Genomic DNA, 144,179 nt, shown 5'->3' with positions numbered 1-144,179 from the left:
ATGAGCACTCCATTAACCCCAGACATGCCAGTAAGATCACTACAGAAATGGCCAATGAGCACTCCATTAACCCCAGATGTGCCAAATAAGATCACTGCAGAAATGGAGAATGAGCACTCCATTAACCCCAGATGTGCCGGTAAGATCACTGCAGAAATGGCCAATCAGCACTCCATTAACCCCAGATGTGCCAGTAAGATGACTGCAGAAATGGCCAATCAGCACTTCATTAACCCCAGATGTCCCAATAAGATCACTACAGAAATGCCCAATGAGCACTCCATTAACCCCAGACATGCCAGTAAGATCACTGCAGAAATGGCCAATGAGCACTCCATTAACCCCAGAAGTCCCAATAAGATCACTGCAGAAATGGCCAATGAGTACTCCATTAACCCCAGAAGTCCCAATAAGATCACTGAAGAAATGGCCAATGAGCACTCCATTAACCCCAGATGTGCCAATAAGATCACTACAGAAATGGCCAATGAGCACTCCATTAACCCCAGACATGCCAGTAAGATCACTGCAGAAATAGCCAATGAGCACTCCATTAACCCCAGATGTGCCAATAAGATCACTGCAGAAATGGAGAATGAGCACTCCATTAACCCCAGACATGACAGTAAGATTACTGCAGAAATGGCCAATGAGCACTCCATTAACCCCAGAAGTCCCAATAAGATCACTGCAGAAATTGAGTATGAGCACTCCATTAACCCCAGACATGATAGTAAGATCACTACAGAAATGGCCAATGAGCACTCCATTAACCCCAGACATGCCAGTAAGATCACTGCAGAAATAGCCAATGAGAACTCCATTAAGACCCAATATGCCAGTAAGATAACTACAGAAATGGCCAATGAGCACTCCATTAACCCCAGACATGCCAGTAAGATCACTACAGAAATGGCAAATGAGCACTCCATTAACCCCAGATGTGCCAAACAAGATCACTGCAGAAATGGAGAATGAGCACTCCATTAACCCCAGACATGCCAGTAAGATCACTGCAGAAATGGCCAATGAGCACTCCATTAACCCCAGATGTGCCAAATAAGATCACTGCAGAAATGGAGAATGAGCACTCCATTAACCCCAGACATGCCAGTAAGATCACTGCAGAAATGGCCAATGACCACTCCATTAACCCCAGAAGTCCCAATAAGATCACTGCAGAAATGGAGAATGAGAACTCCATTAACCCCAGACATGCCAGTAAGATCACTGCAGAAATGGCCACTGAGCACTCCATTAACCCCAGACATGCCAGTAAGATCACTACAAAAATGGCCAATGAGCACTCCATTAACACCAGATATGCCAATAAGATCACTGAAGAAATGGAGAATGAGCACTCCATTAACCCAAGACATGCCAGTAAGATCACTGCAGAAATGGCCAATGAGCACTCCATTAACCCCAGATGTGCCAATAAGATCACTGCAGAAATGAACAATGAGCACTCCATTAACCCCAGACATGCCAGTAAGATCACTGCAGAAATGGTCAATGAGAACTCCATTAAAACCCAATATGCCACTAAGATCACTACAGAAATGGCCAATGAGCACTCCATTAACCCCAGACATGCCAGTAAGATCACTACAGAAATGGCCAATGAGCACTCCATTAACCCCAGATGTGCCAAATAAGATCACTGCAGAAATGGAGAATGAGCACTCCATTAACCCCAGACATGCCAGTAAGATCACTGCAGAAATGGCCAATGAGCACTCCATTAACCCCAGATGTGCCAATAAGATCACTGCAGAAATGGCCAATGAGGACTCCATTAACCCCAGACATGCCAGTAAGATCACTGCAGAAATGGCCAATGAGCACTCCATTAACCCCAGAAGTCCCAATAAGATCACTGCAGGAATGGACAATGAGCACTCCATTAACCCCAGACATGCCAGTAAGATCACTACAGAAATGGCCAATGAGCACTCCATTAACCCCAGATGTGCCAATACGATCACTGCAGAAATGGCCAATGAGCACTCCATTAACCCCAGACATGCCAGTAAGATTACTGCAGAAATGGCCAATGAGCACTCCATTAACCCCAGACATGCCAGTAAGATCACTGCAGAAATGGAGAATGAGCACTCCATTAACCCCAGACATGCCAGTAAGATCACTGCAGAAATGGCCAATGAGCACTCCATTAACCCCAGACATACCAGTAAGATCACTGCAGAAATGGCCAATGAGAACTCCATTAAGACCCAATATGCCAGTAAGATCACTACAGAAATGGCCAATGAGCACTCCATTAACCCCAGACATGCCAGTAAGATCACTGCAGAAATGGCCAATGAGAACTCCATTAACCCCAGATGTACCAATAAGATCACTGCAGAAATGGAGAATGAGCACTCCATTAACCCCAGGCATGCCAGTAAGATCACTACAGAAATGGCCAATGAGCACTCCATTAACCCCAGACATGCCAGTACGATCACTACAGAAATGGCCAATGAGCACTCCATTAACCCCAGACATGCCATTAAGATCACTGCAGAAATGGCCAATGAGAACTCCATTAAAACCCAATATGCCAGTAAGATCACTACAGAAATGGCGAATGAGCACTCCATTAACCCCAGACATGCCAGTAAGATCACTGCAGAAATGGAGAATGAGCACTCCATTAACCCCAGATGTGCCAGTAAGATCACTGCAGAAATGGCCAATGAGCACTCCATTAACCCCAGATGTGCCAAATAAGATCACTGCAGAAATGGAGAATGAGCACTCCATTAACCCCAGACATGCCAGTAAGATCACTGCAGAAATGGCCAATGAGCACTCCATTAACCCCAGATGTGCCAATAAGATCACTGCAGAAATGGCCAATGAGGACTCCATTAACCCCAGACATGCCAGTAAGATCACTGCAGAAATGGCCAATGAGCACTCCATTAACCCCAGAAGTCCCAATAAGATCACTGCAGGAATGGACAATGAGCACTCCATTAACCCCAGACATGCCAGTAAGATCACTACAGAAATGGCCAATGAGCACTCCATTAACCCCAGATGTGCCAATACGATCACTGCAGAAATGGCCAATGAGCACTCCATTAACCCCAGACATGCCAGTAAGATTACTGCAGAAATGGCCAATGAGCACTCCATTAACCCCAGAAGTCCCAATAAGATCACTGCAGAAATGGAGAATGAGCACTCCATTAACCCCAGACATGCCAGTAAGATCACTGCAGAAATGGCCAATGAGCACTCCATTAACCCCAGACATACCAGTAAGATCACTGCAGAAATGGCCAATGAGAACTCCATTAAGACCCAATATGCCAGTAAGATCACTACAGAAATGGCCAATGAGCACTCCATTAACCCCAGACATGCCAGTAAGATCACTGCAGAAATGGCCAATGAGAACTCCATTAACCCCAGATGTACCAATAAGATCACTGCAGAAATGGAGAATGAGCACTCCATTAACCCCAGGCATGCCAGTAAGATCACTACAGAAATGGCCAATGAGCACTCCATTAACCCCAGACATGCCAGTACGATCACTACAGAAATGGCCAATGAGCACTCCATTAACCCCAGACATGCCATTAAGATCACTACAGAAATGGCCAATGAGCACTCCATTAACCCCAGACATGCCAGTAAGATCACTACAGAAATGGCCAATGAGCACTCCATTAACCCCAGACATGCCAGTAAGATCACTACAGAAATGGCGAATGAGCACTCCATTAACCCCAGACATGCCAGTAAGATCACTGCAGAAATGGAGAATGAGCACTCCATTAACCCCAGATGTGCCAGTAAGATCACTGCAGAAATGGAGAATGAGCACTCCATTAACCCCAGATGTGCCAATAAAATCACTGCAGTAATGGAGAATGAGCACTCCATTAACACCAGAAGTCCCAATAAGATCACTGCAGAAATTAACAATGAGCACTCCATTAAGACCCAATATGCCAGTAAGGTCACTACAGAAATGGCCAATGAGCACTCCATTAACCCCAGACATGCCAGTAAGATCACTGCAGAAATGGCCAATAAGCACTCCATTAACCCCAGAAGTCCCAATAAGATCACTGCAGTAATGGAGAATGAGCACTCCATTAACCCCAGACATGCCTGTAAGATCACTGCAGAAATGGCCAATGAGCACTCCATTAAGACCCAATATGCCAGTAAAATCACTACAGAAATGGCCAATGAGCACTCCATTAACCCCAGACATGCCAGTAAGATCACTACAGAAATGGCCAATGAGCACACCATTAACCCCAGACATGCCAGTAAGATCACTGCAGAAATGGCCAATGAGAACTCCATTGAGACCCAATATGCCAGTAAGATCACTACAGAAATGGCCAATGAGCACTCCATTAACCCCAGACATGCCAGTAAGATCACTACAGAAATGGCCAATGAGCACTCCATTAACCCCAGATGTGCCAAATAAGATCACTGCAGAAATGGAGAATGAGCACTCCATTAACCCCAGATGTGCCGGTAAGATCACTGCAGAAATGGCCAATCAGCACTCCATTAACCCCAGATGTGCCAGTAAGATGACTGCAGAAATGGCCAATCAGCACTCCATTAACCCCAGATGTCCCAATAAGATCACTACAGAAATGCCCAATGAGCACTCCATTAACCCCAGACATGCCAGTAAGATCACTGCAGAAATGGCCAATGAGCACTCCATTAACCCCAGAAGTCCCAATAAGATCACTGCAGAAATGGCCAATGAGTACTCCATTAACCCCAGAAGTCCCAATAAGATCACTGAAGAAATGGCCAATGAGCACTCCATTAACCCCAGATGTGCCAATAAGATCACTACAGAAATGGCCAATGAGCACTCCATTAACCCCAGACATGCCAGTAAGATCACTGCAGAAATGGCCAATGAGCACTCCATTAACCCCAGAAGTCCCAATAAGATCACTGCAGGAATGGACAATGAGCACTCCATTAACCCCAGACATGCCAGTAAGATCACTACAGAAATGGCCAATGAGCACTCCATTAACCCCAGATGTGCCAATACGATCACTGCAGAAATGGCCAATGAGCACTCCATTAACCCCAGACATGCCAGTAAGATTACTGCAGAAATGGCCAATGAGCACTCCATTAACCCCAGAAGTCCCAATAAGATCACTGCAGAAATGGAGAATGAGCACTCCATTAACCCCAGACATGCCAGTAAGATCACTGCAGAAATGGCCAATGAGCACTCCATTAACCCCAGACATACCAGTAAGATCACTGCAGAAATGGCCAATGAGAACTCCATTAAGACCCAATATGCCAGTAAGATCACTACAGAAATGGCCAATGGCACTCCATTAACCCCAGATGTGCCAAATAAGATCACTGCAGAAATGGAGAATGAGCACTCCATTAACCCCAGACATGCCAGTAAGATCACTGCAGAAATGGCCAATGAGCACTCCATTAACCCCAGATGTGCCAATAAGATCACTGCAGAATGGCAATGAGCACTCCATTAACCCCAGATGTGCCAATAAGATCACTGCAGAAATGGCCAATGAGGACTCCATTACCCCAGACATGCCAGTAAGATTACTGCAGAAATGGCCAATGAGCACTCCATTAACCCCAGAAGTCCCAATAAGATAACTGCAGAAATGGAGAATGAGCACTCCATTAACCCCAGACATGCCAGTAAGATCACTGCAGAAATGGCCAATGAGCACTCCATTAACCCCAGACATACCAGTAAGATCACTGCAGAAATGGCCAATGAGAACTCCATTAAGACCCAATATGCCAGTAAGATCACTACAGAAATGGCCAATGAGCACTCCATTAACCCCAGACATGCCAGTAAGATCACTGCAGAAATGGCCAATGAGCACTCCATTAACCCCAGAAGTCCCAATAAGATCACTGCAGAAATGGCCAATGAGTACTCCATTAACCCCAGAAGTCCCAATAAGATCACTGAAGAAATGGCCAATGAGCACTCCATTAACCCCAGACATGCCAGTAAGATCACTACAGAAATGGCCAATGAGCACACCATTAACCCCAGACATGCCAGTAAGATCACTGCAGAAATGGCCAATGAGAACTCCATTGAGACCCAATATGCCAGTAAGATCACTACAGAAATGGCCAATGAGCACTCCATTAACCCCAGACATGCCAGTAAGATCACTACAGAAATGGCCAATGAGCACTCCATTAACCCCAGATGTGCCAAATAAGATCACTGCAGAAATGGAGAATGAGCACTCCATTAACCCCAGATGTGCCGGTAAGATCACTGCAGAAATGGCCAATCAGCACTCCATTAACCCCAGATGTGCCAGTAAGATGACTGCAGAAATGGCCAATCAGCACTCCATTAACCCCAGATGTCCCAATAAGATCACTACAGAAATGCCCAATGAGCACTCCATTAACCCCAGACATGCCAGTAAGATCACTGCAGAAATGGCCAATGAGCACTCCATTAACCCCAGAAGTCCCAATAAGATCACTGCAGAAATGGCCAATGAGTACTCCATTAACCCCAGAAGTCCCAATAAGATCACTGAAGAAATGGCCAATGAGCACTCCATTAACCCAGATGTGCCAATAAGATCACTACAGAAATGGCCAATGAGCACTCCATTAACCCAGACATGCCAGTAAGATCACTGCAGAATGGCCAATGAGCACTCCATTAACCCCAGAAGTCCCAATAAGATCACTGCAGGAATGGACAATGAGCACTCCATTAACCCCAGACATGCCAGTAGATCACTACAGAAATGGCCAATGAGCACTCCATTAACCCCAGATGTGCCAATACGATCACTGCAGAAATGGCCAATGAGCACTCCATTAACCCCAGACATGCCAGTAAGATTACTGCAGAAATGGCCAATGAGCACTCCATTAACCCCAGAAGTCCCAATAAGATCACTGCAGAAATGGAGAATGAGCACTCCATTAACCCAGACATGCCAGTAAGATCACTGCAGAAATGGCCAATGAGCACTCCATTAACCCAGACATACCAGTAAGATCACTGCAGAAATGGCCAATGAGAACTCCATTAAGACCCAATATGCAGTAAGATCACTACAGAAATGGCCAATGAGCACTCCATTAACCCCAGATGTGCCAATAAGATCACTGCAGAAATGGAGAATGAGCACTCCATTAACCCCAGACATGCCAGTAAGATCACTGCAGAAATGGCCAATGAGCACTCCATTAACCCCAGATGTGCCAATAAGATCACTGCAGAAATGGCCAATGAGCACTCCATTAACCCCAGATGTGCCAATAAGATCACTGCAGAAATGGCCAATGAGGACTCCATTAACCCCAGACATGCCAGTAAGATTACTGCAGAAATGGCCAATGAGCACTCCATTAACCCCAGAAGTCCCAATAAGATAACTGCAGAAATGGAGAATGAGCACTCCATTAACCCCAGACATGCCAGTAAGATCACTGCAGAAATGGCCAATGAGCACTCCATTAACCCCAGACATACCAGTAAGATCACTGCAGAAATGGCCAATGAGAACTCCATTAAGACCCAATATGCCAGTAAGATCACTACAGAAATGGCCAATGAGCACTCCATTAACCCCAGACATGCCAGTAAGATCACTGCAGAAATGGCCAATGAGAACTCCATTAAGACCCAATATGCCAGTAAGATCACTACAGAAATGGCCAATGAGCACTCCATTAACCCCAGACATGCCAGTAAGATTACTGCAGAAATGGCCAATGAGAACTCCATTAACCCCAGATGTACCAATAAGATCACTGCAGAATGGAGAATGAGCACTCCATTAACCCCAGGCATGCCAGTAAGATCACTACAGAAATGGCCAATGAGCACTCCATTAACCCCAGACATGCCAGTACGATCACTACAGAAATGGCCAATGAGCACTCCATTAACCCCAGACATGCCATTAAGATCACTGCAGAAATGGCCAATGAGAACTCCATTAAAACCCAATATGCCAGTAAGATCACTACAGAAATGGCGAATGAGCACTCCATTAACCCCAGACATGCCAGTAAGATCACTGCAGAAATGGAGAATGAGCACTCCATTAACCCCAGATGTGCCAGTAAGATCACTGCAGAAATGGAGAATGAGCACTCCATTAACCCCAGATGTGCCAATAAAATCACTGCAGTAATGGAGAATGAGCACTCCATTAACACCAGAAGTCCCAATAAGATCACTGCAGAAATTAACAATGAGCACTCCATTAAGACCCAATATGCCAGTAAGGTCACTACAGAAATGGCCAATGAGCACTCCATTAACCCCAGACATGCCAGTAAGATCACTGCAGAAATGGCCAATAAGCACTCCATTAACCCCAGAAGTCCCAATAAGATCACTGCAGTAATGGAGAATGAGCACTCCATTAACCCCAGACATGCCTGTAAGATCACTGCAGAAATGGCCAATGAGCACTCCATTAAGACCCAATATGCCAGTAAAATCACTACAGAAATGGCCAATGAGCACTCCATTAACCCCAGACATGCCAGTAAGATCACTACAGAAATGGCCAATGAGCACACCATTAACCCCAGACATGCCAGTAAGATCACTGCAGAAATGGCCAATGAGAACTCCATTGAGACCCAATATGCCAGTAAGATCACTACAGAAATGGCCAATGAGCACTCCATTAACCCCAGACATGCCAGTAAGATCACTACAGAAATGGCCAATGAGCACTCCATTAACCCCAGATGTGCCAAATAAGATCACTGCAGAAATGGAGAATGAGCACTCCATTAACCCCAGATGTGCCGGTAAGATGACTGCAGAAATGGCCAATCAGCACTCCATTAACCCCAGATGTGCCAGTAAGATGACTGCAGAAATGGCCAATCAGCACTTCCATTAACCCCAGATGTCCCAATAAGATCACTACAGAAATGCCCAATGAGCACTCCATTAACCCCAGACATGCCAGTAAGATCACTGCAGAAATGGCCAATGAGCACTCCATTAACCCCAGAAGTCCCAATAAGATCACTGCAGAAATGGCAATGAGTACTCCATTAACCCCAGAAGTCCCAATAAGATCACTGAAGAAATGGCCAATGAGCACTCCATTAACCCCAGATGTGCCAATAAGATCACTACAGAAATGGCCAATGAGCACTCCATTAACCCCAGACATGCCAGTAAGATCACTGCAGAAATGGCCAATGAGCACTCCATTAACCCCAGAAGTCCCAATAAGATCACTGCAGGAATGGACAATGAGCACTCCATTAACCCCAGACATGCCAGTAAGATCAGTACAGAAATGGCCAATGAGCACTCCATTAACCCCAGAAGTCCCAATAAGATCACTGCAGAAATGGCCAATGAGCACTCCATTAACCCCAGAAGTCCCAATAAGATCACTGCAGAAATGGCCAATGAGCACTCCATTAACCCCAGATGTGCAATAAGATCACTACAGAAATGGCCAATGAGCACTCTATTAACCCCATTCATGCCAGTAAGATCACTGCAGAAATGGAGAATGAGCACTCCATTAACCCCATTCATGCCAGTAAGATCACTGCAGAAATGGAGAATGAGCACTCCATTAACCCCAGACATGCCAGAAAGATCACTGCAGAAATGGCCAATGAGAACTCCATTAAGACCCAATATGCCAGTAAGATCACTACAGAAATGGCCAATGAGCACTCCATTAACTCCAGACATGCCAGTAAGATCACTGCAGAAATGGCCAATGAGCACTCCATTAACCCCAGATGTGCCAATAAGATCACTGCAGAAATGGCCAATGAGCACTCCATTAACCCCAGACATGCCAGTAAGATCACTGCAGAAATGGCCAATGAGCACTCCATTAACCGAAGAAGTCCCAATAAGATCACTGCAGAAATGGACAAAGAGCACTCCATTAACCCCAGACATGCCAGTAAGATCACAGCAGAAATGGCCAATGAGCACTCCATTAACCCCAGATGTGCCAATAAGATCACTGCAGAAATGAACAATGAGCACTCCATTAACCCCAGACATGCCAGTAAGATCACTGCAGAAATGGCCAATGAGCACTCCATTAACCCAAGAAGTCCCAATAAGATCACTGCAGAAATGGAGAATGAGCACTCCATTAACCCCCGACATGTCAGTAAGTTCACTGCAGAAATGGCCAATGAGCACTCCATTAACCCCAGACATGCCAGTAAGATCACTGCAGAAATGGCCAATGAGCACTTCATTAAGACCCAATATGCCAGTAAGATCACTGTAGAAATGGCCAATGAGCACGCCATTAACCCCAGAAGTCCCAATAAGATTACTGCAGAAATGGAGAATGAGCACTCCATTAACCCCAGACATGACAGTAAGATTACTACAGAAATGGCCAATGAGCACTCCATTAACCCCAGATGTGCCAATAGGATCACTGCAGAAATGGAGAATGAGCACTCCATTAACCCCAGAAATGGCAGTAAGATCACTGCAGAAATGCCCAATGAGCACTCCATTAACCCCAGACATGCCAGTAAGGTCACTGCAGAAATGGCAAATGAGCACTCCATTCACCCCAGATGTGCCAATAAGATCACTGCAGAAATGGAGAATGAGCACTCCATTAACCCCAGACATGCCAGTAAGATCACTGCAGAAATGGACAATGAGCACTCCATTAACCCCAGACATGCCAGTAAGATCACTGCAGAAATGGCCAATCAGCACTCAATTAACCCCAGACATGCCAGTAAGATCACTGCAGAAATGGCCAATCAGCACTCCATTAACCCCAGATGTCCCAATAAGATCACTACAGAAATGCCCAATGAGCACTCCATTAACCCCAGACATGCCAGTAAGATCACTGCAAAAATGGCCAATGAGCACTCCATGAACCCCAGATGTGCCAATACGATCACTGCAGAAATGGCCAATCAGCACTCCATTAACCCCAGACATGCCAGTAAGATCACTGCAAAAATGGCCAATCAGCACTTCATTAACCCCAGATGTCCCAATAAGATCACTGCAGAAATGCCCAATGAGCACTCCATTAACCCGAGACATGCCAGTAAAATCACTGCAAAAATGGCCAATGAGCACTCCATTAACCCGAGACATGCCAGTAAGATCACTACAGAAATGGCCAATGAGCACTCCATTAACCCGAGACATGCCAGTAAAATCACTGCAAAAATGGCCAATGAGCACTCCATTAACCCCAGACATGCCAGTAAGATCACTACAGAAATGGCCAATGAGCACTCCATTAACCCCAGATGTGCCAAATAAGATCACTGCAGAAATGGAGAATGAGCACTCCATTAACCCCAGATGTGCCGGTAAGATCACTGCAGAAATGGCCAATCAGCACTCCATTAACCCCAGATGTGCCAGTAAGATGACTGCAGAAATGGCCAATCAGCACTCCATTAACCCCAGATGTCCCAATAAGATCACTACAGAAATGCCCAATGAGCACTCCATTAACCCCAGACATGCCAGTAAGATCACTGCAGAAATGGCCAATGAGCACTCCATTAACCCCAGAAGTCCCAATAAGATCACTGCAGAAATGGCCAATGAGTACTCCATTAACCCCAGAAGTCCCAATAAGATCACTGAAGAAATGGCCAATGAGCACTCCATTAACCCCAGATGTGCCAATAAGATCACTACAGAAATGGCCAATGAGCACTCCATTAACCCCAGACATGCCAGTAAGATCACTGCAGAAATGGCCAATGAGCACTCCATTAACCCCAGAAGTCCCAATAAGATCACTGCAGGAATGGACAATGAGCACTCCATTAACCCCAGACATGCCAGTAAGATCACTACAGAAATGGCCAATGAGCACTCCATTAACCCCAGATGTGCCAATACGATCACTGCAGAAATGGCCAATGAGCACTCCATTAACCCCAGACATGCCAGTAAGATTACTGCAGAAATGGCCAATGAGCACTCCATTAACCCCAGAAGTCCCAATAAGATCACTGCAGAAATGGAGAATGAGCACTCCATTAACCCCAGACATGCCAGTAAGATCACTGCAGAAATGGCCAATGAGCACTCCATTAACCCCAGACATACCAGTAAGATCACTGCAGAAATGGCCAATGAGAACTCCATTAAGACCCAATATGCCAGTAAGATCACTACAGAAATGGCCAATGAGCACTCCATTAACCCCAGATGTGCCAAATAAGATCACTGCAGAAATGGAGAATGAGCACTCCATTAACCCCAGACATGCCAGTAAGATCACTGCAGAAATGGCCAATGAGCACTCCATTAACCCCAGATGTGCCAATAAGATCACTGCAGAAATGGCCAATGAGCACTCCATTAACCCCAGATGTGCCAATAAGATCACTGCAGAAATGGCCAATGAGGACTCCATTAACCCCAGACATGCCAGTAAGATTACTGCAGAAATGGCCAATGAGCACTCCATTAACCCCAGAAGTCCCAATAAGATAACTGCAGAAATGGAGAATGAGCACTCCATTAACCCCAGACATGCCAGTAAGATCACTGCAGAAATGGCCAATGAGCACTCCATTAACCCCAGACATACCAGTAAGATCACTGCAGAAATGGCCAATGAGAACTCCATTAAGACCCAATATGCCAGTAAGATCACTACAGAAATGGCCAATGAGCACTCCATTAACCCCAGACATGCCAGTAAGATCACTGCAGAAATGGCCAATGAGAACTCCATTAAGACCCAATATGCCAGTAAGATCACTACAGAAATGGCCAATGAGCACTCCATTAACCCCAGACATGCCAGTAAGATTACTGCAGAAATGGCCAATGAGAACTCCATTAACCCCAGATGTACCAATAAGATCACTGCAGAAATGGAGAATGAGCACTCCATTAACCCCAGGCATGCCAGTAAGATCACTACAGAAATGGCCAATGAGCACTCCATTAACCCCAGACATGCCAGTACGATCACTACAGAAATGGCCAATGAGCACTCCATTAACCCCAGACATGCCATTAAGATCACTGCAGAAATGGCCAATGAGAACTCCATTAAAACCCAATATGCCAGTAAGATCACTACAGAAATGGCGAATGAGCACTCCATTAACCCCAGACATGCCAGTAAGATCACTGCAGAAATGGAGAATGAGCACTCCATTAACCCCAGATGTGCCAGTAAGATCACTGCAGAAATGGAGAATGAGCACTCCATTAACCCCAGATGTGCCAATAAAATCACTGCAGTAATGGAGAATGAGCACTCCATTAACACCAGAAGTCCCAATAAGATCACTGCAGAAATTAACAATGAGCACTCCATTAAGACCCAATATGCCAGTAAGGTCACTACAGAAATGGCCAATGAGCACTCCATTAACCCCAGACATGCCAGTAAGATCACTGCAGAAATGGCCAATAAGCACTCCATTAACCCCAGAAGTCCCAATAAGATCACTGCAGTAATGGAGAATGAGCACTCCATTAACCCCAGACATGCCTGTAAGATCACTGCAGAAATGGCCAATGAGCATTCCATTAAGACCCAATATGCCAGTAAAATCACTACAGAAATGGCCAATGAGCACTCCATTAACCCCAGACATGCCAGTAAGATCACTACAGAAATGGCCAATGAGCACACCATTAACCCCAGACATGCCAGTAAGATCACTGCAGAAATGGCCAATGAGAACTCCATTGAGACCCAATATGCCAGTAAGATCACTACAGAAATGGCCAATGAGCACTCCATTAACCCCAGACATGCCAGTAAGATCACTACAGAAATGGCCAATGAGCACTCCATTAACCCCAGATGTGCCAAATAAGATCACTGCAGAAATGGAGAATGAGCACTCCATTAACCCCAGATGTGCCGGTAAGATCACTGCAGAAATGGCCAATCAGCACTCCATTAACCCCAGATGTGCCAGTAAGATGACTGCAGAAATGGCCAATCAGCACTTCATTAACCCCAGATGTCCCAATAAGATCACTACAGAAATGCCCAATGAGCACTCCATTAACCCCAGACATGCCAGTAAGATCACTGCAGAAATGGCCAATGAGCACTCCATTAACCCCAGAAGTCCCAATAAGATCACTGCAGAAATGGCCAATGAGTACTCCATTAACCCCAGAAGTCCCAATAAGATCACTGAAGAAATGGCCAATGAGCACTCCATTAACCCCAGATGTGCCAATAAGATCACTACAGAAATGGCCAATGAGCACTCCATTAACCCCAGACATGCCAGTAAGATCACTGCAGAAATAGCCAATGAGCACTCCATTAACCCCAGATGTGCCAATAAGATCACTGCAGAAATGGAGAATGAGCACTCCATTAACCCCAGACATGACAGTAAGATTACTGCAGAAATGGCCAATGAGCACTCCATTAACCCCAGAAGTCCCAATAAGATCACTGCAGAAATTGAGTATGAGCACTCCATTAACCCCAGACATGATAGTAAGATCACTACAGAAATGGCCAATGAGCACTCCATTAAGACCCAATATGCCAGTAAGATAACTACAGAAATGGCCAATGAGCACTCCATTAACCCCAGACATGCCAGTAAGATCACTACAGAAATGGCAAATGAGCACTCCATTAACCCCAGATGTGCCAAACAAGATCACTGCAGAAATGGAGAATGAGCACTCCATTAACCCCAGACATGCCAGTAAGATCACTGCAGAAATGGCCAATGAGCACTCCATTAACCCCAGATGTGCGAAATAAGATCACTGCAGAAATGGAGAATGAGCACTCCATTAACCCCAGACATGCCAGTAAGATCACTGCAGAAATGGCCAATGAGCACTCCATTAACCCCAGAAGTCCCAATAAGATCACTGCAGAAATGGAGAATGAGAACTCCATTAACCCCAGACATGCCAGTAAGATCACTACAAAAATGGCCAATGAGCACTCCATTAACACCAGATATGCCAATAAGATCACTGAAGAAATGGAGAATGAGCACTCCATTAACCCAAGACATGCCAGTAAGATCACTGCAGAAATGGCCAATGAGCACTCCATTAACCCCAGATGTGCCAATAAGATCACTGCAGTAATGAACAATGAGCACTCCATTAACCCCAGACATGCCAGTAAGATCACTGCAGAAATGGTCAATGAGAACTCCATTAAAACCCAATATGCCACTAAGATCACTACAGAAATGGCCAATGAGCACTCCATTAACCCCAGACATGCCAGTAAGATCACTACAGAAATGGCCAATGAGCACTCCATTAACCCCAGATGTGCCAAATAAGATCACTGCAGAAATGGAGAATGAGCACTCCATTAACCCCAGACATGCCAGTAAGATCACTGCAGAAATGGCCAATGAGCACTCCATTAACCCCAGATGTGCCAATAAGATCACTGCAGAAATGGCCAATGAGGACTCCATTAACCCCAGACATGCCAGTAAGATCACTGCAGAAATGGCCAATGAGCACTCCATTAACCCCAGAAGTCCCAATAAGATCACTGCAGGAATGGACAATGAGCACTCCATTAACCCCAGACATGCCAGTAAGATCACTACAGAAATGGCCAATGAGCACTCCATTAACCCCAGATGTGCCAATACGATCACTGCAGAAATGGCCAATGAGCACTCCATTAACCCCAGACATGCCAGTAAGATTACTGCAGAAATGGCCAATGAGCACTCCATTAACCCCAGAAGTCCCAATAAGATCACTGCAGAAATGGAGAATGAGCACTCCATTAACCCCAGACATGCCAGTAAGATCACTGCAGAAATGGCCAATGAGCACTCCATTAACCCCAGACATACCAGTAAGATCACTGCAGAAATGGCCAATGAGAACTCCATTAAGACCCAATATGCCAGTAAGATCACTACAGAAATGGCCAATGAGCACTCCATTAACCCCAGACATGCCAGTAAGATCACTGCAGAAATGGCCAATGAGAACTCCATTAACCCCAGATGTACCAATAAGATCACTGCAGAAATGGAGAATGAGCACTCCATTAACCCCAGGCATGCCAGTAAGATCACTACAGAAATGGCCAATGAGCACTCCATTAACCCCAGACATGCCAGTACGATCACTACAGAAATGGCCAATGAGCACTCCATTAACCCCAGACATGCCATTAAGATCACTGCAGAAATGGCCAATGAGAACTCCATTAAAACCCAATATGCCAGTAAGATCACTACAGAAATGGCGAATGAGCACTCCATTAACCCCAGACATGCCAGTAAGATCACTGCAGAAATGGAGAATGAGCACTCCATTAACCCCAGATGTGCCAGTAAGATCACTGCAGAAATGGAGAATGAGCACTCCATTAACCCCAGATGTGCCAATAAAATCACTGCAGTAATGGAGAATGAGCACTCCATTAACACCAGAAGTCCCAATAAGATCACTGCAGAAATTAACAATGAGCACTCCATTAAGACCCAATATGCCAGTAAGGTCACTACAGAAATGGCCAATGAGCACTCCATTAACCCCAGACATGCCAGTAAGATCACTGCAGAAATGGCCAATAAGCACTCCATTAACCCCAGAAGTCCCAATAAGATCACTGCAGTAATGGAGAATGAGCACTCCATTAACCCCAGACATGCCTGTAAGATCACTGCAGAAATGGCCAATGAGCACTCCATTAAGACCCAATATGCCAGTAAAATCACTACAGAAATGGCCAATGAGCACTCCATTAACCCCAGACATGCCAGTAAGATCACTACAGAAATGGCCAATGAGCACACCATTAACCCCAGACATGCCAGTAAGATCACTGCAGAAATGGCCAATGAGAACTCCATTGAGACCCAATATGCCAGTAAGATCACTACAGAAATGGCCAATGAGCACTCCATTAACCCCAGACATGCCAGTAAGATCACTACAGAAATGGCCAATGAGCACTCCATTAACCCCAGATGTGCCAAATAAGATCACTGCAGAAATGGAGAATGAGCACTCCATTAACCCCAGATGTGCCGGTAAGATGACTGCAGAAATGGCCAATCAGCACTCCATTAACCCCAGATGTGCCAGTAAGATGACTGCAGAAATGGCCAATCAGCACTCCATTAACCCCAGATGTCCCAATAAGATCACTACAGAAATGCCCAATGAGCACTCCATTAACCCCAGACATGCCAGTAAGATCACTGCAGAAATGGCCAATGAGCACTCCATTAACCCCAGAAGTCCCAATAAGATCACTGCAGAAATGGCCAATGAGTACTCCATTAACCCCAGAAGTCCCAATAAGATCACTGAAGAAATGGCCAATGAGCACTCCATTAACCCCAGATGTGCCAATAAGATCACTACAGAAATGGCCAATGAGCACTCCATTAACCCCAGACATGCCAGTAAGATCACTGCAGAAATGGCCAATGAGCACTCCATTAACCCCAGAAGTCCCAATAAGATCACTGCAGGAATGGACAATGAGCACTCCATTAACCCCAGACATGCCAGTAAGATCAGTGCAGAAATGGCCAATGAGCACTCCATTAACCCCAGAAGTCCCAATAAGATCACTGCAGAAATGGCCAATGAGCACTCCATTAACCCCAGAAGTCCCAATAAGATCACTGCAGAAATGGCCAATGAGCACTCCATTAACCCCAGATGTGCCAATAAGATCACTACAGAAATGGCCAATGAGCACTCTATTAACCCCATTCATGCCAGTAAGATCACTGCAGAAATGGAGAATGAGCACTCCATTAACCCCATTCATGCCAGTAAGATCACTGCAGAAATGGAGAATGAGCACTCCATTAACCCCAGACATGCCAGAAAGATCACTGCAGAAATGGCCAATGAGAACTCCATTAAGACCCAATATGCCAGTAAGATCACTACAGAAATGGCCAATGAGCACTCCATTAACTCCAGACATGCCAGTAAGATCACTGCAGAAATGGCCAATGAGCACTCCATTAACCCCAGATGTGCCAATAAGATCACTGCAGAAATGGCCAATGAGCACTCCATTAACCCCAGACATGCCAGTAAGATCACTGCAGAAATGGCCAATGAGCACTCCATTAACCGAAGAAGTCCCAATAAGATCACTGCAGAAATGGACAAAGAGCACTCCATTAACCCCAGACATGCCAGTAAGATCACAGCAGAAATGGCCAATGAGCACTCCATTAACCCCAGATGTGCCAATAAGATCACTGCAGAAATGAACAATGAGCACTCCATTAACCCCAGACATGCCAGTAAGATCACTGCAGAAATGGCCAATGAGCACTCCATTAACCCAAGAAGTCCCAATAAGATCACTGCAGAAATGGAGAATGAGCACTCCATTAACCCCCGACATGTCAGTAAGATCACTGCAGAAATGGCCAATGAGCACTCCATTAACCCCAGACATGCCAGTAAGATCACTGCAGAAATGGCCAATGAGCACTTCATTAAGACCCAATATGCCAGTAAGATCACTGTAGAAATGGCCCAATGAGCACTCCATTAACCCCAGAAGTCCCAATAAGATTACTGCAGAAATGGAGAATGAGCACTCCATTAACCCCAGACATGACAGTAAGATTACTACAGAAATGGCCAATGAGCACTCCATTAACCCCAGATGTGCCAATAGGATCACTGCAGAAATGGAGAATGAGCACTCCATTAACCCCAGAAATGGCAGTAAGATCACTGCAGAAATGCCCAATGAGCACTCCATTAACCCCAGACATGCCAGTAAGGTCACTGCAGAAATGGCAAATGAGCACTCCATTCACCCCAGATGTGCCAATAAGATCACTGCAGAAATGGAGAATGAGCACTCCATTAACCCCAGACATGCCAGTAAGATCACTGCAGAAATGGACAATGAGCACTCCATTAACCCCAGACATGCCAGTAAGATCACTGCAGAAATGGCCAATCAGCACTCAATTAACCCCAGACATGCCAGTAAGATCACTGCAGAAATGGCCAATCAGCACTCCATTAACCCCAGATGTCCCAATAAGATCACTACAGAAATGCCCAATGAGCACTCCATTAACCCCAGACATGCCAGTAAGATCACTGCAAAAATGGCCAATGAGCACTCCATGAACCCCAGATGTGCCAATACGATCACTGCAGAAATGGCCAATCAGCACTCCATTAACCCCAGACATGCCAGTAAGATCACTGCAAAAATGGCCAATCAGCACTTCATTAACCCCAGATGTCCCAATAAGATCACTGCAGAAATGCCCAATGAGCACTCCATTAACCCGAGACATGCCAGTAAAATCACTGCAAAAATGGCCAATGAGCACTCCATTAACCCGAGACATACCAGTAAAATCACTGCAAAAATGGCCAATGAGCACTCCATTAACCCCAGATGTGCCAGTAAGATCACTGCAGAAATGGCCAATGAGCACTCCATTAACCCCAGATGTGCCAGTAAGATCACTGCAGAAATGGCCAATGAGCACTCCATTAACCCCAGATATGTCAGTAAGATCACTGCAGAAATGGCCAATGAGCACTCCATTAAGACCCAATATGCCAGTAAGAACACTGCAGAAATGGCCAATGAGCACTCCATTAACCCCAGACATGCCAGTAAGATCACTGCAGAAATGGCCAATGAGAACTCAATTAAGACCCAATATGCCAGTAAGATCACTACAGAAATGGCCAATGAGAACTCCATTAACCCCAGATGTGCCAATAGGATCACTGCAGAAATGGCCAATGAGCACTCCATTAACCCCAGACATGCCAGTAAGATCACTGCAGAAATGGCCAATGAGCACTCCATTAACCCCAGAAATCCCAATAAGATCACTGCAGAAATGGAGAATGAGCACTCCATTGACCCCAGACATGCCAGTAAGATTACCGCAGAAATGGCCAATGAGCACTCCATTAACCCCAGAAGTCCCAATAAGATCACTGCAGAAATGGAGAATGAGCACTCCAGTAACCCAAGACATGCCAGTAAGATCACTGCAGAAATGGCCAAGGAGCACTCCATTAACCCCAGATGTGCCAATAAGATCACTGCAGAAATGGCCAATGAGCACTCCATTAACCCCAGACATGCCAGTAAGATCACTGCAGAAATGGCCAATGAGTACTCCATTAACCCGAGAAGTCCCAATAAGATCACTGCAGAAATGGAGAATGAGCACTCCATTAACCCCAGACATGACAGTAAGATCACTGCAGAAATGGCCAATGAGCACTCCATTAACCCCATACATGCCAGTAAGATCACTGTAGAAGTGGCTAATGAGCACTCCATTAACCCCAAACATGCCAGTAAGATCACTGCAGAAATGGCCAGTGAGCACTCCATTAACCCCAGAAGTCGCAATAAGATCACTGCAGAAATGGAGAATGAGCACTCCATTAACCCCAGACATGCCACTAAGATCACTACAGAAATGGCCAATGAGCACTCCATTAACCCCAGATGTGCCAATAGGATCACTGCAGAAATGGAGAATGAGCACTCCATTAACCCCAGAAATGGCAGTAAGATCACTGCAGAAATGCCCAATGAGCACTCCAATAACCCCAGACATGCCAATAAGGTCACTGCAGAAATGGCCAATGAGCACTCCATTAACCCCATTTATGCCAGTAAGATCACTGCAGAAATGGAGAATGAGCACTCCATTAACCCCAGACATACCAGAAAGATCACTGCAGAAATGGCCAATGAGAACTCCATTGAGACCCAATATGCCAGTAAGATCACTACAGAAATGGCCAATGAGCACTCCATTAACCCCAGACATGTCAGTAAGATCACTAAAGAAATGGCAAATGAGCACTCCATTAACCTCAGATGTGCCAAACAAGATCACTGCAGAAATGGAGAATGAGCACTCCATTAACCCCAGACATGCCAGTAAGATCACTGCAGAAATGGCCAATGAGCACTCCATTAACCCCAGACATGCCAGTAAGATCACTGCAGAAATGGCCAATCAGCACTCCATTAACCCCAGAAGTCCCAATAAGATCACTGCAGAAATGGAGAATGAGCACTCCATTAACCCCAGACATGCCAGTAAAGATCACTGCAGAAATGGCCAATGAGCACTCCATTAACCCCAGATTTGCCAATAAGATCATTGCAGAAATGAACAATGAGCACTCCATTAACCCCAGACATGCGAGTAAGATCACTGTAGAAGTGGCTAATGAGCACTCCATTAACACCAAACATGCCAGTAAGATCACTGCAGAAATGGCCAATGAGCACTCCATTAACCCAAGAAGTCCCAATAAGATCACTGCAGAAATGGAGAATGAGCACTCCATTAACCCCAGACATGCCACTAAGATCACTACAGAAATGGCCAATGAGCACTCCATTGACCCCAGATGTGCCAATAGGATCACTGCAGAAATGGAGAATGAGCACTCCATTAACCACAGAAATGGCAGTAAGATCACTGCAGAAATGCCCAATGAGCACTCCAATAACCCCAGACATGCCAATAAGGTCACTGCAGAAATGGCCAATGAGCGCTCCATTAACCACAGATGTGCCAATAAGATCACTGCAGAAATGGAGAATGAGCACTCCATTAACCCCAGACATGCCAGTAAGATCACTGCAGAAATGGACAATGAGCACTCCATTAACCCCAGACATGCCAGTAAGATAACTGCAGAAATGGCCAATCAGCACTCCATTAACCCCAGAAATGCCAGTAAGATCACTGCAGAAATGGCCAATCAGCACTCCATTAACCCCAGATGTCCCAATAAGATCACTACAGAAATGCCCAATGAGCACTCCATTAACCCCAGACATGCCAGTAAGATCACTGCAAAAATGGCCAATGAGCACTCCATTAACCCCAGATGTGCCAATAAGATCACTGCAAAAATGGCCAATCAGCACTCCATTAACCCCAGATGTCCCAATAAGATCACTACAGAAATGCCCAATGAGCACTCCATTAACCCCAGACATGCCAGTAAGATCACTGCAAAAATGGCCAATGAGCACTCCATTAACCCCAGATGTGCCAGTAAGATCACTGCAGAAATGGCCAATGAGCACTCCATTGACCCCAGACATGCCAGTAAGATCACTGCAGAAATGGACAATGAGCACTCCATTAACCCCAGACATGCCAGTAAGATCACTGCAGAAATGCCCAATGAGCACTCCAATAACCCCAGACATGCCAGTAAGGTCACTGCAGAAATGCCCAATGAGCACTCCAATAACCCCAGACATGCCAGTAAGGTCACTGCAGAAATGGCCAATGAGCACTCCAATAACCCCAGACATGCCAGTAAGATCACTGCAGAAATGGCCAATCAGCACTCCATTAATCCCAGATGTCTCAATAAGATCACTGCAGAAATGGCCAATCAGCACTCCATTAATCCCAGATGTCCCAATAAGATCACTGCAGAAATGTAGAATGAGCACTCCATTAACCCCAGACATGCCAGTAAGATCACTGCAGAAATGGACAATGAGCACTCCATTAACCCCAGACATGCCAGTAAGATGACTACAGAAATGGCCAATCAGCACTCCATTAACCCCAGATGTCCCAATAAGATCACTACAGAAATGCCCAATGAGCACTCCATTAACCCCAGACATGCCAGTAAGATCACTGCAGAAATGGCCAATGAGCACTCCATTAACCCCAGGCATGCCAGTAAGATCACTACAGAAATGGCCAATGAGCACTCCATTAACCCCAGATGTGCCAGTAAGATCACTGCAGAAATGGCCAATCAGCACTCCATTAACCCCAGATGTCCCAATAAGATCACTACAGAAATGCCCAATGAGCACTCCATTAACCTCAGACATGCCAGTAAGATCACTGCAAAAATGGCCAATGAGCACTCCATTAACCCCAGATGTGCCAATAGGATCACTGCAGAAATGGCCAATCAGCACTCCATTAACCCCAGATGTCCCAATAAGATCACTACAGAAATGCCCAATGAGCACTCCATTAACCCCAGACATGCCAGTAATATCACTGCAAAAATGGCCAATCAGCACTCCATTAACCTCAGATGTCCCAATAAGATCACTACAGAAATGCCCAATGAGCACTCCATTAACCCCAGACATGCCAGTAATATCACTGCAAAAATGGCCAATGAGCACTCCATTAACCCCAGATGTCCCAGTAAGATCACTGCAGAAATGGCCAATGAGCACTCCATTAACCCCAGATGTGCCAGTAAGATCACTGCAGAAATGGCCAATGACCACTCCATTAACCCCAGATGTGCCAGTAAGATCACTGCAGAAATGGAGAATGAGCACTCCATTAACCCCAGACATGCCAGTAAGATCACTGCAGAAATGGCCAACGAGCACTCCATTAAGACCCAATATGCCAGTAAGATCACTGCAGAAATGGAGAATGAGCACTCCATTAACCCCAGAAGTCCCAATAAGATCACTGCAGAAATGGAGAATGAGCACTCCATTAACCCCAGACATACCAGTAAGATCACTACAGAAATGGCCAATGAGCACTCCATTAACCCCAGACATGCCAGTAAGATCACTGCAGAAATGCCCAATGAGCACTCCATTAACCCCAGATATGCCAATAAGATCACTGCAGAAATGGAGAATGAGCACTCCATTAACCCCAGACATGCCAGTAAGATCACTGCAGAAATGGCCAATGAGCACTCCATTAACCCCAGACATGCCAGTAAGGTCACTGCAGAAATGGCCAATGAGCACTCCATTAACCCCAGACATGCTAGTAAGATCACTGCAGAAATGGCCAATCAGCACTCCATTAACCCCAGATGTGCCAGTAAGATCACTGCAGAAATGGCCAATCAGCACTCCATTAACCCCAGATGTCCCAATAAGATCACTACAGAAATGGCCAATGAGCACTACATTAACCCCAGACATGCCAGTAAGATCACTGCAAAAATGGCCAATGAGCACTCCATTAACCCCAGATATGCCAATAGGATCACTGCAGAAATGGCCAATGAGCACTACATTAACCCCAGACATGCCAGTAAGATCACTGCAGAAATGGACAATGAGCACTCCATTAACCCCAGATGTCCCAATAAGATCACTACAGAAATGCCCAATGAGCACTCCATTAACCCCAGACATGCCAGTAAGATCACTGCAGAAATGGCCAATGAGCACTCCATTAACCCCAGACATGCCAGTAAGATTACTGCAGAAATGGCCAATGAGCACTCCATTAACCCCAGACATGCCAGTAAGATTACTGCAGAAATGGCCAATGAGCACTCCATTAACCCCAGACATGCCAGTAAGATTACTGCAGAAATGGCCAATGAACAGACTCTTTTTAACTGAAAGTTTTGTAAAAGACAAAAAATTGACCCCTGTCCCAACATCCATCCAAGTGCAAACAGTTCCTCAGGTACTTCCTATGGGACTTGCCAGTCTGAAGGTGCGCCCAGTTATCCTTCCTGACTCCATACAGTTACCCTGTGCCCACTGTATGTTCCAGTACAGCCAGGGGGAACCCCTTTCTGTCTCTGCTTCCTTTGCACGGGGGAGTGTATTTCCCGGTACCCGTGTGACTGTCTCTGCTTCCTTTGCACGGGGGAGTGTATTTCCCGGTACCCGTGTGACTGTCTCTGCTTCCTTTGCACGGGGGAGTGTATTTCCCGGTACCCATGTGACTGTCTCTGCTTCCTTTGCACGGGGGAGTGTATTTCCCGGTACCCATCTGACTGTCTCTGCTTCCTTTGCACGGGGGAGTGTATTTACCGGTACCCGTGTGACTGTCTCTGCTTCCTTTGCACGGGGGGAGTGTATTTCCCGGTACCCGTGTGACTGTCTCTGCTTCCTTTGCACGGGGGAGTGTATTTCCCGGTACCCGTGTGACTGTCTCTGCTTCCTTTGCACGGGGGAGTGTATTTCCCGGTACCCGTGTGACTGTCTCTGCTTCCTTTGCACGGGGGAGTGTATTTCCCGGTACCCGTGTGACTGTCTCTGCTTCCTTTGCACGGGGGAGTGTATTTCCCGGTACCCGTGTGACTGTCTCTGCTTCCTTTGCACGGGGGAGTGTATTTCCCGGTACCCGTGTGACTGTCTCTGCTTCCTTTGCACGGGGGAGTGTATTTCCCGGTACCCATGTGACTGTCTCTGCTTCCTTTGCACGGGGGAGTGTATTTCCCGGTACCCATGTGACTGTCTCTGCTTCCTTTGCACGGGGGAGTGTATTTCCCGGTACCCGTGTGACTGTCTCTGCTTCCTTTGCACGGGGGAGTGTATTTCCCGGTACCCATGTGACTGTCTCTGCTTCCTTTGCACGGGGGAGTGTATTTCCTGGTACCCATGTGACTGTCTCTGCTTCCTTTGCACGGGGGAGTGTATTTCCCGGTACCCATGTGACTGTCTCTGCTTCCTTTGCACGGGGGAGTGTATTTCCCGGTACCCATGTGACTGTCTCTGCTTCCTTTGCACGGGGGAGTGTATTTCCCGGTACCCATGTGACTGTCTCCCCAGCACCCAACATAATGGATCAACACATCTCCATGGGGTTCTGCTGGGAATTGCTGATAGTTGTAGGTTTATCTACCAGAGGGAGGTCCAGAAGTTCCACTTTTTTGGTCCTGTTCTCTCTCCAATCCTGTTCCTGCCTCTATGTCTACTCCGCCCCCTCCTGCCTCTCCCTGATGTTAAGCCCCCGTTAGTCGTTGCTCATAGAGACTCACTGCCCCTCATCAGTGGGAACATCCCCCCAATCCCTTACCCAGAGGGCAGGGCCAGGAGTCCGTAGGGCCCTCTGGACAAAAAAATCAGTTTTAATAGAAGAGGTTAAAGCTCTCCCCCAGGCCAAGTTCCACCCGTAGAGACCAAGTCTGCGGTGTTCCTGGCCAAACAACCGGATCTACAGCTTCTCACCCTTGGGATCTTCTCCTGCTCTGTTCAGGTTGGCATAATCTGTGCTGGCTACCCAACGGCCTGCCCAGTCCAGTACCAACTCCCCAGAAGCAGCCACTGCCCTATCCTGTGCCAGCTTCCCTTCAGCTCCAGCACCCCCAGGAGATGGGCCTCAGCCTTGTCCAACGCCCCCATGAGATGGGCCTCAGCCTTGTCCAACGCCCCCATGAGATGGGCCTCAGCCTTGTCCAACGCCCCCATGAGATGAGCCTCAGCCTTGTCCAACGCCCCCATGAGATGAGCCTCAGCCTTGTCCAACGCCCCCATGAGATGGGCCTCAGCCTTGTCCAACGCCCCCATGAGATGGGCCTCAGCCTTGTCCAACGCCCCCATGAGATGAGCCTCAGCCTTGTCCAACGCCCCCATGAGATGGGCCTCAGCCTTGTCCAACGCCCCCATGAGATGGGCCTCAGCCTTGTCCAACGCCCCCATGAGATGGGCCTCAGCCTTGTCCAATGCCCCCATGAGATGGGCCTCAGCCTTGTCCAACGCCCCCATGAGATGGGCCTCAGCCTTGTCCAATGCCCCCATGATATGGGCCTCAGCCTTGTCCAATGCCCCCATTAGATGGACCTCAGCCTTGTCCAATGCCCCCATGAGATGGACCTCAGCCTTGTCAAACGCCCCCATGAGATGGGCCTCAGCCTTGTCCAACGCCCCCATGAGATGGGCCTCAGCCTTGTCCAATGCCCCCATCAGATGGACCTCAGCCTTGTCCAATGCCCCCATTAGATGGACCTCAGCCTTGTCCAATGCCCCCATGAGATGGACCTCAGCCTTGTCAAACGCCCCCATGAGATGGGCCTCAGCCTTGTCCAAGGCCCCCATGAGATGGGCCTCAGCCTTGTCCAATGCCCCCATGAGATGGGCCTCACCCTTGTCCAACGCCCCCATGAGATGGGCCTTGTCCAACACCCCCATGAGATGAGCCTCAGCCTTGTCCAACGCCCCCATAAGATCAGCCTCAGCCTTGTCCAACGCCCCCATGAGATGGGCCTCAGCCTTGTCCAACGCCCCCATGAGATGGGCCTCAGCCTTGTCCAATGCCCCCATGAGATGGGCCTCAGCCTTGTCCAATGCCCCCATGAGATGGGCCTCAGCCTTGTCCAATGCCCCCATTAGATGGACCTCAGCCTTGTCCAATGCCCCCATGAGATGGACCTCAGCCTTGTCAAACGCCCCCATGAGATGGGTCTCAGCCTTGTCCAATGCCCCCATGACATGGGCCTCAGCCTTGTCCAACGCCCCCATGAGATGGGCCTCAGCCTTGTCCAATGCCCCCATCAGATGGACCTCAGCCTTGTCCAACGCCCCCATGAGATGGGCCTCAGCCTTGTCCGACGCCGCCATCAGATGGGCCTCAGCCTTGTCCAACGCCCCCATGAGATGGGCCTCAGCCTTGTCCGACGCCCCCATCAGATGGGCCTCAGCCTTGTCCAATGCCCCCATCAGATGGGCCTCAGCCTTGTCCAATGCCCCCATCAGATGGGCCTCAGCCTTGTCCAATGCCCCCATGAGATGGACCTCAGCCTTGTCAAACGCCCCCATGAGATGGGCCTCAGCCTTGTCCAACGCCCCCATGAGATGAGTCACCCTTGTCCAACGCCCCCATGAGATGGGCCTTGTCCAACACCCCCATGAGATGAGCCTCAGCCTTGTCCAACGCCCCCATAAGATCAGCCTCAGCCTTGTCCAACGCCCCCATGAGATGGGCCTCAGCCTTGTCCAACGCCCCCATGAGATGGGCCTCAGCCTTGTCCAATGCCCCCATGAGATGGGCCTCAGCCTTGTCCAATGCCCCCATGAGATGGGCCTCAGCCTTGTCCAATGCCCCCATTAGATGGACCTCAGCCTTGTCCAATGCCCCCATGAGATGGACCTCAGCCTTGTCAAACGCCCCCATGAGATGGGCCTCAGCCTTGTCAAACGCCCCCATGAGATGAGTCACCCTTGTCCAACGCCCCCATGAGATGGGCCTTGTCCAACACCCCCATGAGATGAGCCTCAGCCTTGTCCAACGCCCCCATGAGATGAGCCTCAGCCTTGTCCAACGCCCCCATGAGATGAGTCACCCTTGTCCAACGCCCCCATGAGATGGGCCTTGTCCAACGCCCCCATAAGATCAGCCTCAGCCTTGTCCAATGCCCCCATGAGATGGGCCTCAGCCTTGTCCAACGCCCCCATGAGATGGGCCTCAGCCTTGTCCAATGCCCCCATGAGATGGGCCTCAGCCTTGTCCAATGCCCCCATGAGATGGGCCTCAGCCTTGTCCAATGCCCCCATGAGATGGACCTCAGCCTTGTCCAATGCCCCCATGAGATGGACCTCAGCCTTGTCAAACGCCCCCATGAGATGGGCCTCAGCCTTGTCCAACGCCCCCATGAGATGAGTCACCCTTGTCCAACGCCCCCATGAGATGGGCTTTGTCCAACACCCCCATGAGATGAGCCTCAGCCTTGTCCAACGCCCCCATGAGATCAGCCTCAGCCTTGTCCAACGCCCCCATGAGATGGGCCTCAGCCTTGTCCAATGCCCCCATGAGATGGGCCTCAGCCTTGTCCAATGCCCCCATGAGATGGGCCTCAGCCTTGTCCAATGCCCCCATGACATGGGCCTCAGCCTTGTCAAACGCCCCCATGAGATGGGCCTCAGCCTTGTCCAATGCCCCCATCAGATGGACCTCAGCCTTGTCCAACGCCCCCATGAGATGGGCCTCAGCCTTGTCCGACGCCCCCATCAGATGGGCCTCAGCCTTGTCCAACGCCCCCATGAGATGGGCCTCAGCCTTGTCCGACGCCCCCATCAGATGGGCCTCAGCCTTGTCCAATGCCCCCATCAGATGGGCCTCAGCCTTGTCCAATGCCCCCATCAGATGGACCTCAGCCTTGTCCAATGCCCCCATGAGATGGGCCTCAGCCTTGTCCAATGCCCCCATGAGATGGGTCTCAGCCTTGTCCAATGCCCCCATCAGATGGACCTCAGCCTTGTCCAATGGCCACATGAGATGGGCCTCAGCCTTGTCCAATGCCCCCATCAGATGGACCTCAGCCTTTTCCAACGCCCTCATGAGATGGGCCTCAGCCTTGTCCAATGCCCCCATCAGATGGACCTCAGCCTTGTCCAACGCCCCCATCAGATTCGCCTCAGCCTTTGTCCAACGCCCCCATCAGATGGGCCTCAGCCTTGTTCAATGCCCCCACGAGATGGGCCTCAGCCTTGTCCAACGCCCCCATCAGATGGACCTCAGCCTTGTCCAATGCCCCCATGAGATGGGCCTCAGCCTTGTCCAACGCCCCCATCAGATGGACCTCAGCCTTGTCCAATGCCCCCATCAGATGGACCTCAGCCTTGTCCAACGCCCCCATGAGATGGGCCTCAGCCTTGTCCAATACCCCCATCAGATGGGCTTCAGCCTTGTCCAACGCCCCCCATGAGATGGGCCTCAGCCTTGTCCAACGTCTCCATGAGATGGGCCTCAGCCTTGTCCAACACCCCCATGAGATGGGCCTCAGCCTTGTCCGACGCCCCCATGAGATGGGCCTCAGCCTTGTCCAGTGTCTCCATGAGATGAGCCTCAGCCTTGTCCAACACCCCCATGAGATGGGTCTCAGCCTTGTCCAATGCCCCTATGAGATGGGCCTCAGCCTTGTCCAACACCCCTATGAGATGAGCCTCAGCTTTGTCCAACGTCTCTATGAGATGGGCCTCAGCCTTGTCCAACACCCCCATGAGATGGGCCTCAGCCTTGTCCAATGCCCCATGAGATGGGCCTCAGCCTTGTCCAACGTCTCCATGAGATGGAACTCAGCCTTGTCCAACGCCCCCATGAGATGGGCCTCAGCCTTGTCCAGTGTCTCCATGAGATGAGCCTCAGCCTTGTCCAACGCCCCCATGAGATGGGCCTCAGCCTTATCCAATGCCCCCATCAGATGGGCCTCAGCCTTGTCCAACGCCCCCATGAGATGGGCCTTAGCCTTGTCCAATGCCCCCATCAGATGGACCTCAGCCTTGTCCAATGCCCCCCATGAGATGGACCTCAGCCTTGTCCAACGCCCCCATCAGATGGGCCTCAGCCTTGTCCAACGCCCCCATGAGATGGGCCTCAGCCTTGTCCAATGCCCCTATGAGATGGACCTCAGCCTTGTCCAACGCCGCCATGAGATGGGCCTCAGCCTTGTCCAAGGCCCCCATGACATGGGCCTCAGCCTTGTCCAAGGCCCCCATGATATGGGCCTCAGCCTTGTCCAACGCCCCCATGACATGGGCCTCAGCCTTGTCCAACGCCCCTATGAGATGAGCCTCAGCTTTGTCCAACGCCCCCATGAGATGGGCTTCAGCCTTGTCCAACGTCTCCATGAGATAGGCCTCAGCCTTGTCCAGTGTCTCCATGAGATGAGCCTCAGCCTTGTCCAACGCCCCCATGAGATGGGCCTCAGCCTTATCCAATGCCCCCATCAGATGGGCCTCAGCCTTGTCCAACGCCCCCATGAGATGGGCCTCAGCCTTGTCCAATGCCCCCATCAGATGGACCTCAGCCTTGTCCAATGCCCCCATGAGATGGACCTCAGCCTTGTCCAACGCCCCCATCAGATGGGCCTCAGCTTTGTCCAACGCCCCCATGAGATGGGCCTCAGCCTTGTCCAATGCCCCTATGAGATGGACCTCAGCCTTGTGCAACGCCGCCATGAGATGGGCCTCAGCCTTGTCCAAGGCCCCCATGACATGGGCCTCAGCCTTGTCCAAGGCCCCCATGACATGGGCCTCAGCCTTGTCCAAGGCCCCCATGACATGGGCCTCAGCCTTGTCCAACGCCCCCATGACATGGGCCTCAGCCTTGTCCAACGCCCCTATGAGATGAGCCTCAGCTTTGTCCAACGCCCCCATGAGATGGGCTTCAGCCTTGTCCAACGTCTCTATGAGATAGGCCTCAGCCTTGTCCAACGTCTCCATGAGATAGGCCTCAGCCTTGTCCAACACCCCCATGAGATGGGCCTCAGCCTTGTCCAACGTCTCCATGAGATGGACCTCAGCCTTGTCCAACACCCCCATGAGATGGGCCTCAGCCTTGTCCAACACCCCCATGAGATGGACCTCAGCCTTGTCCAACGCCCCCATGAGATGGGCCTCAGCCTTGTCCAACGCCCCCATGAGATGGGCCTCAGCCTTGTCCAACGCCCCCATGAGATGGGCCTCAGCCTTGTCCAACGCCCCCATGAGATGGGCCTCAGCCTTGTCCAACGCCCCCATGAGATGGGCCTCAGCCTTGTCCAACGCCCCCATGAGATGGGCCTCAGCCTTGTCCAAGGCCCCCATGACATGGGCCTCAGCCTTGTCCAAGGCCCCCATGACATGGGCCTCAGCCTTGTCCAACGCCCCCATGAGATGGGCTTCAGCCTTGTCCAACGTCTCTATGAGATAGGCCTCAGCCTTGTCCAACGTCTCCATGAGATAGGCCTCAGCCTTGTCCAACACCCCCATGAGATGGGCCTCAGCCTTGTCCAACGTCTCCATGAGATGGACCTCAGCCTTGTCCAACACCCCCATGAGATGGGCCTCAGCCTTGTCCAACACCCCCATGAGATGGACCTCAGCCTTGTCCAACGCCCCCATGAGATGGGCCTCAGCCTTGTCCAACGCCCCCATGAGATGGGCCTCAGCCTTGTCCAACGCCCCCATGAGATGGGCCTCAGCCTTGTCCAACGCCCCCATGAGATGGGCCTCAGCCTTGTCCAACGCCCCCATGAGATGGGCCTCAGCCTTGTCCAATGCCCCCATGATATGGGCCTCAGCCTTGTCCAAGGCCCCCATGAGATGGGCCTCAGCCTTGTCCAATGCCCCCATGAGATGGGCCTCAGCCTTGTCCAATGCCCCCATTAGATGGACCTCAGCCTTGTCCAATGCCCCCATGAGATGGACCTCAGCCTTGTCAAACGCCCCCATGAGATGGGCCTCAGCCTTGTCCAACGCCCCCATGAGATGAGTCACCCTTGTCCAACGCCCCCATGAGATGGGCCTTGTCCAACACCCCCATGAGATGAGCCTCAGCCTTGTCCAACATCTCTATGAGATGAGTAAGCCTTGTCCAATGCCCCCATCAGATGGGCCTCAGCCTAGTCCAACGCCCCCATGAGATGGGCCTCCGCCTTGTCCAGCACCCCCATGAGATGGGCCTCAGCCTTGTCCAATGCCCCCATGAGATGGGCTCAGCCTTGTCCAACATCTCCATTAGATGAGTCAGCCTTGTCCAATGCCTCCATGAGATGGGCCTCAGCCTAGTCCAATGCCCCCATGAGATGGGCCTCAGCCTTGTCCAATATCTCCATGAGATGGGCCTCAGCCTTGTCCAACTCCCCCATGAGATGGGCCTCAGTTTTGTCCAACGTCTCTATGAGATGAGCCTCAGCCTTGTCCAACACCCCCATGAGATGGGTCTCAGCCTTGTCCAATGCCCCTATGAGATGACCTTCAGCCTTGTCCAACGCCCCCATGAGATGGGTCTCAGCCTTGTTCAATGCCCCCATGAGATGGGTCTCAGCCTTGTCCAATGCCCCTATGAGATGACCTACAGCCTTGTCCAACGCCCCCATGAGATGGGTCTCAGCCTTGTCCAATGCCCCTATGAGATGACCTACAGCCTTGTCCAACGCCCCCATGAGATGGGTCTCAGCCTTGTCCAATGCCCCTATGAGATGGCCTCAGCCTTGTCCAACGCCCCCATGACATGGGCCTCAGCCTTGTTCCGCACCCACAGGAGATAGGCCTTGGCCAACGCACTCAGGAGAGGGGCCTGAGCCTGTGGTGGGGGGACAAGGAAACAGCCATGGGGAGGGCAGAAACAAGAGCACCGCCAACACTATTGCACCCTAGGCACGTGCCCTCTTTGGCCTCCCCCTAGTTCCAGCCATGGGTGCACCCTGTAATGGTCACTCTGGATCAACACCGGTTCTGCCTCCTCTGTAATGGGTTTCTGCTGCCTAAACCCACCCCCCTGGGCAAAACAAATGTGTAGAACAGCTTGGTACCGACATGGAAAACCTACCCCCCGGCCCGCTTGTGTATAAATCCCCACAGAGTTACTGGGCAGCACCAGTACTCGTTCCAGTACCCAAAGTAAAGGACAGTACAACTGGTAGTATTACCCATAAGTACCAGTACTCGGAGCGCTGCCGTACATCACTCCTGGCAGTAACTGCCCAAATCCGGTATTAGCTGGACAGCACTTATGGTACCTCTGACCCAGATTATAGCCCTTACTATAGTACCAGAACCTGAGTAGTAAGACCCAGCAGAACTTACAAAAATACCAGAATATTACCCAGCAGAACTTAAAAGCAGTAACAGTACTCAGAGTATTATCTGCCAGCACCATAGAACAGAACCAGTACCCCAATGTATTAGCCTGCAGAACCTAAAGCAATGCCAATGCCTGCAGTGTTACCGGACAGTACCAATGCCAGCAGCAGTACTCACAGTATTACTGGGCAGAACTTACAGTACCTGTAGCATCCCCAGACAGTACTCATGGGGAAAGTACCAGTACCCAAGCTAAAACCAGACAGCAGAACCAGTATCGAAAAAGCCGACAGTATCAGCAGTGCCCAGAGCAGTACCAGGCAAGGCTTACAGCAGTACCGGTACCGGCAGAACCAGCAGTCAGTACACAGGGCAATACCGGCGGTACCGGGCAGTACAGTACCAGTACCGGCAGGATCAGCAGTCAGTACACAGGGCAATACGGGCGGTACCGGGCAGTACAGTACCAGTACCGGCAGGATCAGCAGTCAGTACACAGGGCAATACCGGCGGTTCCGGGCAGTACAGTACCAGTACCGGCAGGATCAGCAGTCAGTACACAGGGCAATACGGGCGGTACCGGGCAGTACAGTACCAGTACCGGCAGGATCAGCAGTCAGTACACAGGGCAATACGGGCGGTACCGGGCAGTACAGTACCAGTACCGGCAGGATCAGCAGTCAGTACACAGGGCAATACCGGCGGTTCCGGGCAGTACAGTACCAGTACCGGCAGGATCAGCAGTCAGTACACAGGGCAATACGGGCGGTACCGGGCAGTACAGTACCAGTACCGGCAGGATCAGCAGTCAGTACACAGGGCAATACGGGCGGTACCGGGCAGTACAGTACCAGTACCGGCAGGATCAGCAGTCAGTACACAGGGCAATACGGGCGGTACCGGGCAGTACAGTACCAGTACCGGCAGTACTTCCGAACAGCACTTACGACCGTACCCAGAGCGTTCCCGGCGGTACCAGTACCGGGGCAGTACCGGGCGGTTCCGGGAGGGCAGAGTAGCGGGCTGAGCCGCCCGGTTCGGCCGATGGTGTCTCCCCAGTGTGTCAGGCCTGGCTCCCCCTCCCAGTCCCTCCCTCTCTCCCTCCCTGCGTTGCTGCTGTCGCTGCTGCTGCTGTCGCTGCTGCTGTTGTGAGCGGGGATCGAACATGGCGACCGTGCCCGTCTACTGCGTCTGCCGCCTGCCCTACGATGTGACCCGATTCATGATCGAGTGCGACGCCTGCAAGGACTGGTTCCACGGCAGGTAGGGAGCCTTCCCCGGGGCTGGGAGCCGACACTGCCCGGGCTACTGGGGCACCACAGCTTCCCTGCTCTCCCCCCGACAGTACTGCCTGCAACCGGGGGTTCATTCTCCTCTGCTTCTCCCTCCGGGGGCACCGGGGCCGCCTCTGTCCCCTTCCTGCACCCCGGGGTAGGGGAGGCCTGTACAGCCCCAGCCATTTGCCCCCCTCTGTGCAACCCCTGCCCACCGAGGCCTGCAACTGCCCCTCTAAGTTCTTTAGCCCCCCCCTGTGGGACCCCCCATCTCCGGGAGGCCTCTAATAACCATAGTAACGGGGGCACCTGTCTCCCCGGGGGTCCGCTCTTACCCCTCTACCCACCTGGGGGGGCCCTTGGCATGGCTACAGCCCAATGGTAACTGCCCCCCTAGTGGGTACCCAAGCCCTAAGGGCAGCTGAGAGAACTGCCCCCCTAGTGGGTACCCAAGCCCTAAGGGCAGCTGAGAGAACTGCCCCCCTAGTGGGTACCCAAGCCGGGTAACATGTCCAGCCTTGGCATCTAACTCTTAGCCCAGAATGCCAGGGGACCCCTTGCTCTGTAAGGAGCCCAGTGTGGGCAGCTGCCCCCCAGAGTCACCCCTGTTCCTGGCACACACTGCACCTGCTGCCCATCTGCCCCTGGGGGTTGGAAGGAGCTGGGGGGCCGAGGCCTTTATGTTGTTATTCTGTGTTGTTTGTGGCAAACCGGCTGCCCCCTGCCTGCTGGGCACTGCCCCCTGTGTGCTGCTCTGGCACCGTATCCTTACTCTCTGTGCAGCCTGAGTACTGCCTGGGTACTGCCTGGGTACCGCCTGGGTATTGCCTGGGTACCGCCTGGGTACCGCCTGGGTATTGCCTAGGTACCGCCTGGGTATTGCCTGGGTACCGCCTGGGTATTGCCTGGGTATTGCCTGGGTACTGCCTGGGTATTGCCTGGGTACTGCCTGGGTACCGCCTGGGTATTGCCTGGGTACTGCCTGGGTATTGCCTGGGTACAGCCTGGGTATTGCCTGGGTACTGCCTGGGTACAGCCTGGGTATTGCCTGGGTACAGCCTGGGTACAGCCTGGGTATTGCCTGGGTACAGCCTGGGTACTGGGCACAGGCTCTTACCCCTTGTGGGATTCCCAGAGGGACTGGGAATTTACTTCTATGTATCGGGCACTGTCTCTTTAACCGATCTGTGCTGTGTGGTAGGGGGCACTGTGTGTGTTATACAGGGTAGGGGGCACTGTGTGTGTTATACAGGGTAGGGGGCACTGTGTGTGTTATACAGGGTAGGGGGCACTGTGTGTTATACAGGGTAGGGGGCACTGTGTGTGTTATACAGGGTAGGGGGCACTGTGTGTGTTATACAGGGTAGGGGGCACTGTGTGTGTTATACAGGGTAGGGGGCACTGTGTGTGTTATACAGGGTAGGGGGCACTGTGTGTGTTATACAGGGTAGGGGGCACTGTGTGTGTTATACAGGGTAGGGGGCACTGTGTGTTATACAGGGTAGGGGGCACTGTGTGTGTTATACAGGGTAGGGGGCACTGTGTGTGTTATACAGGGTAGGGGGCACTGTGTGTGTTATACAGGGTAGGGGGCACTGTGTGTTATACAGGGTAGGGGGCACTGTGTGTTATACAGGGTAGGGGGCACTGTGTGTGTTATACAGGGTAGGGGGCACTGTGTGTGTTATACAGGGTAGGGGGCACTGTGTGTGTTATACAGGGTAGGGGGCACTGTGTGTGTTATACAGGGTAGGGGGCACTGTGTGTTATACAGGGTAGGGGGCACTGTGTGTGTTATACAGGGTAGGGGGCACTGTGTGTTATACAGGGTAGGGGGCACTGTGTGTGTTATACAGGGTAGGGGGCACTGTGTGTGTTATACAGGGTAGGGGGCACTGTGTGTGTATACAGGGTAGGGGGCACTGTGTGTGTTATACAGGGTAGGGGGCACTGTGTGTGTTATACAGGGTAGGGGGCACTGTGTGTGTTATACAGGGTAGGGGGCAGTGTGTGTTTATACAGGGTAGGGGGCACTGTGTGTTATACAGGGTAGGGGGCACTGTGTGTGTTATACAGGGTAGGGGGCACTGTGTGTTATACAGGGTAGGGGGCACTGTGTGTTATACAGGGTAGGGGGGCACTGTGTGTGTTATACAGGGTAGGGGGCACTGTGTGTTATACAGGGTAGGGGGCACTGTGTGTTATACAGGGTAGGGGGCACTGTGTGGTTATACAGGGTAGGGGGCACTGTGTGTGTTATACAGGGTAGGGGGCAACTGTGTGTTATACAGGGTAGGGGGCACTGTGGTGTTATACAGGGTAGGGGGCACTGTGTGTGTTATACAGGGTAGGGGGCACTGTGTGTGTTATACAGGGTAGGGGGCACTGTGTGTGTTATACAGGGTAGGGGGCACTGGTGTGTGTACGGGTAGGGGGCACTGTGTGTGTTATACAGGGTAGGGGGCACTGTGGTGTTATACAGGGTAGGGGGCACTGTGTGTGTTATACAGGGTAGGGGGCACTGTGTGTTTATACAGGGTAGGGGGCACTGTGTGTTATACAGGGTAGGGGGCACTGTGTGTTATACAGGGTAGGGGGCACTGTGTGTTATACAGGGTAGGGGGCACTGTGTGTTATACAGGGTAGGGGGCACTGTGTGTGTTATACAGGGTAGGGGGCACTGTGTGTTATACAGGGTAGGGGGCACTGTGTGTGTTATACAGGGTAGGGGGCACTGTGTGTGTTATACAGGGTAGGGGGCACTGTGTGTGTTATACAGGGTAGGGGGCACTGTGTGTGTTATACAGGGTAGGGGGCACTGTGTGTGTTATACAGGGTAGGGGGCACTGTGTGTTATACAGGGTAGGGGGGCACTGTGTGTTATACAGGGTAGGGGGCACTGTGTGTGTTATACAGGGTAGGGGGCACTGTGTGTGTTATACAGGGTAGGGGGCACTGTGTGTGTTATACAGGGTAGGGGGCACTGTGTGTGTTATACAGGGTAGGGGGCACTGTGTGTTTATACAGGGTAGGGGGCACTGTGGTGTTATACAGGGTAGGGGGCACTGTGTGTGTTATACAGGGTAGGGGGCACTGTGTGTGTTATACAGGGTAGGGGGCACTGTGTGTGTTATACAGGGTAGGGGGCACTGTGTGTGTTATACAGGGTAGGGGGCACTGTGTGTGTTATACAGGGTAGGGGGCACTGTGTGTTATACAGGGTAGGGGGCACTGTGTGTTATACAGGGTAGGGGCACTGTGTGTGTTATACAGGGTAGGGGGCACTGTGTGTTATACAGGGTAGGGGGCACTGGTGTGTGTTATACAGGGTAGGGGGCACTGTGTGTGTTATACAGGGTAGGGGGCACTGTGTGTGTTATACAGGGTAGGGGGCACTGTGTGTGTTATACAGGGTAGGGGGCACTGTGTGTGTTATACAGGGTAGGGGGCACTGTGTGTTATACAGGGTAGGGGGCACTGTGTGTTATACAGGGGTAGGGGGCACTGTGTGTGTTATACAGGGTAGGGGGCACTGTGTGTTTTATACAGGGTAGGGGGCACTGTGTGTTATACAGGGTAGGGGGCACTGTGTGTTATACAGGGTAGGGGGCACTGTGTGTTATACAGGGTAGGGGGCACTGTGTGTTATACAGGGTAGGGGGCACTGTGTGTGTTATACAGGGTAGGGGGCACTGTGTGTGTTATACAGGGTAGGGGGCACTGTGTGTGTTATACAGGGTAGGGGCACTGTGTGTGTTATACAGGGTAGGGGCACTGTGTGTTATACAGGGTAGGGGCACTGTGTGTGTTATACAGGGTAGGGGGCACTGTGTGTGTTATACAGGGTAGGGGGCACTGTGTGTGTTATACAGGGTAGGGGGCACTGTGTGTGTTATCAGGGTAGGGGGCACTGTGTGTGTTATACAGGGTAGGGGGCACTGTGTGTGTTATACAGTAGGGGCATGTGTGTTATACAGGGTAGGGGGCACTGTGTGTGTTATACAGGGTAGGGGGCACTGTGTGTTTATACAGGGTAGGGGGCACTGTGTGTTATACAGGGTAGGGGGCACTGTGTGTTATACAGGGTAGGGGCACTGTGTGTGTTATACAGGGTAGGGGCACTGTGTGTGTTATACAGGGTAGGGGGCACTGTGTGTTTATACAGGGTAGGGGCACTGTGTGTTATACAGGGTAGGGGGGCACTGTGTGTGTTATACAGGGTAGGGGGCACTGTGGTGTTATACAGGGTAGGGGGGCACTGTTGTGTTATACAGGGGTAGGGGGCACTGTGTGTGTTATACAGGGTAGGGGGCACTGTGTGTGTTATACAGGGTAGGGGGCACTGTGTGTGTTTACAGGTAGGGGGCACTGTGTGTGTTATACAGGGTAGGGGGCACTGTGTGTGTTGATTACAGGGTAGGGGCACTGTGTGTGTTATACAGGGTAGGGGGCACTGTGTGTGTTATACAGGGTAGGGGCACTGTGTGTTATACAGGGTAGGGGGCACTGTGTGTGTTATACAGGTAGGGGGCACTGTGTGTGTTATACAGGGTAGGGGGCACTGTGTGTGTTATACAGGGTAGGGGGCACTGTGTGTGTTATACAGGGTAGGGGCACTGTGTGTGTTATACAGGGTAGGGGGCACTGTGTGTTTTATACAGGGTAGGGGGCACTGCTTGTGTGTTATACAGGGTAGGGGGCACTGTGTGTTATACAGGGTAGGGGGCACTGTGTGGTTATACAGGGTAGGGGGCACTGTGGTGTTATACAGGGTAGGGGGCACTGTGTGTTATACAGGGTAGGGGGCACTGTGTGTGTTATACAGGGTAGGGGCACTGTGTGTGTTATACAGGGTAGGGGGCACTGTGTGTGTTATACAGGGTAGGGGGCACTGTGTGTGTTATACAGGGTAGGGGGCACTGTGTGTGTTATACAGGGTAGGGGGCACTGTGTGTGTTATACAGGGTAGGGGGCACTGTGTGTGTTATACAGGGTAGGGGGCACTGTGTGTGTTATACAGGGTAGGGGGCAGTGTGTGTTATACAGGGTAGGGGGCACTGTGTGTTATACAGGGTAGGGGGCACTGTGTGTTATACAGGGTAGGGGGCACTGTGTGTTATAACAAGGTAGGGGGCACTGTGTGTTTATACAGGGTTAGGGGGCACTGTTGGGTGTGTTATACAGGGTAGGGGGCAGTGTGTGTTATACAGGGTAGGGGGCAGTGTGTGTTATACAGGGTAGGGGGCACTGTGTGTTATACAGGGTAGGGGGCACTGTGTGTGTTATACAGGGTAGGGGGCACTGTGTGTTATACAGGGTAGGGGCACTGTGTGTGTTATACAGGGCAGGGGGCACTGTGTGTTATACAGGGTAGGGGGCACTGTGTGTTATACAGGGTAGGGGGCAGTGTGTGTTATACAGGGTAGGTGGCAGTGTGTGTTATACAGGGTAGGGGGCAGTGTGTGTTATACAGGGTAGGGGGCAGTGTGTGTTATACAGGGTAGGGGGCACTGTGTGTTATACAGGGTAGGGGGCACTGTGTGTTATACAGGGTAGGGGGCACTGTGTGTGTTATACAGGGTAGGGGGCACTGTGTGTGTTATACAGGGTAGGGGCCAGTGTGTGTTATACAGGGTAGGGGGCAGTGTGTGTTATACAGGGTAGGGGGCACTGTGTGTGTTATACAGGGTAGGGGGCACTGTGTGTTTTATACAGGGTAGGGGGCACTGTGTGTTATACAGGGTAGGGGGCACTGTGTGTGTTATACAGGGTAGGGGGCACTGTGTGTTTTATACAGGGTAGGGGGCACTGTGTGTGTTATACAGGGTAGGGGGCACTGTGTGTGTTATACAGGGTAGGGGGCACTGTGTGTTATACAGGGTAGGGGGCACTGTGTGTGTTATACAGGGTAGGGGGCACTGTGTGTGTTATACAGGGTAGGGGGCACTGTGTGTGTTATACAGGGTAGGGGCACTGTGTGTGTTATACAGGGTAGGGGGCAGTGTGTGTTATACAGGGTAGGGGGCAGTGTGTGTTATACAGGGTAGGGGGCACTGTGTGTTATACAGGGTAGGGGGCACTGTGTGTTATATAGGGTAGGGGGCACTGTGTGTGTTATACAGGGTAGGGGGCAGTGTGTGTTATACAGGGTAGGTGGCAGTGTGTGTTATACAGGGTAGGGGGCAGTGTGTGTTATACAGGGTAGGGGGCAGTGTGTGTTATACAGGGTAGGGGGCACTGTGTGTTATACAGGGTAGGGGGCACTGTGTGTTATACAGGGTAGGGGGCACTGTGTGTGTTATACAGGGTAGGGGGCACTGTGTGTGTTATACAGGGTAGGGGGCAGTGTGTGTTATACAGGGTAGGGGGCAGTGTGTGTTATACAGGGTAGGGGGCACTGTGTGTGTTATACAGGGTAGGGGGCACTGTGTGTTTTATACAGGGTAGGGGGCACTGTGTGTGTTATACAGGGTAGGGGGCACTGTGTGTGTTATACAGGGTAGGGGGCACTGTGTGTTTATACAGGGTAGGGGGCACTGTGTGTGTTATACAGGGTAGGGGGGCACTGTGTGTGTTATACAGGGTAGGGGGCACTGTGTGTTATACAGGGTAGGGGGCACTGTGTGTGTTATACAGGGTAGGGGGCACTGTGTGTGTTATACAGGGTAGGGGGCACTGTGTGTGTTATACAGGGTAGGGGGCACTGTGTGTGTTATACAGGGTAGGGGGCAGTGTGTGTTATACAGGGTAGGGGGCAGTGTGTGTTATACAGGGTAGGGGGCAGGGTAGGGGCCTGTGTTATACAGGGTAGGGGGCACTGTGTGTTATACAGGGTAGGGGGCACTGTGTGTTATACAGGGTAGGGGGCACTGTGTGTTATACAGGGTAGGGGACTGTGTGTTACAGGGTAGGGGCACTGTGTGTGTTATACAGGGTAGGGGGCACTGTGTGTGTTATACAGGGTAGGGGGCAGTGTGTGTTATACAGGGTAGGTGGCAGTGTGTGTTATACAGGGTAGGGGGCACTGTGTGTGTTATACAGGGTAGGGGGCACTGTGTGTGTTATACAGGGTAGGGGGCACTGTGTGTGTTATACAGGGTAGGGGGCACTGTGTGTTATACAGGGTAGGGGGCACTGTGTGTTATACAGGGTAGGGGGCACTGTGTGTGTTATACAGGGTAGGGGGCACTGTGTGTTATACAGGGTAGGGGGCACTGTGTGTTATACAGGGTAGGGGGCACTGTGTGTGTTATACAGGGTAGGGGCACTGTGTGTGTTATACAGGGCAGGGGGCACTGTGTGTGTTATACAGGGTAGGGGGCACTGTGTGTGTTATACAGGGTAGGGGGCACTGTGTGTGTTATACAGGGTAGGGGGCAGTGTGTGTTATACAGGGTAGGGGGCACTGTGTGTGTTATACAGGGTAGGGGGCACTGTGTGTTATACAGGGTAGGGGGCACTGTGTGTTATACAGGGTAGGGGGCAGTGTGTGTTATAGCAGGGTAGGGGGCAGTGTGTGTTATACAGGGTAGGGGGCAGTGTGTGTTATACAGGGTAGGGGGCACTGTGTGTGTTATACAGGGTAGGGGGCCACTGTGTGTGTTATACAGGGTAGGGGGCACTGTGTGTGTTATACAGGGTAGGGGGCACTGTGTGTTATACAGGGCAGGGGGCACTGTGTGTGTTATACAGGGTAGGGGGCACTGTGTGTTATACAGGGCAGGGGGCACTGTGTGTGTTATACAGGGTAGGGGGCACTGTGTGTGTTATACAGGGTAGGGGGCACTGTGTGTGTTATACAGGGTAGGGGGCACTGTGTGTGTTATACAGGGTAGGGGGCACTGTGTGTTATACAGGGTAGGGGGCACTGTGTGTGTTATACAGGGTAGGGGGCACTGTGTGTTATACAGGGTAGGGGGCACTGTGTGTTATACAGGGTAGGGGGCACTGTGTGTTATACAGGGTAGGGGGCACTGTCTGTTATACAGGGTAGGGGGCACTGTGTGTGTTATACAGGGTAGGGGGCACTGTGTGTGTTATACAGGGTAGGGGGCACTGTGTGTGTTATACAGGGTAGGGGGCACTGTGTGTGTTATACAGGGTAGGGGGCACTGTGTGTGTTATACAGGGTAGGGGCACTGTGTGTTATACAGGGTAGGGGCACTGTGTGTGTTATACAGGGTAGGGGGCACTGTGTGTTATACAGGGTAGGGGGCAGTGTGTGTTATACAGGGTAGGGGGCACTGTGTGTGTTATACAGGGTAGGGGGCAGTGTGTGTTATACAGGGTAGGGGGCACTGTGTGTGTTATACAGGGTAGGGGGCACTGTGTGTTATACAGGGTAGGGGGCACTGTGTGTGTTATACAGGGTAGGGGGCACTGTGTGTTATACAGGGTAGGGGGCACTGTGTGTGTTATACAGGGTAGGGGGCACTGTGTGTGTTATACAGGGGAGGGGGCACTGTGTGTTATACAGGGTAGGGGCACTGTGTGTGTTATACAGGGTAGGGGGCACTGTGTGTTATACAGGGTAGGGGGGCACTGTGTGTTATACAGGGTAGGGGGCACTGTCTGTTATACAGGGTAGGGGGCAACTGTGTGTGTTATACAGGGTAGGGGCACTGTGTGTTATACAGGGTAGGGGCACTGTGTGTTATACAGGGTAGGGGGCACTGTGTGTTATACAGGGTAGGGGGCACTGTGTGTTATACAGGGTAGGGGGCACTGTCTGTTATACAGGGTAGGGGGCACTGTGTGTGTTATACAGGGTAGGGGCACTGTGTGTTATACAGGGTAGGGGCACTGTCTGTTATACAGGGTAGGGGGCACTGTGTGTGTTATACAGGGTAGGGGGCACTGTGTGTGTTATACAGGGTAGGGGGCACTGTGTGTGTTATACAGGGTAGGGGGCACTGTGTGTGTTATACAGGGTAGGGGGCACTGTGTGTTATACAGGGTAGGGGGCACTGTGTGTTATACAGGGTAGGGGGCACTGTGTGTTATACAGGGTAGGGGGCACTGTGTGTTATACAGGGTAGGGGGCACTGTGTGTTATACAGGGTAGGGGGCACTGTGTGTTATACAGGGTAGGGGGCACTGTGTGTTATACAGGGTAGGGGGCACTGTGTGTTATACAGGGTAGGGGGCACTGTGTGTTATACAGGGTAGGGGGCACTGTTGTGTTATACAGGTAGGGGGCACTGTGGTGTTATACAGGGTAGGGGGCACTGTGTGTTATACAGGGTAGGGGGCACTGTCTGTTATACAGGGTAGGGGGGCACTGTGTGTGTTATACAGGGTAGGGGGCACTGTGTGTGTTATACAGGGTAGGGGGCACTGTGTGTGTTATACAGGGTAGGGGGCACTGTGTGTGTTATACAGGGTAGGGGGCACTGTGTGTGTTATACAGGGTAGGGGGCACTGTGTGTGTTATACAGGGTAGGGGGCACTGTGTGTGTTATACAGGGTAGGGGGCACTGTGTGTTATACAGGGTAGGGGGCAGTGTGTGTTATATAGGGTAGGGGGCACTGTGTGTGTTATACAGGGTAGGGGGCACTGTGTGTGTTATACAGGGTAGGGGGCACTGTGTGTTATACAGGGTAGGGGCAGTGTGTGTTATACAGGGTAGGGGGCACTGTGTGTTATACAGGGTAGGGGGCAGTGTGTGTTATACAGGGTAGGGGGCAGTGTGTGTTATACAGGGTAGGGGGGCACTGTGTGTTATACAGGGTAGGGGGCAGTGTGTGTTATACAGGGTAGGGGGCACTGTGTGTTATACAGGGTAGGGGGCACTGTGTGTTATACAGGGTAGGGGGCACTGTGTGTTATACAGGGTAGGGGGCCTGTGTGTTATACAGGGTAGGGGGCACTGTGTGTGTTATACAGGGTAGGGGGCACTGTGTGTTATACAGGGTAGGGGGCACTGTGTGTTTATACAGGGTAGGGGGCACTGTGTGTGTTATACAGGGTAGGGGGCACTGTGTGTGTTATACAGGGGTAGGGGGCACTGTGTGTGTTATACAGGGTAGGGGGCACTGTGTGTGTTATACAGGGTAGGGGGCACTGTGTGTGTTATACAGGGTAGGGGGCAGTGTGTGTTATACAGGGTAGGGGGCACTGTGTGTGTTATACAGGGTAGGGGGCACTGTGTGTTATACAGGGTAGGGGGCACTGTGTGTTATACAGGGTAGGGGCACTGTGTGTTATACAGGGTAGGGGGCAGTGTGTGTTATACAGGGTAGGGGGCAGTGTGTGTTATACAGGGTAGGGGGCACTGTGTGTGTTATACAGGGTAGGGGGCACTGTGTGTGTTATACAGGGTAGGGGGCACTGTGTGTGTTATACAGGGTAGGGGGCACTGTGTGTTATACAGGGTAGGGGGCAGTGTTGTGTTATACAGGGGAGGGGGCACTGTGTGTTATACAGGGTAGGGGGCACTGTGTGTGTTATACAGGGTAGGGGGCACTGTGTGTTATACAGGGTAGGGGGCACTGTGTGTTATACAGGGTAGGGGGCACTGTGTGTTATACAGGGTAGGGGGCACTGTGTGTGTTATACAGGGTAGGGGGCACTGTGTGTGTTATACAGGGTAGGGGGCACTGTGTGTGTTATACAGGGTAGGGGGCACTGTGTGTTATACAGGGTAGGGGGCAGTGTGTGTTATACAGGGTAGGGGGCACTGTGTGTGTTATACAGGGTAGGGGGCACTGTGTGTGTTATACAGGGTAGGGGGCACTGTGTGTGTTATACAGGGTAGGGGGCACTGTGTGTTATACAGGGTAGGGGGCAGTGTGTGTTATACAGGGTAGGGGGCACTGTGTGTTATACAGGGTAGGGGGCAGTGTGTGTTATACAGGGTAGGGGGCAGTGTGTGTTATACAGGGTAGGGGGCAGTGTGTGTTATACAGGGTAGGGGGCCTGTGTGTGTTATACAGGGTAGGGGGCACTGTGTGTTATACAGGGTAGGGGGCACTGTGTGTTATACAGGGTAGGGGCACTGTGTGTTATACTTGGTAGGGGGCACTGTGTGTGTTATACAGGGTAGGGGGCACTGTGTGTTATACAGGGTAGGGGGCACTGTGTGTTATACAGGGTAGGGGGCACTGTGTGTTATACAGGGTAGGGGGCACTGTGTGTTATACAGGGTAGGGGGCACTGTGTGTTATACAGGGTAGGGGCACTGTGTGTTATACAGGGTAGGGGGCAATGTGTGTTATACAGGGTAGGGGGCAATGTGTGTTATACAGGGTAGGGGGCACTGTGTGTTATACAGGGTAGGGGGCAGTGTGTGTTATACAGGGTAGGGGGCACTGTGTGTGTTATACAGGGTAGGGGGCACTGTGTGTGTTATACAGGGTAGGGGGCACTGTGTGTTATACAGGGTAGGGGGCATTGTGTGTTATACAGGGTAGGGGGCACAGGATATTATACTTGGGGGCACAGGATATTATACAGGGTAGGGGGCACAGGATATTATACAGGGTAGGGGGCACAGGATATTATACAGGGTAGGGGGCACTGTGTGTGTTATACAGGGTAGGGGGCACAGGATATTATACAGGGTAGGGGGCACTGTGTGTGTTATACAGGGTAGGGGGCACAGGATATTATACAGGGTAGGGGGCACTGTGTGTGTTATACAGGGTAGGGGGCACAGGATATTATACAGGGTAGGGGGCACTGTGTGTGTTATACAGGGTAGGGGGCACAGGATATTATACAGGGTAGGGGGCACAGGATATTATACAGGGTAGGGGGCACAGGATATTATACTTGGGGGCACAGGATATTATACAGGGTAGGGGGCACAGGATATTATACAGAGTAGGGGGCACAGGATATTATACAGGGTAGGGGGCACAGGATATTATACAGGGTAGGGGGCACTGTGTGTGTTATACAGGGTAGGGGGCACAGGATATTATACAGGGTAGGGGGCACTGTGTGTGTTATACAGGGTAGGGGGCACAGGATATTATACAGGGTAGGGGGCACTGTGTGTGTTATACAGGGTAGGGGGCACAGGATATTATACAGGGTAGGGGGCACAGGATATTATACTTGGGGGCACAGGATATTATACAGGGTAGGGGGCACAGGATATTATACAGAGTAGGGGGCACAGGATATTATACAGGGTAGGGGGCACAGGATATTATACAGGGTAGGGGGCACAGGATATTATATAGGGTAGGGGGCACAGGATATTATATAGGGTAGGGGGCACAGGATATTATATAGGGTAGGGGGCACAGGATATTATACAGGGTAGGGGGCACAGGATATTATACAGGGTAGGGGGCACAGGATATTATACAGGGTAGGGGGCACAGGATATTATACTGTGGGTAGGGGGCGCCACTGTTTAGGGGAGGGAGGGCAGTTTGTACCCGGAATGGCCGGGGGGCTGCAGCGCTGAATGTTGCTGGGAGGCTGCGGAGCGGGGAGAGGGCCCAGTAGGGGCTGGGGGGGGGAGAGAATAAGAAGCAGCTGTGCCCCCGGCCCCATTATCTCCCCCCCCCCCCCCCCCGCTGCACATCCTGTTTCCCTTCCCGACCGGGGGAGTTTCAGTCGCTGCTAACGGTGCGGCGGTCGCTTTGTCCGACCCTCCCGGGGCAGATCCGGCGGGGAACGGGTTACAGGCCTGGGGGGCGGTTTCCCCCCTCCCTGCAGCAACGGGAATCTGCCCTCTTATTGCCCCTACCGCTGCCCCCCTGCCCCGGGGCACATAACCCGCTGCCCCGGGGCACATAACCCGCTCCCCCCTGCCCCGGGGCACATAACCCGCTGCCCCCCTGCCCCGGGGCACATAACCCGCTGCCCCCGGGCACATAACCCGCTGCCCCCCTGCCCCGGGGCACATAACCCGCTGCCCCCCTGCCCCTGGGCACATAACCCGCTGCCCCCGGGCACATAACCCGCTGCCCCCCTGCCCTGGGGCACATAACCCGCTGCCCCCCTGCCCCGGGGCACATAACCCGCTGCCCCCCTGCCCCGGGGCACATAACCCGCTGCCCCCGGGCACATAACCCGCTGCCCCCCTGCCCCGGGGCACATAACCCGCTGCCCCCCTGCCCCTGGGCACATAACCCGCTGCCCCCTGCCCCGGGGCACATAACCCGCTGCCCCCCTGCCCCGGGGCACATAACCCGCTGCCCCCGGGCACATAACCCGCTGCCCCCCTGCCCCGGGGCACATAACCCGCTGCCCCCCTGCCCCGGGGCACATAACCCGCTGCCCCCTGCCCCGGGGCACATAACCCGCTGCCCCCCTGCCCCGGGGCACATAACCCGTTCCCCCCTGCCCCGGGGCACATAACCCGCTGCCCCCCTGCCCCGGGGCACATAACCCGCTGCCCCCCTGCCCCGGGGCACATAACCCGCTGCCCCCCTGCCCCGGGGCACATAACCCGCTGCCCCCCTGCCCCGGGGCACATAACCCGCTGCCACTCGGGGGAAGGAGCTTCTTGGCTCGGCGGCATCGGGGCCACTCCAGCCGCTGTGTCCGACAGTCTGGGAGAAATCGTGCGTCTGTATGAGCGTCTTTCAATGGGATTTAGTGGCAGCGACTGGGGATCAGCTGCTCCCGGTCTGATTCATTGACAGCGAAACAATGAGCCCCTTGTGCCACTTTAACCTCTTCCCTGATCGGCTCTGCCCGGTCTGTAGCCTGGCACCCCCTCTGCCAGCCGGCCCTCTGCCCCTGCCCCTCTGCCAGCCGGCCCTCTGCCCCTGCCCCTCTGCCAGCCGGCCCTCTGCCCCTACTCCTGCCCCTCTGCCAGCCGGCCCTCTGCCCCTGCCCCTCTGCCAGCCGGCCCTCTGCCCCTGCCCCTCTGCCAGCCGGCCCTCTGCCCCTGCCCCTCTGCCAGCCGGCCCTCTGCCCCTTCCCCTCTGCCCCTACTCCTGCCCCTCTGCCAGCCGGCCCTCTGCCAGCCGGCCCTCTGCCCCTACTCCTGCCTCTGCCCCTCTGCCAGCCGGCCCTCTGCCCCTACTCCTGCCTCTGCCCCTTTGCCAGCCGGCCCTCTGCCCCTACTCCTGCCCCTCTGCCAGCCGGCCCTCTGCCCCTACTCCTGCCTCTGCCAGCCGGCCCTCTGCCCCTACTCCTGCCCCTCTGCCAGCCGGCCCTCTGCCCCTACTCCTGCCCCTCTGCCAGCCGGCCCTCTGCCCCTACTCCTGCCCCTCTGCCAGCCGGCCCTCTGCCCCTACTCCTGCCCCTCTGCCAGCCGGCCCTCTGCCCCTGTGCCCCTTCCCCTCTGCCCCTACTCCTGCCTCTGCCCCTCTGCCAGCCGGCCCTCTGCCCCTACTCCTGCCCCTCTGCCAGCCGGCCCTCTGCCCCTACTCCTGCCCCTCTGCCAGCCGGCCCTCTGCCCCTGTGCCCCTTCCCCTCTGCCCCTACTCCTGCCTCTGCCCCTCTGCCAGCCGGCCCTCTGCCCCTACTCCTGCCCCTCTGCCAGCCGGCCCTCTGCCCCTACTCCTGCCCCTCTGCCAGCCGGCCCTCTGCCCCTACTCCTGCCCCTCTGCCAGCCGGCCCTCTGCCCCTGTGCCCCTTCCCCTCTGCCCCTACTCCTGCCCCTGTGCCCCTTCCCCTGTGCCCCTACTCCTGCCTCTGCCCCTCTGCCAGCCAGCCCTCTGCCCCTACTCCTGCCCCTCTGCCAGCCGGCCCTCTGCCCCTGTGACCCTTCCCCTCTGCCCCTACTCCTGCCTCTGCCAGCCAGCCCTCTGCCCCTGTGCCCCTTCCCCTCTGCCCCTACTCCTTCCTCTGCCCCTCTACCAGCCGGCCCTCTGCCCCTACTCCTGCCTCTGCCCCTCTACCAGCTGGCCCTTTGCCCCTACTCCTGCCTCTGCCCCTCTGCCAGCCGGCCCTCTGCCCCTGCCCCTCTGCCAGCCAGCCTGGGGCCTCTGCCCCTGCCCATCTGCCTCCGGGAAGGGACTGTGGGATAGCAGGTATAGTAGGGAGAGATGGTGCCTATAGTAGCAGTGGGGGGATAATAGCCTCTGGGAAGGGACTGGGGCTGTGGGATAGCAGGTATAGTAGGGAGAGATGGTGCCTATAGTAGCAGTGGGGGGATAATAGCCTCTGGGAAGGGACTGGGGCTGTGGGATAGCAGGTATAGTAGGGAGAGATGGTGCCTATAGTAGCAGTGGGGGGATAATAGCCTCTGGGAAGGGACTGGGGCTGTGGGATAGCAGGTATAGTAGGGAGAGATGGTGCCTATAGTAGCAGTGGGGGGGATAATAGCCTCTGGGAAGGGACTGGGGCTGTGGGATAGCAGGTATAGTAGGGAGAGATGGTGCCTATAGTAGCAGTGGGATAATAGCCTCTGGGAAGGGACTGGGGCTGTGGGATAGCAGGTATAGTAGGGAGAGATGGTGCCTATAGTAGCAGTGGGGGGATAATAGCCTCTGGGAAGGGACTGGGGCTGTGGGATAGCAGGTATAGTAGGGAGAGATGGTGCCTATAGTAGCAGTGGGGGGATAATAGCCTCTGGGAAGGGACTGGGGCTGTGGGATAGCAGGTATAGTAGGGAGAGATGGTGCCTATAGTAGCAGTGGGGGGATAATAGCCTCTGGGAAGGGACTGGGGCTGTGGGATAGCAGGTATAGTAGGGAGAGATGGTGCCTATAGTAGCAGTGGGGGGATAATAGCCTCTGGGAAGGGACTGGGGCTGTGGGATAGCAGGTATAGTAGGGAGAGATGGTGCCTATAGTAGCAGTGGGATAATAGCCTCTGGGAAGGGACTGGGGCTGTGGGATAGCAGGTATAGTAGGGAGAGATGGTGCCTATAGTAGCAGTGGGGGATAATAGCCTCTGGGAAGGGACTGGGGCTGTGGGATAGCAGGTATAGTAGGGAGAGATGGTGCCTATAGTAGCAGTGGTATAATAGCCTCTGGGAAGGGACTGGGGCTGTGGGATAGCAGGTATAGTAGGGAGAGATGGTGCCTATAGTAGCAGTGGGGGGATAATAGCCTCTGGGAAGGGACTGGGGCTGTGGGATAGCAGGTATAGTAGGGAGAGATGGTGCCTATAGTAGCAGTGGGGGGATAATAGCCTCTGGGAAGGGACTGGGGCTGTGGGATAGCAGGTATAGTAGGGAGAGATGGTGCCTATAGTAGCAGTGGGGGGATAATAGCCTCTGGGAAGGGACTGGGGCTGTGGGATAGCAGGTATAGTAGGGAGAGATGGTGCCTATAGTAGCAGTGGGGGATAATAGCCTCTGGGAAGGGACTGGGGCTGTGGGATAGCAGGTATAGTAGGGAGAGATGGTGCCTATAGTAGCAGTGGGGGATAATAGCCTCTGGGAAGGGACTGGGGCTGTGGGATAGCAGGTATAGTAGGGAGAGATGGTGCCTATAGTAGCAGTGGGATAATAGCCTCTGGGAAGGGACTGGGGCTGTGGGATAGCAGGTATAGTAGGGAGAGATGGTGCCTATAGTAACAGTGGGGGATAATAGGCCTCTGGGAAGGGACTGGGGCTGTGGGATAGCAGGTATTAGGTAGGGAGAGATGGTTGCCTATAGTAGCAGTGGGATAATAGCCTCTGGGAAGGGACTGGGGCTGTGGGATAGCAGGTATAGTAGGGAAGAGATGGTGCCTATAGTAGCAGTGGGGGGATAATAGCCTCTGGGAAGGGACTGGGGCTGTGGGATAGCAGGTATAGTAGGGAGAGATGGTGCCTTATAGTAGCAGTGGGGGGATAATAGCCTCTGGGAAGGGACTGGGGCTGTGGGATAGCAGGTATAGTAGGGAGAGATGGTGCCTATAGTAGCAGTGGGATAATAGCCTCTGGGAAGGGACTGGGGCTGTGGGATAGCAGGTATAGTAGGGAGAGATGGTGCCTATAGTAGGCAGTGGGGGGATAATAGCCTCTGGGAAGGGACTGGGGCTGTGGGATAGCAGGTATAGTAGGGAGAGATGGTGCCTATAGTAGCAGTGGGATAATAGCCTCTGGGAAGGGACTGGGGCTGTGGGATAGCAGGTATAGTAGGGAGAGATGGTGCCTATAGTAGCAGTGGGGGGATAATAGCCTCTGGGAAGGGACTGGGGCTGTGGGATAGCAGGTATAGTAGGGAGAGATGGTGCCTATAGTAGCAGTGGGGGATAATAGCCTCTGGGAAGGGACTGGGGCTGTGGGATAGCAGTATAGTAGGGAGAGATGGTGCCTATAGTAGCAGTGGGGGATAATAGCCTCTGGGAAGGGACTGGGGCTGTGGGATAGCAGGTATAGTAGGGAGAGATGGTGCCTATAGTAGCAGTGGGGGATAATAGTCTCTGGGAAGGGACTGGGGCTGGGATAGCAGGTATAGTAGGGAGAGATGGTGCCTATAGTAGCAGTGGGGGGATAATAGCCTCTGGGAAGGGACTGGGCTGTGGGATAGCAGGTATAGTAGGGAGAGATGGTGCCTATAGTAGCAGTGGGGGGATAATAGCCTCTGGGAAGGGACTGGGGCTGTGGGATAGCAGGTATAGTAGGGAGAGATGGTGCCTATAGTAGCAGTGGGGGGATAATAGCCTCTGGGAAGGGACTGGGGCTGTGGGATAGCAGGTATAGTAGGGAGAGATGGTGCCTATAGTAGCAGTGGGGGGATAATAGCCTCTGGGAAGGGACTGGGGCTGTGGGATAGCAGGTATAGTAGGGAGAGATGGTGCCTATAGTAGCAGTGGGGGGATAATAGCCTCTGGGAAGGGACTGGGGCTGTGGGATAGCAGGTATAGTAGGGAGAGATGGTGCCTATAGTAGCAGTGGGGGGATAATAGCCTCTGGGAAGGGACTGGGGCTGTGGGATAGCAGGTATAGTAGGGAGAGATGGTGCCTATAGTAGCAGTGGGGGGATAATAGCCTCTGGGAAGGGACTGGGGCTGTGGGATAGCAGGTATAGTAGGGAGAGATGGTGCCTATAGTAGCAGTGGGGGATAATAGCCTCTGGGAAGGGACTGGGGCTGTGGGATAGCAGGTATAGTAGGGAGAGATGGTGCCTATAGTAGCAGTGGGGGGATAATAGCCTCTGGGAAGGGACTGGGGCTGTGGGATAGCAGGTATAGTAGGGAGAGATGGTGCCTATAGTAGCAGTGGGGGGATAATAGCCTCTGGGAAGGGACTGGGGCTGTGGGATAGCAGGTATAGTAGGGAGAGATGGTGCCTATAGTAGCAGTGGGGGATAATAGCCTCTGGGAAGGGACTGGGGCTGTGGGATAGCAGGTATAGTAGGGAGAGATGGTGCCTATAGTAGCAGTGGGGGGATAATAGCCTCTGGGAAGGGACTGGGGCTGTGGGATAGCAGGTATAGTAGGGAGAGATGGTGCCTATAGTAGCAGTGGGGGGATAATAGCCTCTGGGAAGGGACTGGGGCTGTGGGATAGCAGGTATAGTAGGGAGAGATGGTGCCTATAGTAGCAGTGGGGGGATAATAGCCTCTGGGAAGGGACTGGGGCTGTGGGATAGCAGGTATAGTAGGGAGAGATGGTGCCTATAGTAGCAGTGGGGGGGATAATAGCCTCTGGGAAGGGACTGGGGCTGTGGGATAGCAGGTATAGTAGGGAGAGATGGTGCCTATAGTAGCAGTGGGGGGATAATAGCCTCTGGGAAGGGACTGGGGCTGTGGGATAGCAGGTATAGTAGGGAGAGATGGTGCCTATAGTAGCAGTGGGGGGATAATAGCCTCTGGGAAGGGACTGGGGCTGTGGGATAGCAGGTATAGTAGGGAGAGATGGTGCCTATAGTAGCAGTGGGGGGATAATAGCCTCTGGGAAGGGACTGGGGCTGTGGGATAGCAGGTATAGTAGGGAGAGATGGTGCCTATAGTAGCAGTGGGGGGATAATAGCCTCTGGGAAGGGACTGGGGCTGTGGGATAGCAGGTATAGTAGGGAGAGATGGTGCCTATAGTAGCAGTGGGGGGATAATAGCCTCTGGGAAGGGACTGGGGCTGTGGGATAGCAGGTATAGTAGGGAGAGATGGTGCCTATAGTAGCAGTGGGGGGATAATAGCCTCTGGGAAGGGACTGGGGCTGTGGGATAGCAGTATAGTAGGGAGAGATGGTGCCTATAGTAGCAGTGGGGGGATAATAGCCTCTGGGAAGGGACTGGGGCTGTGGGATAGCAGGTATAGTAGGGAGAGATGGTGCCTATAGTAACAGTGGGGGGATAATAGCCTCTGGGAAGGGACTGGGGCTGTGGGATAGCAGGTATAGTAGGGAGAGATGGTGCCTATAGTAGCAGTGGGGGGATAATAGCCTCTGGGAAGGGACTGGGGCTGTGGGATAGCAGGTATAGTAGGGAGAGATGGTGCCTATAGTAGCAGTGGGGGGGATAATAGCCTCTGGGAAGGGACTGGGGCTGTGGGATAGCAGGTATAGTAGGGAGAGATGGTGCCTATAGTAGCAGTGGGGGGATAATAGCCTCTGGGAAGGACTGGGGCTGTGGGATAGCAGGTATAGTAGGGAGAGATGGTGCCTATAGTAGCAGTGGGGGGATAATAGCCTCTGGGAAGGGACTGGGGCTGTGGGATAGCAGGTATAGTAGGGAGAGATGGTGCCTATAGTAGCAGTTAATACAGGTTGTATCCTAGACTAGTACACAATATGGCTCTGTGCTAATAGCGCACTATGGCAGCACCGCCGGTTACAAGCAGTTGTACAGTATTTGGGCAGATGAGATTCATATTTGTTCATTAAATCTCTAATGCTGGAGATGAAGAGCAGATGATGAAGATGATGGAGGATGTGGCACAGAGTAATGGGGATCCCCATGGAAAGCTTTGGGGGGGGGGGGGATGTAATTGGCTGGAAAGCAGCAGGTTTGGTGCTGAAATACTCGTTACTCTATATTTTTGCTGGCGGGGGGGCGGGTGTATGGGGGGGTGTGTGTGGGGGGGATGGGGTGTGGGGGGGGGTGTGTATATGGGGGTGTGTGTGTGGGGGGTGTGTGTGTGGGGGGAATGGGGTGTGTGTGGGGGGTGTGTGTATATGGGGGTGTGTGTGTGGGGGGGGATGTGTATATGGGGGTGTGTGTGTGGGGGGGGATGTGTATATGGGGGGGTGTGTATGGGGGGTGTGTGTGTGGGGGGGATGGGGTGTGTGTGGGGGGTGTGTGTATATGGGGGTGTGTGTGTGGGGGTGTGTGTGTGTGGGGGGGGATGTGTATATGGGGGGGGTGTGTATGGGGTGTGTGTGTGTGTGTGTGGGGGGGGTGTGTGTATATGGGGGGGTGTGTATGGGGGGGATGGGGTGTGTGTGTATATGGGGGTGTGTGTGTGGGGGGGGATGTGTATATGGGGGGGGTGTGTATGGGGGGTGTGTGTGGGGGGGGGATGTCTGTATTACAGGAGGAGAAAGTAAAGTATCTGGGAGTTTTCAGGCGGGGGGGGGGGGGCAACGGTGTCCCCTGTATTGTAACATGGTCGCTATAAGTGCTGCTTATGAGGCAATCTCTCTGGGCCAACACTGGATCCCTTTGGTGCTTCACTGGATCTCTCTGGGCCAACACTAGATCCCTTTGGTGCTTCACTGGATCTCTCTGGGCCAACACTAGATCCCTTTGGTGCTTCACTGGATCTCTCTGGGCCAACACTGGATCCCTTTGGTGCTTCACTGGATCTCTCTGGGCCAACACTAGATCCCTTTGGTGCTTCACTGGATCTCTCTGGGCCAACACTGGATCCCTTTGGTGCTTCACTGGATCTCTCTGGGCCAACACTGGATCCCTTTGGTGCTTCACTGGATCTCTCTGGGCCAACACTGGATCCCTTTGGTGCAACACTGGATCTCTCTAGGCCAACACTGGATCCCTTTGGTGCTACACTGGATCTCTCTGGGCCAACACTGGATCCCTTTGGTGCAACACTGGATCTCTCTAAGCCAACACTGGATCCCTTTGGCGCTACACTGGATCTCTCTGGGTCAACACTGGATCCCTTTGGTGCTTCACTGGATCTCTCTGGGCCAACACTGGATCCCTTTGGTGCTTCACTGGATCTCTCTGGGCCAACACTGGATCCCTTTGGTGCAACACTGGATCCCTTTGGTGCTACACTGGATCTCTCTGGGCCAACACTGGATCCCTTTGGTGCAACACTGGATCTCTCTAAGCCAACACTGGATCCCTTTGGCGCTACACTGGATCTCTCTGGGTCAACACTGGATCCCTTTGGTGCAACACTGGATCTCTCTGGGCCAACACTGGATCCCTTTGGTGCTACACTGGATATATGTGGGCCAACACTGGATCCCTTTGGTGCTACACTGGATCTCTCTGGGCCAACACTGGATCCCTTTGGTGCTACACCGCATCTCTCTGGGCCAACACTGGAACTCTCTGGGGCAACACTGGATCCCTTTGGTGCTACACTGGATCTCTCTGAGCCAACACTGGAACTCTCTGGGGCAACACTGGATTTCCTTGGGGCTGATTGGGTGCTGCAGATATTTGGGTGCCGGGGACCCCGAGCCTCTCTCGCCAGTGCTTCCTTGGTCTCCACACTTGGTGGAACTTGCTGGGAGTTGTAGTTCTTCGCCAGCTGACGGTGCCGGCGCTGTTCTTGCTGTCAGTTTGTTCTGTGGGGTAACTGGGGTTCCTGCTGTTCAAAGACACACAGGCTACTTAGTAGCAGCTACTTGTCACGGCTACTAAAACCAAGGAATTCCCCTGCCATAGACAGTACTGAGAATTGCCCCTGCCATAGACGGTACTGAGAATTGCCCCTGCCATAGACGGTACTGAGAATTGCCCCTGCCATAGACGGTACTGAGAATTGCCCCTGCCATAGACGGTACTGAGAATTGCCCCTGCCATAGACGGTACTGAGAATTGCCCCTGCCATAGGCGGTACTGAGAATTGCCCCTGCCATAGACGGTACTGAGAATTGCCCCTGCCATAGACGGTACTGAGAATTGCCCCTGCCATAGACGGTACTGAGAATTGCCCCTGCCATAGACGGTACTGAGAATTGCCCCTGCCATAGACGGTACTGAGAATTGCCCCTGCCATAGACGGTACTGAGAATTGCCCCTGCCATAGACGGTACTGAGAATTGCCCCTGCCATAGACGGTACTGAGAATTGCCCCTGCCATAGACGGTACTGAGAATTGCCCCTGCCATAGGCGGTACTGAGAATTGCCCCTGCCATAGGCGGTACTGAGAATTGCCCCTGCCATAGGCGGTACTGAGAATTGCCCCTGCCATAGGCGGTACTGAGAATTGCCCCTGCCATAGGCGGTACTGAGAATTGCCCCTGCCATAGACGGTACTGAGAATTGCCCCTGCCATAGACGGTACTGAGAATTGCCCCTGCCATAGACGGTACTGAGAATTGCCCCTGCCATAGACGGTACTGAGAATTGCCCCTGCCATAGACATTACTGAGAATTGCCCCTGCTAAACTCACATAGAGACAATTATCAGTAAATGATCAGCTCTGTCTGTTTCTGTAGCCGTGACGAGTAGCTGCTACTAAGTAGCCCTGTGTGGCTTTACCCTAAAAGAAATGAGTGAGTCCTGGTGGGAAGGGAGGGGCAGCGCTGCTTTGTACTCAGTTGCCTTTCTGCCCTCCCTCTCTCTCTCCAACATGAAACAGAAACGAATAACATCAATTATTTCTGGTTGCTAGGGATGAGGAGCCTAGCAACCAGTCCAAATTCGAAACAATGCAGCTGAACAAAAATGTTCAAAGTGCACATTCTGCCCCAGTCAGTGTTTATGTTACACAGTAGGTTCCGTTGGGGTGGGACGGCGGGTCAGTACCGTGGCGCTGGCTCGTTGCTAGGAGTCCGATGTGGGGTTTCTGACGAGGCTGCGGCGCAGCTACAGAATGTGGCGCTTCCTTACGTGCAACGTCTGCTCCACTGGGGGTTACAGGGCCCCCCAATATTGTTGCCAACCTTTCAGTATAATGTAGAGAGTGATATTCTGAGGCAGTTTGCAGCTATGTCGTTGCTAGGAACCAACTTACCTTACCAACCAGGGAGTTTTCTGAATGACAGAACCAGCAGTGCAGGGAAGGGAAAGGGACAGACACAGTGACAGTTACACATAACTATAAACCCAGTGAGAATGAGGGATGAATGGATATTGGGGAGTTGTATCAGGAGTCAGAACCAGCAGTGCAGGGAAGGGAAAGGGACAGACACAGTGACAGTTACACATAACTATAAACCCAGTGAGAATGAGGAATGAATGGGTATTGGGGAGTTGTATCAGGAGTCAGAACCAGCAGTGCAGGGAAGGGAAAGGGACAGACACAGTGACAGTTACACATAACTATAAACCCAGTGAGAATGAGGGATGAATGGATATTGGGGAGTTGTATCAGGAGTCAGAACCAGCAGTGCAGGGAAGGGAAAGGGACAGACACAGTGACAGTTACACATAACTATAAACCCAGTGAGAATGAGGAATGAATGGATATTGGGGAGTTGTATCAGGAGTCAGAACCAGCAGTGCAGGGAAGGGAAAGGGACAGACACAGTGACAGTTACACATAACTATAAACCCAGTGAGAATGAGGAATGAATGGATATTGGGGAGTTGTATCAGGAGTCAGAACCAGCAGTGCAGGGAAGGGAAAGGGACAGACACAGTGACAGTTACACATAACTATAAACCCAGTGAGAATGAGGGATGAATGGGTATTGGGGAGTTGTATCAGGAGTCAGAACCAGCAGTGCAGGGAAGGGAAAGGGACAGACACAGTGACAGTTACACATAACTATAAACCCAGTGAGAATGAGGGATGAATGGATATTGGGGAGTTGTATCAGGAGTCAGAACCAGCAGTGCAGGGAAGGGACAGAATAGCAGCTTGTGGTTGTATTTCCCCTTTAAGTCACTGAGCTCAGTTGAACCCGTTTCAAATGAAAACACCACAAAGCCAAAATTGATATCACTATGGCAACCGCCCCTGAACATTTTTCTTGCCAAATTCCCTTTCCCAGCGCTGAATAGGGCGGGGCTTTTGGCTTTTAGGGAAGGGATTCCCTCCCGGGGGCGGGGCACTGGGGCGGAACTGAGGAACACTTTGGGATTGGCTGGTGGGGGCTGCTGGGAGTTGTGGTTCAGACGGCGGGTTCAGGCCTCTGAGGACGTCATGATGATGTCATAAGGCTGGGGGAGGGGCATACTATCTTGCAAGGCCCCCATGAATAAAGAGGTTGATGCCGAGTCCCTTCGGGTCGGTGCTGGCGGTGCAGAGTGAGGGGATTCCCGGCCGGGGGACCTACACACTGTTATTTGCAAACCCCCCCCCCCCCCGGCGGGTTCATCCGGATCAACCGGTTCCTCACTGCCAGCGAATCTGCCTGGAGGCGGGGCCAGTGTGGGCGGAGCCAGTGTGGGGATTGGCGGCAGATTAGAGCCTTTGGGATTATTTACTGTTCCCTGAGGGGCGGGGGGGTTCTGTGTGGTTATACGGGGAATGATAATTACATGTGCCTGTGTCTCCCCCCGGGGAGTGGGTGCAGCCGGGCCCAGGGGATTCTGGGAGCTGACCCGCTTCCCGCCGTTTGCTGTGATATTCCTGCGGCCCCCCAGCCCCGGTGTTTCCCCCTCCCCGGGCTCCGAACCGGAACGCGAAGGAAACTATTGGTTTAAGGGACTTTTGCTTCTGTCTGAATATTATTCATTCCCCCCCCCCCCCCCCATATTGGGCGCTCGGTTACCCCCTAGTGGCTGGAGAGGAGCGTTACAGCTGCCCCGGTAGCACCCGGGAAATATTACTGCCCTGTACCCCCGTTATGTGCCGACCCGCAGCTACTGAACTACATTACCCAGCAGCCCTACTCAGCTCTCAGCTGTATATTTATATCAAGGCATGTCGGGAACTGCACCGTATTGATTGGCAGTGTCTCCTGTAATAGGGTGAATGGCTGCAGCATAGAATTAACCTGAATTTAATGACTGCTAATATCCTTATCATTTACAGTAGGGGGTACATTATCCCCTATAATACATGAGTGATACTCAGAGTTCCCTGTATAACTCAGCCTGCAGCCTTGTGCCTTTATATGGGGGGCACAGAACCCCTCAGTGACTGCTAATATCCTTATCATTTACAGTAGGGGGTACATTATCCCTTATAATACATGAGTGATACTCAGAGTTCCCTGTATAACTCAGCCTGCAGCCTTGTGCCTTTATATGGGGGGCACAGAACCCCTCAGTGACTGCTAATATCCTTATCATTTACAGTAGGGGGTACATTATCCCTTATAATACATGAGTGATACTCAGAGTTCCCTGTATAACTCAGCCTGCAGCCTTGTGCCTTTATATGGGGGGCACAGAACCCCTCAGTGACTGCTAATATCCTTATCATTTACAGTAGGGGGTACATTATCCCTTATAATACATGAGTGATACTCAGAGTTCCCTGTATAACTCAGCCTGCAGCCTTGTGCCTTTATATGGGGGGCACAGAACCCCTCAGTGACTGCTAATATCCTTATCATTTACAGTAGGGGGTACATTATCCCCTATAATACATGAGTGATACTCAGAGTTCCCTGTATAACTCAGCCTGCAGCCTTGTGCCTTTATATGGGGGGCACAGAACCCCTCAGTGACTGCTAATATCCTTATCATTTACAGTAGGGGGTACATTATCCCTTATAATACATGAGTGATACTCAGAGTTCCCTGTATAACTCAGCCTGCAGCCTTGTGCCTTTATATGGGGGGCACAGAACCCCTCAGTGACTGCTAATATCCTTATCATTTACAGTAGGGGGTACATTATCCCTTATAATACATGAGTGATACTCAGAGTTCCCTGTATAACTCAGCCTGCAGCCTTGTGCCTTTATATGGGGGGCACAGAACCCCTCAGTGACTGCTAATATCCTTATCATTTACAGTAGGGGGTACATTATCCCTTATAATACATGAGTGATACTCAGAGTTCCCTGTATAACTCAGCCTGCAGCCTTGTGCCTTTATATGGGGGGCACAGAACCCCTCAGTGACTGCTAATATCCTTATCATTTACAGTAGGGGGTACATTATCCCCTATAATACATGAGTGATACTCAGAGTTCCCTGTATAACTCAGCCTGCAGCCTTGTGCCTTTATATGGGGGGCACAGAACCCCTCAGTGACTGCTAATATCCTTATCATTTACAGTAGGGGGTACATTATCCCTTATAATACATGAGTGATACTCAGAGTTCCCTGTATAACTCAGCCTGCAGCCTTGTGCCTTTATATGGGGGGCACAGAACCCCTCAGTGACTGCTAATATCCTTATCATTTACAGTAGGGGGTACATTATCCCTTATAATACATGAGTGATACTCAGAGTTCCCTGTATAACTCAGCCTGCAGCCTTGTGCCTTTATATGGGGGGCACAGAACCCCTCAGTGACTGCTAATATCCTTATCATTTACAGTAGGGGGTACATTATCCCTTATAATACATGAGTGATACTCAGAGTTCCCTGTATAACTCAGCCTGCAGCCTTGTGCCTTTATATGGGGGGCACAGAACCCCTCAGTGACTGCTAATATCCTTATCATTTACAGTAGGGGGTACATTATCCCTTATAATACATGAGTGATACTCAGAGTTCCCTGTATAACTTGGCCTTTAATCTTACCCCCGCAGCCTGGGGAGCAGGGAGCCTATTGGCTGACGGTGTGGAACTACAATACTCGCACTGTTGTGCTGAGCCGGGGGGGGGGGACCCTGCAGAGAATGGGATCTTTTATCTTTGGATCATGTTTCATATAATAGTGGGATTTATATCTGGCAGCGCTGAGCTCCCCCCCCCCCCCCGATATAACTGCCTCTCAGAGCCCCCCCCCCAGGCACAGAACAATGAGATGCCCCGTCACCCCCACAGCTACTCTGGCACTGGCACATTGTATAACAACACTCCTTGGCACCTCTCGGCTGGGCAAGCAGGTTGGCAGCTCCGCGGGAGTTGTGAATTCAAACAGATGAGATGTGTGTGACTCCTCCCCCTCTCCATGACCCGCCCCCTGAGTGATGTCACAGTGGCACAGCAACCCTCTGCGGGACATGGCGGCGCTATATGAATAAGGTGCAATAATAATTATACGTAACATATGTGGGTGGGGCAGGAGACAATGATGGGTGTGGCCAAGCTGTGGGAGGCAATTAGTTTCTATATAATTAACTTATATGTAATTTCCCTGCACCTCAGTGCTCAGTGCTGCCCTCTGTCTGTTACTCTCCAGCTGTGCCTGAACTACAGGTCCCAGAATCCCCAGCAGATTTAACTGCTGCCAGGCTGGTATTATGGGGGGGTGGGGGAAAGGCTCCCATGTACCCCCATATTTATGTCAGGACTGCGGCCTCTGGCTAATGATGAACTACAACTCCCAGAAACGTCCAAAAGCCAAGTGAAGAGGCAACGCAAGTACTACTGCCTATGGCACTATTGGCATTATCTCCATGTCATGTGACTTGTGCCATGTGTGCCATAGGCTGAAGGGCAGAGGGTGCAGGGAGTTAGAGGCCTCACTTCTCCTCCCCACATTTTTCTGCCCTATTCCCAGCTTTCTCTCTGCTGTTTCTTTAATTAAAGGGAAAGTGTTACATCAAAGCAATGTCATTTTTAGCAGCTAAGTAACAATGTATCTGAGAAGAGTAAGTCCCAGATATTTAGAGAGGGGCCCCAAACCCCTTTTCTCTTACACAGATCAGTTTGGTTTGGGTGGTGTACACTGGGAGTGTATTTCCTGCTACACGTGTGACTTTCTACTTCCTGTGCACGGGGGAGTGTATTTCCTGCTACACGTGTGACTTTCTACTTCCTGTGCACGGGGGAGTGTATTTCCTGGTACCCATGTGACTGTCTCTGCTTCCTTTGCACGGGGGAGTGTATTTCCCGGTACCCATGTGACTGTCTCTGCTTCCTTTGCACGGGGGAGTGTATTTCCCGGTACCCGTGTGACTGTCTCTGCTTCCTTTGCACGGGGGAGTGTATTTCCCGGTACCCATGTGACTGTCTCTGCTTCCTTTGCACGGGGGAGTGTATTTCCCGGTACTCATGTGATTGTCTCTGCTTCCTTTGTACGGGGAAGTGTATTTCCTGGTACCCATGTGACTGTCTCTGCTTCCTTTGCACGGGGGAGTGTATTTCCCGGTACCCATGTTACTGTCTCTGCTTCCTTTGCACGGGGGAGTGCATTTCCCGGTACTCATGTGATTGTCTCTGCTTCCTTTGCACGGGGGAGTGTATTTCCTGGTACCCATGTGACTGTCTCTGCTTCCTTTGCACGGGGGAGTGTATTTCCCGGTACCCATGTGACTGTCTCTGCTTCCTTTGTACGGGGGAGTGTATTTCCTGGTACCCATGTGTTTGTCTCTGCTTCCTTTGCACGGGGGAGTGTATTTCCTGGTACCCATGTGACTGTCTCTACTTCCTTTGCACGGGGGAGTGTATTTCCCGGTACTCATGTGATTGTCTCTGCTTCCTTTGCACGGGGGAGTGTATTTCCCGGTACCCATGTGACTGTCTCTGCTTCCTTTGCACGGGGGAGTGTATTTCCCGGTACCCATGTGACTGTCTCTGCTTCCTTTGCATGGGGGAGTGTATTTCCTGGTACCCATGTGACTGTCTCTGCTTCCTTTGCACGGGGGAGTGTATTTCCCGGTACCCATGTGACTGTCTCTGCTTCCTTTGTACGGGGGAGTGTATTTCCCGGTACCCATGTGACTGTCTCTGCTTCCTTTGTACGGGGGAGTGTATTTCCTGGTACCCATGTGTTTGTCTCTGCTTCCTTTTCACGGGGGAGTGTATTTCCTGGTACCCATGTGACTGTCTCTACTTCCTTTGCACGGGGGAGTGTATTTCCCGGTACCCATGTGACTGTCTCTACTTCCTTTGCACGGGGGAGTGTATTTCCCGGTACCCATGTGATTGTCTCTGCTTCCTTTTGGCCAAATCAGCAGCAGCTGTGTCTCGCTTTATGGCAGAGCGCTTGTATATACGTTTGGGATCAGAGCATATTTAAAGGGTTAATATTCCTGCACCGTTGGGCCGTTGGGTAGAACAGGGAGCAGAGGGAGGATGTGGCCAATCAGAATAACCCCCTCACCCTTGCCCTGTGGTGCCGGTGATATGACCAGAAAGCAGTTTAGTTTTTATTATTCTGCCTCTAATCTCTTTGCTTTGGCTTCACACACTATGCCTGTTACTGAAACCACGGCCTGGTTGCTATAGAGACAATGACCCTAGCAACTGGATTGCCAACTAAAATGCCAGTACTGTGACACTGATCCTGAGCAAATATCTAGAATCCCTGCCGTAAAGCAAGACAGAGCTGCCATAAAGCGAGATGGAGCTGCCATAAAGAGAGACAGAGCTGCCATAAAGTGAGACGGAGCTGCCATAAAGCGAGACGGAGCTGCCATAAAGAGAGACAGCTGCCATAAAGCGAGACAGAGCTGCCATAAAGAGAGACAGAGCTGCCATAAAGCGAGACAGAGCTGCCATAAAGCGAGTCAGAGCTGCCATAAAGCGAGACAGAGCTGCCATAAAGGCAGCAGCAGTAATGGATACCAGGAAACCACTGCCGGCGCCGTCACCTTTCAATCTGATTTTTTCCCCTCATTTTATTCATATTCACAGAAATTATTTTTACATTTGGAAAAAAAATGAATTTCTACAAGTAATTTATTTTACATAAACTCCCGTGACCCTGGAAATGTCGACTGTGATTTCACCCAAGTTGTGATATTGTTTCATTCTCACGTCCTATTTATTGTACTGAGTCGCATCCCTGCGGAGAGTCTGTGGGGTTGGGGGGGCACTTACACACAGGGGACATGGGGGGGTGATTCAAGCGCAACTCATATACAGTATTGACTTCAGGGGGGGATGTTTGTTCCCTGTATAACTCAGCCTGCAGCCTTATGCCTTTATATGGGGGGCACAGAACCCCTCAGTGACTGCTAATATCCTTATCATTTACAGTAGGGGGTACATTATCCCTTATAATACATGAGTGATACTCAGAGTTCCCTGTATAACTCAGCCTGCAGCCTTGTGCCTTTATATGGGGGGGCACAGAACCCCTCAGTGACTGCTAATATCCTTATCATTTACAGTAGGGGGTACATTATCCCTTATAATACATGAGTGATACTCAGAGTTCCCTGTATAACTCAGCCTGCAGCCTTGTGCCTTTATATGGGGGGCACAGAACCCCTCAGTGACTGCTAATATCCTTATCATTTACAGTAGGGGGTACATTATCCCTTATAATACATGAGTGATACTCAGAGTTCCCTGTATAACTCAGCCTGCAGCCTTGTGCCTTTATATGGGGGGCACAGAACCCCTCAGTGACTGCTAATATCCTTATCATTTACAGTAGGGGGTACATTATCCCTTATAATACATGAGTGATACTCAGAGTTCCCTGTATAACTCAGTCTGCAGCCTTGTGCCTTTATATGGGGGGCACAGAACCCCTCAGTGACTGCTAATATCCTTATCATTTACAGTAGGGGGTACATTATCCCTTATAATACATGAGTGATACTCAGAGTTCCCTGTATAACTCAGCCTGCAGCCTTGTGCCTTTATATGGGGGGCACAGAACCCCTCAGTGACTGCTAATATCCTTATCATTTACATAGGGGGTACATTATCCCTTATAATACATGAGTGATACTCAGAGTTCCCTGTATAACTCAGCCTGCAGCCTTGTGCCTTTATATGGGGGGCACAGAACCCCTCAGTGACTGCTAATATCCTTATCATTTACAGTAGGGGGTACATTATCCCTTATAATACATGAGTGATACTCAGAGTTCCCTGTATAACTCAGCCTGCAGCCTTGTGCCTTTATATGGGGGGCACAGAACCCCTCAGTGACTGCTAATATCCTTATCATTTACAGTAGGGGGTACATTATCCCTTATAATACATGAGTGATACTCAGAGTTCCCTGTATAACTCAGCCTGCAGCCTTGTGCCTTTATATGGGGGGCACAGAACCCCTCAGTGACTGCTAATATCCTTATCATTTACAGTAGGGGGTACATTATCCCTTATAATACATGAGTGATACTCAGAGTTCCCTGTATAACTCAGCCTGCAGCCTTGTGCCTTTATATGGGGGGCACAGAACCCCTCAGTGACTGCTAATATCCTTATCATTTACAGTAGGGGGTACATTATCCCTTATAATACAGAGTAGGAATGCTGTGGGCCTGTATAATACAGAATATAACGAGGGGGATACTTTGTGTAGTTCAGCAGCGCAGGGATGAGAGCATTTGGCTGAGGAGAAGCCAATAATCTGATATTTAGATACAATGTATTTTCCATCTGTTTAAATAAAGATTGGGAGGAAATCGGCTTTTCAGCAAAACATTTCTATGAAATTACAGCTCAGCTGTATGTGTATAAGGTAGGTCGGTATATATACATATATTAGGTAGGTAGGTAGGTATATGATGTAATAGGAATGAAGTTGAGGTGGGGGAATAGGAGGATGTGACAGTTTGGGTGAAACACCTGTGAGGGAATGGGTTTCCTGTGGGCGGGACTGGTTCCCCCAGCTGTGCTGCCACTTTCTCTTGCCCCGGGGGCATCCTGGTGCCATGTGTGTTATTCTGACACCCACCATTGTTTCCTGGCAGAACCACTCAGATCCGGCCAATCAGGAGGGAGTACTTGTGGCGAGGGAATGGGGGGCGCGTTGCTCCCCCCCTGGGCTCACAGTGTGTTTGAGCAGCAGTTTGTGGGGTGACTGGGTGACACCTCGCTCTCTGCATTGATTTCTGCTGATATGAATAAACATTTCCATATGCGGTTGGTCTGTTTTAGTAATATCCGGGGCAGCTATGGGCCCCTGGGAGGTTTCGCAGTGAGGTTGGGGGGCGCAGTGTAACTCGGGGGTTAATGGCAGGTAACAGAGCTTGGAGGCTCAGGTCACAGCCCCAGGTGGGCAAGGAGAGATGAGCCAGGGATTAAGGGGATTGTGGGTAAATATCAGGTAACATGGCAGCGGGTAGAGAGATAGGGGCACTGAGACTACTGAGGGGGAACAGATGGTTCACAGTGACCTCACTTGGCTTTACATAGCGACTCATGAATCCTCAGTACAAGTGTTATAATAACTGCCCCATCCTGTGAGTTTGTACCTCCCCTTCCCCCTCTACTGTCTGTCCCTTCCCTCTCTGTCCAAACAAGTCTGGGGTTTAAAGGGGATATAAACCCAAATGTTGCAGAGTGAAAGAAAATCTAATTTTAACTCCCCAATATCCTGTCTGTCCCTTTCCCTTCCCTGCACTGCTGGTTCTGACTCCTGATACAACTCCCCAATACCCATTCATTCCTCATTCTCACTGGGTTTATAGTTATGTGTAACTGTCACTGTGTCTGTCCCTTTCCCTTCCCTGCACTGCTGGTTCTGACTCCTGATACAACTCCCCAATATCCATTCATTCCTCATTCTCACTGGGTTTATAGTTATGTGTAACTGTCACTGTGTCTGTCCCTTTCCCTTCCCTGCACTGCTGGTTCTGACTCCTGATACAACTCCCCAATACCCATTCATTCCTCATTCTCACTGGGTTTATAGTTATGTGTAACTGTCACTGTGTCTGTCCCTTTCCCTTCCCTGCACTGCTGGTTCTGACTCCTGATACAACTCCCCAATACCCATTCATTCCTCATTCTCACTGGGTTTATAGTTATGTGTAACTGTCACTGTGTCTGTCCCTTTCCCTTCCCTGCACTGCTGGTTCTGACTCCTGATACAACTCCCCAATACCCATTCATTCCTCATTCTCACTGGGTTTATAGTTATGTGTAACTGTCACTGTGTCTGTCCCTTCCCTGCACTGCTGGTTCTGACTCCTGATACAACTCCAATATCCATTCATTCCTCATTCTCACTGGGTTTATAGTTATGTGTAACTGTCACTGTGTCTGTCCCTTTCCCTTCCCTGCACTGCTGGTTCTGACTCCTGATACAACTCCCCAATACCCATTCATCCCTCATTCTCACTGGGTTTATAGTTATGTGTAACTGTCACTGTGTCTGTCCCTTTCCCTTCTCTGCACTGCTGGTTCCGACTCCTGATACAATGTATATAAATAATCACAGCAATGATTGCAGATCACAATGATGTTTTACTTTTGTGGTTTATCAGACTTTCGAAGTTACTGAGTAGGAACAGTCTCTGTGTAATCGCTGTATCTCTGCAAAAGGGAAGTTAAATGTACAAAGGGGAACTTGTCCTGTGTGTCTGTATTCATGCTTTATCCAGATATTCCTGGTAGCTTTCCATTATCCCCCTCCCCAATGTATCACTCATTCCCCCTCTCTTGGTAGGGAACCCCATAACCTGACTGCCCTTACAGTAAGGAACCCCTTCCTATGCTGATGGTGAGATCCCCTTCCCTCCCCACCCCCAATGTATCACTCATTCCCCCTCTCTTGGTAGGGAATCCCATAACCTGACTGCCCTTACAGTAAGGAACCCCTTCCTATGCTGATGGTGAGATCCCCTTCCCTCCCCACCCCCAATGTATCACTCATTCCCCCTCTCTTGGTAGGGTATCCCATAACCTGACTGCCCTTACAGTAAGGAACCCCTTCCTATGCTGATGGTGAGATCCCCTTTCCTCCCCACCCCCAATGTATCACTCATTCCCCCTCTCTTGGTAGGGAATCCCATAACCTGACTGCCCTTACAGTAAGGAACCCCTTCCTATGCTGATGGTGAGATCTCCTTTCCTCCCCACCCCCAATGTATCACTCATTCCCCCTCTCTTGGTAGGAAACCCCATAACCTGACTGCCCTTACAGTAAGGAACCCCTTCCTATGCTGATGGTGACATCTCCTTTCCTCCCCACCCCCAATGTATCACTCATTCCCCCCTCTCTTGGTAGGGAACCCCATAACCTGACTGCCCTTACAGTAAGGAGCCCCTTCCTATGCTGATGGTGAGATCCCCTTTCCTCCCCACCCCCAATGTATCACTCATTCCCCCTCTCTTGGTAGGGAACCCCATAACCTGACTGCCCTTACAGTAAGGAACCCCTTCCTATGCTGATGGTGAGATCCCCTTCCCTCCCCACCCCCAGTGTATCACTCATTCCCCCTCTCTTGGTAGGGAACCCCATAACCTGACTGCCCTTACAGTAAGGAACCCCTTCCTATGCTGATGGTGAGATCCCCTTCCCTCCCCACCCCCAATGTATCACTCATTCCCCCTCTCTTGGTAGGGAATCCCATAACCTGACTGCCCTTACAGTAAGGAACCCCTTCCTATGCTGATGGTGAGATCCCCTTCCCTCCCCACCCCCAATGTATCACTCATTCCCCCTCTCTTGGTAGGGTATCCCATAACCTGACTGCCCTTACAGTAAGGAACCCCTTCCTATGCTGATGGTGAGATCCCCTTTCCTCCCCACCCCCAATGTATCACTCATTCCCCCTCTCTTGGTAGGGAATCCCATAACCTGACTGCCCTTACAGTAAGGAACCCCTTCCTATGCTGATGGTGAGATCTCCTTTCCTCCCCACCCCCAATGTATCACTCATTCCCCCTCTCTTGGTAGGAAACCCCATAACCTGACTGCCCTTACAGTAAGGAACCCCTTCCTATGCTGATGGTGACATCTCCTTTCCTCCCCACCCCCAATGTATCACTCATTCCCCCCTCTCTTGGTAGGGAACCCCATAACCTGACTGCCCTTACAGTAAGGAGCCCCTTCCTATGCTGATGGTGAGATCCCCTTTCCTCCCCACCCCCAATGTATCACTCATTCCCCCTCTCTTGGTAGGGAACCCCATAACCTGACTGCCCTTACAGTAAGGAACCCCTTCCTATGCTGATGGTGAGATCCCCTTCCCTCCCCACCCCCAGTGTATCACTCATTCCCCCTCTCTTGGTAGGGAACCCCATAACCTGACTGCCCTTACAGTAAGGAACCCCTTCCTATGCTGATGGTGAGATCTCCTTGCACCCCCCAGTCCAACCCTGTGTGTGTAGAAAGGACAAGGATCACAGGGCAGGGGCACTGGAAGGAATTAATTAGCCGTTAATGAGACCTGGCGGAATCTCATTATAAGGAAAGCAACATTGGGCCCATAAGTACAGTGGGTGCAAGTGTATTCTTTGTTGTTTTTCAGTTATTTAGCTTTTTGTTTATCTGCTCTTCAATTTGGAATTTCAGCAGCTATCTGGTTGCTAGGGTCTTGTTTACCTTAGCAACCCATCAGTGGATTCAATGAAAGATTGGAATATTAATAGAAGAGGGACTGAATAGAATGAATAGGAATAAACAGAACAGTGAGACTGCCCGGCCCATATCCATAACAGAATAAAAGCAGTGACCCCCCCAAGGGTAAGCACTGGGGGCACCTTGCAGAGCAGACACTGGAGCAGCACATCCATCAGAACCAACTGACCCACAGAGGAGAAAGTTCTGCATTCCTGCTGCAGTCATTTATTCTGTGGGGCGGCAGAGAGTGAAGGGACCGTAACCCTCCTGTTTAGCAGCGCCGGTACCAACCTGCCCAATTGGGCCCAGGTGCCAGTAAGGCAGGGGTGCCAGTAAGGGCAGGAGCACAGGGCAGGGGTGCCAGTAAGGGCAGGGGCACAGGGCAGGGGTGCCAGTAAGGGCAGGAGCACAGGGCAGGGGTGCCAGTAAGGGCAGGAGCACAGGGCAGGGGTGCCAGTAAGGGCAGGAGCACAGGGCAGGGGTGCCAGTAAGGGCAGGAGCACAGGGCAGGGGTGCCAGTAAGGGCAGGAGCACAGGGCAGGGGTGCCAGTAAGGGCAGGGGCACAGGGCAGGGGTGCCAGTAAGGTCAGGGGCACAGGGCAGGGGTGCCAGTAAGGGCAGGAGCACAGGGCAGGGGTGCCAGTAAGGGCAGGAGCACAGGGCAGGGGTGCCAGTAAGGGCCGGGGCACAGGGCAGGGGTGCCAGTAGGGCCGGGGCACAGGGCAGGGGTGCCAGTAAGGTCCGGGGTGCCCAGTAAGGGCAGGGGTGCCAGTAAGGGCAGGGGCACAGGGCAGGGGTGCCAGTAAGGTCCGGGGTGCCAGTAAGGGCAGGGGTGCCAGTAAGGGCAGGGGCACAGGGCAGGGGTGCCAGTAAGGGCCGGGGTGCCAGTAAGGACCGGGGTGCCAGTAAGGGCAGGGGCACAGGGCAGGGGTGCCAGTAAGGGCCGGGGTGCCAGTAAGGGCAGGGGTGCCAGTAAGGACCAGGGTGCCAGTAAGGGCAGGGGTGCCAGTAAGGGCTGGGGTGCCAGTAAGGGCAGGGGTGCATGTAAGGGCTGGGGTGCCAGTAAGGGCCGGGGTGCCAGTAAGGGCAGGGCACAGGGCAGGGGTGCCAGTAAGGGCAGGGGCACAGGGCAGGGGTGCCAGTAAGGGCAGGGGCACAGGGCAGGGGTGCCAGTAAGGGCAGGGGCACAGGGCAGGGGTGCCAGTAAGGGCAGGGGCACAGGGCAGGGGTGCCAGTAAGGGCAGGGGCACAGGGCAGGGGTGCCATTAAGGGCAGGGGCACAGGGCAGGGGTGCCAGTAAGGGCAGGGGCACAGGGCAGGGGTGCCAGTAAGGACAGGGGCACAGCAATAGAAGAGCCAATTACAGGCCAGGAGAGCCGGCAGCTCGTCAGTCTGACACTCTCTGTATTTACTGTTCCTTCAGTGAGAAGTGAATAATTAATGAGCGCTAACGAGAGCTGAATTTATACAGATTATTCTGTGCTACGAATGTTTGGGTCCCACACACAGCGCTGAGCCGAACCCTCATCTTCCCAGAATTCCAATCAGAGGGAAAATCACTGTTGTGTCGGAATTTCTCATCTCTCCCTTTGTACAGCAACTCCCTGCACCCTGCCCCCCCCCCCCCGAGTCCCTGTAACAACCACCACTCACATCTAATCAGCCAGTAAGTGAGCCTCATTCATCAGCTTTCCATTCAGCTGAACTGGCACTCACCTTCCTTTATATGGGCACCCCCATCCCATAATATACTCAGAGTTCCCTGTATAACTCACAGAACCCCTCAGTGACTGCTAATATCCTTATCATTTACAGTAGGGGGTACAGTATCCCTTATAATACATGAGTGATACTCAGAGTTCCCTGTATAACTCAGCCTGCAGCCTTGTGCCTTTATATGGGGGGCACAGAACCCCTCAGTGACTGCTAATATCCTTATCATTTACAGTAGGGGGTACATTATCCCTTATAATACATGAGTGATACTCAGAGTTCCCTGTATAACTCAGCCTGCAGCTTGTGCCTTTATATGGGGGGCACAGAACCCCTCAGTGACTGCTAATATCCTTATCATTTACAGTAGGGGGTACATTATCCCTTATAATACATGAGTGATACTCAGAGTTCCCTGTATAACTCAGCCTGCAGCCTTGTGCCTTTATATGGGGGGCACAGAACCCCTCAGTGACTGCTAATATCCTTATCATTTACAGTAGGGGGTACATTATCCCTTATAATACATGAGTGATACTCAGAGTTCCCTGTATAACTCAGCCTGCAGCCTTGTGCCTTTATATGGGGGCACAGAACCCCTCAGTGACTGCTAATTATCCTTATCATTTACAGTAGGGGGTACATTATCCCCTTATAATACATGAGTGATACTCAGAGTTTCCCTGTATAACTCAGCCTGCAGCCTTGTGCCTTTATATGGGGGCACAGAACCCCCTCAGTGACTGCTAATATCCTTATCATTTACAGTAGGGGGTACATTATCCCTTATAATACATGAGTGATACTCAGAGTTCCCTGTATAACTCAGCCTGCAGCCTTGTGCCTTTATATGGGGGCACAGAACCCCTCAGTGACTGCTAATATCCTTATCATTTACAGTAGGGGGTACATTATCCCTTATAATACATGAGTGATACTCAGAGTTCCCTGTATAAACTCAGCCTGCAGCCTTGTGCCTTTATATGGGGGCAACAGAAACCCCTCAGTGACTGCTAATATCCTTATCATTTACAGTAGGGGGTACATTATCCCTTATAATACATGAGTGATACTCCAGAGTTCCCTGTATAACTCAGCCTGCAGCCTTGTGCCTTTATATGGGGGGCACAGAACCCTCAGTGACTGCTAATATCCTTATCATTTACAGTAGGGGGTACATTTATCCCTTATAATACAGAGTAGGAATGTGTGGGCCTGTATAATACAGAATATAACGAGGGGGATACTTTGTGTAGTTCAGCAGCGCAGGGATGAGAGCATTTGGCTGAGGAGAAGCCAATAATCTGATATTTAGATACAATGTATTTTCCATCTGTTTAAATAAAGATTGGGAGGAAATCGGCTTTTCAGCAAAACATTTCTATGAAATTACAGCTCAGCTGGCGCCGCACTCGCTTGTTTCTCACACGGAGAAGTAAACACTCAGCCCCGTGCTCTTACACAGATGCTATTGGTCAATTTAATAACTTCTTTCACTAAGTAAAGTGGGTGGAATATTGGGGCAGAGTGGAGGGGTGGCCGGGGGCAGAGTGAGGGGTACTGGGGGCAGAGTGAGGGGTGCTGGGGGCAGAGTGAGGGGTACCGGGGGCAGAGTGAGGGGTGCCGGGGGCAGAGTGAGGGGTGCCGGGGGCAGAGTGAGGGGTACTGGGGGCAGAGTGAGGGGTACCCGGGGGCAGAGTGAGGGGTGCCGGGGCAGAGTGAGGGGTGCTGGGGGCAGAGTGAGGGGTACCGGGGCAGAGTGAGGGGTGCTGGGGGCAAAGTGAGGGGTGCTGGGGGCAGAGTGAGTGGTGCTGGGGGCAGGGGGAGTGGTGCTGGGGGCAGGGTGAGGGGTGCTGGGGCAGGGGGAGTGGTACTGGGGTGCTGGGGGCAGGGTTAGGGGTGCAGGGGGAGTGGTACTGGGATGCTGGGGGGCAGGGTGAGGGGTGCTGGGGGCAGGGTTAGGGGTGCAGGTGGAGTGGTACTGGGGTGCTGGGGGCAGGGGGAGTGGTGCTGGGGGCGGGGTTAGGGGGGCAGAGGGAGTGGTACTGGGGGCAGTGGTACAGGGGTTGCTGGGGCAGGATGAGGGGTGCTGGGGGCAGTGGTGCTGGGGGCAGGGGGAGTGGTACTGGGGGGGCTGGGGCAGTGGTACTGGGGGCAGGGGGAGTGGTACTGGGGGCAGTGGTGCTGGGGGCAGGGGGAGGGGTACTGGGGGCAGTGGTGCTGGGGGCAGGGGGAGTGGTACTGGGGTACTGGAGGCAGTGGTTGCTGGGGGCAGGGGGAGGGGTACTGGGGGCAGTGGTGCTGGGGGCAGGGGGAGTGGTACTGGGGTGCTGGTGGCAGGGGAGTGGTACTGGGGTACTGGGGGCAGTGGTTTTGGGGGCAGGGGGAGTGGTACTGGGGTACTGGGGGCAGTGGTGCTGGGGGCAGGGGGAGTGGTACTGGGGTACTGGGGGCAGTGGTGCTGGTGCAGGGGGATTGGTACTGGGGTACTGGGGGCAGGGGGAGTGGTACTGGGGTGCTGGGGGCAGGGTTAGAGGTACTGGGGGGCTGGGGGAGTGGTGCTGGGGGCAGGGTTAGAGGTACTGGGGGCTGGGGCAGTGGTGCTGGGGGCAGGGGGAGTGGTACTGGGGGCAGGGGGAGTGGTACTGGGGTGCTGGGGGCAGGGTTAGAGGTACTGGGGGGCTGGGGGAGTGGTGCTGGGGGCAGGGGGAGTGGTACTGGGGGCAGGGGGGAGTGGTACTGTGGTGCTGGGGGCAGGGTTAGAGGTACTGGGGGGCTGGGGGAGTGGTGCTGGGGGCAGGGTTAGAGGTACTGGGGGGCTGGGGGAGTGGTGCTGGGGGCAGGGTTAGAGGTATTGGGGGGCTGGGGGAGTGGTGCTGGGGGCAGGGTTAGAGGTACTGGGGGGCTGGGGAGTGGTGCTGGGGGCAGGGTTAGAGGTACTGGGGGGGCTGGGGGAGTGGTGCTGGGGGCAGGGTTAGAGGTTACTGGGGGGGCTGGGGGAGTGGTGCTGGGGGCAGGGTTAGAGGTACTGGGGGGCTGGGGGAGTGGTGCTGGGGGCAGGGTTAGAGGTACTGGGGGGCCTGGGGGGAGTGGTGCTGCAGGGTTAGGGTACGGGGGGCTGGGGGAGTGGTGCTGGGGCAGGGTTAGAGGTAACTGGGGGGCTGGGGGAGTGGTGCTGGGGCACGGGTTAGAGGTACTGGCTGGGAGTGGTGCTGGGGGCAGGGTAGAGGTACTGGGCTGGGGGAGTGGTGCTGGGGCAGGGTTAGAGGTACTGGGGGCTGGGGGAGTGGTACTGGGGGCAGGGGGAGTGGTACTGGGGTGCTGGGGGCAGGGTTAGAGGTACTGGGGGCTGGGGGAGTGGTACTGGGGGCAGGGGGAGTGGTACTGGGGTGCTGGGGGCAGGGTTAGAGGTACTGGGGGGCTGGGGGAGTGGTACTGGGGGGCTGGGGGAGTGGTGCTGGGGGCAGGGTTAGAGGTACTGGGGGCAGGGGGAGTGGTACTGGGGGGCTGGGGGAGTGGTGCTGGGGGCAGGGTTAGAGGTACTGGGGGGCTGGGGGAGTGGCTGAGGCTGTTTGTGTAGCAACTGGAAAATCTATTTTTTCCTTGTTTGTTTATTTTGGCCGGACTCAGTAGCTCAGTTTAACAAGCGGCAGAGCCGGATCCAATGCCGCAGACTCTCGTCATAAACAGATGTTGTTTATTTGGAAGCTGATGAGAATGTTACAGCCTAAGCGTTCCCCTCGGCCCCCCCAAACCCCCGGCCCTGAAACCTGCACAAACCAAATCATTATTAATTGGAGAACAATGTAATTTAGCATCTGCCTCTCTCTTTGTAAGTAGGGCAAAAGGGGGGCATTCAGGCACCATGGAGACAGTAGGGCAAGATGGAGACAGTAGGGCAAGATGGGGACAATAGGGCAAGATGGAGACAGTAGGGCAAGATGGGGACAATAGGGCAAGATGGAGACAGTAGGGCAAGATGGGGACAGTAGGGCAAGATGGAGACAGTAGGGCAAGATGGGGACAATAGGGCAAGATGGAGACAGTAGGGCAAGATGGGGACAATAGGGCAAGATGGAGACAGTAGGGCAAGATGGAGACAGTAGGACAAGATGGAGACAGTAGGGCAAGATGGAGACAGTAGGGCAAGATGGGGACAATAGGGCAAGATGGAGACAGTAGGGCAAGATGGGGACAATAGGGCAAGATGGAGACAGTAGGGCAAGATGGAGACAGTAAGGACAAGATGGAGACAGTAGGGCAAGATGGAGACAGTAGGGCAAGATGGGGACAATAGGGCAAGATGGAGACAGTAGGGCAAGATGGGGACAGCAGGGCGAGATGGAGACAGTGGGGCAAGATGGGGACAGTAGGGCAAGATGGGGACAATAGGGCAAGATGGAGACAGTAGGGCAAGATGGGGACAGCAGGGCGAGATGGAGACAGTAGGGCAAGATGGAGACAGTAGGACAAGATGGAGACAGTAGGGCAAGATGGGGACAGCAGGGCGAGATGGAGACAGTGGGGCAAGATGGGGACAGCAGGGCGAGATGGAGACAGTAGGGCAAGATGGGGACAGCAGGGCGAGATGGAGACAGTGGGGCAAGTTGGAGACAGTAGGGCAAGATGGGGACAGTAGGGCAAGATGGAGACAGTAGGACAAGATGGAGACAGTAGGGCAAGATGGATACAGTAGAGCAAGTTGGAGACAGTAGGGCAAGCTGGGGACAGTAGGGCAAGCTGGAGACAGTAGGGCAAGATGGAGACAGTAGGGCAAGATGGAGACAGTAGGGCGAGATGGAGACAGTAGGACGAGATGGGGACAGTAGGGCAAGATGGAGACAGTAGGGCGAGATGGAGACAGTAGGGCGAGATGGGGACAGTAGGGCGAGATGGAGACAGTAGGACGAGATGGAGACAGTAGGGCGAGATGGAGACAGTAGGGCGAGATGGGGAGAGTAGGGCGAGATGGGGAGAGTAGGGCGAGATGGAGACAGTAGGGCGAGATGGGGACAGTAGGACAAGATGGAGACAGTAGGACAAGATGGAGACAGTAGGACAAGATGGAGACAGTAGGGCGAGATGGGGAGAGTAGGGCGAGATGGGGAGAGTAGGGCGAGATGGAGACAGTAGGGCGAGATGGGGACAGTAGGGCGAGATGGGGAGAGTAGGACAAGATGGGGACAGTAGGACAAGATGGAGATAGTAGGACAAGATGGAGACAGTAGGACAAGATGGAGACAGTAGGGCGAGATGGGGAGAGTAGGGCGAGATGGGGAGAGTAGGGTGAGATGGAGACAGTAGGGCAAGATGGAGACAGTAGGACAAGATGGAGATAGTAGGACAAGATGGAGACAGTAGGACAAGATGGAGACAGTAGGGCGAGATGGGGAGAGTAGGGCGAGATGGAGACAGTAGGGCAAGATGGAGACAGTAGGACAAGATGGAGACAGTAGGACAAGATGGAGATAGTAGGACAAGATGGAGACAGTAGGACAAGATGGAGACAGTAGGGCGAGATGGGGAGAGTAGGGCAAGATGGAGACAGTAGGACGAGATGGAGACAGTAGGGCGAGATGGGGAGAGTAGGGCAAGATGGAGACAGTAGGACAAGATGGAGATAGTAGGACAAGATGGAGACAGTAGGACAAGATGGAGACAGTAGGGCGAGATGGGGAGAGTAGGGCAAGATGGAGACAGTAGGGCAAGATGGGGACAGTAGGACAAGATGGAGATAGTAGGACAAGATGGAGACAGTAGGACAAGATGGAGACAGTAGGACAAGATGGAGATAGTAGGACAAGATGGAGACAGTAGGACAAGATGGAGACAGTAGGGCGAGATGGAGACAGTAGGGCGAGATGGGGAGAGTAGGGCAAGACTTTGAAAAATTACTGAAAATAGAAGTTGTTGTAACAAGAATATTCAGAAATGTGTAAGACAGGTGTATATTGCTCTTTTTATTAGTCCCTCAAGGCAGCCCATCCCAAGTAATCATAGCTTTTCTACAATGAAGAAAATATTGAGTCACTGCTTTCTATGGTATTTGCAGCAGTGCAGTTTTCTAAGGTTTTCTCTGCTATCAGTTTCTGTACATGCGCCACCTAGTGGCCTAGTGTTAATTCTATTCCTAAATATTCCTTATTGTGTCTGCCCCTTTCCCTTCCCTGCACTGCTGGTTCTGACTCCTGATACAACTCCCCAATATCCATTCATCCCTCATTCTCACTGGGTTTATAGTTATGTGTAACTGTCACTGTGTCTGTCCCTTTCCCTTCCCTGCACTGCTGGTTCTGACTCCTGATACAACTCCCCAATATCCATTCATTCCTCATTCTCACTGGGTTTATAGTTATGTGTAACTGTCAACTGTGTCTGTCCCTTTCCCTTCCCTGCACTGCTGGTTCTGACTCCTGATACAACTCCCCAATATCCATTCATCCCTCATTCTCACTGGGTTTATAGTTATGTGTAACTGTCACTGTCTCTGTCCCTTTCCCTTCCCTGCACTGCTGGTTCTGACTCCTGATACAACTCCCCAATATCCATTCATTCCTCATTCTCACTGGGTTTATAGTTATGTGTAACTGTCACTGTGTCTGTCCCTTTCCCTTCCCTGCACTGCTGGTTCTGACTCCTGATACAACTCCCCAATACCCATTCATCCCTCATTCTCACTGGGTTTATAGTTATGTGTAACTGTCACTGTGTCTGACCCTTTCCCTTCCCTGCACTGCTGGTTCTGACTCCTGATACAACTCCCCAATATCCATTCATCCCTCATTCTCACTGGGTTTATAGTTATGTGTAACTGTCACTGTGTCTGTCCCTTTCCCTTCTCTGCACTGCTGGTTCTGACTCGCTGATACAACTCCCCAATATCCATTCATCCCTCATTCTCACTGGGTTTATAGTTATGTGTAACTGTCACTGTGTCTGTCCTTTCCCTTCCCTGCACTGCTGGTTCTGACTCCTGATACAACTCCCCAATATCCATTCATCCCTCATTCTCACTGGGTTTATAGTTATGTGTAACTGTCACTGTGTCTGTCCCTTTCCCTTCCCTGCACTGCTGGTTCTGACTCCTGATACAACTCCCCAATATCCATTCATTCCTCATTCTCACTGGGTTTATAGTTATGTGTAACTGTCACTGTGTCTGTCCCTTTCCCTTCCCTGCACTGCTGGTTCTGACTCCTGATGTAGTATTATAGTTCCTCGGTTGCTACGCTGAGATCATTAATGAAGGTTCTGTTGGGCCGGAATTAAGTGTTTCTGGGGGTTTCAGTGCCTCCCAGGATACAAGTGACAAATGGGGCCTTTTCAGGTTTGTTTCATGCAGAGGAGCCAGAGCCCGGGGAGAGGATTCTATTGGTTACAGGGGGTCGCGCCGCTCTGTTAGTTATTGCGATGCCGTCGCTCAGCCGTTTTGCCGATAAAAACAAGAAACAGTAGATTTACTATAAATAAAGTTTTATGTTTCCTTTTCTCACCAAGAGCCAAACTGTCAGCGCCGTTTCCCCCTCTGCTTCTTCCTCTCCTGCAGCCAAGCCAGTCTCACAGTTCAATGAGTCCTCGCCAGGCAGCAGTGCTGTAAATGTAAAAGAGACTGTCAGAGATTAATGTGTAACCCTGGGGGCATCTCTAGGATCCCTGCCATAAAGCAGGACTGGGCTGCTGTGTTTGCCCTACAAAGAGTCATGTTGGAGTTGCAGGGGGTTGAGGGGTTTGGGGTTTTGCCGTCTTTATATAAAAACGGGGTGATTGTGATATTAGGGGACACAGTGACGTTGTGTTGCTGCCTCTTTTCCTTGTGCCTTGCAGAGCAATAAAATATAATATTTACTATAATGTCACATTTTATTCAGATTGATGGAAAGTGTTTGCACCTAGAGATTTTCTCTCTAATGGGGGAACGGCCTGTGATATTCCCCTTATACTGGGATATTCCCCTTATACTGGGATATTCCCCTTATACTGGGATATTCCCCTTATACTGGGATATTCCCCTTATACTGGGATATTCCCCTTATACTGGGATATTCTCCTTATACTGGGATATTCCCCTTATACTGGGATATTCCCCCTTATACTGGGATATTCTCTTCTGCAATAACATTGGGCTCTTAATCAAGAGATCTCACCATCAGCATAGGAAGGGGTTCCTTACTGTAAGGGCAGTCAGGTTATGGGGTTCCCTACCCAGAGAGGGGGAATGAGTGATACATTGGGGGTGGGGAGGAAAGGGGATCTCACCATCAGCATAGGAAGGGGTTCCTTACTGTAAGGGCAGTCAGGTTATGGGGTTCCCTACCCAGAGAGGGGGAATGAGTGATACATTGGGGGTGGGGAGGAAAGGGGATCTCACCATCAGCATAGGAAGGGGTTCCTTACTGTAAGGGCAGTCAGGTTATGGGGTTCCCTACCCAGAGAGGGGGAATGAGTGATACATTGGGGGTGGGGAGGAAAGGGGATCTCACCATCAGCATAGGATGGCAGCCATGGGGGGGCACTTACATGTTGGCCTCTGCAAGAGGCAATTCAATATGGAGTGGGAAATGGATCCTTGAGAAAGTGGCCAATTTCCCAGGATTCCCTGGGTGAATAAGAGACAGTTCCTACAGGGGTTTATGGGTAGAACAAACTGAATGCAGATTTATTTATTTCATTATTCAGAACTATTCCCTTTATTTCCTTTTATTTGGCTCCTGGTTAATGTACAGAATCCAGGATTCGCCTTGGGATTTGGCCAAGATTCGGCCTTTGCTGCCGGATTCTGATTGGGACAAACCCACGCTCCTGGCCAAACTTGATCCCAGTCGTTAGAATCCCGCTCAGATCCCTGCCATAAAGCAAGACAGGGCTGCTGCTGCTGGTTTTTATAGTAAGGGGCATCAGGCTGGGACTGGGTAGCAGGGGAGCTTCAGCCTTATCCCCGGACACAGACATCCGGAACATCCTCGGGAGATCCCAGTCTCTGGGCACTTTGCTTGGCATGATGGGAGATGTAGTTCAGCAATACAGGGCTGCAGACTGGACAGGTTCACTTGTTGGCTGTCATTTTGGTGGTCATTAAAGGGCATGTCAATTGTTTCTATGGGTTGACATGTCCTTTAAGTGTTGCAGGTTGAAATGTAAGCTGATACCTGGTTGCTAGGATCCCACTGACCCTAGCAACTAGGGAGTTTTTCCTCCCAGAAACCTCATGTACTACTTAGAGAATGCTGGGATTCGTCGTAGATACATATTGTGTCTGTGAAGATAAACGGCAACGACAGGTTCCCTTTGGCACCTCACAAACAGATGGGGCCCGGCAGGAACATGGCCTGAGAGCCAAGGAAAGTTCTAGCTTCCCTGTGGCCCCTCAGCGCCTTTGGAACTGGAACTGAGAAATTCCGCCAGGTTCCGACTCTGTCACATGACTCTGAGACCTGCTCTGTTCTTCTGCATTTGGCATCGTCCTCGAAGGGTAACACTCTGTGCCAACCCTGTGCCAGCCCTGTGCCAGCTGTCCCTTCCCAGGTCCCCTGCAGCCTGGCGCAGCCTAGAACTCACACAGAGCAACAACCGCTTGGCACAGAAACTGACGTTCTAAGAATTAACCTTTAGTAGAATATTGTGAGACCATTGCCTGGCCGACAAGACAACCCACCATACACACACTGAATATTAGATTGTAAGCTCTCTGGGGCAGGGACTGAATATTGTATGAGACCTCTTGAATAAAGGAATAATGCAGATGATCCCCACATTTTCCCAGCATTCCGAGGCAGAAATAGAAGGGAACTCCCATTGTTTCCATAGCGAGCGGCCAAAAGTTAGTTTCCCCGTGCCTGTGTAACCCCCGCCCCTGTGTAACCCCCGCGCCTGTGTAACCCCCGCGCCTGTGTAACCCCCGCGCCTGTGTAACCCCCCTGCCTGTGTAACCCCCGCGCCTGTGTAACCCCCGCGCCTGTGTAACCCCCCTGCCTGTGTAACCCCCGCGCCTGTGTAACCCCCGCGCCTGTGTAACCCCCCTGCCTGTGTAACCCCCCTGCCTGTGTAACTCCCCTGCCTGTGTAACCCCCGCGCCTGTGTAACCCCCGCGCCTGTGTAACCCCCGCGCCTGTGTAACCCCCCTGCCTGTGTAACCCCCGCGCCTGTGTAACCCCCCTGCCTGTGTAACCCCCGCGCCTGTGTAACCCCCCTGCCTGTGTAACCCCCGCGCCTGTGTAACCCCCGCGCCTGTGTAACCCCCCTGCCTGTGTAACCCCCGCGCCTGTGTAACCCCCCTGCCTGTGTAACCCCCCTGCCTGTGTAACCCCCGGGCCTGTGTAACCCCCGCGCCTGTGTAACCCCCGCGCCTGTGTAACCCCCTGCCTGTGTAACCCCCCTGCCTGTGTAACCCCCGCGCCTGTGTAACCCCAGCGCCTGTGTAACCCCCCTGCCTGTGTAACCCCCGCACCTGTGTAACCCCCCTGCCTGTGTAACCCCCGCGCCTGTGTAACCCCCCTGCCTGTGTAACCCCCCTGCCTCTGTAACCCCCGCGCCTGTGTAACCCCCGCGCCTGTGTAACCCCCGCGCCTGTGTAACCCCCGCGCCTGTGTAACCCCCCTGCCTGTGTAACCTCCCTGCCTGTGTAACCCCCATGTCTGTGTAACCCCCATGCTGGGTTTGGAGGAATGTTCTTCCTTGTTGGTGCCGTCTCTTCGAGCCAAACATTGTGATTCCCAAGCAAAGACTTCCAGCAGCACTGACAGCTCAGCGTGACCCCCCCCCCCTCTCTCTTATCCACCGCTCTCCGGCTTCTTCTGCTTCAGCGCCGCTATCCCTGTTTGTTTAACTGTTCCGCTCATCAGCCCGAGCCTGCAGAACCAGCACCAAGCGCAGCGCTGCAGTTTGAACTTCCCTTGCAGAGCTTGATTCCCACTCTCACTGGGGCAGGGACTGATGGGAATGGGATAGGGACCTTAGATTGTAAGCTCACTGGGGCAGGGACTGATGGGAATGGGATAGGGACCTTAGATTGTAAGCTCACTGGGGCAGGGACTGATGGGAATGTGATAGGGACCTTAGATTGTAAGCTCACTGGGGCAGGGGCTGATGGGAATGGGATAGGGACCTTAGATTGTAAGCTCACTGGGGCAGGGACTGATGGGAATGTGATAGGGACCTTAGATTGTAAGCTCACTGGGGCAGGGACTGATGGGAATGGGATAGGGACCTTAGATTGTAAGCTCACTGGGGCAGGGACTGATGGGAATGGGATAGGGACCTTAGACTGTAAGCTCACTGGGGCAGGGACTGATGGGAATGGGATAGGGACCTTAGATTGTAAGCTCACTGGGGCAGGGACTGATGGGAATGGGATAGGGACCTTAGACTGTAAGCTCACTGGGGCAGGGACTGATGGGAATGGGATAGGGACCTTAGATTGTAAGCTCATTGGGGCAGGGACTGATGGGAATGTGATAGGGACCTTAGACTGTAAGCTCACTGGGGCAGGGACTGATGGGAATGGGATAGGGACCTTAGATTGTAAGCTCACTGGGGCAGGGACTGATGGGAATGGGATAGGGACCTTAGATTGTAAGCTCACTGGGGCAGGGACTGATGGGAATGGGATAGGGACCTTAGATTGTAAGCTCACTGGGGCAGGGGCTGATGGGAATGGGATAGGGACCTTAGATTGTAAGCTCACTGGGGCAGGGACTGATGGGAATGTGATAGGGACCTTAGATTGTAAGCTCACTGGGGCAGGGGCTGATGGGAATGGGATAGGGACCTTAGATTGTAAGCTCACTGGGGCAGGGACTGATGGGAATGGGATAGGGACCTTAGATTGTAAGCTCACTGGGGCAGGGACTGATGGGAATGGGATAGGGACCTTAGATTGTAAGCTCACTGGGGCAGGGACTGATGGGAATGGGATAGGGACCTTAGATTGTAAGCTCATTGGGGCAGGGACTGATGGGAATGATGTGTAATTGGATATTGAGGGATGTGATTGCAGAATGCCAGACAGTGAATAGTAGAAGAAGGAATGAGGGTAGAAATGATGGGGGGGGGCTACATCACAGAGTTTGGGGGGGGGGGGCAGAGATTTTGCACATTTCAGTAAGGGACAATATTTGGGACAGTGTTACTGGGGCACGGGTGGGGGGGGATTTTAACATTTATTATGGTATTTACTGAGCCGTAAATGCCCCCGGTCATTGGCAGGAGTCCGGGCACCGGGGGGCACCGCAGCCAATTACAAGGAACTGCATGAAATGATATTGCCATCCTGCCCCTGACTGTACAGCCCCCGTCTCTCGCCCGCACCCCCTTGCACCCCGGGCACTGTATGGCAGCCTGGCACCCCCGGCACCGTATGGCCGCCTGGCCCCCCCGGGCACCGTATGGCAGCCTGGCACTGTATGGCACCGTATGGCAGCCTGGCACCCCTGGGCACTGTATGGCACCGTATGGCAGCCTGGCACCCCTGGGCACTGTATGGCACCGTATGGCAGCCTGGCACCCCTGGGGCACTGTATGGCACCGTATGGCAGCCTGGCACCCCTGGGCACTGTATGGCACCGTATGGCAGCCTGGCACCCCTGGGCACTGTATGGCACCGTATGGCAGCCTGGCACCCCTGGGGCACTGTATGGCACCATATGGCAGCCTGGCATTACATACAGGGGCAGTGCAACTCCAGGTGCTGCTGGGAATGTAACATTGTGCCATAGTCAGTACATCTGGGCCCCTGGGCAAAGTGGCCCCCGGAAATAGAATGTCAGTCCGACCCTCCTGCAATTCCCAGACTGGGGGGCAGTTGTTGGGGGGGGTGAGATAAACAGTGCTAAGTGCTTCTCTGGATGGGGGGGTCTCATTGCTTAGCTAAGTGCCTAATGTTTCACCCTTTGTTGTTGCAGCTGTGTGGGAGTTGACGAAGATGAAGCCCCCGACATTGACATTTATCATTGTCCGAACTGTGAGAAAACCCATGGGAAATCCACCTGTAAGTACCCCCCCCCCAACCGCCAGTAACTGATACACAATCTCTGCCATTTCTGTAAAGGGTTAATGGAGAAACAGTTGGGCAGTTGCAGTACCGCTTCTCACCACTGTCAGTTTGTCCCATAAGGCTGCAATGGAGCAGCGCCACTGCTGACCTTTGCTCCAATCAGAGCTTGTCGATTCGCAGTGATGACTAAACCATTTTCTATCTGTAAGTCGGTACTTTTGGATCTTGGGTTCTGCTCTAGTAATGGGCAGTAATGGTGCATAAGCAAAGTGCATGCTGGGAGTTGCAGTTCAACAACAGCTGGGGGGTAGGGTTGCTGCCTTTTAGGCTGACTATATGCAAGTCGTGCAAGGGGGAGGTCTGTGATGTAAATGGGCGGGCCACATTATCACCCATGGGAGGGGTCAGCTCTGACCAATGGAACGCAGGAACATCGCCTCCCTGTAGCCCCTAGGTTCTTCTCTGTGATTGGCCCCAGCCTCAGCCCCCCCACAATATTCCCAGAGTCTCTGCTGTAGGTTTACTGGTTGGTTTATATACCGCGAGCTCCATTTGTCTTAATCGCAGTAATTAAATTGGCAGCGGCGGCAGGAACGCGATTCCAATAGGAGCCAATAAAACCCAAATGGGTCCCTGGGGCCCCTCTGAGGGAACCTGCGGCTGCACCCAGAATAAACTTATTTGGGAGAAATAAACAGACACTGATCCCTAACAGGCAACAGGGGGAATCTTGGGTGATTTATTTAGAGATAGGGGGGTTTCTGCATCCCAATAACAAAGGAACCTACTGGGATTCCCCTGTACTAAGCACAATTCAGCAGGAACAGCCCCCTAAGTTTGCCCATAGCCTGTACAGAGAGATACCATAAAACTATGGCACATAGGGATTCCCCTGTACTAAGCACAATTCAGCAGGAACAGCCCCCTAAGTTTGCCCATAGCCTGTACAGAGAGATACCATAAAACTATGGCACATAGGGATTCCCCTGTACTAAGCACAATTCAGCAGGAACAGCCCCCTAAGTTTGCCTATAGCCTGTACAGAGAGATACCATAAAACTATGGCACATAGGGATTCCCCTGTACTAAGCACAATTCAGCAGGAACAGCCCCCTAAGTTTGCCCATAGCCTGTACAGAGAGATACCATAAAACTATGGCACATAGGGATTCCCCTGTACTAAGCACAATTCAGCAGGAACAGCCCCCTAAGTTTGCCCATAGCCTGTACAGAGAGATACCATAAAACTATGGCACATAGGGACCCCCTGTACTAAGCACAATTCAGCAGGAACAGCCCCCTAAGTTTGCCCATAGCCTGTACAGAGAGATACCATAAAACTATGGCACATAGGGATTCCCCTGTACTAAGCACAATTCAGCAGGAACAGCCCCCTAAGTTTGCTCATAGCCTGTACAGAGAGATACCATAAAACTATGGCACATAGGGATTACCCTGTACTAAGCACAATTCAGCAGGAACAGCCCCCTAAGTTTGCCCATAGCCTGTACAGAGAGATACCATAAAACTATGACATAGGGATTCCCCTGTACTAAGCACAATTCAGCAGGAACAGCCCCCTAAGTTTGCCCATAGCCTGTACAGAGAGATACCATAAAACTATGGCACATAGGGATTCCCCTGTACTAAGCACAATTCAGCAGGAACAGCCCCCTAAGTTTGCTCATAGCCTGTACAGAGAGATACCATAAAACTATGGCACATAGGGATTCCCCTGTACTAAGCACAATTCAGCAGGAACAGCCCCCTAAGTTTGCCCATAGCCTGTACAGAGAGATACCATAAAACTATGACACATAGGGATTCCCCTGTACTAAGCACAATTCAGCAGGAACAGCCCCCTATGTTTGCTCATAGCCTGTACAGAGAGATACCATAAAACTATGGCACATAGGGATTCCCCTGTACTAAGCACAATTCAGCAGGAACAGCCCCCTAAGTTTGCTCATAGCCTGTACAGAGAGTTACCATAAAACTATGGCACATAGGGATTCCCCTGTACTAAGCACAATTCAGCAGGAACAGCCCCCTAAGTTTGCTCATAGCCTGTACAGAGAGTTACAATAAAACTATGGCACATAGGGATTCCCCTGTACTAAGCACAATTCAGCAGGAACAGCCCCCTAAGTTTGCTCATAGCCTGTACAGAGAGATACCATAAAACTATGGCACATAGGGATTCCCCTGTACTAAGCACAATTCAGCAGGAACAGCCCCCTAAGTTTGCCCATAGCCTGTACAGAGAGTTACCATAAAACTATGGCACATAGGGATTCCCCTGTACTAAGCACAATTCAGCAGGAACAGCCCCCTACGTTTGCTCATAGCCTGTACAGAGAGATACCATAAAACTATGGCACATAGGGATTCCCCTGTACTAAGCACAATTCAGCAGGAACAGCCCCCTAAGTTTGCTCATAGCCTGTACAGAGAGATACCATAAAACTATGGCACATAGGGATTCCCCTGTACTAAGCACAATTCAGCAGGAACAGCCCCCTAAGTTTGCCCATAGCCTGTACAGAGAGATACCATAAAACTATGGCGCATAGGGATTCCCCTGTACTAAGCACAGTTCAGCAGGAACAGTATATATTCCGTTCCCATACATGGGGAGCTGTAGTTACAGGGGAGTGGCTCAGACCGGTGTTGCCTCAGTTTGACGCTGATATTGTGTCGTTAGGCTCATTAATATGCAAATAGATTCATTGAGGAAACAGCTCTAATTCATTAAAGTTGCTGAGTGAGTCCAGAAAGCAGAAAACAAATGTTGGCAGCCGCTCGCTGGTTGGGGCGGTGCCCATATGACATCCCATGGTGCATTGCTGCATGGCTACTTAGACATTGGTGCAGTCAGCAGCACTGGAGCCCTCCGGCCTGGTACTTACACATAGAGCTATCAGCTGGGCCATACACAGTGTTGTTGCTAGGAGACAGACCCATTCAGCCCAACAGAACCAGGCCTGGTTCACAGCGTCTCTCTCACGTTGTCTCTTTTCAGTGAAAAAGAAGAAAAATTGGCCCAAACAGGACACGGGACAGGCCACGGAGGTGAAACCGGTGCAGAACGGGAGCCAAGTGTTTATCAAGGAGCTGCGCAATCGGACCTTTCCCAGGTACCACGCTGACCCGATGAGCTTTGGGCAGTAATGGCTGCCGTGGGATAGGGCGCAAGAGCTTACACTCTAAAAGGAATGGGCATCATCTTGTTGAAAGAAATCTTTCACTTGACCAAGAGTCTGACTGTTCATGTGACCATTTCAGGTTCCATTCATTGGTCACATTCCCTGCTGGGGGGGGCTGGGTAGTTGGGGGAGGTGCTTTGCTCATATGGGGGGCTCTTAGAGCAATTTAGGGTTGACACCTGTCATTGATGTGGCAATTGGCTAATCACCAATCACCGTGTCATAGCCCCGCCCCTGTGAGGTCAGCACCCCAGCCTCATTATGTCACTGTCACGCCTCCATGACATCAGGCTCCGCCTCCCTGCCTGGAGTTCCTACGCAGCAACCCTACAGCCCTTCCCATTTTTCATTTTTGCCCCTAACTGCCCCCATCCCTAGTGATGTCACTGCCGCAGGGAACAAACTCACCATTACCCAGAGGCCCCGGGGCCCCTGGATCTTATAATAACACTACTGTTTATTATAGGGTGTAAGCAACATCACTGGCGATGTTGTCCATAGCAACCAATCAGATCTTTGCATTTGTTTTCTAACTAGTCGGTGACCATTCTGACTTAATTGCTGATTGGTTGCTATGGGCGACATCACCGGTGACGTTGGCTGACCCAATAGTGAATATGCCCCTCAGTTTGAATCCAATAACGAACGCAGTGAATTTGTGCTTCCAGCGCCGAGGATGTTGTTAAGAAGCTGAATGGGAACCAGTTGACAGTGGAATACTTTGAGGAGACGGGTTTCACAGAACCAATCCTGGTGCCAAAGAAGGACGCGTTGGGCCTGACGGTACCGGCGGCGACGTTTTATGTCAGTGACGTGGAAAATTATGTCGGTGAGTTTTGTTACTTGGGTTTCATTCCACATCACATATCACCTAAAGGGATATTCTTATCATGTAATCAAGGATTCTGGGAGTTGTAGTCCAGCAACACTATGAGATCCAGGTGTTAAATATCCCCATTAACTGGACTCACCAGAATTATGTCACAGTTACCCCAGCAATTTATGGCATAGTGACCCCAGCAATATATGGCACAGTGACCCCAGCAATATATGGCACAGTGACCCCAGCAATTTATGGCACAGTGACCCCAGCAATATATGGCACAGCGGCCCCAGCAATATATGGCACAGCGGCCCCAGCAATATATGGCACAGTGACCCCAGCAATTTATGGCACAGTGACCCCAGCAATATATGGCACAGCGGCCCCAGCAATATATGGCACAGTGACCCCAGCAGTATATGGCACAGTGACCCCAGCAATATATGGCACAGTGACCCCAGCAATTTATGGCACAGTGACCCCAGCAATATATGGCACAGTGACCCCAGCAATTTATGGCACAGTGACCCCAGCAATATATGGCACAGTGACCCCAGCAATTTATGGCACAGTGACCCCAGCAATATATGGCACAGTGACCCCAGCAATATATGGCACAGTGACCCCAGCAATATATGGCACAGTGACCCCAGCAATATATGGCACAGTGACCCCAGCAATATATGGCACAGTGACCCCAGCAATATATGGCACAGTGACCCCAGCAATATATGGCACAGTGACCCCAGCAATATATGGCACAGTGACCCCAGCAATATATGGCACAGTGACCCCAGCAATATATCGCACAGTGACCCCAGCAATTTGTGGCTCAGTGACCCCAGCAATTTATGGCACAGTGACCCCAGCAATATATGGCACAGTGACCACAGCAATATATCGCACAGTGACCCCAGCAATTTGTGGCTCAGTGACCCCAGCAATTTATGGCACAGTGACCCCAGCAATATATGGCACAGTGACCCCAGCAATAAATCGCACAGTGACCCCAGCAATTTGTGGCTCAGTGACCCCAGCAATATATGGCACAGTGACCCCAGCAATTTGTGGCACAGTGACCCCAGCAATATATGGCACAGTGACCCCAGCAATATATGGCACAGTGACCCCAGCAATTTATGGCACAGTGACCCCAGCAATTTATGGCACAGTGACCCCAGCAATTTATGGCACAGTGACCCCAGCAATATTTGGCACAGTGACCCCAGCAATATATGGCACAGTGACCCCAGCAATATTTGGCACAGTGACCCCAGCAATATATGGCACAGTGACCCCAGCAATATATGGCACAGTGACCCCAGCAATATTTGGCACAGTGACCCCAGCAATTTATGGCACAGTGACCCCAGCAATATTTGGCACAGTGACCCCAGCAATATATGGCACAGTGACCCCAGCAATATATGGCACAGTGGCCCCAGCAATATATGGCACAGTGACCCCAGCAATTTATGGCACAGTGACCCCAGCAATTTATGGCACAGTGACCCCAGCAATTTATGGCACAGTGACCCCAGCAATTTGTGGCACAGTGGCCCCAGCAATTTGTGGCTCAGTGACCCCAGCAATTTGTGGCACAGTGGCCCCAGCAATTTGTGGCACAGTGGCCCCAGCAATTTGTGGCACAGTGGCCCCAGCAATTTGTGGCTCAGTGACCCTAGCAATATATGGCACAGTGACCCTAGCAATATATGGCACAGTGACCCCAGCAATTTATGGCACAGTGACCCCAGCAATTTATGGCACAGTGACCCCAGCAATTTGTGGCACAGTGGCCCCAGCAATTTGTGGCTCAGTGACCCTAGCAATATATGGCACAGTGACCCCAGCAATTTATGGCACAGTGGCCCCAGCAATTTGTGGCACAGTGGCCCCAGCAATTTGTGGCTCAGTGACCCTAGCAATATATGGCACAGTGACCCCAGCAATTTATGGCACAGTGGCCCCAGCAATTTGTGGCAAAGTGGCCCCAGCAATTTGTGGCTCAGTGACCCTAGCAATATATGGCACAGTGACCCTAGCAATATATGGCACAGTGACCCCAGCAATTTGTGGCACAGTGGCCCCAGCAATTTATGGCACAGTGGCCCCAGCAATTTATGGCACAGTGACCCCAGCAATTTATGGCACAGTGACCCCAGCAATTTATGGCACAGTGGCCCCAGCAATTTATGGCACAGTGACCCCAGCAATTTATGGCACAGTGACCCCAGCAATTTGTGGCACAGTGGCCCCAGCAATTTGTGGCTCAGTGACCCTAGCAATATATGGCACAGTGACCCCAGCAATTTATGGCACAGTGGCCCCAGCAATTTGTGGCACAGTGGCCCCAGCAATTTGTGGCTCAGTGACCCTAGCAATATATGGCACAGTGACCCTAGCAATATATGGCACAGTGACCCCAGCAATTTGTGGCACAGTGGCCCCAGCAATTTGTGGCACAGTGGCCCCAGCAATTTGTGGCTCAGTGACCCTAGCAATATATGGCACAGTGACCCTAGCAATATATGGCACAGTGACCCCAGCAATTTATGGCACAGTGACCCCAGCAATTTATGGCACAGTGACCCCAGCAATTTGTGGCACAGTGGCCCCAGCAATTTGTGGCTCAGTGACCCCAGCTTTTCCCAATATTACACATTTATTTATTCTGACTGTTCTTCCAGGCCCCGAGCGAGCGGTTGATGTCACAGATGTCACCAAACAGAAAGACTGCAAGATGAAACTCAAAGAGTTTGTTGATTACTATTACAGCACAAACAGGAAAAGAGTCTTAAACGTCACCAACTTAGAGTTCTCCGACACCAGGTGAGAGCAAAGGCTTCTGGGATTCCTACTGAGGGCCCCATTTATCAATATCTGCATAACGAATTGGGGGCAGCAGGGGAGCCCCATTATATAAATATGTCTCTTAAATATGCACGAGAGTGAGAGACAGAGTGCGTGTGAGAGACAGAGTGCGTGTGAGAGACAGAGTGCGTGTGAGAGACAGAGTGCGTGTGAGAGACAGAGTGCGTGTGAGAGACAGTGCGTGTGAGAGACAGAGTGCGTGTGAGAGACAGAGTGCGTGTGAGAGACAGTGCGTGTGAGAGACAGAGTGCGTGTGAGAGACAGAGTGCGTGTGAGAGACAGAGTGCGTGTGAGAGACAGAGTGCGTGTGAGAGACAGAAGGAGAGAGGGGAAGGGAAAGGGGGTTCGGGGAGTAGAGAGACAAATGGGGGGAGAGGGGAAATATAGAAGGGGGGAGAAGAGGGAGGATGGGGGGGAGTAAGGCCAAACAGTTGGGGGGGGAATAGAAAAGGAAAGGAGAGGGGATGAGAGACAGAAGGAGAGAGGGGAAGGGGGTTCGGGGAGTAGAGAGACAAATGGGGGGAGAGGGGAAATATAGAAGGGGGGAGAAGAGGGAGGATGGGGGGGAGTAAGGCCAAACAGTTGGGGGGGGAATAGAAAAGGAAAGGAGAGGGGATGAGAGACAGAAGGAGAGAGGGGAAGGGAAAGGGGGTTCGGGGAGTAGAGAGACAAATGGGGGGAGAGGGGAAATATAGAAGGGGGGAGAAGAGGGAGGATGTGGGGAGTAAGGCCAAACAGTTGGGGGGGGGGAATAGAAAAGGTGGTGCTGGGGGGGCTGTTTGTGCCTCTGGGTACTGGGAATGCCGGGGGGGCTGTAAGGTGCCACAGACAGTCACTATTTATTGGGCTGGGGGGGGGCTGTTTGTGCCTCTGGGTACTGGGAATGCCAGGGGGGCTGTAAGGTGCCACAGACAGTCACTATTTATTGGGCTGGGGGGGGGGGTGTTTGTGCCTCTGGGTACTGGGAATGCCAGGGGGGCTGTAAGGTGCCACAGACAGTCACTATTTATTGGGCTGGGGGGGCTGTTTGTGCCTCTGGGTACTGGGAATGCCAGGGGGGCTGTAAGGTGCCACAGACAGTCACTATTTATTGGGCTGGGGGGGCTGTTTGTGCCTCTGGGTACTGGGAATGCCAGGGGGCTGTAAGGTGCCACAGACAGTCACTATTTATTGGGCTGGGGGGGGGCTGTTTGTGCCTCTGGGTACTGGGAATGCCGGGGGGGCTGTAAGGTGCCACAGACAGTCACTATTTATTGGGCGGGGGGGGGCTGTTTGTGCCTCTGGGTACTGGGAATGCCATGGTAACTGCTTCTGATAAAAGTGCCAGTATTGTGTGTGTGTTTGATAGAACTTTATATTGGGCACTTATGCCCGGATGTGAGTAATTAGTGATTTTGCCCCAGGGCACATGTAAATGAGGGCACAGGGTGCCATTGCAGTTTATCAGACGCCCTTTAGTTGCTATGTGGCTGCACACAGTTATATTCTGCCCACTCACGGTAGCCCCCCACTCTGTAGCGATGTGAATGTGCCAAGTGCCCCCACAGAGCTTTGTGCGCTGGGTAATAGCAGTAAATGGGCTGCGCAACATTCATGCCCCCGCCGCATCCATCACATACGCAAACGGGGGGGGGAATAATTTTGCTTCTGTTATTTCCTCCCATCATTATTTTTATTGTTCAGTTGTTTATTTCGGAGCCTTAAAGGTGGAACGTGCTGGACACGTGTCTTGTTTTTCAGCCTAAGCTACTATGTTGCTATGTAATTTGCCCGCTGAATGTCGACATCAAATTGTTCTGAACAAATGCGGCAATTTTGTTCCAATGTGAAAGCAGCCGGTTGGCTTCTGTGGGAACAAATGGGACGGAATGTGCTGTTAGGCCCGGTTGTGCCGGGAGCACTTAGTGCCTGGGGGGCAGCCGGATTGGCCGCCCGTTACCTCTGATTCATGCCATTTTAGTGATTTAGAGATTTAGATGTGTTAGAAATCATTTCCCAGCCCATTTCAGCCCATGTTTCTCTCTCTGAGGCAGAATGTCCAGCTTTGTGGAGGCGCCGGAGATCGTCAAGAAGCTTTCATGGGTGGAGAACCATTGGCCGGACGATGCCCTGCTGGCCAAGCCAAAAGTGACAAAATACTGTCTGATATGTGTCAAAGACAGCTACACGGACTTCCACATAGACTCGGGGGGTGCCTCCGCCTGGTACCATGTGCTGAAAGTAAGCCAAACTAATACCCCCCCAAACCCCCTCTGTACCTATGGAAATCCTGCTGCAGGGACCAGGGGATACTTTGGGGTGTTAAGCAGCTGTCAAAAGGGCAAAGGTAGAATTATATTCTGTATATTCCATAATATACATATACGTACAGCTCCAAACTACAAATCCCAGCATTCCCTGAGAGTCGTACAGGAGAGTATGCCTTGTTAGATAGAAGATGGAGGGACGTTTTCTCAGCGGATATGGGCATGGCACAGGGCATGGATACAGGCAGGGCACAGGTCAGTGGATATGGGTAGGGGCACAGGGCAGAAAATATGGATGGGGCAGGATATATTGGCATGCGTACAGGGCAGAAGGGTAGGGGCACAGGGCAGAAGGGTAGGGGTACAGGGAAGAAGGGTAGGGACACAGGGCAGAAGGGTAGGGGCACAGGGCAGAAGGGTAGGGGTACAGGGCAGAATGGTAGGGGTACAGGGCAGAATGGTAGGGGCACAGGGCAGGAGATATGGATGGGGCAGGAAATATTGGCATGGGTACAGGGCAGAAGGGTAGGGACACAGGGCAGAAGGGCAGGGACACAGGACAGAAGGGTAGGGGTACAGGACAGAAGGGTAGGGACACAGGGCAGAAGGGTAGGGGCACAGGGCAGAAGGGTAGGGACACAGGGCAGAAGGGTAGGGGCACAGGGCAGAAGGGTAGGGACACAGGGCAGAAGGGTAGGGGCACAGGGCAGAAGGGTAGGGGTACAGGGCAGAAGGGTAGGGGCACAGGGCAGGAGATATGGATGGGGCAGGAGATATTGACATGGGTACAGGGCAGAAGGGTAGGGACACAGGGCACATGCCTTTAAGAGGGGCCTGGATGAGTTTTTGAACAAGCAGAATATCCAAGGCTATTGTGATACTAATATCTACAGTTAGTACTAGTGGTTGTATATATATATAGTTTATGTATGTGAGTGTATAGATTGGTTAGTATAGGTTGTGTGCTGGGTTTACTCGGATGGGTTGAACTTGATGGACAATGGTCTTTTTTCAACCCTATGTAACTATAACTATGAACTACAGGGCAGAAGGGTAGGGACACAGGGTAGAAGGGTAGGGAGGCAGGGCAGAAGGGTAGGGGTACAGGGCAGAAGGGTAGGGGCACAGGGTAGAAGGGATGGGGCAGGAGATATTGGCATGGGTACAGGGCAGAAGGGTAGGGGTACAGGGCAGAAGGGTAGGGACACAGGGCAGAATATATGGATGGGGCAGGAGATATTGGCATGGGTACAGGACAGAAAGGTAGGGACACAGGGCAGAAGGGTAGGGGCACAGGGTAGAAGGGATGGGGCAGGAGATATGGGCATGGGTACAGGGCAGAAGGGTAGGGGCACAGGGTAGAAGGGTAGGGGCAGGAGATATGGGCATGGGTACAGGGCAGAAGGGTAGGCGCACAGGGCAGAAGGGTAGGGGCACAGGGTAGAAAGGATGGGGCAGGAGATATGGGCATGGGTACAGGGCAGAAGGGTAGGGGCACAGGGCAGAAGGGTTGGGGCAGGAGATATGGGCATGGGTACAGGGCAGAAGGGTAGGGGCACAGGGCAGAAGGGTAGGGGCACAGGGTAGATGGGATGGGGCAGGAGATATGGGCATGGGTACAGGGCAGAAGGGTAGGGGCAGGAGATATGGGCATGGGTACAGGGCAGAAGGGTAGGGGCACAGGGCAGAAGGGTAGGGGCACAGGGTAGAAGGGATGGGGCAGGAGATATTGGCATGGGTACAGGGCAGAAGGGTAGGGGCACAGGGCAGAAGGGTTGGGGCAGGAGATATGGGTAGGGGCACAGGGCAGAAGGGTAGGGGCACAGGGTAGAAGGGATGGGGCAGGAGATATTGGCATGGGTACAGGGCAGAAGGGTAGGGGCACAGGGCAGAAGGGTAGGGGCAGGAGATATGGGCATGGGTACAGGGCAGAAGGGTAGGGGTACAGGGCAGAAGGGTTGGAGCAGGAGATATTGGTATGGGTACAGGGCAGAATGGTATGGGTACAGGGCAGAAGGGTAGGGACACAGGGCAGAATGGTATGGGTACAGGGCAGAAGGGTAGGGACACAGGGCAGAATGGTATGGGTACAGGGCAGAAGGGTAGGGACACAGGGCAGAAGGGTAGGGACACAGGGCAGAAGGGTAGGGACACAGGGCAGAAGGGTAGGGACACAGGGCAGAAGGGTAGCGACAGGAGATGAGGGCAGTTGTACTTTCACTTTACACATTCACTGACTGTTTTGCTCGATGCTGAATGTTCCCACAGGGGGAGAAGATATTTTATCTCATCCGACCCGAGTCGGCCAATATCTCACTGTACGAGCGCTGGCGGTCGGCTTCCAACCACTGTGAAATGTTCTTCGCTGACCAGGTGGATAAATGCTACAAGTGTGCAGTGAAACAGGGGCAAACGCTTTTTATTCCTTCAGGTAAGAGCCCAACCCCAATAACATAATAGGAAAAAAATTCCATATTAGCCTTTTAGAGATCCATAAAATAATTCCTTTGGTAAGAAACCACCAAGTAACCTATTGGGCAATACACTGAACCCCCCCCCTCCCATTAACACCCATTACGCATACTGTGTTATTTATTATAGGAGACGTGACAGAGGTGACACTCTGGCACAGCAACCCTGTCTTGCTTTATGGCAGGGATTCTAGATATGCACTCAGGATCAGGGTTATAGTCTTACAAGATACAGGGCTTTATGAGTTGCCTACAAAGTTCAGTTATATTTACTTACCACAGTGCTGGGTACAGGTATGACTGGGCATCCCCTGCCACTCCATCAATGAGAATGTGATAGGGACCTTAGATTGTAAGCTCACTGGGGCAGGGACTGATGGGAATGTGATAGGGACCTTAGATTGTAAGCTCACTGGGGCAGGGGCTGATGGGAATGGGATAGGGGCCTTAGATTGTAAGCTCACTGGGGCAGGGACTGATGGGAATGTGATAGAGACCTTAGATTGTAAGCTCACTGGGGCAGGGACTGATGGGAATGTGATAGGGACCTTAGATTGTAAACTCACTGGGGCAGGGACTGATGGGAATGTGATAGGGACCTTAGATTGTAAACTCACTGGGGCAGGGACTGATGGGAATGTGATAGGGACCTTAGATTGTAAGCTCACTGGGGCAGGGACTGATGGGAATGTGATAGGGACCTTAGATTGTAAGCTCACTGGGGCAGGGACTGATGGGAATGGGATAGGGACCTTAGATTGTAAACTCACTGGGGCAGGGACTGATGGGAATGTGATAGGGACCTTAGATTGTAAGCTCACCGGGGCAGGGGCTGATGGGAATGGGATAGGGACCTTAGATTGTAAGCTCACTGGGGCAGGGGCTGATGGGAATGGGATAGGGACCTTAGATTGTAAGCTCACTGGGGCAGGGGCTGATGGGAATGGGATAGGGACCTTAGATTGTAAGCTCACTAGGGCAGGGGCTGATGGGAATGTGATAGGGACCTTAGATTGTAAGCTCACTAGGGCAGGGGCTGATGGGAATGTGATAGGGACCTTAGATTGTAAGCTCACTGGGGCAGGGACTGATGGGAATGTGATAGGGACCTTAGATTGTAAGCTCACTGGGGCAGGGGCTGATGGGAATGGGATAGGGACCTTAGATTGTAAGCTCACTGGGGCAGGGGCTGATGGGAATGGGATAGGGACCTTAGATTGTAAGCTCACTGGGGCAGGGGCTGATGGGAATGTGATAGGGACCTTAGATTGTAAGCTCACTAGGGCAGGGGCTGATGGGAATGTGATAGGGACCTTAGATTGTAAGCTCACTGGGGCAGGGGCTGATGGGAATGTGATAGGGACCTTAGATTGTAAGCTCACTGGGGCAGGGACTGATGGGAATGTGATAGGGACCTTAGATTGTAAGCTCACTGGGGCAGGGGCTGATGGGAATGGGATAGGGACCTTAGATTGTAAGCTCACTGGGGCAGGGGCTGATGGGAATGGGATAGGGACCTTAGATTGTAAGCTCACTGGGGCAGGGACTGATGGGAATGTGATAGGGACCTTAGATTGTAAGCTCACTGGGGCAGGGGCTGATGGGAATGTGATAGGGACCCTTAGATTGTAAGCTCACTGGGGCAGGGGCTGATGGGAATGGGATAGGGACCCTTAGATTGTAAGCTCACTGGGGCAGGGACTGATGGGAATGGGATAGGGACCTTAGATTGTAAGCTCACTGGGGCAGGGACTGATGGGAATGGGATAGGGACCTTAGATTGTAAGCTCACTGGGGCAGGGGGTGATGGGAATGTGATAGGGACCTTAGAGTGTAAGCTCACTGGGGCAGGGACTGATGGGAATGGGATAGGGACCTTAGATTGTAAGCTCACTGGGGCAGGGGCTGATGGGAATGGGATAGGGGCCTTAGATTGTAAGCTCACTGGGGCAGGGGCTGATGGGAATGAGATAGGGACCTTAGAGTGTAAGCTCACTGGGGCAGAGACTGATGGGAATGTGATAGGGACCTTAGATTGTAAGCTCACTGGGGCAGGGACTGATGGGATAGGGACCTTAGATTGTAAGCTCACTGGGGCAGGGACTGATGGGAATGGGATAGGGACCGTTAGATTGTAAGCTCACTGGGGCAGGGACTGATGAGAATGTGATAGGGACCTTAGATTGTAAGCTCACTGGGGCAGGGACTGATGGGAATGGGATAGGGACCTTAGATTGTAAGCTCACTGGGGCAGGGACTGATGGGAATGGGATAGGGACCTTAGATTGTAAGCTCACTGGGGCAGGGACTGATGAGAATGTGATAGGGACCTTAGATTGTAAGCTCACTGGGGCAGGGACTGGTGGGAATGGGATAGGGACCTTAGATTGTAAGCTCACTGGGGCAGGGACTGATGGGAATGGGATAGGGACCTTAGATTGTAAGCTCACTGGGGCAGGGACTGATGGGAATGGGATAGGGACCTTAGATTGTAAGCTCACTGGGGCAGGGACTGATGGGAATGGGATAGGGACCTTAGATTGTAAGCTCACTGGGGCAGGGACTGATGGGAATGGGATAGGGACCTTAGATTGTAAGCTCACTGGGGCAGGGACTGATGGGAATGTGATAGGGACCTTAGATTGTAAGCTCACTGGGGCAGGGACTGGTGGGAATGGGATAGGGACCTTAGATTGTAAGCTCACTGGGGCAGGGGCTGATGGGAATCTCTGTACAGCCCTGAGGAATATGTTGGTTCTGTATAAATAAAGGATAATAACAGACTGATGGACAAGCCATTTATTGCCCTGCTCTCACAACTCCTGTTGCCCCCCTCTCCCTGGGATTCGCTAACAAATCTCTCCTTTGCTTCCCCGCAGGTTGGATTTATGCAACTCTCACCCCTGTAGACTGTTTGGCATTTTCGGGGCATTTCTTGCACAGCCTGAGTGTTGAGATGCAGATGAGGTAGGTTCCCAGGATGCAGCAGGGGAGGGAACAAAGAACCGGATAATATTACTTGCCCTTTACCTGCCCCCAACACTGCCTGTCGGCGCCCACCTCGTTCTGCCGCAGCTTTCATGTGAAGTGCGATTATTTTCTCTCCTGTATCTATAAAGGGACACGTGGCGGCTAACACTGCGCTTTGCATCTTTATTCTATGTGGGTAGGAGTCGCAGCAATAGCCCCTCAACAACAAGAAAGGGAGCCTCGTGCCCCTCAGATCTGTACAATCCCATAGTGCATCACTGACTGCGAGACACAATCTGTCCCTCCATTAGAGATGGGGAACCTTCAGTTGCATTACAAATCCCAGCATTCCCTGATATATAGTTCATAAATATAGGTTCATAGATGATTAGTTGCAGTACTACTTCCCACCAGATCAGCCAGAGTTTCTCATAGGGTTGCAATAGAACAGCGCCACCCTCTAATCTGTGCTGCAAATAAGGAATTTATTGCTTAAACTGGCTAAAGATTGGATGAAACGTCTCCCAGAAACTGCCAATCACACATATAAAAGGACTGTTTCTATGCCGCCATGTTCTGTCGGTGCCAGTACTAACCCTTGTCCCTTGCCGTGTTTCCTTGCAGGGCATATGAAGTGGAAAAACGTCTAAAAATCATCAGCTTGACCCAATTCCCGAATTTTGAGACAGCCTGTTGGTACGTTGGAAGGCACCTCCTAGAGAAGTTCAAAGGTAGGTTTCTTTTTGTTAGAATTCTTTCTTACATAAATGTGAGATAAAAGGCTGGGGGGCCCTGGGGGGCTTATAGCAAATCTCTTGTCAAAGTTGGGCGACTAGGAGATCAGAAGTGCAGAAACCTGGTCGGCTGAGAAGGGGACACCCATTGACTCTGAACTTGCCATTAGGTTATTAAATTAATTAATTACCATTAATTGGGTGGGGGGGGGTGGATACTGTGCCTCAACATGTAACTAATAGAATTGATTATCAGCAAGGTGATCCAGGGATCCATCAGATTGTCATTGCCTCTAGGGATTAGCACTCCTTTAGCACTTGCTCTTGCCTCTGGGACCTCGGGGTAAAGGTCCCCATACACGGGCCGATTCTAGCTGCTGATATGGGTCCCTTAGACAGATTCGGCAGCTTATCGGCCCGTGTAGGGGCAGAACCGACGGGCCTGAAATTGGGCAGATATTGATCGGGCAGGTTAGAAAATCCAGTTGGATTGGGGACTGCATCGGCTCATTGATGCGGTCCCCGAACCGACTGCCCCATTGCCGCATGTAAAATTCGATCGTTTGGCCCCAGGGCCAAATAATGGAATTTGCCTACATGCGTCCCCGATATCGCCCACCCGTAGGTGGGGATATTGGGTGAAGATCCGCTCGCTTGGCAACATTGCCAAGCGAGCGGATCTGCCCGTGTATGGCCAGCTTTAGGGCTCTAAATGCAAGTATCTACTCTATAAAGGCAAAGTAAAATTCTTACTGTAGAAAATGGCTACACAACCTGGAATATCAGCTTACTCATTCATTGTGTGTTTCCATTCCTGCAGCTTTGCACAAAGCCGGGAAGCAGCCGGCACCGCACCTTGTCCAAGGGGCCAAAATTCTGAATGGAGCCTTCAGATCCTGGACGAAAAAAAACGTAAGGATTTCAGATATTTTTGTTCTCTTATCTCCTCAGTGTGAATTCTCTTTCCTTTGTATATTCTGGCCTATGGGGATGATTTAGATACAGTAAATGTCTGACTGATGGGGTTTGTAGTTCATTAACAGCTGGGGAAGTTTAGTACCCCATGTGCCCCGCCAACCAAACCTGCCTCTGCCTGATACTCTCCAGTTGGTGCCCATACAGGGGCCGTCCTCCGGACCGAGGCGGAAGCTTATTGGTTGAGAATGGGCCCTATCTGACAATTACCAATATTAGGTAGATATCCATTGAGCAGGTTTATTGGCCAGTGACTACATTAGCACGTGGGGTCTCCATAGGCCCTTGGTATGATCTGAGCTTTGCATCAGCCTGACCCTGCTAATGGATGGCTAAATCAAGTTAAGATCTTTGCATTGGTGTGTGTATGGCCAGGTAGGCAATCTGATCTACGGTACTGTACTGTCTTAATGGCAGATATAATAATGCTTGGGATCCTGGACTTGGAGATGTCTGGGGCCTCTGCAGCAATGTCATGTTTTCTATAAATATAATATATATATATATCCTGTTATTATATCTTTATAAACAGCGCTTATTGATGTCAGACTTCTCATTATAAAGTTCTAAAATACGAGGATATTCAAAGTCACCATGACCTGTATAAAAGCACTTGGCCGTTATATGGTCATAGAACTCCTTGTATATATCTGTGTGTAGGGGGTACATTATTCGCTATATAATCTATATACGATGACAGAAGTGAAAGAAAGGAAAGCGAAAGTGAGAAACTAATGCTTTGTTCCTTAGGGGGTGGGGCCATAACGGAAGTTTAATATGGAAGTTATTGTGTGATTGTGTTAATTACTTTACTAGTTATATATCTTACAGCCCCCAAGGTGGGACGGTAGCCCTGCGGCAGGCAAGCTGAGACGCTCCATGCTTGCTGGATGTAGGTGAATCTCTGCCAGGGCTTATGCCAACCCACACACATTTACACCCGTATACTGGGCCGCTCACAGAGCTGCTGTGATTGGATAGGAAGGTGCCCACCTACAGATGTAGTCTCTCCCCCATCTGCCAGTCTCCCGACATCATTCTGGCCACTCTGGTGGCTACTTTACGGGGCAGATTTACCAAAACTCTATCATTTCAAATTTTTTTTAGAACTGTCGCTGCGGAAACCTGAATTTTTCAAGTTTTCCGTCAAAAACCAGCGTCAAAAAATTAGAAACCTTGAAACTTTCGAGGCAAAAGAAAGGTCTTCCCGGAAAGCGAAGGGACATCTGCCATTGATTTCCAATTGGTCTCAATGAGTTTCAATTGGCGAATTGTCGGATTCGGGTTTTCCGGTGTTTAGACGCATAATAAAAAAACAAATTCGATAAGAAAAACACCAACTCACTGGTTAGAAAATGGGCCCCTAATACTGGGGGAGTAAAATATAAGCCACCATGACTTTTCCCATAAAAATTAGAACTTTCATCATCTTCCCGGGATGATTTTGAACATATTTATAGAAAATCGTGAATGGGTTAATCGCAAAGTCGGAAATCCACACATTTTAAGTTGCAGAATCACAATTGGCGCAGTATTATAAAGCAAAACATGATTTTCTGGTTGTTAGGGTCAGCGACCCCAGCGACCGGATGTTGCCACCAGCCTGCCCTGGGGGACTATAGACTTTTCTTGCATTTTATGATAATATTTGAACCCAGATTGACTTGACAGGAGCATAGGGCAGTGCCAGTGTTTAACCCTTGCATTACTGCTCTGCTTGCTGAAACCTGGGCTCCACTTGATTTGTTCTCAGGCTCTGCTCGAACACGAAGACGAACTGCCGGAACATTTTAAGCCATCGCAACTGATCAAGGATCTCGCCAAAGAAATCCGACTGACGGAGGTACGTGCCGGGCTTCCTATCTGGGTTCATTGGCAGCAGAGATGGGTCTGAGAACCAGATATTATGGCTTTTTCTGACAAATGGAGTCAAAGTTATATTGCTGCAGTTATCTGGATATGTTTTGAAGATTTGTTTAAGTGTTTACAGTTTTATGTTTAACAATTTGTCTTCTACTCTCTTGTTCTAGTCCTACTGCCACCATCTTTCCCCAACATCTCAATAGTCCCTTTCTGTCAACATCTTGCCCTGGTGTCAACATTTTGTCCTAGTGTCTCCATTGTGCTTTACTGTCTCCCAGCTTGCCCCACCATCTCCATCTTGCCCCACTGTCTCCATTGTGCTATACTGTCTTAACCTTGTCATGTTGTCACCATCTTGCCCTTCTTTCTCCATCTCATCCTGCTTTCTCAGCCTTGTTATACTATCTCCATCTGGCCCCATTGTATCTATTATGACCTACTGCCTCCATCTTTCCCTACTGTCTTCATCTTGTCCTACTATCTCCATCTTGTCCTACTGTCTCCATCTTGTCCTATTGTCTCCATCTTGTCCTACTGTCTCCATCTTGCCCTACTGTCTCCATCTTGCCCTACTGTCTCCATCTTGCCCTACTGTCTCCATCTTGCCCTACTGTCCCCATCTTGCCCTACTGTCTCCATCTTGTCCTACTGTCTCCATCTTGCCCTACTCTCTCCATCTTGCCCTGGTGTCTCCATCTTGCCCTACTGTGTCCATCTTGCCCTGGTGTCTCCATCTTGCCCTGGTGTCTCCATCTTGCCCTACTGTCTCCATCTTGTCCTACTATCTCCATCTTGTTCTACTGTCTCCATCTTGTCCTACTGTCTCCATCTTGCTCTACTGTCTCCATCTTGCCCTACTCTCTCCATCTTGCCTTGGTGTCTCCATATTGCCCTACTGTGTCCATCTTGCCCTGGTGTCTGCATCTTGCCCTACTGTCTCCATCTTGCCCTATTGTCTCCATCTTGCCCTGGTGTCTCCATCTTACCCTACTGTCTCCATCTTGCCCTGGTGTCTCCATCTTACCCTACTGTCTCTATCTTGTCCTACTGTTTCCATCTGGCCCACTGTCTCAATCTTGCCCTACTGTCTCCATCTTGCCATGGTGTCTCCATCTTGCCCTACTCACTTCATCTTGCCCTACTGTCTCCATCTTGCCCTATTGGCTCCATCTTGCCCTGGTGTCTCCATCTTACCCTACTGTCTCCATCTTGTCCTACTGTTTCCATCTGGCCCACTGTCTCCATCTTGCCCTACTCTCTTCATCTTGCCCTATCATCTTAAGTTTGTCCTTCCACCTTCTTGTCCCAATGTATTAATTATGTCCTGCTTTCACCATCTTTCCCTACTGTTTCCACCTTATCTTGTTATAATATCTTGCTCTGCGGTCACTAAATTGTTAGACTGCCTCCTTCTTACCTGCTGTCTCATGAAAATGTGGCTTTTCCTTGTTGAAGGCAGGATGCGCCAGTGCCGCCCATTAGCCACGCAGGGAACCAAGTGCGCAGATATTGCTCTAGAGCATTTTTTTCTCTTGCAAATCTTGTCTGTGTCCAGTTTGCCTTTTCCCGCCCCTCTCTGATTCCGTAGGGGTAAGTTTGCAAATAAGCCCTTTACGATTTCTCTCTTACCCAACAGAACGCTTCCAAGGTCATCAAAACGGAAGTGAGTGCCAACGTTATTGCAGAAAGGAACAATATAGTGGAGAAGATAGAAAAGGATGAACCTGCGTCTCCAGTTCCAGAATCCCCTCCTCCTGTGGAAAAAATGGAAAAAGCTCCCAAAAAAAAGACTGCGAAAAACGAGAAACCGCTCAAGCCGCCAAAGCCTCCGAAACCGCCGAAACCGCCCAAAGTGGCGAAACCCCCAAAGGTTGCCAAACCCAACAAGACGCCCAAGGCACCAAAGGCTCAGAAGGAAAAGGACGGGGGAAAGAAGAAAGGGAAGAAGGTGAAAGAAAGCCCCATCTCGCTCCCCACCACCCCAGACCTAGAGCCTCATGAGACCCTCATGAAGGACACTCCAATTGCAGCAGAAGCACCAAAGAAAGGGATGGTGAGTGGAGCTTTTGCTCTCCGAGGTTCCCAGATAGGCTGCACCTGGATATTGCCCTTGCCATAGGACACAGAGGGGTAGTTGCTAGATAGTTTTCTGGAGGATACAATGGGAAAGCTGGTAATGGTAGGTACAAAGTGTTCTCAGCCTGAAGAAGGGCTTTTGTTGCTGTAGGTAGAACATTCCTAGAGGCTCACACAAAAGAAAGAGTATGGCTTCACTAGACAGACTGAAAATCCATCTTTAGCTTCGCATTCCATCTGTCTTCTGCCCCTTGCTTTTTTAGCCAGTAACTCCATCTGTAGCCTGACCCTCCATCTGTAGCCCGAGTCTGCATTTGTAGCCAGTAACTCCATCTGTAGCCTGACCCTCCATCTGTAGCCCGAGTCTGCATTTGTAGCCAGTAACTCCATCTGTAGCCCGAGTCTGCATTTGTAGCCAGTAACTCCATCTGTAGCCCGAGTCTGTATTTGTAGCCAGTAACTCCATCTGTAGCCTGAGTCTGCATTTGTAGCCAGTAACTCCATCTGTAGCCCGAGTCTGTATTTGTAGCCAGTAACTCCATCTGTAGCCCGAGTCTGTATTTGTAGCCAGTAACTCCATCTGTAGCCCGAGTCTGCATTTGTAGCCAGTAACTCCATCTGTAGCCCGAGTCTGCATTTGTAGCCAGTAACTCCATCTGTAGCCCGAGTCTGCATTTGTAGCCAGTAACTCCATCTGTAGCCCGAGTCTGTATTTGTAGCCAGTAACTCCATCTGTAGCCCGAGTCTGTATTTGTAGCCAGTAACTCCATCTGTAGCCTGAGTCTGCATTTGTAGCCAGTAACTCCATCTGTAGCCCGAGTCTTTATTTGTAGCCAGTAACTCCATCTGTAGCCCGAGTCTGTATTTGTAGCCAGTAACTCCATCTGTAGCCTGAGTCTGCATTTGTAGCCAGTAACTCCATCTGTAGCCCGAGTCTTTATTTGTAGCCAGTAACTCCATCTGTAGCCCGAGTCTGTATTTGTAGCCAGTAACTCCATCTGTAGCCCGAGTCTGTATTTGTAGCCAGTAACTCCATCTGTAGCCTGAGTCTGCATTTGTAGCCAGTAACTCCATCTGTAGCCCGAGTCTTTATTTGTAGCCAGTAACTCCATCTGTAGCCTGAGTCTGCATTTGTAGCCAGTAACTCCATCTGTAGCCCGAGTCTGTATTTGTAGCCAGTAACTCCATCTGTAGCCCGAGTCTGTATTTGTAGCCAGTAACTCCATCTGTAGCCTGAGTCTGCATTTGTAGCCAGTAACTCCATCTGTAGCCCGAGTCTTTATTTGTAGCCAGTAACTCCATCTGTAGCCTGAGTCTGCATTTGTAGCCAGTAACTCCATCTGTAGCCTGAGTCTGCATTTGTAGCCAGTAACTCCATCTGTAGCCCGAGTCTGCATTTGTAGCCAGTAACTCCATCTGTAGCCCGAGTCTGCATTTGTAGCCAGTAACTCCATCTGTAGCCCGAGTCTGTATTTGTAGCCAGTAACTCCATCTGTAGCCCGAGTCTGCATTTGTAGCCAGTAACTCCATCTGTAGCCTGAGTCTGCATTTGTAGCCAGTAACTCCATCTGTAGCCCGAGTCTGTATTTGTAGCCAGTAACTCCATCTGTAGCCTGAGTCTGCATTTGTAGCCAGTAACTCCATCTGTAGCCCGAGTCTGTACTTGTAGCCAGTAACTCCATCTGTAGCCTGAGTCTGCATTTGTAGCCAGTAACTCCATCTGTAGCCCGAGTCTGTATTTGTAGCCAGTAACTCCATCTGTAGCCTGAGTCTGCATTTGTAGCCAGTAACTCCATCTGTAGCCTGAGTCTGCATTTGTAGCCAGTAACTCCATCTGTAGCCTGAGTCTGCATTTGTAGCCAGTAACTCCATCTGTAGCCTGAGTCTGCATTTGTAGCCAGTAACTCCATCTGTAGCCTGAGTCTGCATTTGTAGCCAGTAACTCCATCTGTAGCCTGAGTCTGCATTTGTAGCCAGTAACTCCATCTGTAGCCTGAGTCTGCATTTGTAGCCAGTAACTCCATCTGTAGCCTGAGTCTGCATTTGTAGACTGAACTCAATCTACATTTCAGCATTTTAGTTAAGATAGGGCTCTTTATTGTCTGTGGGAAATGAAGTGCCCAAAAATATCTATTGGTCCATACCCATTGGAATAGTGGAGATTACAAAGTGTACTGTCTGTCATGGCCCTAAGGTTGAAGACACACTGAGCTACTTAGTAGCAGCTACTTGTCGCAGCTACTAAACGCCAGAAAATCCCCTGCCATAGACAGTACTGAGAATTCCCTCTGCTTAACACACATAGGGGCTGATTCACTAAAGGTTGTAACACTTAATGCATAGTTTTATGCGTTAAAAAGTGTTCGTTATTAAGTACCGATTCATCAAAGTCATTTCGCATGCGTTACTACTCATATCGAATGCGCAAAAATCACAATTATCGCAAAGCGTTACGTCCATCGCATTACGATAATTATCTAATAGAAAAACCGCTAATCCATAATTCACAGACATATTTGAAGCGTTAAAAGCATAAAATGTGGCGATAATTAGTGTGAAACTTAGCGCCTCCCAGGAGTAGGTGTTACTAAACAACATGGCAGCTGGTGATTGGCTGGGGTGACAAGATGGAGTTCGGATTTTTTCTGGAATCTGAAGAAGAGAATCAAGTATGTGTTGGCCCTAGAGCGATGCAGCCTCCAGTTTTCAGGGAAATGGTCATTTTCAGATCAAACAGGGAATGCATTTAGGTGCTTATCCCTCGATGTTTGCACTGAGTTATTAAAAAAACACATTCCGACACAAAGGGAAAATGCTGTGAGCGAAGCTTTGGGAAATCATAATGAAAGATATGTGAGCTGTAGCATCCAAAGCAGTAAAACTATGAATAAGCGCTGAGGTTCCGTATACACAGCCCGGCCGCTGAGCCCAAGGGACTTTTTTAAGCAGGGAGGTTGGGGGATTTGGGGGACTGGCTGGGATATTCCTGCTCCTAATTGGGGAAAAGCCCAGCAGTGGGCAGCTTGGAAGTTCAAAACTAAGCTCTTATTATGACTTTCAGGTACCTAAAGAAGAGCTCAGCGTCCCCACCAAGGAGGAAGCCCCCAAGCACAACCATGTGGAGAAATGCGAAATGCGGGAGCAGAACAAGATCAAGACTGAGGCCAAGTGGAAATACAAGGTAGGGAGATAGGGTGGGAACAAAAGCAGCAAAGCCAAGGGGACACTCATATTCACCTGTCTGCCCTTATCTAAAACAGCATTCTCTTACTTCCCCTTTAATTTAACTTTTAGCATGTTAAAGAATTTTTCTCTGCTTCCTTTGCATGAGGGAATATATTTCCTGGTACTCATGTGACTGTCTCTGCTTCCTGTGCACGGGGGAATGTATTTCCTGGTACCCGTGTGACTGTCTCTGCTTCCTTTGCACGGGGGAGTGTATTTCCCGATACCCATGTGACTGTCTCTGCTTCCGGTGCACGGGGGAGTGTATTTCCCGGTACCCATGTGACTGTCTCTGCTTCCTTTGCACGGGGGAGTGTATTTCCTGGTACCCATGTGACTGTCTCTGCTTCCTTTGCACGGGGGAGTGTATTTCCCGGTACCCATGTGACTGTCTCTGCTTCCTTTGCACGGGGGAGTGTATTTCCTGGTACCCATGTGACTGTCTCTGCTTCCTTTGCACGGGGGAGTGTATTTCCCGGTACCCATGTAACTGTCTCTGCTTCCTTTGCACGGGGGAGTGTATTTCCCGGTACCCATGTGACTGTCTCTGCTTCCTTTCTGGCAAAACGCAGCAATCATGTCTAGTTGTTGAAGTCCATGAATTGTTCCCAGTATAATGTCACTATAGAATCACAGTCCATTCATATTTCTCTGTTTCAGAACAGCAAGCCGGATTCATTACTGAAAATGGAGGAGGAGCATCGATTGCAAAAGACATTATTTTCAGCAAATAAAGACCATAAATTCAAGTTCTCTTTCACCAATAAGAAATTGTTTGGGTAGGTACAAGGTATTTATATGAACCCCACCAACCCAGAGGCTAGCGTTTGGGGGCCCAGCCACGGCGCGCAGATAAAGGGCTGTATGTGCTACAGTTGGGCTGCGGTGACCCAGACCTGACGTGGGTGCCAGTATTTAGTCTGAACACTCCCAAGGGTGTCTCCATATGCTTATTAGGATTCTGAAAGGGTTACAGTTTAGGGGGGAAAGTGATTTTTAACCCTTCCCTATCCTAATAAGCATATGCTTATTAGGATTCAGTTCGGGATTCAGTAGAATCCATCCCGGTGGGTTTGGTGCATCCCTAGTATACAGTGGAGGAAATAATGATTTGACCCCTCACTGATTGTGTAAGTTTGTCCAATGACAAAGAAATGAAAAGTCTCAGAACAGTATCATTTCAATGGTAGGTTTAACAGTGGCAGATAGCACATCAAAAGGAAAATGGAAAAAAGAACTTGAAATAAAAGATAGCAACTGATTTGCATTTCATTGAGTGAAATAAGTTTTTGAACCCTCTAACAAAAAAAGACTTAATACTTAGTGGAAAAGCCCTTGTTTGCAAGCACAGAGGCCAAACGTTTCTTGTAATTGATGAGCAAGTTTGCGCCCATTTTAGGAGGAATGTTGGTCCCACTCCTCTTTGCAGATCATCTCTAAATCCCTAAGGTTTCTGTCTCTGTGCAACTCTGAGCTTGAGCTCCCTCCATAGGTTTTCTATTGGATTAAGGTCCGGAGACTGACTAGGCCACTCCATGACCTTAATGTGCTTCTTCTTGAGCCACTCCTTTGTTGCCTTTGCTGTATGTTTTGGGCCATTGTCGTGCTGGAACACCCATCCACCACCCATTTTCAGTTTCCTGGCAGAGGGAAGGAGGTTGTCGTTCAGGATTTCACGATACATGGCTCCGTCCATTTTCCCGTTAATGCGAATAAGTTGTCCTGTGCCCTTAGCAGAAAAACACCCCCAAAGCAAAATGTTTCCACCCCCATGCTTGACGGTGGGGACGGTGTTTTGGGGGTCATAGGCAGCATTTTTCTTCCTCCAAACACAGCGAGTTGAGTTAATGCCAAAGAGCTCTATTTTGGTCTCATCAGACCACAGCACCTTCTCCCAGTCACTCACAGAATCATTCAGGTGTTCATTGGCAAACTTCAGGCCTGCACATGTGCCTTCTTGAGCAGGGGGACCTTGCGAGCCCTGCAGGATTTTAATCCATTGCGGTGTAATGTGTTTCCAATGGTTTTCTTGGTGACTGTGGTCCCTGCTAATTTGAGGTCAGTAACTAACTCCTCCCGTGTAGTTCTAGGATGCTTTTTCACCTTTCTCAGAATCATTGACACCCCACGAGGTGAGATCTTGCGTGGAGCCCCAGAGCGAGATCGATTGATGGTCATTTTGTGCTCCTTCCATTTTCCAACAATCGCACCAACAGTTGTCACCTTCTCTCCCAGCTTCTTGCTAATGGTTTTGTAGCCCATTCCAGCCTTGTGCAGGTCTACAATTTTGTCTCTGACATCCTTGGACAGCTCTTTGGTCTTTCCCATGTTGGAGAGTTTGGAGTCTGCTTGATTGATTGATTCTGTGGACAGGTGTCTTTTATACAGGTGACTAGTTAAGACAGGTGTCCTTAATGAGGTTGACTAATTGAGTAGAAGTGTCTAACCACTCTGTGGGAGCCAGAACTCTTAATGGTTGGTAGGGGTTCAAAAACTTATTTCACTCAATGAAATGCAAATCAGTTGCTATCTTTTATTTCAAGTTCTTTTTTCCATTTTCCTTTTGATGTGCTATCTGCCACTGTTACACCTACCATTGAAATGATACTGTTCTGAGACTTTTCATTTCTTTGTCATTGGACAAACTTACAAAATCAGTGAGGGGTCAAATCATTATTTCCTCCACTGTATATGTTTAACTCTTTAAGGTTTCAGAGCACACAAAACAGTGCCCAGAATGAGGGGGGGCACAATGCTGAGGGGGCGCCAGTCAGGTACCTCTTCTACTTCCCTACTCAGTGCCCTGGTCCCCCCACTGCTAGCTTATTACTTACCCCCCTAAACCCACACCTGAACTGACCCACAGCTCCCCCTCTATTTATAGGCTCGAGTCATCCTGCCTATGATGTCACGGTGGAGGTGGGGCCAAGAGGACCCCGCCTATAGCTGCAGAAGCTGGAAGCGGGGCTCATTTTAGTCATGGCCAGGGAGCAAGGCAGAAGGCCTGTACCCGCAGCCAACTGACCTGACTAATGTGCACATACAGTATGGGGACGAACGCATTCTGACATTGGGGGGGGTAATGGGTTGTGCAGCGGACAAGGTGGCTGGCCAGGTCACCCAGGGCACCCAGACGGCTAGGCCCGGCACCGGCCCACTTTTCTGCCTGCATTCATAAATAAGCCTTACTGCTACTTGCTGTTTGCATATTGGCCAGCATACATGGGGCCTATTTGCTTTCTTCTAGTCATGTGATGTGAAGCTTAATTTCAGCATAAAGTTATTATTAGTGAAGGGCGAATCTGTCCCATTTCATTTCTCAAAAAGAAGTAGGGAAACCACAAAAATTCACAAAACACATTGAAGTCAATGGGCAACTTTTTTGTTGCAGCCATTGGAGTCTATGGGAGTTTTTCACAGCGAAAACTGGCGATAACTTTCGCTCATTGCTCTACGTTATGTCATTGTATGTAACAGCCCTGCAGCTTCATGCCGGAAGTACAGGTTCACAGAAGTTTTTAAATAAATAATTTCATAAAAACCAGAAATCTACTCCACATTATGAAACTGTACCTTCAATATTAGACAAGATTAGGAAACTCATGTTAGTAGCCTGTGCCTTTGCTGCAGTGCAGTAAAGCAATAATCAGGGATTTGGATACAGACCCCTTATATTCAGTATCTAGCCACCTGTTCCCACCCAGCTCACAGTCTGCATTGACCTCTTATATCCAACAGGTCCAAAGGTATCAAGACCCAGAATAGTCCCAGCATTTTTGGATCTCTGCAGAACTTTAAAGAAGACAAAACCAAACCGGTCAGAGACGAATACGAATATGTATCGGACGACGGAGAGTTGAAGATCGACGAGTTCCCCATCAGAAGGAAGAAAACGACCACAAAGAGAGATCTGTCCTGTAAGATCCGATGGCGACACTCAGATACACACGGCCGCACGTATACGCGGCGCAATCACTCTCACTGTGTAGATGGAGAGATTGGAGGGTCTCTGGGCCCCAGTTTGCTGGTTATTCAGATTATAGAGCAATAGGGGGTATTGATGCAGACAAACAGATATGGAAGACAATACAGTCTAAGGGTGAAGACACACGGAGCTACGAGTAGCAGCTACTTGTCACGGCTACTAAACCAGACAGAGCTGATCAATTACTGATAATTGTCTCTACGTGAGTTTAGCAGAGGCAATTCTCAGTATTGTCTATGGCAGGGGATTTTCTGGCATTTAGTAGCTGTGACAAGTAGCTGCTACTAAGTAGCTCCATGTGTCTTCACCCTAAAGTTGCCAAACAAGCAGACCGTTTCCTGATATGACCACCTATAGTGGGTAATATTGGGCTAATTTGATCGTTTGGCCCTAGGGCAGTGGGTATATGGGCTGTTGGGCCAAGGACTCCATCAACGAGCCGATGTGGTCTTAGATCTGACGGGAAAATCAAACCTGCCCAATAGAGATCTGCCCAATTTTAAGCCAGGTATCGGTCGGGTAGGCCCGTCGGGGTGCCTATACACGGGCAGATAAACTGCTGAATCAGTTTGAAATAAAACCATTATAAATGGTGCTTGGTGATAGCTGTCACATTAAATATGTGTATTATGATAACTAACGTACTCCCTATTGTAAAATATGAGGATATTAAAAGTCACCTCAGAGTTCCATGACCTGTGTAACAAACATATCTTATAATATCCTTATACTTTACAACAGGGGGCACATAATTCATTCTATAACGGCTGCTCCAGTACAGGGCAGAGTTATGTAAAGCTCCTGGTAGGGTTGTGCACCTTCACCCCAGCGCTTCGAGTGATTATTGGCCCTTCTGTGGCCCCTCTCAAGGCAATATATATGGATGGTTTAACCACCCCAAATGCTTAAATATAATTAATTAATGTATTTGTTTGAATTTATCTTCAACATCTTTGGAATGCTGTTTAGTCTTTTTATCCATTCTGTCCTTCAGAGTCACCCCCTGAATACCAATCCCTTATAACTGTGGGGGTTTATTTCCTATTAATGTGGCAATTAATCTAATTAACATTTTCATTACCATGTTGTCTAGTTTTGTCAGATAACAAGGAGACTCCTCCTCCGCCTCCATCAAAGAAACCCAAGGTCCAAGAATCAAAGTACAAGGTAAATATTTCATCTCCGCCCTGGCAGATACATTAGACTGGGTGCATTTTTAGCAAATGGAGGAACTACAGGGTCTCTGATTTTTTAATGATGTTACTTTTTGTTCAGCAACTTGCCAGTCTGGAACTTCAGAAGTTATCTGGTTGCTAGGATTCAAATTAGCTTAGCAACCAGGCAGTGGTTTGAATGAAAGAGTGGTGTATGAATAGGAGAGGGCCTGGACAGAAAAATAAGTAATACAGGTATAGGACCCTTTATCCAGAATGCTCGGGACCAAGGGTATTCTGGATAAGGGATTTCTGTAATTTGGATCGCCATACCTTAAGTCTACTAAAAAATCAATAAAACGTTAATTAAACCCAATAGGATTGTTTTGCATCCAATAAGGATTAATTATATCTTAGTTGGGATCAAGTACAGGTACTGTTTTATTATTACAGAGAAAAGGGAATCATTTAACCATGAAATAAACCCAATAGGGCTGTTCTGCCCCCAATAAGGGGTAATTATATCTTAGTTGGGATCAAGTACAGGTACTGTTTTATTATTACAGAGAAAAGGGAATCATTTAACCATTAAATAAACCCAATAGGGCTGTTCTGCCCCCAATAAGGGGTAATTATATCTTAGTTGGGATCAAGTACAGGTACTGTTTTATTATTACAGAGAAAAGGGAATCATTTAACCATTAAATAAACCCAATAGGGCTGTTCTGCCCCCAATAAGGGGTAATTATATCTTAGTTGGGATCAAGTACAGGTACTGTTTTATTATTACAGAGAAAAGGGAATCATTTAACCATTAAATAAACCCAATAGGGCTGTTCTGCCCCCAATAAGGGGTAATTATATCTTAGTTGGGATCAAGTACAGGTACTGTTTTATTATTACAGAGAAAAGGGAATCATTTAACCATTAAATAAACCCAATAGGGCTGTTCTGCCCCAATAAGGGGTAATTATATCTTAGTTGGGATCAAGTACAGGTACTGTTTTATTATTACAGAGAAAAGGGAATCATTTAACCATGAAATAAACCCAATAGGGCTGTTCTGCCCCAATAAGGGGTAATTATATCTTAGTTGGGATCAAGTACAGGTACTGTTTTATTATTACAGAGAAAAGGGAATCATTTAAACATTAAATAAACCCAATAGGGCTGTTCTGCCCCCAATAAGGGGTAATTATATCTTAGTTGGGATCAAGTACAGGTACTGTTTTATTATTACAGTGAAAAAGGAAAGTTTTAAAATTATGAATAATTTGATTATTATGGAGTCTATGGGAGACGGGCTTTCTGTAATTCGGAGCTTTCTGGAAAACGTGTTTGCGGATAAGGGATCCCATACTGGTACAAAGCAACAATAACAATAAAATTGTAGCCTAATGGAGCAATAGTTACTGGGGTCAGTGACCCCCATTGGTCAGTCGGGTAATGGCGACGCATGGACTTGCATCTTTGTCGCTAAGCGCAAACTAATTCAGGCGTTCTGACATGTGACGCATTTTTCCGTGTGTGATCTCCTAGAGTGACGACACTTCCGATGAAGACTCCCTTCACATAGACACAGAGGAAAAACCAGCACGAAACTCCAGAGTCAAAAAGGACAGTGGGAGCTCAGCCGGGATACTGGATCTGCTGCAGGCGAGCAAGGAAGTCGGGGGTTTGGATTATAACTCAAACAGGTTGGTCTCTCCCCGAACTGAAACAGAAACTATTGTCTGTGCCGCATGTAAATCTGGGATAAATAGCTGTTATAAATCAGCAGAGGCGGCCAAACCGGCCGGGCACTATAGGCAACTTGGCCATCCACCTCATCCCCTTCCACTTGTGGAGATGCTTGGGAGGGGGGGGTCATATGGGGGGTGAAACGAGAGCTGGACGAGGGGTAGGCAGAAGTGGTATGTGCCTGTAACTTCAGTAATTGCCTCTGCTTCCTTTGCACGGGGGAGTGTATTTCCTGGTACCCATGTGACTGTCTCTGCTTCCTTTGCACGGGGGAGTGTATTTCCTGGTACCCATGTGACTGTCTCTGCTTCCTTTGCACAGGGGAGTGTATTTCCTGGTACCCATGTGACTGTCTCTGCTTCCTTTGCACGGGGGAGTGTATTTTCCGGTACCCATGTGACTGTCTCTGCTTCCTTTGCACGGGGGAGTGTATTTCCCGGTACCCATGTGACTGTCTCTGCTTCCTTTGCACGGGGGAGTGTATTTTCCGGTACCCATGTGACTGTCTCTGCTTCCTTTGCACGGGGGAGTGTATTTCCTGGTACTCATGACTTTCACTGCTCCTTTCTGGCAAAAAACAACATCCCTTTGTTGCTTTATGCTTTTTACTGTTTTGGACATTAGTTAAAGATGTATGTAACAGACATGTTTGGGCTGCAGATGGGCTGGACATTGCTTTCCCATTTGCCTCCATATGTAGCTAATACACCATTCACAGCTGTGGGTTTGGCACGTGGCACTGGCGGCAGGTTCATACGCTGTTCTGGGCTCTATTGATGGGCACGGGGCAATTGTGGCAGCTGGTTCCTTGGAATGGGATTGTGGTTATTCAGTTATATCAAAGCAGATTTACCCCCCGAGGCATTTCCTTTTGCCGTTAGGGGCAGGTGAGTTGATGGTCCATTTCCCTTGTAATTACTAACGGGAATGAGCCTTCTGTGTGCCCCAAACAGCAAAACCCATGGAATTCTCACTTGGCAACTTGCCCTAATGGCTCCTTGATTTATTCCTGTAAAAGAGTTTATTCTTCCTCTGAATAATAAGGTCAATTAAGGACATTGCGCTGGAAAACCATTTAATCCGCTAAAGGCTATTCATTTCCATGTTTAAAAAACATGACTTACCAGAAGGTCCATTCCTAAATAAACGTATTAGTCTGTGATCCCAGAACATTCAGCCCTAATTACCCGACAGGAGAGTTTCCCTTTACATTCTGCCCTATACATTCATTTTCTTCTATTTGCTACATAAATTGTGGTACAGTCACCCTTGTGAGGCAGAATGGGCTTTATTGTATTCCATTTTATATGTCTGGGCTTAATGATCCATTAATATATATACCAACCCCCAGAGTTGGGGTTCTGTGCCCCCCATATAAAGGCACAAGGCTGCAGGCTGAGTTATACAGGGAACTCTGAGTATCACTCATGTATTATAAGGGATAATGTACCCCCTACTGTAAATGATAAGGATATTAGCAGTCACTGAGGGGTTCTGTGACCCCCATATAAAGGCACAAGGCTGCAGGCTGAGTTATACAGGGAACTCTGAGTATCACTCATGTATTATAAGGGATAATGTACCCCCTACTGTAAATGATAAGGATATTAGCAGTCACTGAGGGGTTCTGTGACCCCCATATAAAGGCACAAGGCTGCAGGCTGAGTTATACAGGGAACTCTGAGTATCACTCATGTATTATAAGGGATAATGTACCCCCTACTGTAAATGATAAGGATATTAGCAGTCACTGAGGGGTTCTGTGACCCCCATATAAAGGCACAAGGCTGCAGGCTGAGTTATACAGGGAACTCTGAGTATCACTCATGTATTATAAGGGATAATGTACCCCCTACTGTAAATGATAAGGATATTAGCAGTCACTGAGGGGTTCTGTGCCCCCCATATAAAGGCACAAGGCTGCAGGCTGAGTTATACAGGGAACTCTGAGTATCACTCATGTATTATAAGGGATAATGTACCCCCTACTGTAAATGATAAGGATATTAGCAGTCACTGAGGGGTTCTGTGACCCCCATATAAAGGCACAAGGCTGCAGGCTGAGTTATACAGGGAACTCTGAGTATCACTCATGTATTATAAGGGATAATGTACCCCCTACTGTAAATGATAAGGATATTAGCAGTCACTGAGGGGTTCTGTGACCCCCATATAAAGGCACAAGGCTGCAGGCTGAGTTATACAGGGAACTCTGAGTATCACTCATGTATTATAAGGGATAATGTACCCCCTACTGTAAATGATAAGGATATTAGCAGTCACTGAGGGGTTCTGTGCCCCCCATATAAAGGCACAAGGCTGCAGGCTGAGTTATACAGGGAACTCTGAGTATCACTCATGTATTATAAGGGATAATGTACCCCCTACTGTAAATGATAAGGATATTAGCAGTCACTGAGGGGTTCTGTGCCCCCCATATAAAGGCACAAGGCTGCAGGCTGAGTTATACAGGGAACTCTGAGTATCACTCATGTATTTTAATGTAGAATGTTTTTAGCTGCTAGCAGAGTATAAATACATCCACATATCTGAGTGGAAATTTCTGTTTTATCTCCAATAAAGCCAACCGCCAGCATCCCCGAGCACGCAGGAAGCAATCCAGGGAATGTTATCGATGGCCAATCTGCCCTCGGATTCCTGCCTACAGACCTCTTGGAGTGCAAACCAAGCCAAGAATAATTCCATATCAGCACAGAATTCCAAAAAATCAGGCAACAACAAACTTGCAAACAAACGAGCCAGCAAAAAAGCCAACAAGAACAGCATTGCGCTGGAAGACTACGACGAGGATCAGGATAACTTGGAGGCGTGTTTTAAAGATTCTGATTACGGTAAGTGGGAGTTTCGTCGGTTGTTCTGCACCAATAAAGCTTGGTCAGGGCTCAGCCACTTCCTGCCAACACTCACAGTTAAACAAGGAATGTATACACGTTACAGGGCTTATAGCTAAAGGGAAAGTCCACCATGAGATTAACGTATGGGAGCCTGTTTCTTATAGGCCAATATAGAACCCTTCTTAACATTCTTCTGTTCCATTAATGTTGATAGTTCCCATCATTATAGTAATACGTAAATATCACTAATAATGGAGCATCACGGAATATGTTTTTAAATATTCTCATAAAGGAGGATTAGCCACAATAGTGCCACCTAGAACCCTATATTTACTCTGCAGAAAGCTTTACCTGCCTGAGTAACAGCCCTAGCAGCTCCATCTGTTTGTTTAAAATAGCAGCTGCCATTTTAGCTTGGTCTCTGTAGCTTCCTGCTGCAGCTCTGGCTGCTGGTAGCTCAGATTACAGCACTGTTGGAAGGGGAGAGAGGAGAGATGGGAGGGGGAGGAGTAGAAGGGAGGGGGAGAGAAGAGCAAACTGAGCAGACTCGTGCTGTGCCCTGAAGAATTTTTCTGAGAGAAAGAAGAAGATGTGTACACAAAAAAAGAAAATATAAGTTTATAGCTGTATTTACATAAGCTGATAAGCTTAGTTTTACCTTTCCTTCTCCTTGAAAGCCAACGCCGGCAGTACTGTTAGTAACAGAGAGTTGGTTCTGTCACTCAAACTAGACTGGGGGCAGTGCAAACTTTTAGTTGAGCAGAGTACTAGCCTATAGAAGGGTGGCTCTGCCCCCAGCCTGGGGTGAATGTCAAAATGGCCCTCGCTGCTTACTGGTCACTGCTGCCCAGCGCTGTAAGGTTTGGCTTATGGCAGGATTTCTACAAACTACACCTACATCCAATCACAACTTGTGTAGTTATACCTACTGTACGCACACTCCAAACCTTTATGAAAGCCCACCCATTTTTCAGAAAGCTGAGTGCCTTTATATTCAGACTAAAATTAGCCAAACTTGCTGAAATACAGATATATCTAAAACAAACATGTCAGGTAAGTAGTAGAAATAAATAATAAAATGTAAAGGTCAACTAAAACAACTATTTTTTCTATTTTGACCTTTCGGAAATAGGCTCCTTACTTGCTTATAAGTGACTCCATTACTTAATACTTGAATAATTGATAAAAACTCCTTCCTTCTATTTTTATGGGTTTTTTTGAAATCTGAAATCTAACTGAACAGAAGGTTTTTTCAAGGCAAGATATTTTTTATATCGCTTTTATTATTATTATGATAATGATATTTAGTTATTTAACTGCTGATTTAGGCCTAGGTCTCACCCCAGTAGGCACATGGTACTATACATTCAAACTGGAGGGATGCAGAGCATAAACGGTCATTCAAAATATAATATAGTGATCAGTTACAAATTCTGATAGAGTATTACATGCTGTTAAAGGGGAACTAACCCTCTTCAGTTTTAAAAATACACAAAATCAAAATACACTTCTGCTGAAAATGTCAGACAAATATCAAATACTAAACCATTGATAAATTTGCCTCTCTACTGCCCAGGATTCTGGGACCAGTAGTGATTTGGCCAAACATGGCGCTCACCAACCTATTGCACTGCAATTAGTTAGTATGTATAAGAGTTGGATTTGGGGTTTGTGCAATTGGGGAGAAGACATGGGTTTCACACAGGGACTAGGTGGGAATTTACCAACAATCAGGTTCTCTGCCCCCTCGCCAAGTTATGAGTTGCCATTTGTCTATTGGAACATTTTTGCCATGAATACTACTACCTTGTTCACTGGCATCTTTCACCAGGTCTAAGATGGTGAAAACTATTTGAAAAAAATAAATATATATATATAATTAGTTATAATTAAGTTACTCTGATGATGGAGGCTTAAGTTGTCATGCAAGAAAAAAATAGTCAGCAATGATAGTAACTGAACATGCCTGGTGAACAAAATGTAGAAAAGAAAAAACAGTGACGTATGTGTATATATATATATATATATGGTTTCTTTGCAGTGACATTTTATTATTTCACAATACAGTTACAGTAAAAAAAAAAAGGTAGTACCCCTTTAAGAAACACTGTGTCGCTCCAGATTGCATGCAGATTGGCGGGGATTTAAATGAATAAAGAATCGTTAGAGACTCCAATCTGTGGTTCCAACCAAATAAGACAAGTTGACACCCCCTCTATGAAGCAGGGCAGATAATTTTTGTGTGATCCTATAAACTACATTGGTGGGCGTGGCATAATATGAGGGTGTGGTCTGATGTCATTGTATTTGCAACACAAACATAAAGTGAAACAGCCCAGTGAGTAGGGAATGGGCACTGATAGTAAAACACAAGGCACTCTCTGGGCCTATAACTGTGCATAAATTGACAATAAGGCTCTATATATTCATTGAATATGAGGGGTGACATTAAAGCTGATTATTAGCCCCCCCCCTAACCCCCCCGGGGTAACTGATTTATGTTGTGACTGACGCTGTAATTCATGGTTCTCTGCACGTCTGGACGCTGGGATGTGGGGAGCCCTGGTGTCCCTCTTTCCTGCACCCCTAATGTTACAGAGAGCGCCTCTGGGGAGAATTCCAGCAATGGCTGTTACCCGGGTATCACTCTGTCTTTCATTTACACTGTGTCTGATTGAAGCCTATTATACCCAATTATTGCTATGCACATCAGCCTGACATTGATTGGCCACTTAGGGCTGATATACAACCAACTGGGCTTTCATATCCATTGGGGTTAAGTACAAACTGTATCAGTGGCACAGACTGGGGCTCCATGGGAAATGAACGGTATTTCCTTCCCTTATGGGGAGACAGTCCGGAATATTCTCCTATTTGCTGTTGCTGCTTCCTGGACTTTAAACAAACTGCATCCAACCCATTATGGTTTGGGTTCCAGCTGCTAAATTACTGAGGCGCCAATTATCCTTCCAGTGAGAGGATTAAGGGAATTCCAGTTAGATGTTAGAAAGGGGCAAGCGAACATGGCTGAGCCTCAGGGGCTGATGGCGTAAGGGGCAGGGCAGAGAGGGAGCGGCATTGTAGGGTGATGTTTGGGGCCCAGCTGGGCCACAGAGGGACTGAAGCTCTAAATTTGGTGAGTAGGTCGGGATTGGGGAGCAGAGAGAAGGATTTGGGGCAGATAATGGGCGCTCCAGGGGTGGAACAACTAGGGATTACAGATTTACTGGCAAGTATATTACCAGTAAATTTGTAATACCAGCCCTACCTTAGCTGGTATTTTACTGGCTAGGCTGGAAACCAGTAAGTACCTACAGCGAGTGAGAGAGTGAGGGAAGTACCTACAGCGAGTGAGAGTGAGGGAAGTACCTACAGCGAGTGAGAGAGTGAGGGAAGTACCAACAGCGAGTGAGAGAGTGAGGGAAGTACCTACAGCGAGTGAGAGAGTGAGGGAAGTACCTACAGCGAGTGAGAGAGTGAGGGAAGTACCTACAGCGAGTGAGAGAGTGAGGGAAGTACCTACAGCGAGTGAGAGAGTGAGGGAAGTACCTACAGCGAGTGAGAGAGTGAGGGAAGTACCTACAGCGAGTGAGAGAGTGAGGGAAGTACCTACAGCGAGTGAGAGAGTGAGGGAAGTACCTACAGCGAGTGAGAGAGGGAGGGAAAGTGTCCTGTGAGGGAACCGGGAAGTACTTACAGCGAGGGAAGTACTTACAGTGAGGGAAGTACTTACAGTGAGGGAAGTACTTACAGCGAGTGAGAGAGTGAGGGAAGTACCAACAGCGAGTGAGAGTGAGGGAAGTACCTACAGCGAGTGAGAGAGTGAGGGAAGTACCTACAGCGAGTGAGAGAGTGAGGGAAGTACCTACAGCGAGTGAGAGAGTGAGGGAAGTACCTACAGCGAGTGAGAGAGTGAGGGAAGTACCTACAGCGAGTGAGAGAGTGAGGGAAGTACCTACAGCGAGTGAGAGAGTGAGGGAAGTACCTACAGCGAGTGAGAGAGTGAGGGAAAGCGTCCTGTGAGGGAACCGGGAAGTACCTACAGCGAGTGAGAGAGTGAGGGAAGTACCTACAGCGAGTGAGAGAGTGAGGGAAGTACCTACAGCGAGTGAGAGAGGGAGGGAAAGTGTCCTGTGAGGGAACCGGGAAGTACTTACAGCGAGGGAAGTACTTACAGTGAGGGAAGTACTTACAGTGAGGGAAGTACTTACAGCGAGTGAGAGAGTGAGGGAAGTACCAACAGCGAGTGAGAGAGTGAGGGAAGTACCTACAGCGAGTGAGAGAGTGAGGGAAGTACCTACAGCGAGTGAGAGAGTGAGGGAAGTACTTACAGCGAGTGAGAGAGGGAGGGAAGTACCAACAGCGAGTGAGAGAGTGAGGGAAGTACCTACAGCGAGTGAGGGAAGTACCTACAGCGAGTGAGAGAGGGAGGGAAGTACCTACAGCGAGTGAGAGAGTGAGGGAAGTACCTACAGCGAGTGAGGGAAGTACCTACAGCGAGTGAGAGAGGGAGGGAAGTACCTACAGCGAGTGAGAGAGGGAGGGAAGTACCTACAGCGAGTGAGGGAAGTACCTAGAGCGAGTGAGAGAGTGAGGGAAGTACCTACAGCGAGTGAGAGAGTGAGGGAAGTACCTACAGCGAGTGAGAGAGTGAGGGAAGTACCTACAGCGAGTGAGAGAGTGAGGAAAGTACCTACAGCGAGTGAGAGAGTGAGGGAAGTACCTACAGCGAGTGAGAGAGTGAGGGAAGTACCTACAGCGAGTGAGAGAGTGAGGGAAGTACCTACAGCGAGTGAGAGAGTGAGGGAAGTACCTACAGCGAGTGAGAGAGTGAGGGAAAGCGTCCTGTGAGGGAACCGGGAAGTACCTACAGCGAGTGAGAGAGTGAGGGAAGTACCTACAGCGAGTGAGAGAGTGAGGGAAGTACCTACAGCGAGTGAGAGAGGGAGGGAAAGTGTCCTGTGAGGGAACCGGGAAGTACTTACAGCGAGGGAAGTACTTACAGTGAGGGAAGTACTTACAGTGAGGGAAGTACTTACAGCGAGTGAGAGAGTGAGGGAAGTACCAACAGCGAGTGAGAGAGTGAGGGAAGTACCTACAGCGAGTGAGAGAGTGAGGGAAGTACCTACAGCGAGTGAGAGAGTGAGGGAAGTACTTACAGCGAGTGAGAGAGGGAGGGAAGTACCAACAGCGAGTGAGAGAGTGAGGGAAGTACCTACAGCGAGTGAGGGAAGTACCTACAGCGAGTGAGAGAGGGAGGGAAGTACCTACAGCGAGTGAGAGAGGGAGGGAAGTACCTACAGCGAGTGAGGGAAGTACCTACAGCGAGTGAGAGAGGGAGGGAAGTACCTACAGCGAGTGAGGGAAGTACCTACAGCGAGTGAGAGAGGGAGGGAAGTACCTACAGCGAGTGAGGGAAGTACCTAGAGCGAGTGAGAGAGTGAGGGAAGTACCTACAGCGAGTGAGAGAGTGAGGGAAGTACCTACAGCGAGTGAGAGAGGGAGGGAAGTACCTACAGCGAGTGAGAGAGGGAGGGAAGTACCTACAGCGAGTGAGAGAGTGAGGGAAAGCGCCCTGTGAGGGAACCAGGAAGTACTGAAAGCTAATTAAAATGGCGGGTATTTGGGCTGCTGAGGTCCCTGATCCGACAGGAAAATCAAACCTGCAATTGAGATTGGCCCAATTTTAGGCCAGATATTGCTCGGGTAGGCTCACTGGGGGGGCCCATACACAGGCAGATAAGCTGCTGAATCAGTTTGAAGGACCCAAATCAGCAGCTGAAATCTGCCCGTGTATGGCCGCCTTAAGGGAAAGTGCCCTGTGAGGTAACCGGGAGTTTCTCAGAGCACAGGAGGCCCAGACAGATAAGTAATTGCTCTTATACAAAGGTTTAAACTGGATTTTCTGAGGGAGGTGTAATTCCAAATTTATATGCAAGTTTTCTGGGAGAGAATAGTAATTGTTATTGGCTGTAGAGAGGGGTCTGGGTGAGGCAAAATAAACAGAATTCAACCACTGAGCCCCCATAGTTTGCGTACAGAGATTTCTAACCTTCTCTGTAGAAACTTCTTTCCTTCTGCACCGTCCTGTCAGTCTGAGCCTCGTGCCTTCAGCTGCTCCTTCACTCTCCTCTCAATATAAATATGGCAGTTTTGCTTAGTACCGAGTCCATGTAAATCCTGCCGGAGTCAGTCTGTGGGTGTCTCGGCCTTCGGAGAATGAGTTAATGAACTTTATGCCATTTAAGCAGCACCATTAACTCTGCCATTAAACACTCATTTTAGAGTAAAGTATCCAGTTCCCTTTGCCATTAATGCAGGATATTCCCCCATTTAGCTGTTAATAACCTGCTCCTGTCAGTGAAGAAAATCTTCCCCCCCCCCCACTGATTTACTTTAATGTTTATTCAGTACTGGATTTATATTTTGCAAATGTTTTGGCTTTGAGAAATGAAAGATTTCTTTTCTTTACTTTGCAATAACAACTCATATGACTGGAGTTCAGTTTGTGATCTGGAGAGAGAATGTTTGTACTATTTTCATACCCAGAAAGCAAAATTCCCTTCTATCAGTAAAGGAACAGTAAAGCTCTTGGACAAGCTGCTTCTATTTAAAACTGCTGGGTCTGATATGATATGTTTACATATATTTATTCTTCTTCTTCTTCTTCTTCTTCTTATTATTATTATAAGTACCAACATATCCTATAGCGCTGTATAGAGATTATACATCATCCCCATCTCTTCCTGCCCTATTGGAGCTTACAGTCCATGTAATATTCACACACTAAGGCCAGTTCATTAGGAGACAACCTGCCCGTATATATATATATATCTGTAACCTTGTTATGGGTGCCCCTGGAACTATAGCAGGGTGACTGTTACCCCAATGTTTCTATATATCTGTAACCTTGTTATGGGCTAAGGGGGCCCAGCCTGAAGGCCAGTTAGGGGGGGATTTGGGGTGAGTGCTTATTTGTGCCCTGGGTACCCCTGGAACTATAGCAGGGTGACTGTTACCCCAATGTTTCTATATATCTGTAACCTTGTTATGGGCTAAGGGGCCCAGCCTGAAGGCCAGTTAGGGGGGGATTTGGGGTGAGTGCTTATTTGTGCCCTGGGTACCCCTGGAACTATAGCGGGGTGACTGTTACCCCAATGTTTCTATATATCTGTAACCTTGTTATGGGCTAAGGGGGCCCAGCCTGAAGGCCAGTTAGGGGGGGATTTGGGGGCTTATTTGTGCCCTGGGTACCCCTGGAACTATAGCAGGGTGACTGTTACCCCAATGTTTCTATATATCTGTAACCTTGTTATGGGCTAAGGGGGCCCAGCCTGAAGGCCAGTTAGGGGGGGATTTGGGGTGAGTGCTTATTTGTGCCCTGGGTACCCCTGGAACTATAGCGGGGTGACTGTTACCCCAATGTTTCTATATATCTGTAACCTTGTTATGGGCTAAGGGGGCCCAGCCTGAAGGCCAGTTAGGGGGCATTGTTCCATAATCTATATATTCATACCTTAAGTCTACTAAATGTTAAATAAACTAAATAAGATTGCTTTGCCACCAATATGGATTTATGCAACTTAGTTTGGATCAAGTACAAAGCGCTGTATTATTATTATTATTACAGAGATAAAGTAAATCATTTTTAAAAATTAAAATTGTTTGCTTAAAATGGACTTTAAAATGGGCATTACGGTAATTTGGAGCTTTCTAAATAAAGGGATCTCTTACCTGTATTAATAATTCCCTTAATGGGGTGGTTCACCTTTGAGTTAACTTTTAGCATGATTTAGAGAGGGATATTCTGAGACAGTGTGCAGTTGGTCTTCATTTTTTATTATTTGTAGTTTTTTAATTATTTTGTTTTCGGTTGAGGAGTTTTCCAGTTTGGAGTTTCAGCAGTTATTTGGTTGCTAGGGACCAAGTTACCTTAGCGACCAGGGAGTGGTTTGGACGAGAGACCGTTTTATGAATAGGGGAGGGGCTGAATAGAAATTTACCAAAAGTAACATTAACAATAAAACTGTAGCCTCACAGAGCAATAGTGATAGGTAATTGTATAACATACTAAAAGTTAGCTAAAAGGTGAACTCCCCTTTAATCAAATAAAAAGGTAAAATGAATGAAGGAATAGTTGTCCTTTAAACCACAGATGTCAGGTAAATACATTGATTGTTTTGCTGTAGGATTGTTTTATAGCCCATAATGCTTTGTGAGACAATATTACAAACAGAATAGTCTGATCTCATTATCGTTAAAGAGGGGTTCAGTTACAGCCCCCTGTGTCAATCTGCTCCTCGGAGACAATACTTCATCCTTCTGCGCTTTAGATTAAATGCTGGTTATTCCATTAAATGAGGAGAAGTATTTGTATGTATGTATGTATGTATAACTTTATTTATAAAGCGCCACAAGGGGACGCAGCGCTGTACAGTCTTACAGAATACAAAATTACACACAGGGAGGATGAGTGATATAATAAATAAATACATATATGTGTATATATATAAGTGCCATGGGGTATGAGACACAGTAGGAAGGAGGTCCCTGCCCCGTAGAGCTTACAATCTAAGTGGTTGGGTAACATACAGGCACAAATTGGAAGGTAAGAGTGCATCAGGTATGGGCATTTGCCCTTAAGCGCAGGACTGGGCAAAGTAATGTTTTAGTGCCCCAGAAGGTAACAGCTGAGCTTTTTCCTAAAGAGAGTGGGTGAGTTTTCCCTACGGAGGGATTCAGGGATAGAGTTCCAGAGGTAAGGAGCTGCGAGATAGAACGGCGTTTCACTTACAAGGCATCGGATGAGGGGCCCCTCAGTTACATTGGCAGTGCAGGAAAGTGAGATTGAAAGATCTGGGGGGCATCGAGGGGTCCATACAAGTGCAGCCATGTTGGCTAAGGGAAAGCGTAGGGGCAGATGGGTACCAGGTATCATCTATGAGAAGCAATTAGGGCAGAGAAAGTATCTTATCTACTACCTACCTCTCTTCCTAAAAAGTGATACTTGCCCTTTAGTGGTCATATTGTCCATGGGTTGAGCCTTTACTCTGGTTATAGGACTTTCCTATACTTCACTTAGTGTCAGTCATGCAGATCCGCCATCTTGGCACAGAAATGATCCCCTGGTGTATACACAGATTAGCCCAGCACTCACGCGCCTGGGTAGAGTGGGGCACTGAGACAGTTTTGCAATTGGCCTCCATTTGCATTATATTTATATTAGAGTGACCCTCTAAAGGTCCCCATACACGGGCCGATTCTAGCTGCTGATATGGGCCCCTTAGACCGATTTGGCAGCTAATCGGCCCATGTATGGGCACTACCAACGGGCCTGCCCAACCGATATCTGGCCTGAAATCGACCAGATCTCGATCGGGCAGGTTTAAAAATCTAGTCGGATCGGAGACCGCATCAGCTCGTTGATGCAGTCCCCGAACCGACTTTGCCTATAGCCATCGTAATAATTCGATCGATTGGCCCCAGGGCCAAATGATCAAATTAGCCTGGATTCTCAAGATATCGGCCACCCGTAGGTGGGGGATATCGGGAGAAGATCCACTCGCTTGGTGACATCGCCAAGTGAGTGGATCTTAAGGTGTATGGGGACCTTAAATCATACTTTCAAGAAAGATAATTAAACCAAAATGAAAAAATAAATGAACTGTCTCAGGATATCCGTGTCTCTATTCTAGGAAAAAGTCCTTTTTACTATAAAGCCATAGAATTCCTATAACTGTAAGCTCTTTAGGTTAGGAACCAGGCCCAGCTCTGTGCCCCCTTGATAGACCCGGTGGCCCTAGATGTTGCTGTCGAATTTCTAACGTGGCTAAAGACTATCCAATAATGCTGGTCTCTCTTTGTGTAGTTTACCCATCTCTAGAATCAGATGAAGATAATCCAGTGTTCAAATCTCGAGCAAAGAAGCGAAAGTGTTCTGACGATGCCCCTTATAGCCCCACAGGTGAGCCTTGTGTTTCTGTCATTCCTCAATAAGAGCTTTTGTCATTGGCTAGTGGAGTTGATTACTCTTAACCGTCCTGTTTGTGAAGATCCAGTTGGTTATACTGAAGGAAGGACTTTTTAAGGTATTTTATATATTAAACTTACTGTGCCGGCCCAGAGGTTCAGTAGCCCCATAACGATAATGACCCAGTCCAGATCCCCGGCAGCTCCCTATGTTCTGATCTTGTTGGGCCATGTATGTCAGTGGCACTGTACTGTTTATTGTGAGTGGGCCTGAAGCCCAGTGTGAATCAGCAGAAAGGAACATAAGGAGCTTCCGGGGGCATCTTCTGAGGCAGAAGAGCTTTAGTTCTCCTTTAAACGAGGGTAGAGATAGGAGACTTGCTTAGTGATGAGCTTTACACATAAATATGTTCTTTCCAAGTCTGCGGTTACAGATGTATGTAGGGATGTAGACGGAGGGATCAACCAAGGCCTCTATTACACACCCTACGGGTATTAGCAATCTCTTCTAGTCAGCAGCTCAGGGTTGATATGACTGTGTATTTAATCATCTCTCAGCATGTTCTGGCCAATTACAGCCATAGCTCTAGGTCACTCTAGGGCAATGACTGCTCCTCCCAGTTACCTACTGGCTCCAGCTATGAAGGGGGCATCATACAGTGACACCCACATTACCCCACTTATGGTTGCTCTGCTCCATGCTAGTAGGGGAAGGAGGCACTCAGATGGGAAGATGAGAACAAAGGTAAGGGCAGACAAAGGAAAGGCAAAATGGAAAACATGGTAGGGAGAGGGGGGAATATGGAAAGGGAGGGACGATGAGTGAGGCTACACATAGCTCTGGACTGAGATCCAAAACAGGCTCTGGCTTTTCAAGTACATTGAGGCCCAAACTGCCTTCCACTGGCCCAATAAATAGTAACTGTCTATGGCATACCTCCCAACTGGGCCGATTTTCATGGTACAGGCCCAAATGTAACAGCTCAGGCCGCAGTTCGGGATTCTTAATGAAAAGCCCCTCATTTCCCTTTGATCTCCTGCACTGAGCGCCCAAAAAAGATACAAAGTTTCTCAAATGTAATGACATAAGGGGGCTTTTGGCAGAGCCCAGAATACTTAGCCCATGCACAAGTGTAACTAATAAGCTAAACAGGTCTCTTGGGGTAACTGAGACTCGCAGCTTAAAGGGCAACTTCACCTTCAGAATTGTGTTCAAACTTCATATAAACTGCCAAATTTCGTAAAATGGGTGTGGTATTTAGGGGGTGTGGTCACAGAAAAATGGGCGTGGTCACAATCCCCATTCAGTTGGGGAAAGTCGAAAAAGGGGAGAAGGAGACCAATACAAAAAGAAGGATAAAAGGGGTGGAGGAGAGATAAGCGAGCAGACGAGGGAGGGAAAAGAAAGGAGAGAGCTTAGAGTTTATACCTTATGGTTTTATTTTTTCGTTATTTACAACCTTTGCAAATTGTACAATAACATTAGTGCTGAGCCCCCCCAATACACACTCAGTACATACCATAACATTACTGTGCTTCTGTATGAGGCCATGTATCCTGATTGGCCAATGAAAACACTGGATATTTTTGTGCTCCACCCACGAGAGGCAGTACTTGCTTATTAGGGGTGGCAGGTATGAGAATATTATTCCCCGGACAATCGCCCCATAGTTTGATCTAAGCCAGAGGCCACAAGGGGGTGCAGAGGAATCACCGGCAGTTCTGAACAAAGAATGTGCTGTGGGGCCCCTAAGCTTACACTTTTATTCCCAGTGAGACTAAAATGTATTTATTGGTGTTCCGGCACAGAGGGACGGTGCAAGTGTAGCAGAGGGATGCCGGATAGGAAGCATGGGCTGAGGCAGATGGAACAAAACCACCCACCTTTAGAAATGTCTAAACACCAGAGAACTTGTGTTACAGAATAATCCGGTTTTATTTCAGTTTAGGGAAAATAATGAATGGGGCCTAGTACTGTCCAATACATGCTTTATGGGGCTTTACTTGCTGTTATTTCATGTCTGCAAGATGCTTTGTTCAGCTTTTATTGCTTGGAATAGCGAGCCAGCATTACGCCATGTTCATGAGTTCTTGCCCAGAGAGCGCTGCTTAGAGTTCCTGGAGGAGCTTTTCTAAATCCACTCACAGCAATGGGGGCTATTGGTCACATGTATAAAGCCCCGTTTTCTGCTGAACATTTACAAAGAAATGTGAGTTCATGGAATATTTTCCTTTATCTTCCCTTGGAAATGTGATTGACATGTGACTGCCTAACCCCATGTGACTGAGGCTGAGACTGCAGAAGGCCCCTTTAAGAGTGAAGACACACAGAGCTACTTAGTAGCAGCTACTAAATGCCAGAATATCCCCTGCCATAGACATTACTGAGAATTCCCTCTGCTAAACTCACATAGAGACAATTATCAGTAAATGATCAGCATTTTTGTAGCCATGACAAGTAGCTGCTACTAGTAGCTCCGTGTGTCTTCACCTTAAAACCTCGACCAAAATGGAGTTTATCAGTTTATCTGCACTGAAGCTGGAGTTTGACTAGTGGAGTCAGAGTTTGGCTAGTTGGGTGAGGATTAGGCAAGTGGAGCCAGGACTAGTTAACTGGAGCTAGTGTTCAGCTAGTGGAGTTCATCAGTTTATCTGCATTGAACTAAAGTTTGGCCAGTGGAGAGATGGTTAGGCTAGTGCAATATATGTTAGTTAGGCTAGTGGGGCCGGACTTCAGCTAGAATAATAAAGGGTTATGTAACGGCAATCTGGTTTAGGCTAGTTGAACACAGGTTAGGCAAGTGCACTCTGGGTTAAGATAGTGGATGTGATCCTTTCCTGACTGCATGCATTGGCTGCCATTATGATCTGACTGTTAGCCCAAGGGCCAAACGATTATATCAGAGCGATATTGTCCAGCTCCAGGTGAGCATATCTAGATTAGTATAGTGGGGCCAGAGGGATGTTACTGGGGTGAGGATTAGGTAAATGTAATCTGGGTTAGGCTAGGAAAGAGAGGGTTAGGCTAGTGGAGAGGGGGTTAGGCTAGTGGAGAGAGGGTTAGGCTAGTGGAGAGAGGGTTAGGCTAGTGGAGAAGGGGTTATGCTAGTGGAGAGAGGGTTAGGCTAGTGGAGAGAGGGTTAGGCTAGTGGAGAGAGGGTTAGGCTAGTGGAGAGAGGGTTAGGCTAGTGGAGAGAGGGTTAGGCTAGTGGAGAAGGGGTTATGCTAGTGGAGAGAGGGTTAGGCTAGTGGAGAGAGGGTTAGGCTAGTGGAGAGAGGGTTAGGCTAGAGGGTTAGGCTAGTGGAGAAGGGGTTAAGCTAGTGGAGAGAGGGTTAGGCTAGAGGGTTAGGCTAGTGGAGAGAGGGTTAGGCTAGTGGAGAGAGGGTTAGGCTAGAGGGTTAGACTAGTGGAGAGAGGGTTAGGCTAGTGGAGAGAGGATTAGGCTAGTGGAGAGAGGGTTAGGCTAGGGGGCTAGGCTAGTGGAGAGAGGGTTAGGCTAGTGGAGAGAGGGTTAGGCTAGTGGAGAGAGGGTTAGGCTAGTGGAGAGAGGGTTAGGCTAGTGGAGAGGGGTTAGGCTAGTGGAGAGAGGGTTAGGCTAGTGGAGAGGGGGTTAGGCTAGTGGAGAGAGGGTTAGGCTAGTGGAGAGAGGGTTAGGCTAGTGGAGAGGTTAGGCAAGGGAGGGGGTTAGGCTAGTGGAGAGGGGGTTAGGCTAGTGGAGAGAGGGTTAGGCTAGTGGAGAGGGGGTTAGGCTAGTGGGAGAGAGGGTTAGGCTAGTGGAGAGAGGGTTAGGCTAGTGGAGAGGGGGTTAGGCTAGTGGAGAGGGGGTTAGGCTAGTGGAGAGAGGGTTAGGCTAGTGGAGAGGGGGTTAGGCTAGTGGAGAGAGGGTTAGGCTAGTGGAGAGAGGGTTAGGCTAGTGGAGAGAGGGTTAGGCTAGTGGAGAGGGGGTTAGGCTAGTGGAGAGAGGGTTAGGCTAGTGGAGAGAGGGTTAGGCTAGTGGAGAGAGGGTTAGGCTAGTGGAGAGAGGGTTAGGCCAGCCTAATACTTTCCTTTTCAGTGTGAAATTTACCTCCTGTTCCCTCCCAAGTTGGTAGAGTTGTTGCAGTTGGCACAGTTGGTAGAGCTGGCACAGTTGGTAGAGTTGGCACAGTTGGTAGAGTTGGCACAGTTGGTAGAGTTGTTGCAGTTGGTACATGCCTATGATATTTGTACTTAGCTCCTTTCCAACTGTTCACCTTCAGCGAGAGTCGCTCCTTCGATACCCCGACAAGACAGACCTGTCCGGGAAGGTACGAGAGTGGCATCTATTGAAACAGGCCTGGCAGCCGCGGCGGCAAAGCTGTCTCAGCAGGTGAGCCCCCCGAATGCTCCCTTATGTGCCCCCAGTCATGGGAAATAGACACCTATCAGCCTTTTGCTCACATAAACCCCCCCCCCCAGGGTCTTGCTGCTTCCAAAGAATTCTGCCCCGGGACAGAAAAAAATGCCACTTGCACCTGTTATTCTGCCAAATCCCACTGCCCTGGGGGTTAATGCTGTCACGGTACCACTCTCCCTTCTACTGACCCCCCCAGTGTCGGACTGGAACCCCAGGGCCCACCAGAAAACCTTACGCTATGGGCCCACTCTCTACAATATTCCCACAATGCTGCAGGGCTAACAGGCATTTGGATTCCTATTGCAGTGACAGTGTAGGGGGCGCAGTTGCTTTATGGGGTTCACACTCAAACAGCTGTAACAGGTATGTTGTTCACCTTTAAATTAACTCTTAGTATAATGCAGAGAGTGATATTCTGAGACAGTTTGCGACTGGTCTTCATTTTTAGTTTCTAGGTTATTTTATTTTCAGCAGCTCTCCAATTTGGAGTTTTAGCAGCTATTTGGTTGCTACGGTCCAAGTTACCTTAGCAACCAGGGAGTGGTTTGGATGTAGGGTTGCCACCTGTCCGGTTTTGACCCAGACAGCCCAGTTTTTGGAAGGGCTGCCTGGAACAAAATTGCCTGCCCCATTTGATAGGAAGAGGAAGGCTAATAATTAAAAACTATACAAAATAAACAATGAAGACCAATTGAAAAGATATTTAGAATTGGCCATTCAGTCATAAATCTGCCCCTTGATTTTTTTTTAATTTCTTGCAACAGTGCAGCTTTGCTGTCTGGTTGCTAGGGTAAGTGAACCTAGAATCCTGGTATAGGGATGACATGTTGGGAATAGATCAAAACCTGAACAGGAAACAGTAAAATAAGAAATAATAACCATTGGGTCCACAGTGACTGACCCCCAGCAATTTGATGCAGAATAAAAAAAAAACAAATAATAAAAAAAAACTAAATAAAAAATAGTTATAAAAATGTGACTTATTACACTGACCCATTACACTGCTCTCAGGCAGAACCTTCTTCAGTCCGATGCCTGAGGCTGGAATTCTGGAATTACATCTCTTTCCTAACATTTATTCCATCATTCCCATCAATTTTAGTTACTGGAGGCTGAGAGTTACAGGACCAATGCTGAGTCAGGATGGAATTGTGTGACAGTTGCTAGGGATAGGAAGCCATAGCCACTCCTGTTGTTAATAAACTCCCAGTATTGCCTATTGGGGAAGCTCATTGTGATTGTGAGTATAATTGGTGGGATATAGTCAGGCAGATTGACATGGGAGACTGTATATTAAAAACTCCATCCCGCTGGCTCTTAGGGGTGACAAGTGGGTGTGGCCTGCAGGCGTTGCTAAGTAAGTGCACTGGTGCAACTGACATTTTTTTTCTGGGATGAGCAAGTTAAAGAGGAGCTAAACCCCAAAAACAGGCCTCTTTGTAATGCGGAACTGGAGTATATATATATATAATAGAGGAATATAGTTTACCCACAGCAGGTTATATCTGGGGAGCATGGGATGTGCCCCCCCCCCCTCAGTACCTACCTAAATACCCGTGCCCCTCTCCCCCCCTCAGTACTTACCTAAATACCCCTTGAGTCATGATACAGTACTACTATACTTCATCCTATTAATCTTACAGACATTAATGGGGCGATATCATAGGGCACTCATGCGAAAAATGACTAGAGCCCTAGCTTACTCATTATATACGTGTGCTTAATGACTGAGCGCTGCCACCCACTACTACACCCACTGCTACACCCACTGCTAGCGCTGCCACCCACTGCTACACCCACTGCTACACCCACTACTAGCGCTGCCACCCACTGCTACACCCACTGCTAGCGCTGCCACCCACTGCTACACCCACTGCTACACCCACTGCTAGCGCTGCCACCCACTGCTACACCCACTGCTACACCCACTGCTACACCCACTGCTACACCCACTGCTAATGTTACCACCCACTGCTACACCCACTACTACACCCACTACTACACCCACTGCTACACCCACTGCTACACCCACTACTACACCCACTACTACACCCACTGCTAATGTTACACCCACTGCTACACCCACTACTACACCCACTACTACACCCACTACTACACCCACTGCTACACCCACTACTACACCCACTGCTAATGTTACCACCCACTGCTACACCCACTGCTACACCCACTACTACACCCACTGCTACACCCACTGCTAATGTTACCACCCACTGCTACACCCACTACTACACCCACTACTACACCCACTGCTACACCCACTACTACACCCACTACTACACCCACTGCTAATGTTACCACCCACTGCTACACCCACTACTACACCCACTGCTACACCCACTACTACACCCACTGCTAATGTTACCACCCACTGCTACACCCACTGCTACACCCACTACTACACCCACTGCTACACCCACTACTACACCCACTACTACACCCACTACTACACCCACTACTACACCCACTGCTACACCCACTACTACACCCACTACTACACCCACTACTACACCCACTACTACACCCACTACTAGTTAAATTTCAGTTTGGGCAGAGACAGAATTTAAATACAATAAAAATACACAAAACAATGTAACATAAATAATTCTAGAAACCAACTGCAAATTCTTAGCGTTTTGTTTGCAGCACTGAGGCAGGGCGAGGCCTTGATAGATACCCTAGATGAGCGCTGACCATTTCCTCGTTAGGTAGGAGGAAGGTTCTCATGGTGATAATGATTTGCTTCCTTAAAGGAGGATCAAAAGCCCAAGAAGAAAAAGACTTCCAAAAAGAAGCTCTCACCCAACATGCCAAATGCGCTTTGTCAGGAAGGCAGCTCCTCTCCCGAGGTCTCACTGAGTGGCCCCACTGACCATGAGTACACGGCCGGTGCAAGCACGTTTGGTGTGGCCCAAGTAAACAGAGGCCCTCAGCCCATGGCCCCCGGGGTCTTCCTCACACAAAGGAGACCGTCAGCGTCTTCTCCGAATAACTCAGCTGCCAAAGGTAACCCTCCTCCTCCTCCTCCTGAGCGCGGACTTGTGTGTTTGTGGTACCTGTGTGAGTGTGCGCTCCGGGGAGAGCTGCTCCTAGGTGTAGATTTTCTTCTGTCCCAGCCCAGAGGCCCAGCAGCCCTATAGCAGTAATGACCCAGGCCTTCAGAGTTGCCCCCAGCTGCCCCCCATCTTGGATCTTGTTAGGCCATCTGTTGTGTGTCAGTGGCACTGCACGTGCTCAGTGGGCTGTTGGGGAGGAGCTAAGCTTAGGGGGTGTTGGAAATCATCAAGCAGAAAGTGAGGGCTCATCGGCCATAGAAGCTGTTGCTACAGGGCTGAGTATGGATCAGTTGTGATGCAGACTGCACTGCCTTCTATGCTGCCATGTAATGGGAATCTGATAGTCTGTTTCCCCAAAATACATGCTTAACCCTATGATGTCTGTTCCCTTAACCCTATGATGTCTGTCCTCTTAACCCTACGATGTCTGTTCCCTTAACCCTATGATGTCTGTTCCCCTTCTTTGCTTTTGTCATTTCCTCATAGGGCTTTGATCCCAACTTATTGGGCCCAAGGAAACTGATGTGCAAGCCTGTGGCCTATTGGCCGTTCACCTGATTGTAAGACTTGCAGGACTTACTCTGGGAACTGAGCTTGTTCTTTTCCTTTAGCAAATATGTGATATTAAAGGGGATTGTGTGAAAAACAACATTGTGCCTATGAGTTGTACTCTTCTAACTATAGAAGGAATGGGCTTTAAAAAGTAGTGTTTTGGCCTCCAAAATCCCCACTAGCCCCGCCCATCTGTTCCACTTCCTGCTGCCTCCTTTCCCAGGCTGTGTAGGGGGGGCGGCGGCACTGTAGGATAGGAACCAATCAGCAGCTAGGCTGACCTGATAGGGAACTGTGCTTGCTGCAGGGCTGTGATTGGCTCTCCCCCTCCTACTGTGCTTCTGGCAGGGACCATTAGGACACGCCCACCCCTCATATGAAACCCAGACAGGGACCTGAGAGGATCTATAGGGAGCCCCAATAAAGGGGCCATTGTTACAGATAGGGTTAATGTTTAGCCCAAAGGGAAACCAGCACCGGATATTATTCATAACTGCCTACAGGGTTAGGGGGTTCCATTTATCCAATATGTCTCCTTTAACTGCTAATGTGGCACTTATTATTAAAGTGATAGTTACACAGTCATGAGAGGTGCAGGCCAGCACTGTTCAACCCTTTTCATTTATGGGTGAGTTGGGTGAGAGTGTATTCAGTAACCTACAGACTTATTCTGGAGCCCAAGAGCCGGCCGTATAATTCAAGTGTGGCCCCCCAGCCGCTCAGCCCTGATTATACGGGAATATGAAATGCCCTCCAGCAACAAAACATGTTAAAATGTTCCAGTTGTTCTTAGTTACAGTTGAGGTGGGATTTATTGTGTGACTTCAAATTCACAGTGATATCATACGAGCTTTGTGCTTATTAAGTATTGGATTTAGCACTATACAGTTTGCTGTACCCAGTTATATAGTGATCCATAACATAATCCTGATATTGTATCAGTGCATATTCTGGCAAAGTTGGGCTTCTGTAACTTACAGGTATAGGGTACATTATCCGGAAACCCATTATCCATTATTACACTGTCCTATTGGGTTTATTTAATGGTTAAATTATTCCCTTTTCTCTGTAATAATAAAACAGTACCTGTACTTGATCCCAACTAAGATATAATTACCCCTTATTGGGGGCAGAACAGCCCTATTGGGTTTATTTAATGGTTAAATGATTCCCTTTTCTCTGTAATAATAAAACAGTACCTGTACTTGATCCCAACTAAGATATAATTACCCCTTATTGGGGGCAGAACAGCCCTATTGGGTTTATTTAATGGTTAAATGATTCCCTTTTCTCTGTAATAATAAAACAGTACCTGTACTTGATCCCAACTAAGATATAATTACCCCTTATTGGGGGCAGAACAGCCCTATTGGGTTTATTTAATGGTTAAATTATTCCCTTTTCTCTGTAATAATAAAACAGTACCTGTACTTGATCCCAACTAAGATATAATTACCCCTTATTGGGGGCAGAACAGCCCTATTGGGTTTATTTAATGGTTAAATGATTCCCTTTTCTCTGTAATAATAAAACAGTACCTGTACTTGATCCCAACTAAGATATAATTACCCCTTATTGGGGCAGAACAGCCCTATTGGGTTTATTTAATGGTTAAATGATTCCCTTTTCTCTGTAATAATAAAACAGTACCTGTACTTGATCCCAACTAAGATATAATTACCCCTTATTGGGGCAGAACAGCCCTATTGGGTTTATTTAATGGTTAAATGATTCCCTTTTCTCTGTAATAATAAAACAGTACCTGTACTTGATCCCAACTAAGATATAATTACCCCTTATTGGGGCAGAACTAAAACTCCATAATTTCTTTTTTTTTTTCAAATTCAACTACATTTGTTTTCCCAAATGTCTGATATTTACTAAAAAAAGGGAAAAGTTGCAAAAAACTTGACTTTTTCGAATTGTCACTACGGACAAAACCCACCGAAATCTCTAGTTTTGAGACAAAAGAGAATTGTCGGATTCGGATTATTAGCTGTTTAGACGCAGAGTAAATCTTGTACAAGTTACAGCATTTTTTCTCCGTGACTTTTTTAAAAAAAAAAAATCAGAATCAAGTTTAAAATTAAAAATCAATGATTAGTAAATGAGCCCCTTAAAGTATGGAATTCCAAATTACAGAAAGACCTCTTATCCGGAAAACCCCAGGTCCCGAGCATTCTGGGTAACAGGTCCCATACCTGTACATGTCCCTGATGGACAGAAGAGCAAGAGGGGCCACAGAAATAAAGAGACAATAATTCCTATGATGCCCTGGGACAGAGACAGATCTTTGGGGTGCAGTTGTGGGAAGTGAGAGACCCGGATATAGAGGAGCTGATGACCCCCCCCCCAGTCCTCACTGATACCCCCATGTGTGTCCCTGAGGTTTTGCTCATACCAGTTTGTTATGGGTCTATTGCCATTTACTTCCTGAGTCTCTTACTGACTTCATTCTGAGCTTCCAGGAAAGGTGCAAATGACTGGGCGCAGGGGGGGCACCCAGAGTAACCAATCACTACCCTCCTACCCCCGGCTCTTCTTCTTTATACAATGCACTGGGGTATGTTCATGTAGAGCCGCCATCTTTGTTTTATTGGGGCTTCCTGGTTTCCCTTGTGCCAATGCCAGTCGGGCTAATTCTCTGTATGGGACTCAGTGTGTTTTACCACTTCTCTTACTATTTCCCTTACTACAAGTGTATTTTATCCTCCCCTCTGAGTGATACAGGGAGCAGGTGGGATGTGATTGGGCAGAGGGGGAATCCCAGTGATTGGGTCGATCTCAGACCTTGGGCAGCGCTAGAGCTTTGGCCGCTGCTCTTCATATGGTGCCCGTATCTCTGTATTGAGCCCGAGGCTCTGCCCAAGGGGGCAAATTGCAATTCTTTCCTCCCTTCTATAGGTTATCGCTAGTATTGTTTTCCTATACTTAATATATGAATCTTTTGTATTAATATCATTTCAGGTAAACGTACAAAAAAAGGCATGGCCACAGCAAAACAGAGGCTTGGGAAGATTCTGAAAATCCATCGGAACGGCAAACTCCTCCTTTAGTGTTGCTAACAGCGGGACCTCTACCCCCCCCCCCCCAAAGCTCACGGATTAACGAGCTGGGAGACTAATTGCTGAGCTGTAGGACTGCGGCGGAACTCTGCAACCTGCTGGCAACAGTCACATTTCTGCCACCACTTTAATAAGTCTTTATAAAATTCCAGCAGCCGAACGTGTACAGAAAACTGCTCGAGATATTTTTAATATTAACGTCCTTTATCAGATCTCCGTGTCCGGGAAAGGGATCGCGTCCGGCTTTGGGAGAGGATCCTTTTACCCTCGGGCGACGTATAAGCGAAATGCACCAATTTTTGTTTTTTTTTTTAATTCAAAATATATTCCGTACGGAGCATCAACTTGTAAAACCCATCGTATCTGATCAGGACGCATGATGTCTCTCATACGCCGGGTGTCCGCGGCCGTAGGAAAATAGAATATTCGTGTGCCGCGTATCATCAGTGACTCGTGAAGTAGCCGTGTTCCCATCTGCTACTGCATTATCCCCAAGATCAATGTTGTGTGGTGACTTTCTTGGTTCCTTTCCACGGCCCAGAGCCCAGTTAGACCGTATACACCTTCTCTCTAGAGCCCTCACAGCCAGATCCTGTTGGGTGTCACTGGGTCCCTTACTGCAATATTGGGAGAGGGTTGTTGCCAAAAAAAGGGACATTTTTGTTTCATAGACGGCTCCCAAAGAGCCACACGTGGAAGGTCCATGTTACAGGGGAAACGTCAGAAAGGTGAGACGTGGGTATATCCATAGGTGGTAGCCTAGAATCCCGGACATTCAGGTACCAAATTAGCTAATATAGATGAGGTTACAATGACTATCACTCCAGCGGAGACGGCAAAAAACAGCACCATTGGTCCCAAAGAGACTGCTGATCTAGAGAACCATGTTCCATGGTAATAACCCAAGTCTGTGGTTGTGTGTAGGGTTGGGCATGTCTCTAAGTAACAGTCTAATGCATATATATATATATATATATATATATTACACGCGCCCCTTGTAGTCAAGTCTACTCGTTTAGGCCCAGAATCCAGCTAATCACTAGTTACGGCACAGGACTACGTTTATGCAAGATAACTTGTTTGTATCAGTAGTGACCAGTCTACCCTGCAACGCTTGTGTACATGCCAACCGTTTCACCAACATGGCAGCTCCTCCTCTGTTAGATTTTGGGGCCCAGAGGCCTAGTTGGCACGGAGAGACTATGCGGCATACGTGAGTTTAGGCAGAAGCAGTATTATCCTACATACAAGGCAAAACCCGCTGGTCTTGGGAGGAGGCCTTCATGCCAAGTATGGTTTGCGGCCATGGTTACCAAATTACATATGGCGGCTGTCAAGCAAATATAGCAATTGGTGAGTGCAATGAGCCCCAAATCTGTTTGGTAATATTCTCCCAAAAGAGTGATTAATGGACAAGTAATATGGATAGAAATGGCGGTGCCTTGGCTTTTCATTTGAAGGCTGCACCTTTGCCAAACAGATGCATTGTGGGATGTTCCTTACACTGCCAATTGAAAAGCCAAACTTCTTTCCGCACCAAACCATCGCCGGAGTGAGACGTTCTGGTCGATGTGCCTCAATCCAACAGGAACAGGCTGCCCGGTAACCTATGCACCCAGATCAGGAGCTCTGATTGGCAGAACCTTGTTACTGAGCCCTTACCCCCTACTGACGCTCATGTAGGCAGCACATAAAGCAATAGTTCATTGGGCGCTGTAAGACTAGTTAGGCGCTATAGGGAGCTCTTGGGTATTCATGTTGGCGCTTTGGCTTCTCATTGGATGTTCAGCATTTTATTCGCCTGTTTTTATCTCACAACGTCCTTAATGTTCAGCAGAACCTTGTGGGTTTGTCGATTTCTTCCTCGGCCCAAAGTGATTGGACTGTCAGTGGGTAGGACTTGTGAGTTAAAGGGGTTGGTCACCTTTAACTTGTGTTATAGCCTATTCTAAGCAACTTTTCCATTGGTCTTTATTATCATTTCTTCTGACTCTTTCCAGTGTTTAAACAGGGGTCACTGACCCCGGCAGCCAAAAATAAGTACAATTTTAATATTATTATGACCTATTTTTCTATACAGGTTCCTCCCCTATTCATATACCAGTCTCTCATTCAAACCACTCCTTAGTTGCTAAGCTAATTTTAACCCTAGCAACCAGATAGCTGCTCTCCAAACTGGAAAGTTGCCGAGCAAAACATGAAATATTTAAAAAAACTACAAATAAAAAATGAAGACCAATTGTCTTAGAATATTACATCATACTAACAGTTAACCCATAGGTGAACATCCCCTTTAACCTTATTGGTCAGTATGCTAGTAGGAGGGGCATGTTGCATATAGTTGAAGGGACCAGTGGAAGCTACAGAGCAATATGGCTTCTCGTTGTACAGCGGGGGCCCTTAGTGACCACGTGTTAAAGGGATACTGACACCAGAGACTGAGCTCCTATTATAACATGAGCTTTAGCATTTGCCATAGAAGTATTTACTGATGCTTTCCCATTACCTATCTGATCCCCCTATGAGGGGGGCGGCTATATTCTGTCCATTATTATTATCTTGAAGAGTTTTTGAGTGTCAGTATCACTTTACGTGAGGTTACGGCGCAGTTTTGCCTCTCACTGCCAGAATGTTACTGGCACATAGGGGGTCAGCCCAACCGGCTGTGTGTCCCATGCTAGAGCCAGAGTAACAGTCTCGCTTCATGGACTTTGTATTGCGCTGTAACCTCATTTCACACAGCGGTGAGAAACAGCTTCACTTTGGCGACTTAGAAAAGAAAATGGCAGCCTTTTTCATACCCACCATCTTTATCGCTTCACACACACTACAGGATTGGCCTTTTACGCTTTTATTTACCCACAGGCACCCGGTTCACTCCATCGATGGTTCCGAAAGAGAAAAGGTGGCAGAAATTGTGTCCGGTCCTATTAGCACTTACACAAACACACTCCTGTCCCGCCTCTCCGCCATGTTCCGCTCAGCTGCCCCGCCCCTATAACTGCCCCCCATGACACAATATCTGACTGATTCTACACAAATAGCGCAGGCTGCCCAGTACTTCTAACGACTCGCGGACTGGCAATGTGATTGGGCCCCGGCGCAAGGATCCGGCGTAGGGATACGTACACCCGTCTGCACAAGGGGAAAAAAAAGCACTTACGGAGCTTTGATTGTTTCTCAGGCAACTGGCGATCTCTTTCCTTTCCCGTATTTACGTAGAATGTAGCCTGTAAATAGCTTTTTCAATACTTTTCCCTTTATATTTTTGTTTTTTTTTTACAAAATACCCGTAGAGACTCCATTTTGTTTTTATTTAGAAGCGCCGCCATTTTACATTTATACGGAATTTTTGCCGGGGACGAGAGACCGTTGGGTTTCAGTTGTGAATATTTTCATTTCCGTTTTTGAGACAAAATTTAAAAATGAAAAAAAAAAATCAAATAAAAAAGGAAAGATTTGCCTGATAAACAAGGGGCGTGGGTGCAGCCGTGGGTGCTGTCGGAAACACAGGATGATGGGAGATGATTGCGAGTTCTTCAGTCGAATACCAGCGCTCGTTACTCGTTACCCCCAGGGGACGCGGTTACTTTAATAGCACCTTGTGAAGTATTTCTGTGTTTTGTGACGATGTAATTTATTAATGTTTGTAGCATTTTCTATCTGTTTCTATACACCGGTGTGTGACCGTCTCGCTACAGGAAACAATGGAGGCCTTATTGTTATTATTAATAACCTCGATATTCTCTTCTAACGATACGTTAGTGTGGCCCCGCCCCCCAGCAGGAAGCTGCCCCCCCACTCAGTGTACCCCCATACTGTCGCATTTATATATACGTATAACCCCCCCATGCAGGTCTGTACGTTTTTTTTATTATTATTATTATTATTATTTTAATGGTTATTTTTATTGCATCATGTACATTTCTAATGGCGTTTATTGTGGCTCTGACAGTGTTTTTATTTACGACAATGAAATCAAATGATCAACTCATCGGGATCTCAGTGATCTTGGCTCAAAGTTTAAAAGAAGTAAAATATTTCAGGTTTTGTAGACGGCGGCGTCTGTGTTTCTTGGGATCCCCCCCCCCCTGAATCAGTGGTACTGGCAGATACATTAGATAGGTACAAGGAAGGGGAGTTACAGGGGGGCTGGGAAGTTGTGGGATCCCCCCCCCCTGAATCAGTGGTACTGGCAGATACATTAGATAGGTACAAGGAAGGGGAGTTACAGGGGGGCTGGGAAGTTGTGGGATCCCCCCCCCCTGAATCAGTGGTACTGGCAGATACATTAGATAGGTACAAGGAAGGGGAGTTACAGGGGGGCTGGGAAGTTGTGGGATCCCCCCCCCCTGAATCAGTGGTACTGGCAGATACATTAGATAGGTACAAGGAAGGGGAGTTACAGGGGGGGCTGGGAAGTTGTGGGATCCCCCCCCCCTGAATCAGTGGTACTGGCAGATACATTAGATAGGTACAAGGAAGGGGAGTTACAGGGGGGCTGGGAAGTTGTGGGATCCCCCCCCCCCTGAATCAGTGGTACTGGCAGATACATTAGATAGGTACAAGGAAGGGGAGTTACAGGGGGGGCTGGGAAGTTGTGGGATCCCCCCCCCCCCCGAATCAGTGGTACTGGCAGATACATTAGATAGGTACAAGGAAGGGGAGTTACAGGGGGGGCTGGGAAGTTGTGGGATCCCCCCCCCCCCCGAATCAGTGGTACTGGCAGATACATTAGATAGGTACAAGGAAGGGGAGTTACAGGGGGGCTGGGAAGTTGTGGGGACCCCCCCCCCCTGAATCAGTGGTACTGGCAGATACATTAGATAGGTACAAGGAAGGGGAGTTACAGGGGGGCTGGGAAGTTGTGGGATCCCCCCCCCCCTGAATCAGTGGTACTGGCAGATACATTAGATAGGTACAAGGAAGGGGAGTTACAGGGGGGGCTGGGAAGTTGTGGGACCCCCCCCTGAATCAGTGGTACTGGCAGATACATTAGATAGGTACAAGGAAGGGGAGTTACAGGGGGGCTGGGAAGTTGTGGGATCCCCCCCCCCCTGAATCAGTGGTACTGGCAGATACATTAGATAGGTACAAGGAAGGGGAGTTACAGGGGGGCTGGGAAGTTGTGGGATCCCCCCCCCCCCCGAATCAGTGGTACTGGCAGATACATTAGATAGGTACAAGGAAGGGGAGTTACAGGGGGGCTGGGAAGTTGTGGGACCCCCCCCCCTGAATCAGTGGTACTGGCAGATACATTAGATAGGTACAAGGAAGGGGAGTTACAGGGGGGCTGGGAAGTTGTGGGATCCCCCCCCCCCCTGAATCAGTGGTACTGGCAGATACATTAGATAGGTACAAGGAAGGGGAGTTACAGGGGGGCTGGGAAGTTGTGGGACCCCCCCCTGAATCAGTGGTACTGGCAGATACATTAGATAGGTACAAGGAAGGGGAGTTACAGGGGGGCTGGGAAGTTGTGGGATCCCCCCCC

The 144,179-nt window shown here is 50.0% G+C and overlaps 1 protein-coding gene across 5 annotated transcripts; it reads left to right on the top strand.

Annotated features, from left to right (window-relative positions):
- The first annotated feature begins 34,361 nt into the window (after positions 1 to 34,361).
- phf2 (PHD finger protein 2) lies at positions 34,362 to 139,558 on the top strand. 5 transcript variants are annotated; one of them, XM_031901282.1, is made up of 22 exons: positions 34,363 to 34,538; positions 84,364 to 84,449; positions 87,478 to 87,592; positions 88,330 to 88,490; positions 91,175 to 91,316; positions 93,392 to 93,578; positions 95,873 to 96,035; positions 98,955 to 99,042; positions 99,670 to 99,776; positions 100,600 to 100,691; positions 102,508 to 102,597; positions 104,254 to 104,670; positions 107,755 to 107,874; positions 108,579 to 108,697; positions 111,657 to 111,835; positions 112,997 to 113,070; positions 114,597 to 114,754; positions 117,381 to 117,649; positions 127,521 to 127,616; positions 131,861 to 131,970; positions 134,769 to 135,021; positions 138,591 to 139,558. In XM_031901282.1, the coding sequence occupies exons 1-22, from the start codon at positions 34,441 to 34,443 to the stop codon at positions 138,677 to 138,679; spliced, it is 3,213 nt and encodes a 1,070-aa protein (XP_031757142.1). In that variant the 5' UTR covers positions 34,363 to 34,440; the 3' UTR covers positions 138,680 to 139,558. The 5 variants fall into 5 exon arrangements, with proteins under 5 accessions (XP_031757143.1, XP_031757142.1, XP_031757144.1 ...); XM_031901283.1 differs by lacking the exon at positions 127,521 to 127,616 and having other exon boundaries at positions 34,362 to 34,538; XM_031901284.1 differs by lacking the exon at positions 134,769 to 135,021.
- The last annotated feature ends 4,621 nt before the right edge of the window (positions 139,559 to 144,179 follow it).

This window comes from Xenopus tropicalis, chromosome 4 (assembly GCF_000004195.4).
Source record: "Xenopus tropicalis strain Nigerian chromosome 4, UCB_Xtro_10.0, whole genome shotgun sequence".
NCBI lineage: Eukaryota > Metazoa > Chordata > Amphibia > Anura > Pipidae > Xenopus > Xenopus tropicalis.
The sequence above is the reverse complement of the archived record's forward strand: the minus strand, read 5'-3'. Positions and strand labels throughout refer to the sequence as shown.

Bases quoted from the DNA above. Each gene is read 5' to 3' on its own strand.
- phf2 (XM_031901282.1), top strand. From the start codon at position 34,441: ATGGCGACCGTGCCCGTCTACTGCGTCTGCCGCCTGCCCTACGATGTG. The intron at 87,593-88,329 runs GTACCACGCTGA...TTGTGCTTCCAG, and splicing joins CGCAATCGGACCTTTCCCAG to CGCCGAGGATGTTGTTAAGA. The intron at 135,022-138,590 runs GTAACCCTCCTC...ATATCATTTCAG, and splicing joins GAATAACTCAGCTGCCAAAG to GTAAACGTACAAAAAAAGGC.